This window comes from Meles meles, chromosome 15 (assembly GCF_922984935.1).
Source record: "Meles meles chromosome 15, mMelMel3.1 paternal haplotype, whole genome shotgun sequence".
NCBI classification, from domain to species: domain Eukaryota; kingdom Metazoa; phylum Chordata; class Mammalia; order Carnivora; family Mustelidae; genus Meles; species Meles meles.
The window spans coordinates 3546943-3691121 of NC_060080.1; the positions used below are offsets into that span (position 1 = coordinate 3546943).

The 144179-nt window shown below is 47.3% G+C and overlaps 1 protein-coding gene across 1 annotated transcript; it reads right to left on the bottom strand.

Annotated features, from left to right (window-relative positions):
* Positions 1-11650: 11650 nt before the first annotated feature.
* On the bottom strand, positions 11651-77036 carry LOC123926164 (lysine-specific demethylase 4B-like). The gene is made up of 3 exons (XM_045979957.1): positions 76425-77036; positions 13307-13439; positions 11651-11736 (listed from the first exon to the last, which is right to left on the bottom strand). Exons 1-3 carry the CDS (start codon positions 77034-77036, stop codon positions 11651-11653), a joined length of 831 nt encoding a protein of 276 aa, XP_045835913.1.
* Positions 77037-144179: the final 67143 nt, after the last annotated feature.

The following is a 144179-nucleotide window of genomic DNA, read 5'->3' on the forward strand; positions in this document are numbered from 1 at the left end:
AAACAAGATGAGGGATTTTTCTTCTTCCTCTGACAGGGCAAACCTCCTTTAGCAGTTAGTCTCTCGGTATGTGAACACACCCAAGGAAGCCCATTCTTTATGTGAATTTGCGCCCCTTGCCTGGCTTCTCAAATAAACGAGCTTCTGGCGAAACGTTGCTTTTCATTGTCAACACAACACAAGCTTTGTTTCTCTCCTGTAGCAGCCTTTTCTGTTTCATTTCTCAAATGCAGACAAACATACACTCAAATGTCACGTCACGTTATTAGCAATAAAATAACCGTTAATAATTTTAAATTTGAGCCACAGCGGTACCAACTGCGGAGCCCCAGATGCTTCTCATGCTTTGGATGGCGGCGTGCGACGGCGCTTGGTGTCAGGCTGCACACGGGGGCTGTGCACACGTCCTCTCGCTCGCAACAGACTCGGGAGAGGACGGTATTGAACACACTGGGGAGGAGGGACCTGGGTCCTTGGGACATGCTCCCCGTCCTGGGCTCCTCTGGAACAGCTCTTCCTTACAAAGTCCGCCTGAGAACGACCTTCTCCGGATACCTGTTCAACCTTCCATCCTTCTGATCGGCTGTTTGTGGAATTCTTGCGGGGGTGGGGGAGGCCGTCTGCAGGTTGCAGAAAGTCTAAGTGTCCACTACCCGCACCAGCTCCCTGGACCTGCTTGGTAAGGACCAGCCTCCTGGCCCCAGGGCACTGGCTGGGGACAGGGAGAGAAGCGGGCGCTGTGGTCCAGCCCCACCCTGCAGCCCCCCTCGGTGCAGCCCACAACCAGCCCCTCAGCCACTGCAGCCGCAGCCGTTGCCCCCCAACCCCCACCTCAAGTGTTCCCTGTGCCCACGAGTAAGGCTACTCGGCTCTCAGTGCTGCGCCCCTTCTCCGTGGCCACCTCCCCTGTGCCCTCGGGACACTTCATAAGAAATGCTTATCACTGTGGCAAGGGCCAAGGTGAAACTTGGGGAAAGAATCCCATCAGGGCAGAGGAGGCTTTGGAAGAGGCTGGCTGCCCCTGGGGAAGGTGGGCAGAAGTTTGGGCCAGAGTCGTGAAAAGCCACAGCTGAGGGATGGAAGCCAGAGGGGTTGGGGAAGAGAAGGCAGAGGGCACAGAGAGACGCCGACCATGAGCCAGGCCTGCCCCGGAGCAAGGCCAGCAGGGACCCGAGAAAGAGAAGCCTGGCAGGGAAGCAGCCTAGGGGTTGGGTGAGCCTTCCAGCCTCTGGTCTGGAAGGTCTAGGCTGAGAGCCACTGGGCATTCGGCCAAGTCCTCTGTGCCTCGGTTTCCTCCTCTGTAACGTGGACAGCACGTGTGTTGCTCCATCTCGGGCTCAGAGTGAGCACGACACAAGGTGATGCCTGGATCGGTGTGAGGCTTAGAGCTGGCAGGGCCCGCGGCCTCTGGGGGCTGGTGGGGTGTGAGCTGTGGCCTTTGTCGCCGAGGACGGTTATCTGCAAACAGCTGCCTCCAGGACATGGCGGGCTCAGAATCCAGAGGGTCCTCGGAGGTGGGCTGAAATGGGGGTAAAGGAAACATGGAAACGGGGCCTCGTCTCCTTGTTTCGGGTCTAGCCACGTAGGACCCCCACCCCTCCTCCTGGCTGGGCTTCTTACCAGGGACATTCGCCGCCCACACTGCGATGGTGTTCTCAAGTGATACCTCTAAACTAACCTCTCCTGAAACTCCCGAGGCCCTGATTTTGGAGGCCTCACGACTGAGCAGAGCGCTGGGTCTGGAGTTGGTGCACAGGAAAGTCCGGCTGCATGGGAGACACCTCGCAGGAACCCATGGGAGGCTTCAAAGACGAAAAGGAGCCACGCCCAGAGTGTGCAGCATTCCATTCCCTCTGGAAGCAAAACAAATCACCGAAACACCCCCAAATGTCCAGGGCACAGGAATGCCATCAGAGGAATTTCCAGGGTCCCGGGGAAGCCCCCGCCAGCACTGGTAGGCTTTATTTCACTGGTTTCAAATCTCAGCCCTTTATTAGCAATGCGACCTTGAGAGAGTTACTTAAACTTCCCAACCTTTTATATGATGGGACTAAAGATACTCTGCTTGCTCGTTGAACCCCCACATCAAGCGGAAGATGGAGTATAAAATGCGCAGCTGTCCTGATGTCCAGCAGACTCTATAGAGCTCAGGGATTTTCGTTTGGCTTTTCTCCCATTCTTGAAGGTTGGTGAAGAGAGAGGACTTGGCTTCGCCAGAGAGTTACCATTGAATTAGGAGCTCTCCTCACCTTAGGCTAACCTTAAAGTTATTTAAATGCAGAACATTAACATATTTTTGATTAACTTAACAAACTTCTAACACACCTGAAAAAAAAAAACCCTCAAAAACAAAAATAGAAAGTCCTTTGTAACAAATTACAAAGGACCAGCTTTGAAGGCCTCTTCTGGCCAGTGAACCTGCCTTGTTGGATCTGAGTGGAAAGAGAATTTCAAAGAAGGGAGCATTTCACGGAAAGACGCTGACGCACCCCCCCCCCCCAAGCATGCTGGCCGGTGTGTCCGGAGGAGGGACTACGGCAGCCTCTAGAGCTGGAAGCCATGGAGGTCCGGCCGGGAGGGAGGCTGAGCAGGTGGGGGAGGGGGCCGGGGAGAAGGTAGGACTGGAGGTGGCTGGGCGTCTCCTCTTCTGGGTCTCACAGAGAAGGGAAGTTTCCAGAAGACGTGGGACACTGACAGAAGGGGGGGGTCCTCTTTTGCCAAGTAGGGAGTTCAGAAAGTGACCATCACCTTTTCACCAAAGAAAGGAGTCTTCTGTGCTGAAAGACAGAAGGACTGTCCCGCAAAGGGGCACAGGCGGTTTGCGGACGGACGACGCTGCTCCTTTCCAGATATCCCTGGACGCCCGAGAACTCCACCCTGAGCAGAGAGCCCGGGGCGGCCCGCAGGTGTGGAGGGGACGGTGCAGCTGGGGGTCTCGCAGGAGAGCAGCCGACCTGGCAAGCTAATGGGCCAATAGTCCTGCTGTCTCAGCCTCAGTGACAGCTTTCTGAGCTCCGTGGACACCCACCCTCTCCAGACCTTTCTCTGCCCACCTTCAGAAGTGTGACCGGCCCCGCGGAAGCATTTCCCGGGACAGTCCTGGGCATACGGAGGTGCAGATCACCTTAAACTAGCTCGGTCTCGGATAAACTCAGAGATGCCAGGTAGACTGTCTGAGGCAGCACAGCCGTGGAGGGCCGGATCTGGAAAGAACCCAGTCTCCACACTCTTGGCCTGATGTGTGGTCCACGAGCTCCGTTTTCACGATGGTGACTCCAGACACTTTCTCAACGTCAGCTCTGAGCTAAGTGTCCGGGGGGCGCCCTGGGTGTCCATGAGGCGGCCAGAGTGCAAGCGAGCTCACACCCAAGGGTGCAGGGAGGGCCTGGCCCTAAGTCAGGGTCACTCTTCTTCAAAAAGCTCTACCCTTCTCCAGCCCTTGGAGCCCATTCTTATTTTGACGAAGCTCAGAGACTTCAGGCTTGCTTTCTGTGCTGGCCAGCCGCCGCATTCGGAGTCACAGTGCGCAGTATCGGGACCCAGTCCGCACTGCTGTCCTGGCCTTGACCTCCGGCGGGCATTTGTGGCTTCCTGGCACCCTCCGCTCTCCCTTCTTCCACACAGCGACCGCACGGATTCTGGGGAGAAGCGGAGCAGCAGCGACCACGTTCTCGCGGACGCCCAGCGCCCCGTCCGCCCTCCCCATCGTCAGGGATGAGCGGTCCACACGGGCGTCCAGCAGGATCCGCCTGTCCCCGCACTCTGTTCTTCTCCCTTCTTCAGCACAGGCGGACGGCGGGGCCGTCAGCAACACCAGCGCTCTCCACCACGCCGCTCCTTGAGCTGATCGCACCTCAGAGCAGAGCTCCAGACTCGCTTCCTGCCTCCGCCAGCTCCCTTCTGCCCGGCCACCTACCTGCCCTCAGCCCGCCGCTCCTTGGCTGCGGCTCCCAAAGTCCCCGTGGTCTTCTCATGCTGAGTTCGATGGTGACCAGGAGGGCCGTAACCCTAGAGTTCACACCTGCTCCGAGAAAGGCTTTTGTCACCTGGCTCCCAGGGACTGGGCCTTTATGCGAAGCCATTGGTCACTTTTCATCAGGGTCCTTTGCTGGTGTCTTGTGTTCCCTCAGAGGCTCAGAATGGAGCAACCAGAGCGCAGCTGTGACCTCTCTGGTGTCTCCCGTCCCCCGCGAGCTCAGTTACTTTCATCTGTTTAGACACCATCTACCTGCTGACAACTCCGGGATTTACATCTCCAGCCCAGTCTCTCCCTGGAACCCAGCTTCGTGGGCTGCAGACTTGATACCCCCCTTACAGTTGTAAGAAACACCTCCAAGGGAGTGGTTTCACACCACAGGAATTCCTCCCAGGCCGCCATTCCGGCGTGTGGCTTCTGTGGTCTTCCCAACTCGGGGGACCGCGCTGCAGAGCTGGTCCGGGCACACCTGGCTCTGGATTCCACGTTCTCCCGGTCTGTCGGCAAGCTGAATTGTTGCACTTCTGAAATACATTCTGAAATTTCAGTGAGCATCATCTGGTCCACATGACCGTTCCCTCTGGCCTGCCGGAATTTCGCAGCTTCTCAACCAAGCCTCCCACAGCAGGTGGCTCCCCTGACTGGACAGACTCCAGGCTGGGTCAGTCACTCTTCTGTTTGAAACCCCTCTGCCTCCCCTGAGCCCACATGATGCCCTCCGTCTCCCGTCCTCTGTCCCCTGCTCCAGCTCTGACCTCAGGACTCATTCTCTAGATCTCATATCATGCCCCCTTCTTCAAGTCTGACCAAATGCCACTTCCCAGGGAGGCCTCCGACCACCCACCTTGAAGCCACACCCCTCCCCCCTTGCACTCTGTCCTCTTGGCCTGACTTATTTTCTCCAGCACTTTCTACCCGCTACTCTGCTATCTGACGTACTTACTCGTTCTCTGCCTCTCCCACTGGTTTGTAAACACCAGAGCAACATGGCTTTCTAGATGCTGTCTTCACTCCCTTGACCCCAGAGCCTAGAACAGGGCCTGGTACATGTTAGGTGCTCAGTTAGTATTTGTGAGATGAATTCATGAATGCATTTCTGTGGAATCTACAAGTAAGTGGCCCAGTGGTGACGGGCTCAGATCAGTGTCCGAGAGTCTAGACACTGAACATGCTTAAGGTCTTCTGACAGAATCCAGCATTTGGTCTCAGGGCAGGGAAGTGACAAGAGCCTGTCCCCTGCTGAGTGAAAGTCCTCTCAAAGTCCCTTTCCTTTGCTCCAAGAGTAACCACAGTAACTGTCTTTGGCCAAGGGGCTGAAACCCCTTTTTCTAAGTTTAACTGTAGACTTCTGTGATGAAAACCTATCCAATGGCAGCTCCCATGGTGTGGAGTTCCCTTCATTGAGGGTCGAGTCCGTGCAGGGCAAGCCTGTCCTGTTGAATTGTCCGTCACATAGAGCCTGGGTCCTGCAGGTGCTCAGCAGAGCAGGCCTTATGCAGGTGGCCAGCACTCCGCCAGCTTGCCGGTCAGCTAGCGATGCTCATCGCTGCTTCGGGGGACTTCTGTTACTCTCAATATGCCGGCCCCATGCAAATTCTTCACTTGAAGCGCTGCTGCTCTCAAACAGAGTTTGAAATCGCTCTACAAATATCATGGAATCTCTTATCTTTGACCTCAGCATTGGCTGCCAGGCTTAAAAATGAAACATTTGCTGCATTTTAGAAATTTTTGCCACAAGGAGAGGCTATTTTGAGATTTTCGGCTCCTTGGGATTTTTAATTTTATATTTATACTTAATGTTATAACATTTTACATGAAACATTGCAGGAAACATGTTTAAAAATATCTGCCATTTTCGCAAAATAAGAGCCTAAAATGAATTATTATTCACATTACTTAGTGAAGCGGTCCTCTCCCCTGCCCCATCCCCTGCCCAAGGATATACCGGTAAAGCTTGCGCAAATGTGCCGAGAACCTTGGAGCTGAATACTCTGTCCCGCGCCCCCCATAGTCCCCTGCCCCACCTCTGACCTTGCACACCACGGGGGTGTGGCTGATGCCAACCGCATGGCCAACAGGTAGACGTTGTTTCACTGGTGACGTGCATGGAGCAGGCGAGACACGCGGGGGAGGGTTACTAAGACACACGTGCGCCCCGTGCACCTGACTCCAATCCTAGCTCTGCTGCCAACTTGGGCTCGACCTGTGGATGGGACGTGGGATATCCCGGGGACACGGGGGACACTTCATGAAGCCGGTACGATGCTGTGAGGACGTGAAGCACGGCGAGGGCCATTCTGGAAGCAGTGGGCTGTGAGCCGTAGGTTCTGACTCTCGGGTCTGGCTTCTACGTAGCAATTACCACCGCCTCAGGTCTGGGTCATGTGCAAAGTCTTTTCTGATCTGTACAACTACTGTTGGCACTTTTTAAATCTCAGTGCGTGAAGAAGACACGGGCAGGAACTGGCACTGGTTCGTGCGTTATCCTCCCGTCAGCCTCCGGCACCACGGACGGGTGAGGTTTCTGCTGGAGGCGGCAGGCGAAGGGGAGCCCACTTGGAGTTCACCTGCAAGGAGGCGATGTTTGAAATGAGGGTCACAGGAATGTGGCGGGTCCAGGAATGCGCCACCTGAAAAACTCAAGTTAGGAAGAGATTGCGTTTCTAGGGGATCCGAAAGGGGTGTGAAGCTTGTCACCTGTCCGCTGGGTATTGAGGGATTGAGCCTGGGACCATGGGGGCAGAGAGCTGCGTTTTCCAGCAGCAAAGACACCTGAACACACCCAGGGAACAGAAGAGTTGTTCTGAATCTCCTCAGAAGTTAAACATGTGGGGCCTCTGGGTGGCTCAGTCGTTAAGCGTCTGCCTTCAGCTCAGGTTATGATCCCAAGGTCCTGGGATCCAGCCCCATGTCAGGTGTTCTGTTCATTGGCGGTCCTGCTTCTCCCTCTCCCTCTGCTGCTCCCCCTGTTTGTGTGAATTTTGAATAAATAAATACAATCTTATAAAACGAACAGACAGACACAAACCACAAAGAAAGTTCAATGCATTTTTCCCAGGGCAAGAGGCATATTACACGGAATTCACGAGGTCCACCATTTTCAAGTGTGCAGCTCCGTGAGGGGGCACTGAGCCCGTCCACACTGCGGTGCGGCCACCCTGCCACTTCATCTTGCAAAACGGAGATGGAGACCATGCTCGGTAGACAAAACTCCCCGGCCTGGCCCCTCCCTGGGCACACACCACAGCACCATCCGGCCCTGCATATCTGCCGCTCCAGGAAACGCCTGGGAGCCAACGCACGGTGCCTGTACTTCGGTGTCTGACTTCTTTCTCGGGCACTTCGTCCTCAGGGTTCATCGATGTGGTCGCAGGTGTCAGGACTTCAGGTGAAGTGGTGCCCCGCTGTGTCTGCAGCATGTCTTGTTTGTCCAGTCATCGAGGATGGACACGGGTTGTCTCTCCCTTTGGCTGTTGTGAATAACACAACTTTTTACCAAGATGGTTGTAGTGATTATGTCGCTGAAACCTAAACTCAGGGAGGCGAGGGGACTTTGGCCGCTTATCTCATTGCTGGGCTGCGGCGTTGACCAGCAGGCGTCCCACAGGCTGCGACACAGCCATCCCGGGTCTCGGGCTGCATGAGGCAGCAGAATCAGCAGGCGTCCCCTCACCTGCAAACTAGCTTCTCGTGTCCCTTCGCTCCATGGCTCTCAGCGACTGACTTTCCTTCTCTGAGAGTCAGTGGCCTGCAGAGTCTCAAGTCCACCTTCTAAAATGCTTTTGAGAAATAGACACAATGTAAACAATGTATCTGGTTTGTAGTAGGCACTTACAGTTTAGTAACGATCACCACTGTAACGCATTTTCAGAGCATAATTTCATTTAAACAGGGAAGGTAATTATTTCCATTCCAGCAGGGTGTAATTTAAAAAAAAAAATCAGAACCATCAGACTGCCTGTTCTTGCCAGATCTTCCGTGAGCACGTGTCACCTAAACAAGCTGCCCGCTCCTTGGCACCTCGGGTTTCTCTCCTTGGAAATGGGGACGCTTTCCGCTGCCCGACTCACGGGGTCGTTGTGGGGATTCAGTGGGAAAGTAGAGGTGAGTGTGTGGTGTAAATGGCAACGTGCTGAACAAAAATGCAGGGCGATCGTTCTCAGTCTGTAAGCAGAAACAGAATTCATTGACTAGATTTTTGGGAACAAATATTCGAGGAAAGAAGACGCTTTTGTTTTGCCCTGTTATTGTTTTCCAGAAGTCTGGCTGCTCGGGAGCTGGAATGAGAGCCCCAGGGTAGGAAAAAGCCATCCAGTTATCAAGTACCTTTCAAGTTGGGGCAGCCCCCGTGCAGCCCAAACAAGCCCATTTGGGAGAGGAACACCAGGGCATCCCCGAGGGGCAAAATCCCCCCATCCATCCTTCTGCCCTAGGTCTTCTTTATTAGGGTCATCAAAAGACAAAAGTGTCCTTGCCCTGAACGCCAGCAACAATGGAGCATTTGTGGGGTGAGGGCAGGGGATGGTAACGGAGTAACTGTGCTGTTTGGCCAGTGGGAGGGAAGGGACAGTCATATCCAGATCCAACATGTCCTCTCTGCCTTCCCAGGAGCCCCGCACCAAGCACCCAGCATGGAGGCTAAGGCTGAGGGGTCAGAGAGTCGTTTCAGACCACAGGACCCACCCGTGGCACCAGGAGGGGAGGCCGCAATTCCGACTCCAAATTTCACCACCATAAAAATGAAATGTTTGGAATTGGCTATGGGCAGTAACAAAAAGAAAAGATGCATCGGCAATTTTAGCTGCATCAAGAGGCCGGGAGACGGTTTTCGTCAGCTGAAAACTTATGTGCAAAGGGAACAGAAAGACTCGGCTCTTGCTCCAGGCAGTCCTGGGTACGGAGGTACGGGGAAGCAGGGCTCCCTGCGGACATGGGGGTACTCCTCTCAGGTGCTCATGGGCGTTGCTGTTCTTCAAACTGTGGAACTTTCCTTTTGCTTCGGCAGTCAATAATCTTGGAGGTAAGTCCAGGGGAACTTTCTGTGAGAAGAGATTTCAGAAGCGGGGGCATGTGATAAGGGTTGTGAAGGATGAACAGGAGTTCACTCCTGTGGTTGGAGCCGAGGCAGAGAGGATCGCAGGTGTGATGATGCGGGTCTCTGGTGTTCAGGAAAAGCAGGTAGGTGGCGTGGCGTGTGGTCGCTGGAGGAGGGCAGGGCCCTGAGCTAGATGTTTCTGCAGGACCAGAGTTTACTGAGCTGCGAGTTTGTATTCTGTTGTCATTGCTCTAAAAGAATCTGAAATGAGAGAACTTTTCCTTCCCTCCCCATTTTGTTCTGAAGTTTCTCAAAGGGCAAGTAGGTCTTTGAGTCCAAAAGGCGTTAACCAACAATGAGTCTCAACCCCTGGGCCAGGGATCCTACATGTCCCATGGAGTGATTCTGGTCCCTCATGGCCTGCCAGGATGGTGTGGAAGAGACACTGAGGGAAAGAAGATGCCGGGGGGCCATGGGGGAAGACCCCAGCCAGGCCAAGGGGCAGTGGGGCTGGCAGCCAGGCTGGCAAGTTCTCTGGGCACACGGATGCCTCCCCAAAACCAAGAGCCCAGGAGCCTATCACTCAGCACTCTGTTGGGTGCGTACCTGAGGGTCTTCAGAAAACCCTGGGCTACGGCAGAGAGCAGGAGCAGTAGCGAAGTGTTCATTTCTGTTTGCCCGGCAGAGGGGGATTTCTCAGCAGATCCCAGCACAAAGGCTACCACAGCGCCCGGCCTGTGCTGGCGCTCTCCAAGCAGTTAGGCTGCATGGATCACTTCTTCCTCCCAGTGACCCACGGGTAAGTGTGCTTACTACCCCTTCTCCAGGTGAGGGCAAGTGATCTTCCCAAGGCCACGTGGCTTGTAAGCAGGGGAACCGGGACTCAGGGTCAGGCAGTCTGGCTTCATGGTCTGTACAGTAGTCTAGGATTTATTATCTCTTATAAAAACAAAACAAAACAAAACAAAATGCCAGCCTGGGGGCATTTCTTGCAATTCCTACTCCCTGCGTGTGTCCTAAAGTGTGTGTGCCTCTACAGGCAGTGGGAACCGCAGAAGGATTCTGAGTAGGAGCATGACAGGGTCACACGGTGTCCCAGAAAGACCATTCTGGAAGCCATGTTGAAGGTGCATGAGGCAGAGAGGGGGACACGTTTTCAAAGACTGCTCGCAAGTTGTTGGCTTATTCTCTGCGGAAGAGATGCCGGCTTGACGGAGGCACCAGCAGAGCGACGGAGAGGAGAGGAAGCCTTCAGGAACACGTTCACAGGTAGAAGCTCCCAGGTGCAGAGCAAAGGGAGATGCACGGACCCCCGGTCATCACGCTCATTCATGGAGCAGTGTTCAAGTGCTTGAAATGGGGGTGGGACGGGCTTTAACGGGAGTCATTCCAGAGACAACATCCTGTCCCTCGCCCGGATGCACAGAACACACAGCAAGAGAGCGAGCCCGTGCCTCCCGTAGAGGCACACGCGGTTCTCTCGCTCAGTGACCGCTCCGGTTCTTACTCATGGCTCGAGTTCCTTCACTCCGCACATCGGCATGGGATGGCCTGGGGCTAAGCGCACGTGTACGACATAGATAAAAATCTTTATTATGGCTCCCCGCTGTGAGGGAGGAAAGGAGGATCCTTTGGCTGAAGTGTTATTTTATCTAAGAAATGTTTTTGGTGAATTCTAAGCTACCTTGTGTTCACACCGAGTATCATTTATAGGGAGTCACAATTTATCCATCCATCCCTCCACACATCCCTGTCTTCATTCATTTATTCACTAAGCATTTATTGAGCACCTGCTGTGCGCAGGCTCTAGTGCGTGGTGCAGATAAAAACATCAAAGTAGCTTACCGCGCTGCAGGAGGCTGCCGCGTTCTAGAAGCAGCAGTGTGCATGGGAAAGCCCTGAGCAGGGAGGCAGGTGACTGGGGTTGCTCTAGATTCCCTCAGTGAGGACGACCTCAGACTCTTCAGCCTCAGGAAACGAGAAGGGTATCTTCCAGGTCACTGAGAACTTGTCCATGTTCTCGGACTCTGCACACACACAGCAACGGGAGATCGCAGGACCTGGGGTTGTAATGGCCCCACTCAGATGGCCCCACGGCGTCTTTTCTCCACTCCATCCGTAAGACGCGTCCTGGCCGTCTCTCTGCACGCGCGTCTGTAAAGTGAGCCATTCCTGGACTCAGTCGCATTCATAAGCAGCAGCCTGACGGCCGCGGTGTACATCAGGCTTGGGGAACCCTGAGCTTCAGAGACAAACAAGACAGAGCCCCTGCCTTGGAGCTGGCCATGCTCCTGGGGAGGCGTTCAGGGAGAGTGCGTTGCACCGTTTCAGAAGGAGGGTCTGATCTTCTGTCTCCACTGCCCTGAGTTCCTTCTTTGGGGTTCTCTCCTCATGGAGCACCCCCGGAGACCAGCAGGCAAGAGGAGTGGGCTGCCGGCACCCGGGGCGCTGTCTTCCGTGGGGGCTGCTGGTTCCTCCCCACCATGTAGGGTCGGTCACAATCCACCCCGTGCGGGCAGAGCAGCCTGGAGCAGCTTCATGAAGGCAAGCCCTGCTCTTGGCTCAGGCAGACTCTACCCCACAGCCCGGCCCAGAGCGGGAGAGGCCGAGACAAGGCTTCCTGAGAAAGCCGGTGGGGTTTATGTGCTGTCGATGAAGGAGGCCCGTAAAAGCCCGGGCTCCGGCAGCACGCGGCAGGACGGCGGAGCGTCTTTACTCAGCAAGACTGTAAAACGCGGGGAGGAGAGAAAACAGCGCCGTCAGGCGTAATCTGGCAATCATTTATATTTACAGGGTCTTATCTCTCCCTTTCTTTCATCCTCGACTTAACAGTGTTTTCTCTGGGCTCTCAGAAGTAACTTTTAAGCCTTGAAATTAGAAATGGAAAGACCAGGACAAAGATTGAAGAGGTAACTAAAATCGTTTACAGCAAACTATAAAAAGACCATACAAGCCTATACAACAGGACTTAAAAAAGAAAAAATTATTAACGGGTTTTAGGAGGAGAATCCAATTGAGATGGAACATCTTGTGTCTGAGCCGGTCCCGGGATGAGGGAAGCCCGAGCAGGAAGGGCGCGTCCTTCTGTCTGCATCGCTCACCCCATAAATTAAATGCGAAATCATCTATATTAAGTACTCTTATCTTAGCTAGCTCAAGAGATTTGACCTTCTTTGTCCAAAGGACGGAGGCGGTTGATGTGAAGTCAGCAAAGGGAAAACTGTGTTAAGGTCTTTAAAAAAACAAAAACAAAAACAAACAAACTTGCCACCCACATTGGCTTGGAAGGAGAGCTGGGTGTCAAGGGTATTTGGCAAGAACCGGTTGGGGAAGCCGCCCCAGGTCAGGAGCAGAGTCACTCCGGCAAGCCAAATTCTCGGACTGAGGACTGATTTAGGAGATTTAAAAAAATAAACAGTAGCGCGTCTTAGCGGCCTCTGTGTGGTGCCAGCTTCCTCACTGCCCAATTTCAACATTACTTATTAGTAATAAACGATATTTAAGATGGTGACAGACAGACAACTGGGATGCCATCAAAACAACTCTTTAGTCAAATACTGCTTCTTTTTTTCTCATGTTTCTTGAGTCTTCAGCGAGGGTTTTTCTGGAAAATCTGTTGTATTTCCAATGGTTTTAGGTCGAGGTATTCTGAGTCCTCTTGGGAAGCAGTCTGGGGTACCGGAGCCCGGAAAGCATGAAGGCGGGTCATCAGAGTTCAGCACGGACTCAGCTCTGCGAACCTTGCAGCGTCATTTAGGGCAGGGTTGCTGGAAGCAGGTAAGTCCAACACAGAGCCAGGAGGCCCAAATTCAACTTGCGGGTCTGCCAAGAATCATTCAGAGCTGTGAACCTGGGTAGGTCCGTGACCCTTTCTAACTGTGGTGACCCTGCTGGGGTGGAGATAGCTGGACTACCTAACAGGGTTCTTCCGGAAGACAATGCACTCGAAGGTCCGCTGTGAGCGCTGAATCGCTCTCTGTAAGTTCGGGCAGTTGTGATCAGAGCTCAGACGCATCGCAGCCAGCATGTTTGTTCCACAAACCAGCAAATACTTGTCAAGCATCTGCTCCTGGGGGCACCCTTGTGGGTACTGAACGAAACCTGGAAAGTCCCGCCTGCATAGGGCTTACACCCTAACAGGAGAAGGCATACAGCAAACTAACAAAGCTTTACGTGCCCAGAAAAACGTGAGGAAGGGCTGTGGGACGTGGGGAAACAGAGTCAGTGAGAGCCAGAGAGCCGCCAGGAGTGAGGAGAGGGGTAGCGGGCTCCCGTGTCGCTCAGGGAGCACGGACCTGTGGGGATGTCACTGTCCTCAGCGGACAAAGAATTCCGGGAAGTGACAGAATGGGGCTGGGGCTTGGGGGTGCGGCTGCCGGGCTGTCCGGCCGCTCGAAGCCCAGGGACGCACGAGGGGAAGAGCTCGTTCTAAGTGAGGGGGACGCCAGTGTGTCACCTGACTTAACTCAAAGGTCAGCTCTTCGTCCTCATGACCTGGACTGGGTGAGGTTGGGCATTGCGCGAGAAGCAGGTGGGAGGGCTCCTTGGCCAATTATCAGTGTCCTCTGGGCCTCAACAGAGTGAGCTGTGATGCAGGAGCTCCAGGGGGGATCCCTGGGAGTCCTGGCACTGGGGGGCAGGCCCACACCTAGGCAAGCTCTCTCCTAGGACCATGACAGATGCCCGGGGTGGCTGGGGCTGGCAGAAATTTGTTGCCAGGAGCCAGAGGAGGAGAGGATAGCCACTGCCACGTGGAGCAGGGGCACTTGAGAGCTGTACAAGACGTGGTGTTGGGGACCACAGCGAATACAGTCTTTGGGGTCCTTCGAGTGCAGGCGTGGGGGGGAGCTGGGGCCTTCTGTGCTCCTCCTGATCAGGTGACCCCAACGCCTGGGTCCCAGAAACTGGGCTGTGGGACTGGGTGGATCTTTGAAGGGACTTCTGCAAGTCCTCATCAGGTACGATGCTATTCCAACACCCAGTTTATGCTGACACACACGCTACGACACGTGGGCCTGGAAAGAACTTGGGATTCCAGATCGAGACTTTTCTCATCCAAACTATGACTTTTCTTTCTTTCTTTCTTTTCTTTTTTTTTTTTTTTAAGGTTTTATTTGTTTCTCAGAGAGAGGGAGAGAGATTGTGCACAGGCAGGGGACGGGCAGGCAAGGGGAGTAGCAGCCCCCCCGCTGACCAAGGAACCCAAGAGGGGCTCGATCCCAGGACCTGGGATTATGACCTGAGCCAAAGGCAGACACTTAATTGCCTGAGCCACGCAGGTGTCCCAATTAGGACCTTGTCTTAAGTGACTTCTTAAGCTGGTTAGGGTAGTACCACTCTCCAGTGAGGCTCGGCACTGACAGGAGATGCTGAGGAAAACAGTTTATTTAACTTAATAGTTATTGAAATTGATTATTCGTCTTGCGGCTGTTGGTAATAATATAACCATTCCTTATGGTAAATGGGCAGAACCTTACATGGCGGATCTTTCTGAATGCATCACAGGGAATCACAAATGCTGCCGTAGAGCTTCATTTCACCACTAAAGCTTTATCTTGACTCCAAATCTACTGTTGTCGTCTCAGCTGATGATGCCAACATCCAGCCAGTCACTCTCATGAGAGCGACAGCGGAGCCTCCTAAATCCTGCACGTCCTGTCTAAGCCGCCATGCTCCTCTTCATTAAAGTCTCCTCCTTCCCCTCCCTCTCCCATGCTGCTGCTCTGGCTCGTGGACTGGCCATGTCTTCCTTGAACTTTTCAACGTCCTCTTGTCCCCAGCCTCCTCTTGCTTAGCAGAGTGACGGTGTGGAGGCAGAAACTCTTCTGGGTCACCAAAACCCACTGCAAACTCCTCAGAGTTTGCAGGAGGCTCTCTGGTTGCTCAGGCTCCTCGCTTCTGATTCCGTGTCCCCGAGTTTCTGGAAGGCTGCTGCTCCCTTTGCTTTTCATTCTTCCTCTAGAAGAAACACACATGCCCCAGTTCACGTCTGTGAACTCGGTCTGTGTTCTCGACCCGCGGGGAAGGGCCGCTCTTGACCGCAAGGCGTTTCTGGAACTCTCCCTCAGGTGACCCTGCACACTGCCTCTTCTGGAGAGAAGGCAGGTAGAAAGTCATCTTCTGATCTCTCACTGTCCCATCAGATGGCAGACCCTGACCCTAGGACAGCGGCTGGATTTAGTTGGTCTCTCCTCTGCAGGTGCCCAGGGAAGGTTGTATCAGGTCCCAGCGGAACCATGAGCACAAGGAGCTCCGCACCAGAGGCACGTTCCCTCCACGGAGGCACTGTGAGCACACTGTCACTGATGCCGTGCATTTTCGGTTTCGTGTCCTTCCTCTGGCTGAAGTGTGGGTGTGACAGTCTTATTCACCCTCCCCCATCCTCAACAAACTGAAGGGCCAAGCGTGCTGATCAATTAACCTATGAAGGAATGAAAGGATTCCACAGCTCTCATTACCTCTTCAGTTTGGTTCCCCAGTTTTAAGTTGTTTTTTTTTAATTGTTGTGCTAGCTTAATAGTATGTTAATATCATTATATTATACTGTAGTGGTTTTATAAGGACAATTATGCTCATAATTTAAATGCTTTTTCCGAAACAAATTTAACTCCGTTTTGAATATATTGAATATATATTACATCTGTGAAATAAAATACAAGCAGATTTTAATCTTCTTCGATAAAATAGAATAATACCACGACACAGGATACAGGGCATCTGGGTTCTCCCTGCTCAGGCTCTGTCTGGTTTTGTGGCAAGTCAGTTAACCTCTCCATGCCTCAGTTTGCTCAACTGCAAAATGAGGGGATTACGCTAAATTGTGAATGTTATTTCCTACTTTAAAATGCTATTTTCCTCTCTCTCTCTCTGTGTGTGTGTGTGTCAATTTTAATTCGATTTTCAAGTTTACTTGACAGTTGTGGATGTTCTTTATACCGCGTGGGAACGCTTTCAAGCCCATTGCACTATGAAAAATCATGTGGAACTTTTACTCAATGCCAGAAACATCTTAATTACCTGCTGTCTTTTAGAATATTCTTCCCAGTGGACACATATTGGCAGGGGGCTGCTGGAGGTAAGAAGCCAAAGAGAGGGATGAGCAGACAATTTCCTAAAAACCCGCATCTGAGATGCAATTATTTTCTGTTGGTTCATGCAATTTTATTCCCTAAACCTGTTTCCCTAATTAAGCAAAGAAGCCTTTTGGCAAATACAGAGCCCATAGAAATGAAAGATAATCAGCATAAAACAGTGTAGGAAGCACCATTCCAAATGTAGAGTCCACTCTGGTAATACGGCTGGCCCAGAAGGACTCCTAAAACATGCACGGCCGCGTCTTTCTGGTAACGCTGGGAGGATGCCCACTCTCACTGGAAGGAGAGGCTGTAGGAATGTTAGTTCGAATGAAAACACACCGTGTCACAGATTGGCATTTATTTTTCAGCAAACAAGAGTCTAATTGACTTTATTGCTTTCCTTGGAAGGCCCTGTAAATCACTGAAAGTCAGCCACGAGTAAAAATCCAGCGTCAAATGGAAGATATGTAATAACTTTTTTTTGGTTGCCCAAAGTAATGCATAGTTATTGAAGTCATACCCTTTTTTACTTTATTTTTTAAGTTGAATATACCACATTTTTCTTTTTTTCTGAAAAGTCTTGTAGGAAGATACTTGGCCTCCCCATCCTGGTTTTCCCCTCCATTTCCTACTCAATTCCACTTTTGATGTAATCCTTCTTATTTTAACTTTTTAAAAAATTGTGATAAAATATATCTAACTGAAAATTTGCCATTTTATCTGTATTCAAGTGTATAATTCAGTGAATTTAAGCACATTCACATTTTGTGCAATGACTGACACCTCCCATCGGTCTAATCTTTTCATACCTTGCCCTTATTCAGACGCCTACAGTGAACTCACGCCCACCGCTCTGCTGCCCCATCACCTGCTGGATGAGAAAGTCTAATGAGGCAGACACTCAGCCGGTACAAGGCTTGGTTATGTCCTCTATATTCCACTCTGTGTCCCTCTATGTGCTTCCAGGAGTCCTAGGGGCAAAGCACACAGGCTTTGGAGTTAGATGCCCCAGGCTTCTACCCTGTCTCCCATACACACTCTCAACACCTTGGGCATGTCCTGTTACCTCCTCCAGCATGAGAGCCCAAGCCTATCTAGAGACCTGGCATCTAACAGAAGGCGGAGAATGCCAGGTGTTGTAAATTGCACACAAACATTTTTTCCTCTTTGAGTGTTGTGGCTGTCTGAAAATATGAGACAAAAAATGATAATGATGAGGAGGAGGGTGAGGAAGAAGAATAACAACCACCACAACAACGACCAACGGTAATGATGCAGCTGAGCTGGGAGTGAGGGAGTAGTAGCATGACAGCTGTCAGCCTGGATGGAGCCTGAGGACCTGCCCTTGCTTTTGTCCCCACGCGCATGCACTGAGCATCATGCTTGCATTTCAGTAGGTTCCTAATGGTTTGGAAGCGGGCAGTTTCACTCTAGGCACGCTGCTCTCTCCCACGCTGGGTTGCCATATATTCCTGTTACAACAGTGTTTCAGACTTAGCTTCAGATTTAGCACAGTGGTTAGAAAGGAGAAGTGGAACTTGAAGTCCTTCAAGTTTTGTCCTCCAGTGCGGGTTTCTGAAATTCTTACTAGTGTATGACACCTAAAACAGCCCGATGACACACAGACTGTGAAGTAGAAAATTCAGATTGTAATCCATAACAAAGTTGTTTATTGAATTTTTACATCTTTAAAATTGAAATGCTTTCTTCTACTTAAGTCATTGTTTCATTATTTGTTTTAGTAGGCTCTACACCCAACGTGGGGCTTGAACTCATGACCCCAAGATCAAGAATCACATGCTCTATGGATTGAGCAAGCCAAGAGCCCCTCATTGTTCCGTTTAAAAGAGAACAATGAGTCAGGAAAATACTAATCATTCCTGATTGTTACATGATTAACACTGAACGTAATTTTGCCATGTCAACGAGAAGGGTGTTAAAAACGATCCTTCCTGGATGTCGAATATGCCAGGTCACCCACTGCTGGGCAGATAGGAAGGTCATAGTGACTTCCTGCCAACTCTGGCTTGAGATTGTCATTATTCCAGGAAGTGCCTGCACGTGTAGACTTCCCAGATCTCCTCCTGAAGGTCAGTGTGTTCTTTTCACTTCCCAGCCTTCTTTAGATGAAAGCCTTGGCTTGCTCTGTACCTGCTGGATGGTGCTCCCTTCCCTGTTATGTAAATCTGTCCCATTTTCCAGCAGATGAACGAGTGAAGAAGAAACATGGTGAAGAAAGAACATTTGAATGTACGTGGAGCTGGGCTTAATTCTGGTTGCGTGACATTGTGTTAGATTGACTCCTTAAACCTGTTTCTCCTTCTGCAAAGCAAAGCTAATGAGAGCAAGCAAGCTATTATGGTTTTTGTGTGGATGGGTGTTAGATTACACACCAAGGTCAGAGGATGGACAGCTTAGGAAATAATCATCTCCCTCAATCGCTTTCAGCTCCTGACATGCCTCAGACCAGATCTCAATGCCAGATCTTCATCCCCAGCACTCTGTCTCTGCCTGTCTCACTCTCAACGTACACATGACAGCATTCACACACACACATTTATATCCATATCTGTGTCTGCAGACACACACGCATGGGTGCACACTCAACTTTGCACATACCTCCATCAGTACACACGTGCATTCACATACAAAGATGTGATTATATGCAATTGTATGACCTAATCCTATAATTTTCTAAAACCAGGGCACATTAGTCTTTAAGTAAGCATTGCAATATAGGGGCTTACTTTATAATATAGATCAAGATAAATGATTAGTCCAGCAATTCGGAGTGAAAATGTGTACTCTCACTCTGTTTTTATTTTCCTTCGACACATGCTTTTTATCAGGAGACTCCTTCTTGCCAAGCATTTTTATTTTAAACTTGGCTTTTCATAATGCCAAACAATTTAAACATTTGGGCAAAGGGATCCGTGCATATTTTCCACCATGTAATAAAATAATAGTTCAGTTGAAAACTTTATTAATTCCAAATTGAGTAGAGTCTAGCTAGTGACTGTTTGGCCCACAGTGGCCTTTGCTCTCTAGCTGGCTGGAGGGAAAGGAAGACGGTAGAAACAGCTACTTTTGCTTTCACATGTGAAGCAAGGTAGTGATGTTTTGGAGATGCTTTGTTAGAAAAGGATGAGGCGTAAGACAGAACACCCCACATCTAAAAAGGAAAAGGGACTCCTGTTTGGTTCTTTGGCTGCACCTGAAGAAGACCACTTCTCTCCCAGGTGCGTGGTTAGAAACCCAGACAGGAGATCCTATATTTCTCACACGGAAGCATGGGCAGCATTTATCTCTGGATGCAGGTGTTATGGTGATTGTTCTTACTTTTGTATGTTTTATCAGCTATAATCAAGTTTCATTTGGGTAAACAGAAAGAATAAATCAATAACCCCTTTTTGAAAGAATGGCTTGTTGTGGGCAGCGCTTGAATTGGAAATTCAGAGTTCTGGGTCCTGCTCTCTGGTGCTGGTAACTAGCGTGTCCTCTTGAGCAACTCCAACAAGTCTTTGAGGAAGTCTAACTACAATGTGGAATGAGCAGTGACGAGACAGAGGCATTCTCATGACGCTTCCCGCTCTATGATTTTGGATTTTTTTTTTTAAGATTTTATTTATTTATTTGACAGACAGTGATCACGAGTAGGCAGAGAGAGATGGGGGGGAAAGCAGGCTCCCCACTGAGCAGAGAGCCCAATGTGGGGCTCGATCCCAGGACACTGAGATCATGACCCGAGCCGAAGGCAGAGGCTTAACCCCCTGAGCCACCCAGGCGCCCCTGATTTTGGATTTTGAATGAAAGGAACAACGAACATCATTTCATTAAAAATGGAAAAAGACAAATTAAGAAACATAATTGGACACATTGTTTGTGTCTGGTTCTGAGCTCTGCGTTGTCACTCTTTGGTGCATTTTTTAAAAAAGTAACACCGTGCTACGTCAGTTCCTCTGTACAACCCTCCCTGCAGGACCCAGAGCTCTTTCCACCCCTCTCACAGAGGGCAGGAAACTCATCTTCTTTAGCACAGATGATGGGATAAGAATTCCAACCCGAACCTGTCTGGCCCCATAGCCCATACTTTCTCACTATCTTTGTCAAGAATTCTCTACACTTGATGTGAACCATTTTGCAGAAGAGGCTAGGACTATTCTGCTACAAAACAGCAATCAAGTTAGGGAACTAGGAAGATATTTGTAATGTCATCACTAAGTCATTGGCACATCTGGCTTCTCCCTAACTGGTTAGGGACGTTCCCAGTTGCTGAGCCTTCACCGGGGGCTCCAGAGGGAGTGTTTACTCTGTTGAGTCATCCATTTCATCCTTCTCTATCCAAACCACTAAATAAACTTGCTCCATTTTTGTCCTTTTAGGAAAAGTAATTGAGAAGAATCCAAGACAAATGAACTTACAACTGGCTCTCTTACGGCTTGGTGTTTTGGTTGTCTTCCTGTCCACGAGTAGCGCTCAGCCTCCTCTCCCTGAGGGAAGGCACATGCCGCAGGACGGTTCCACGCCGACCTGCACCCACAGCCCCCCGGGGGAGGAAACTCATTTAATTTGACTGCAGCCACACAAATTTGTGTGTCCGTAGAAACTCAAGTTTTGCGTTATTCTCCCTATGGCATAGGACTGTGGGTTTATTGTTAGCCACTTTCCTCTCTGTCCCTCTCTTCAAGGTGGATTTATTAGGACAAATATGTCATGCAAATGGTGATTTATGGGGGCACCATCATCCCTGAGAAAACATATTGATTTAGGGGAGCTTGCATTCCCCGTTACAAGGGACTGTAAAGGGATCTCTGGAGGAAGAACTTGAATTCACCTACGTGCTGAAAACTGGATTTCCGGAGGTTTTCTGCGGCATCTCTGGAATCTGCACATTTCTACGTCATGGCTGCTGCTCCATTCCGATTTCCCGCATTCTCTAATCAGCTCAAAGAATGATGACATTTACCTTGGAAGCCCTTCCCGTGAGTGCATCGATAGAGAGAGTCATGCTGCTAAGTGAGGAAGAGACGTGGAGAAGCACAGAGCGATCTGCCGTCTTCTGACTCTGTTCCCATGCCCGGGAGAAATGACTTCCCCCCAATCGATCCTAATGGGACTCATCTATATTCCCGGCCATGCACCCGGCGCGAGGTGGGGCGGGGGGCGGGAGCACCCTCTCAGGTGCCCTCGGCTTTGTGAGGTTTCCAGCTCCATACACACGAAGCACTTAGTGTGGGGACCGCTGCAATGGGGGTGCCGCCTGGACTCGGTCAAGGGGAGCCAGAATGGAGCGCGTCGGGCAGGAAGCACACAGAATCATGCAATTATATTTAATTGCAGACGGCATCCAGGCCATGCACTCCAGAACATCAATAAAAGGAGCTTTGTCTTTTCTGGGCTCAGCTGTGGTGATGAGGGACGGGAATATGATGAGCGGCTTTGACCACGTTCTCCTTCTCATAAAGTCTGTCCATGTTTCTCTGATAATTTCACTTTCCAAGTGGGAAAAATGGAGTTATGTGACCCCCTGGGCTGGAGCCCACCACCCTGTTGACAACCTCCATTAATCTTGGAGAGTCTTACCCCATTTACTAAATAGCAGGGCTCACCTGGAGTCACACACCCATCAGTGGCAAAGTTAATTGCAATCAATATCTGCTAACATTTTTCCTTCCCATCCCCCACCCGGACAGTAAATCTTATCTCCTTGGGAAGACTGGCAGCTCGGGGCAGCATCGCTCCTTTGCAGGCAGGAGAACAGGGACTTGGGGCCAGAGGAAGTTTCCATACATCATATTTAAAAGCTATTTTATATTGAAAAGGCTTTGGTTTCGGAGTTTCGGATTTGAATATTCGCATTCTGATTTTTGTCTGATTCAGCAGCTTTCTGCTTATTCATAAAATTTTTAAAATACATTTTCCCAGGTTGTAAAGTACTACGAAGCTCATTAAGGAAAATTGTTAAAAAACACACCATGAATAAAGATAAAAAGGATCTCACTACCAATAGAAAACCCAGGTTAACCTTTTGGTATCCTAGTGTTTCTCTCTCTCTCTCTCTCTTTTTTTTTTTTCCCCTCTAACCAAACACACATGTAAAGCCCATCTTTGCCAGTTGGTATTCTATCTACTGAGATGAAATATGCTTCCACAGTGTCTCCTGGCTTCTTGACGTCTGTTGTAGTTTCTGAGCGGAAACAAAAAAAAGAAAAAAAAAGTATGTACTACTGATGTATATGTGTGTGTTCAGTGTTCAACGTCTGAGCTATTAAAAACCATGTGAGTGTTCAGTTCAGACATAACTATGAGTTTTCCCCTTGGTTCAAATGTCTGACTCAGAAAGCAAAATTTGAAGGAACGATCAAGTGTCTTTCTGACTTTTTTGTCTGGAAAGGTGGGGTTGATCCGTTTCACAAGACATGAGGGAAACCTCAGTATCTGTCTCTCTCTTCCAGCTTCCACTGGTCTTATATTTGGAGAAAGGTCATTAGGATTATGGAGATCTCTGCAGAATGTTAGTGAGTTTCCTTGTTGTTGGAAGTTTTTGCCTCCTTTTGTCCCTTGTGTTCTTACACGAAGATCGGAACGAGAATTTGGCGGGAGTGTTAACAAAAGCTGCTAGCTGTGCTCTCTGCTGTGCAAGCTTGAGACTCCCCTGGCTCCTTTCTGAAATATGTTTCAGACCCCAGTTGCCAAGCAGTGTGCTGGCTCATATGGTCAGTGATGGTGTCTCCTGCCCTCCAGGAGGTCACCTCTCAGACATGACAGGTACCCGAGGGAATTAGCACATGGGGCGCAAATTCGCATGAAGTGTCGTGGAGAGCATTGGGGGTGTGCAGAAGGGAAGCTTTGTTTGGGGAGGAGACACGGGGTGCACCACAGGAAGGAAGTCAGAACTCGTGACGTGGATAAGGAAAGGTGGAAAGAAGTTCCTCCCAGCAGAGAGGGGAGTTAAAAGGACAGCCGGTGGGGTTGAGATTGAGGTGTCTGCGGGCTGGCTGCTGGGGTTGATGAGTGGGCACGCGGGGCTCAGCTGACCGAGGGCAGTGGGAATGGCACAACACAAGCATTTAAATTTGATGTAAAGAATGTGCAAGAAGAGAGGGATATGGACGGAAACCCTCAAATGCTCCTACGCACGTAGTACAGGAAGAGAAGCACCCAACGATGCTACAGGAAAAGCCAAAGGAAGGAGTTCTGGACGAAGGGAAGGATCCACACTGTCAAGGGCAGAAAGACCCAGGAAGGGAAAGACTGAGAAGTCAGCGTCCTTGGCGACATTGGCGAGTTTGCGTGAGCGAAGCCTGGTTGCAGAGGGGGCAGTGAGGGCAAAGGAGAGGAGAGAGGGGACGGCGGCCCCGGCAGCCTCAGCACCGTCGGTCCAAGGATTCCAGGTCGCCCAAGTCTGGGGAGCATGAGGGCAGGCGGGGACGGAGGGGCTTGAGAATCGAGGTAGGAAGGTGAGCACCGAGGACGGAATCTACCAGCTCTCCCGGCATTCCTGCCTGGGCTTCGAGTGGCCCTTCCTTTACCCTGGGAATCGCAATACTGGTCCCACTCAAAAAAGCCTCTACTAGAGTCAGTTTGCTTCAAAAGTCAATAAAAAATCATGTGGGTGGGAAATGGGGGGAAAGGGTAAAATATTTTTAAGAAGGCTTTCTCCTTTGAAAGTAGGTTAGTGTATGTAACTGAGTAAGGGGCTGTAATCATGAAAACAAGAAAGCCGTGTTTCCCTCTCCCTGCCTCATCCCAGCCTCATTTGGACCAACAGAATGTCCTTTGCATCTTCCAAGAGAAAGAAATGTAGGTGCTTATTCTCCACCAGAAATCAGGGCAGGGACGAAGGGTTGAAGGCTCTTTGCACAACTGCACACCTGATCTACTCTCGATTCCACTCCTACGCCAGGGAGCTGGGGCTGCTCCGGCCAGAATTCTTATTGATCTAAAGAACAATTATTACTCAAAAACACCAGCCATAATAAGGACAACAATAGTAAAAACCACATCTGTTCAAATTCTAATTTAATGACAATACATTTGGAGATAACAAACGCATGTGCTGTTATGGAAAATATTTGTAGAAAGTGGATCGTATCCCTGATTTGTAGGAATCTCTTCCGCAGCATCGTTGACCAGAACTCATGCATTGCACAGCGTCGTCTGCACGTAGGGGTTGCCTTCCTTCTTACAGCCGTGCCATCCACTGTCGGACACATTTATCTGACGGTCTTTGCGTCGGGCTAAAATATGCCTCCCTGTGTCCAAATTTTGACCCCGGGTCTACTGCCTGTTCTCAGGAGCAACCCAAAACACATCAAAATTCCGTTTTTCCTGGAGGGTAACACTTCAGCTACTCGTTGATGATAATTACAATGTAAGAATCTTCCCTTCTTGCTCTTGCTGATCTGTTTCACAGACATTTTTCTCAAGCTCATTGCAGATTGGCAGGTATGGGTCCCACCCCTCAAGGTGCTTCCATAGCAGGAATTCCTTCATGGACTTTTACCCTCTTGCACAGTCCTTTCTCTACAAAAGTCAGAGGACATCTTGAGGAGCTTGTCACTTAACTCAACTGGCATTTGTTTAAATTCATTTTATTTTATCGCAGAGTGGTGTGATCTGCGTGAAGACCCCAGACTCTGCATGCTACAGGTTTATGCAAGACTCACTGGTCCCCCAGTGCCTGGACCATGCTGGGCCACATGCTCTTGACTTCCCTTCGACGGAGAGCTAGAACGCAGGAGATGTCTATAAAACAGGGAGAACTCAGCAGGGGAGGGGACAGCTAACACTTTAAGGCGTGCTCACACACACCCAGTGCCACCACTGCATAAATCTGGGTAAAAGCATGGTAAGTGCATGGAAAGCGCCCCCTGAGGCTCTTCTCGTCCTCATTTCATGTTTTGAGAAAGCCAAGACGTGGCGATCTGAGGTCCCATGAGAACTGGGATTCAATCCCAGATTTTCCTGAATCCAGTTCCGGTGACTTTTCCCACCCTGTGTCCTTGCTCATGGAGAAGCTGGCATGCTGGACTCTGGCGACGGTAGATGTGAGAAGAGGGTGACCTGCACAATGGGACCGGGAGTGGGAGACAGAGCTCCCTTCTTCTGGAAGGCTGCTGTCCAGCTTCAGGGAAGATGAGTGCGTGGCCAGACTAGGGGACAAGAACAGACAATATGTGTTTAGCAACGTTTGCCTGTACTGTTGTAGAAAGATGCAAACGTGAAGATTGATCTGTAAGCCCTAACTGAACGGTAGGACAAATAACTTAGTCCCTCTTTGGATCATACAAAATCTTCCTTTTGAAACGAAATGGTAGTGGACAAGTAAATCGAGATGTTAGAATACTGTGCAAAGGTAAGCAGGCCACTTTTAACGCTTTCACTGTCAATTACTTCCGAGGGATGCCCCTAGAAATTCGTCATTTTTATTTCTCCCAGCACACCGTAGATGCTTAATACTGATTTCTTCAATGAATGAATACTGATATTTCCCTCCTACAAAAATTTGAATTCCTCTCTGAAATCTAGCTCCAGAAAAATGTCACTTAGCTGGTAAATGAGCCTGGCCAGCTGCTGAGCACCCGGGGTTGAGCATGTCCAAAAAAACTCTTGTGAAGTCATCAAAAACACTGCTTCCTTATGAAAAATGCTGCAAGGAAGAAAAAGGCTCATCTTGACAAAAGAAAGGCAGGAACAGTAGGGAGTTAGCTTGAGGAATAAAAGTCCTTAATTTCAGAAACAAGGGTTATAGGTAAACCAAGGGTGGAACGTCAAACTTGGAGACTCTACCAGGCCCGTGACATAAGCAGGGTCACCCTATCCCTGGCAGGACATAAGAAAAAACTACTTTCCAATCTTTCCAAACCTGCTCCCATCAGTGTAACCGCTTCTCTCTGGGAGGTAAACCGTGGCGGAAGTTGAGTGATTCAGTCACAGGGAGAGAAAATTTCTCTCATGTGGGTCACTGTGGACAGGAAAGAGATTCAGGAGAGGTCCGGGGCCACACACCCACGTCCACCAGGCAGCACGGGGTGGCCACAGGCAGGGCCCCTCCCCGGGCGTGTGTGCCGCTGAGACAGACTGCTTGGACACTGGTCTGGTTTTGTTTCAGAAAATGTGAAGTTGGGAAGGTGGCACGAGGCGCCGTCACTGCCAGGAGCCAACTTCTTCCCAGGCTGGAGAGAATCATGTTTTCAGCCCTTCGCTGGGGGTTACTCCCCCTAAAAACACATATCAAGGGGAGAGACAAGTGTCAGAGATGTTGGTGGACAAAGTCGTCGGTGCTTCCCCCTCACGTCCGTGTGTGGAGCCCAGGGCGCTGAGCAGCACGGATCAGAAATCTGAATGTTTACAGCCTCCTCAAAGACCTTGGGTCCACATGCAAATGTCTTCTTTGTCCTCTTTTAGCTACGCTGCGGTCAGTTGCTCTAAGGTGACATAGTGCACAGTGTGCACATTGTGACGCACACGCAGACGTGGGACATGACTTACTGTCACGCCTCTGCAAGTTCTCATCATTCTGCAAACAGAACAGTTAAAGGTGTTAGGAAGGAACAACTCTCTTCCCTTATAGTGTCTTGTATTTTATGGAAGAGATTATGCTCTACTGTGGGGTGCATAGTTAGACATTGGTGAGACTCTGTTTCTCATAGAGAGTCTAGGACAATAGGTGATCATTTTTTTTAAGATTTTATTTATTTATTTATTTGACAGACAGAGATCACAAGCAGGCAGAGAGGCAGAGAGAGAGGAGGACACAGGCTCCCTGCTGAGCAGAGAGCCTGATGCGAGGCTCGATCCCAGGACCCTGGGATCATGACCTGAGCCGAAGGCAGAGGCTTTAACCCACCGAGCCACCCAGGCGCCCCAATAGGGATCATTATGATCGTGAAATAACTTATGTTTTCCATTTCCTGTTTAACCACAATAAGTATACGACTGACTTTCCAAACTGCCACAGTTTTGAAGGCAATAAGGATGCTTGAATTACCATACCTCTTCGGACAGTCAGTGCCTTACATGACCAGCAAGGCGGATTCAAGGGAGGGATTGCCCCACGTCCTTGGAGAGGATAGAGGAGATGAGCACCTGCTCGGTCAGGAACCTCCGCTCACCGCTGGGAATGCGTCCATGGTTTCGGCGCGTCCTCTGGAATCGTGGGCAGTGATGGCATATCCCTCTTCACTCCCCGCGACCCCCGGGGAGAGCCTCATCCTGTCCCCGTGCTTCTCAAAGAGTAGATCAATCACCACACACTCCACCAAACCACTCCAGGTCCCCAAGCTGCTTGGTCATCCGCGGCGGGGCCTCACAGGAGCAGCGGCAAGGGGCTCGGAGAGACAGGTTGTGTCGGTGACACTCCCAGGTCACCTCCTGTTCCTCCTCTGAGGTCCGGATGGGCAGCACCCAGGGTGGACCCCCAGGTGAGACCCAGCGGGGGCCAGCGGGCTGCAGGGTTGGCAGCCTCCACCTCACCCCGCTCCTCCCTGGGCTTCTGGAGGAGAAATGCATCCCACTAGCTGCCTCGCTAACCCTCGGGTTAATTAGACTCAAACTAGCCTCGGCCTCTGTTAGCACTGGTTCTCCAGCTAACAGCCCTGTTTTATTTAGCATTTGATTGGCTTGACAACAAGCTTCTCAGTCTTCTCATTGTGATCCCATTTATGTGTTTACTTTTCCTATCAGGCAGGGTCTTCAGGGGTGGGAAGCGCATACCCCTTCCTGTCCCTTCCCTTCGGTTTGTGATTTACGAAACTGTTAATAAGAACGCAGGACCTGGCCCCGGAGAGTGGATTCACAGTTTGCCAAACTCTCCTTAGGTTTCCGTGTTTTTGTTTCGTCTCATTGACTCTCACCTGCATGGTCTTGTGTGGTCGTCTCTGAGAGAAGCAGAGCTGAGGAAGCCTCTTGTGGAAGAGGGAAACTGAGGCTCAGGAAGTAGGGCTGACGGGCAGAACAGCGGACTCCCAGAGCCAGGACTCCAGTCTGGATTTGCCGATTCAGTCTCTCTCTTTCCGAGATAAAATTCTGCCTGTAAAAGAAACACGTTTCCGGGGCGCCTGGGTGGCTCAGTCGTTAGGCGTCTGCCTTCAGCTCGGGTCATGATCCCAGAGTCCTGGGATCGAGCCCTGCATCCCGCTCCCTGCTCGGTGGGAAGCCTACTTTCCCCTCTCCCACTCCCCCTGCTTGTGTTCCCTCTCGCTGTGTCTCTCTCTGTCAAATAAATAAATCTTAAAAAAAAAAAAAGTAGACGTTTCCGTGTCACGCTCTAGAATGTTCACCTACACTAATTTCTGCAATCTCGTGCTGCCAAGGCCACCCCCGCCCCCTCAGATGGGGGGAGAGGCTGTGCCCTCAGCTGCAGGCACAAGAACCTGAACCTGGAGCCTGTCCTGCAACCTGAACGCCTTTCCTGGGCCCTCCGGGACAGGGAGTTTTAGTTCTCTTGTGAGTTTGTTTTGGGGAGGATCAGTCCAGTAGAACGGATCTAGAAGTGGGCATTGGGCAGTCTGGGTCCTCCCCTTGACTGCCGTTGAGACGGCGACCAGGACAGCTCTGTAATTTTCCAGGCGTCTTGCTCTCTCATCTCTGTGCTGGGAACATGTGTGAGAGGAACCCCCTCTGTCACAGAGGAAGGGCTGTTCTTCCCGGAGACAGCGTCGAGGGCGCTGCTCCCAGAGCTCACGACGGCCGCTCGCATCTCCAGGCCCCGCAGCCTGTCCCACCACCACCCAGGAACCCTGCATTTTCACGGGTCAGTGTTTGTCCAGTGCAGGAACCCGCCCCAAGGCCCTTGGCTTGCTGGGCCGCACTCCACACGCCCAGAATCGGCAGATCTATCTGTGGGAGGACCGGCCTCCTGCCTTCTGAAGGAGCTCCCGGCCACCGCCCACGGCTGCCTGCTAAGTCCCTTGTGAACGCCAGTGCCACATGACAGTGGCGTCTTAGTCCCTTCCTACCTCCACATCCCATCACCGCAGCATGGGCCACAGTCATCCAAGTTGTGTGTTTGGCCTGGGGCCTTCTGGATGTCCCTGCCTGGTCCTGGGGACGCAAACAAACTCTTTCTGGGTGTGACTGAGGCTGGCGTGCAGAGCCGCTTGGCCACAGTCCTTGTCCCATCAAAGCAGATTACCTACCCTCATTGTACGACAAAGACCCTAACATTTAAGAGAACCTAATATGCTTCTCATAATGATGATTTTCAATATCTGTCCGGCACCTTTCAATTTCTATTAAACGGAAGCGTGAATAGAACGATTTTGATTCAAGTAGTTCTCTGAAATAGACAGGACGGGTGTCATTATGCTTTTATGACTACACAGCAAACCGAGGTCCACAGTCTCCTTTGTATCCTGGGTTGGCTGCTTACGCTGCTCTAAGAGCATCACAGACCGAGTGCCTTATCAACAACAGACATTTCTGTCTCCTAGGTCTGGAGACTGGAAATTCAAGATCCCAATGCCGGCAAAGTCGGCTATCAGGTTCATACCGGGGAAGGGGCAGGGCAGCTCTCGGGGTGGTTTTTGTAAAGCCCCGGTCCCGCTCACGAGGAGCCCATCCACGTGACCTCCTCACCCCCCAAAGGCCCCACATCCAAACATCATCGCATTGGGGGCTGCGTCCCAATATATGAATTTTGGGGAACAGAACAGTCTGCGCATATCCAGAGTCCACACGCATTTTCTCACTTAATGCAAGCACCAAGCTTCAACTGTTTTATTTTACGCGTTTTTTTTTTTAAGATTTTTTTTATTTGACAGACTGAGAGCGATCACAAGTAGGCAGAGGTAGGCAGAGAGAGAGAGAGGAGGAAGCAGGCTCCCTGCTGAGCAGAGAGCCCGATGCGGGGCTTGATCCCAGGACCCTGAGATCATGACCTGAGCTGAAGGCAGAGGCTTTAACCCACCGAGCCACCCAGGCGCCCCTTATGCATTTTTTTTTCTTTATTCTATTCTGTTTTGGTAAGAACACTGAACAAGAGATCTACCTCCTTAATCAGACATCGGGTCGTGCTGTACCGTAGCACCCTAGAGACGAGTCGTCTGGATTCCCTGAAACTTTGGGCTGGTGACTTACCAGCAACTGCCTGTTTCCTCCTCCAGGCCCCCGGCAACTGTGATTCCACTCTTTGTTCCTGTGCACTTGACCTCGTCAGATATCTCAAATAAGTGGAGCCGAGATAAAATGTATTTATCTTTGTGTGACTGGCTTATTCACTCAGCATAAGGTCCTGGTGCTCACTGTGGATGGAAGAGTTCCCTTCTTTTCTAAGGCTGGATAGTAGTCCCTGGTCTGCATGCGCCTATTTCTTTATCTGTCCATCCGCTGGTGGACATGTGGCTTGTGTCCACGTCTTGACTGCTGTGGATAGTGCTGCAGTGAACACAGGAATGCTAACACTCTTGGAGATCGTGCTTTCAGTTCTTTTGGATAAATATGGAAAGCGGGTTTGCTGGATCACAAGATAGTTCTATTTTTATGTTTTGAGGAACTTCCATCCTGTTTCCCATTGTGGCTGCAGCATTTTACGTAAATCCCCAGCAACCATGCACAAGGGTTCCAATTTCTCCAGGCCCTCCGACACCTGTTGTCTTTCTTTCTTTGGTCACAGACATCTTGACAGGTGGGAGGTGCCAGCTTACTGTGGCTTTGATTTGCATTTCCCTGATTAGTGACACTGCGCGTTTTTCGTATACCTGTTGGTCATGTATATATCTTCTTTAGAGAAATGTCTTTTTAAGTCTTTTGCTGTTTTTAAATTGGGTTATTGTTGTCCACTTGTTTATTTGTTTTTTTTTTTTCTTTAGCACTGAGTTGTAAGAATTCTAGACATCAATTTTTAATGTAAAGTCTGGTCACATTCAATTTCATAATTAGGGCATCATTTACTCACCACTAATGTCATCACTTCTATCCTGATTTCCTTCTACTTTCAGTCCATCTGGGGTTAAAAATAAAGGTGCTCCGGGAAAGAAGAGAATCCTGAGACACGTAATTTTCTGATTAATTGATTTTCCAGAAAGCATTATACGCTTTGACCCTAGAAGAAAGCTATTCTACATAGTCTCTCTTCCTCCCTGGGTATGTTGGATCTAAAAATTACAGCTAAATCGTTGGACAGAGACAGAGGGTCTTAAAAGGTCTCAGAAAATCTTATAAAGAACAGTATAGGGACAGAGGCCTGTGCCCACGGAAGTGGCAGGAAATGGGCTTCTGCTCTACGGAGCCAACCCATAACATATATATCGCCTTCTTTCTTTTTTTTTTTTTTTTTTTTTTAAAGATTTTATTTATTTATTTGACAGAGAGAAATCACAAGAGAGGCAGGCAGAGAGAGAAGAAGTCGCCTTCTTTCTTATGACTCATTTCCTTCTTCTAAAATAGAGAACTGTCCCCTAATAGCTTATCTGGGGTTTCCCATTAGCTACATTTCTGGTTAAGCAAGATTTTCCTGTTTCATAGCTTATCTTCCAGGCAAAATGGAAGGTCCCAGCCTGAGCATCATAGAGCCGTGAGTGGGTCTATTCCAGGGCTGGGATAATTGTTCTTTGTAGGGGCAACCTGAGCTTTCTCTGACTGCTCGTTATCCTCGTACGTGATTTCATTCTCCCTATTTACTCTTTCCAGTCACTAAAAAAAGTCTGAAATCCAAATACTTAAGCATCTTTCCTTTAGTACATTTGCCCCTAAGAGGCTTATTATGTTCTGTAAGGTAACAATTAAGTGTGTTAGGCAGAACGCAAAAGAGAGTCCTGTAAATACTTCAACAGAAAATTAATAACCTTCCCAAATAGTGCCTGGGAGTCAGCAAATGGACTGAATGACCTCAAAAGGACCCTTCACTGGGTGTGTCTAAAAATGATCGGGAAGGTCATCCTTTTAGAGCTTGTCCCTTCCATGTCAGAACCGCCAGGTTGTAAATACAGTCATGTCTACTCCTGGATGGGCGCTGGAGGGTCAGGTTACTCACCAAGCTTGTGCTAACTATACACCTTGACGTGGGGACGGTTATTTCTGTGATATTCTATCAGCATGTTTAGGTCCGATGGTGGTTTCAATTTCATCTGTAGTTTTTATTAATGTTCGTGAAGGGAGCAGAGTAGATAATCGTGAAGTTTGTGCTTGCTGTCTTCCTGGCAGGGTCTTCTCCTTGTCAGATATTAGAAGAAATCTTTGGGGAGAAGAAAGATTTCTAAATTTACCTCCCAAAAAAGGTGGGGGGGGAGGATATGCTCTTTAATATTGCTTGTGATAACTAGAAGGGACGTTAGAGACCATCTAATCCAAGCACCTAAGTTTGCTGTTCACTTAACCTGCAGAATGTGAAAAGTCGCTGGGTTGGCAGAAGATCCACCCTGAAGACCTCAGTTTACTACCCCAGTCATCTCGATGCTCCTGCTTCCCCAACGTCCACCCTGTGGGGTACTGAAATCTTATCCTAAAGTTTTCTGGGATCTAGAGGGGAAAAAAAACCACCCATAATCCTGTTATTTCACTTCCGAACTTTGGGTTATTACGTCTATTTGCATCATGTTAATTGTCCATTCATCCCCCGGCTCTCTGTCGAGCTGCTGTGATCCATCAGGCTGTGCTGGTGCTGGAGACATGAAAATGAACTCGGACTCCAACAGGTGGTAGAACAACATCAAAGACAAGCCCTGTGGGTTTTTGTTGTTGTCCTTGCTGCTTGTTTGTTTAGGAAGTGCTACAAAAGTGCAAAGTGGGGTATTTTGGAAAAGGAGAGATGGAGAGCCCAGTCTTGGGGTGATCGGGAAAGTGAAATGAAAATCCACATTCACACCCAACAGGTTTTCTCCTTCTCCTCTGCAAAGAAATGAAGCATGTTAACCTCTCATGCAAAGGTCAAGGGACCTCCCACAGGGAGAAGAGAAAAAAAACAAAAACAAAAAAACCCAAAACTTTGTAGTCATATATATTATTTCTTTTAAGACAGATTTATTTGTACATTTTAGAGAGAAAGTGTGCTCATGTGCGAATGATGATGTGAGCGATTATGTGAGTGTGAGCAGGGGGAGGGACAAAGGGACAGGGAGAGAAGAAGGCTCCCTACTGAGTGTGGAGCCCTGGGCAGGGCTAGACCCCTGGACCCCGAGATCATGACCTGAGCAGAAATCAAAGGTCAGACACTTGATGGACTGAGAGACCCAGGTGCCCTTGTAGTCACATATCTTAAGCTCAAATTCTGTTCCCCTCTTTGTGACCTTGACCAAATTAATTAACCTCTTCATGCTTCGGTATCCACATCTGTGAAATTGGGATGATACCACATTTTCCTGATTAGAAAAAGCCACTAATGGTAAGAGACATTGTAAATTTAATAATGGTTTGTCAGAATGAGGGAATATGCCATAACATTCACACACTTTCAGCCAATAGCAATATATCTGCACCGTTCCTGACCATTTCCTCCAACAGCATTGGAATTCAAATATGAATCTTATTTGAATTCAGTGATAGAATGTTTCAGAATCATTTTTACTATGAAGTTGTACATTGTATCATGATGAATGTTTGTAATTCATACTCATGACATTCTTTTCTTTAACACTTTTGTGCTGATAATTTATTTTTGAGGTGGGCTGAAGAATGCCAGGATTTTCCCTACATTTCTTTTACATGCACACTGCTAGTTTTCCTTTAATTATGAACAAATAGCATCTGTTAAAAGTCAGCTAGAGAAGACTTCCAGACTCAACATGGTAAGATGAGCAGGAGCTGCAATTTCTCTCTTATGCCCCAAGTCCCCAGAAGCAGGGTGAGGAAAACCAACACAATTAAAGGCAGAGAACCCTCCGCACATGAAAGAACTCAAACAAAAGCGAAATCTAAAAAGTGCTTGAAAGCAAGTAAGTTTCAGATCACGAGAGAAATAAAGAGATACCCATGAAAGAACTGGAAGAAATAAAACAAAAATGAGCACTTTTGAGGAAAAAATCCTATTAGAGCACTACTGGGGTGGGGGATAAACCATTCTAGGTTTTTAGAAGATGGTGCTGCCATGCTGCTAGTAGGAGTGAGGTGCGGGTCAGAGCCACTCAATTGATTTATTAAGTATAAGGTATAGTGTTCATGGCGAATATTTACAAATAACAACTAGAAAAAGAAAAAAAGAAATGGAGGGCATTGCATCCAAATCCATAGAGGAAGAGAAAATGGAAAAAAGAAAACCTAAGCAAATGAAAAAAATGTGGAAAAAACAAAAGACACAACCACGGTTAATAGAGAACACAAAGTTGTCAGAAATGAGTCCTCATAGGTCAGAACCATGATAAATATGATAAAAGTCAAAGAGAAATGTTTATAATAAAATTTCAAAGAGGCTGGACTTTAGAGAATAGAGAAAAATACATAGTACTCATGTGCTAATAAAAATTTACCCAGTTCAGGCAGTGGCCTCAAAAGAGAACTCATCACAAAAATCACTGAATGAAACAAAGAGTATTTATTTGGAGAGTTAAAATAGCTATCAACTTCATATTACCCACAAGGTAGCTTCAAGACACAGAAAGCAAATTACAGGAGATATAGCTCAGAAACCAGCAAGGTAGATATTAACTCATTGCAGCTACAGGTTTGATTAATACAGCTCATGAGCTCGAGTTTTTAATCCATGTTAATATTTGATATACATTCAAATATACATGAAGATGAGTTTATATGGATGGAAATCTGAGTTTACATGGGAAGATGAGTTTATATGGATGGAAGTCTTTGTGGATAAAGATGCAAATTAAAATGTGGAGAAATGAATATTCTATAAAAAGAGTATAATTATTCTTTCTAAACACTGGCTGGGCATGTGCAAAAATCTACCAATAATTAGTCCATTGAAATTCTAAAAAAATATTGATCAAGAACTTCAATGAGAAACATTAGAAATTTTCAACACAGATATGTCCACACCCCTTCCAAGGCACAAAGTAAACAGTTAGGGGACTTTTCCACACAGGGTTATCTGGTACTCAAATGCCTCATTAAGTTCTCCTTGCTTCGAAAATTCTATGACTTATTCTGAGCCGTTGGGCCACTTCTACCACCTTTAACTGCATATGACACGTAATATTCCACGTGTACAATGTCTCTCTATAACCGACACGAGAACAAGGTATGATATTTTAATGACATTTCAAGTGACATTCAAAGTTTCGAATTTAAGTTAAAATTGGTCTGTTTCTATCGGTGGAAATACCAGAACTGAAATAATAATTGGTTGAATAATTTACTTTTAAAGTTGGCAAAATTCATCTGTGAAGGCAACGAGGACTAAGTGTGTCCTAGAATTGGGGAATTCATTAATCTCTACTTTCCTGGGTGGTGGTGAAGGGCAAACTGTGCATAAAGCATCTTGATACGGAATCTCTGCTCAGTACAGGCATAAATAGGGAGCCATTGTTCAGCACCGCAGAGAGCAGTTAATGCCTCTTCTTCCACTGGACGAACCAGCTTCACACAGGCGGTATAACCATTTCAAGTGCCTTCTGAGGACCCAGACCATAGGGGACATCAAGCCTCCCAGCCCGTGGGATCCCTGGTCATTCTTTATGACCCCCGCATCCCACCAATGCACCGAGTGGAAACAGTCCTGATATCTACAATCATTTTCCCGCTCCAAGTCCAGCTTCCCACAACCATCTCCCCATTCTTCACTGCTGCTAACAGAGGAATCACAAAATTATAGAGGTTTGAGGTTAATACCAAAGGAGTCTAACTGATAATTATTTTTAACCCGAATTGTAGTCCATTATGACATTTACCAGGAAGAGAAAATATAGTCAGAGATTGAGGGAAAATGAGGAAAACATAGCACTGATCCAGGATAAGTTGTTTTTTTTTTTTTTAGCCAAGACTTCTTTTAGGTTGATTTGCTGACCGTGTCTGGCAAGGTGAAGGAGGGTCGCAAGGCATGGCCAAACAGCCTTGCGCGGTGACATGAGAGGGCAGTTCTCAGGACACAGCCGAGAGCTATAAGAAGGACTGCCCGCAGCTGGGGATCCAGAAGGGAGAGGGCAGAGAAAGGACCGTGACTTCTGGTTCCCAGATCCCTCGATTTTCTGCCAGAGCCTCACGTTGAGTGGCCCTGAAACCCGAGGACAGGGGGCCCTGGTGGGTCAGGCCACAAACTCCAGGGTCATGAGCAGGCTGGGGTCAGGGACTGAGCACCGCTGGTGTGTCTTCTGTCATCTCTGTCGCTTTTGTTGGTGGACTTCATTGGCCAGGGTTCTAACGACATCTGTCTTAGGCAGTCATCCTCCCCGGTCTTAAGAGGGAAGTGTGGTCATTCACGCACTTGAATGTAGATACAAGAGGACACAGGTGGGGAACAAAATAGACATTTTTAGCAGTTCCCACACGTCCCTTCCTGCAAACACACTCACTTATTTCACTCATGTGATAGCCCTGAGAGGCTGGTGTTGGAAGTCCTGTTTCAGAATGGAAGATGTTTGTCTTTGTTTTCTCGGACTCTTCATATCGAGATAATTATACACTTAGAGGAGCATTGCAGACATTGTACAGAGAGTTCCCCTACGCCCTCCATCCAGCTTCTCCTAGTGACGGGCTCTCCATCACCCCAGCATGGTGATCATGCTCGGACATGACCTTGGTGCGGGAGTGTTAGGTAAATGTCAGCCTCTATCTGCGTGTCCCACTCCAACAACCACGCCAGGATTCCATGTCACACTGAGCTCTGATGCATCCTGAGTCTTTGTTGCCCTGGGACAGGCCCCCATCTGTCCTTGTCTCTCATGACCTTCATGAACACTTTTAAAGAGTTCTGGACAGATATTTTACAGGATGTCTCTCAATGTCGGTCTGCTTGTTGTTTCCTCATATGGAGACTGAGATCACGTTTCTGTCAAGGAGTACACCGCAGAGGGAATGGGCCCTTCACAGAGCACCCTGTTGGGGGTGCACCACGTCGGCATGGCCCACTGCTGGCGTTACTTACTGTGCTCACTTGAGTAAGGTGCTGTCTGCCAGCCTTCTCCACTGTAAAGCTGAAACGTTCCCTTTTAATTAATACATATTTAATCTGAGGGTATTTATACAAATCTTGTGATTTCATTTAAATGTCTACCTACTAAAATGTGAAAATAAGGTGATGTCTCATTGGTGGGTTGCATTAGTTTGCTAGGGCTACCGAAATACACAACCACAGGCTGGGGGCCTTCAGTAGACTTCTCTGAGGGTTCTGGGAGATAGAAGTCTGTTAGGAAGGTGTGTGCAGGGTTGGTTTCTCCTGAGGCCTCTCTCCTCAGCTTGTAGATGGCCATCTCCTCCTGTGTCCTCACACGGTCTTCCCTCCCGTGCACACGTCCCTCTTCTTGTAAAGACACTGGTCATGTTGGATGAGAGCCCATCCTAATACAACATAATCTACATTCATTCTACATAATCATCTCTCTAAAGGGCCCATCTCCAAATGGTCATATTCTGATGTGCTGGGGATTGGGGCTTCAACATTGAATTTTGGGAAGGGCACAATTCAACCCATATAATGTGTGTGTGAATGTGTCAAGAAAAAAATAAATAAGTAGGTAGGTAGGCTGGCAGGGGTCTGTGTGTGTGTGTGTGTGTGTGTGTGTGTTTGCAGGCATATACGGAAATTCAAATGCACTAGAATGAATGACAAAGGTTAGCATCAAATTCAGGGCGCCAGTGGCCAGTGGCAGGAAATTGGGGAGAGAAACAGAATCAGAAGAGTTAGGCAAAAGCCACCAACACCAACTGTTACATTGTATTTCTTAGTTAGAATATAAGATACACAGGTTTTCATGATATTAAATTGTGTACCTTTTTAAAAAGATTTTATTTATTTGAGAGAGACAGAGTGCACGTGCAGGGGGAGGGGCAGAGGGAGAAAGAGACTCCCCACTGAGCAGGGAGTCTGCTGCAGGGCTTGATCCCAGGAACTTGGGATCATGAGCTGAGCCAAAATTCAAGTTGAAAGTCTTCTAAAATCCCTCCTAGGAAAGATAAAGGAGGATCTATAGGTAAGTTCCCCTCAAGTCAGTCTGCTGGAGTTCAAGGCCTTGTTTCAGACCCTCCTCGGGGAGCGGGGTGGGGTTCCTTCCTTAAATATTTGAGGTAACCCTTCTTGTCCCACAGCAGGACAAGATGCCGGGCCAGCAGGGCATCAGGGACCCTTAGGCTCTAACAGTACCGCTCGCTCCTGCGTCTGAGGGCAGCTGGCTTTCTGTCGATGTTCTAGGTGCAGTTTGGGCACTGGATGGAAATGGGGTTCTTCAGGCAGAGCCTAGTTAAACAACATATCTGGCTTCCCAACTGCCATCTCTTCTGCCAATTACCTCTGCGACACCGTTGGGATATACTCTGCCATGTCATCTACGCTTACTCTGTAAAAATTCCATAAGCCACCTTTGTATAATGACTATGGGCTGAGTTTGCAGGCATGTGTGTGAGTTTCTGTGCATTTGTCTCCATCAAGCATGGTGCACCTGCTCTCTGCTCAGATGCCCCCGGCTGATATCGAAAATGACAGAAATGACAGGTCAGAGTGTCTGCAAATTTGCTTCCTACTTTGGGGGATGGGAAGGGGGCAGCCTGTCTCATTGGAGAGTCATGCAAAACAGGTATTGGGGTGTAATGTGCCACTTGGACTTGACCTTTGGATCCCTAGCCCAGATCTACAGGTGTGGCCTCCTGTCTCGTGCCATACTAACCCTCTTAGATGCACGTCCCTGCATCCTCACTGATGCGTGTCCCAGGCCGGGTGTGAGCCCACATGCCACCACAGCATTTATGCCTTCACCCTCCTCTCCTCCAGCCCCGCCATTCACATCGTTTTTTCCCTTCCATGTCCAAGCCGAAGTCCGCTTTCCCTGACAGCCTTCCTGGACCGTCCACTTACCGGTGTTCCATGAACTCCCGTGGATTACTCTTTTATGACGTTTAGAAATTTCCTGTCCTTCTGCTTTGAGATACAGTTAATTACTATGCATCTTCAGTTAATTATAACAACTCTTTTTTGTCAAGAGCCCACTGTTCACTTGCTGGGCCTGGGAATGCAGGGCTGAACAAAATGCCTGCTGCCAAGCCCCTCGTGGTCTAGTAAGGGAGGTGAGACAGCAAATAAAAAGAATAAAAAAATCAGGACACCTGATTTTTTAAATGATTCACCTGATTTTTTAATGATTTAATGATTCAGTCATTAAGTGTCTGCCTTTGGCTCAGAACATGATCTCAGGGTCCTGGGTTCGAGCCCCACAGGGCCTGCTTTACCCTCTCGCCACTCCCCCTGCTTGTGTTCCCTCTCTCACTGTCTCTCTCTCTGTCAAATAAATAAATAACATCTTAAAAAATAATCAAAAATACCAAGTGCTCTGAAGGAATCTAGTCGGTCCTGAGAAAGACAATAAAAGCAGGGAACTATTTATGGGAAGGATTGGGAAAGCTTTATTGAGAAAATGGCAAGGAAGAATTTAAGCCGAGGGATTAAAGGAATTGAGAAGTTATTTGCTGGGTGGGGAGTATTTTGGGAAGGAACAGGATGTACAGTGGCCTCACAGCCTAAAGCACCACGGCATCTCAGAGTAGTTCAAAGGTTTAACAGATGAGCATGTGCAGGGATAGTAAATAATGAGGTTCAGAAGTCAGTCAGATGTCACCCCGTAGACTAAGGATTTATAAACCCAGGCATGGTGTGTCGATGGTTCTGATGGGTGGTGGAATGTGTTCAAAATTAGGGCTTGTACAATTGTGAACTATCCACCAACTGGCCTCCTAAACAAAACCATTTCAATCACATAGAAGTACAAGATGAACAATGGGGTATAAAGTGTAATAAATACTTAGATGAAAAAGGGAAAGGAGTGAGAACTCGAGGCCACAGCAGAGACAGGGGGTCAAGCCCAGGTGTCTCTGTGATCTACGACTCTAGAAGAAAATACCCTAAAGCTGAATTGCTTAAAATAACAATGACTTATTATTTTATGGCAAATCTGTGGGTTGACTGGGCTCAGCTGGGTGGTTCTTGCTCCCCTCCCCTGCACCTGCTATGACTGAAGTCATGCATAAGACTGCATTCATCTGGAGATCAATAGGGACTGGATACCCCAATGATCTCTAATCTTCCAGAACCACTCTCTCTCCCTGCTGCTCGGTGGTGAGGTCATGCAGTCTAGCTACAGTGTATTTAAATACAATATTAAATATTGTATTTAATACAATGGAGTATTATGCCTCCATCAGAAAGGATGAATACACAACTTTTTTATCAACATGGACAGGACTGGAGGAGATTATGCTAAGTGAAATAAGTCAAGCAGAGAGAGTCAATTATCATATGGCTTCACTTATTTGTGGAGCATAAGGAATAACATGGAGGACATGGGGAGATGGAGAGGAGAAGGGAGTTGAGGGAAATGGGAGGGGGAGATGAACCATGAGAGAATATGGACTCTGAGAAACAAACTGAGGGTTTGGGTGAGCCTGGTGGTGGGTATTAAGGAGGGCACTCCATTGCATGGAGTACTGGGTGTGGTGCATAAACAATGAATCTTGGAACACTGAAAATAAATAAATAAATAGATAAATAAATAAATAAATAAATAATAAATAAATAAAGGCAGCTACCTTCCAGAAAGCAAAGTTAGAACTGCCAGGACTCTTAAGGGACGGGGGATCTGTAGCTTGCCCATTATCATTTATGACACATTTCATTGGTCAAATCAAGTCACACAGAAGCCTGGATTGAAGGGAAGGGAGGTAGACTGCATCTCTTAATAGTAGGATTCAAAGTAAATTTGTGGCCACCTTTCATTCACTGCCATAGGGCTCCCAAGAGAGGATAAATAAATATAATAAACTATAGATAAATAGCATGATCTAAATGTTTTTTTAAAGGTACATTAAAAAAGTTAAGAGGTATAAGAGGCAAAATAATTCATAAAAAGGAGAAGAGTATGTTATAAAAATGCATGCTTGAAAAACATCTAAGCAGAAATTTCATAAATGAAAAACAGAATTATTGATATGAATTTAAAATGAAAATATTCAGAGGATGAGGTAAACAGTCGACCAGACACAGCTGAAGAAAGACTTAGTGAATTGAGTGAACGAAAGCATGAAACTTGCCATATACAACAACACAGGTGGAACTAGAGGGTGTTATGTTAAGTGAAATGAGCCAGACAGGGAAAGACAAACACCCATCATCTCACTTCTGTGTGGAATCTAAAAACCAAACCAAACCAACCAACCAACCAACAAAAAAACCAGACACTTCAATACAGAGAATGAACGGATGGTGGCCAGAAGGGAGGTGGATGAGGGGCTGGGCCAAATCGATAAAAGGGAGTTTGGAGGCACAAACCTCCAACTAGAAAATGAGTAAGTCAGGGGAGTGAAATGCGTGGCACCCAAGATAGAGTTGATAGTACTATAGTAACGTTGCAGGGTGACAGATGATAGCTGCAGCTACCTGGGTGAGCACGAGTAGTACGTAGAATTGTTGGGATTGTATTTCATAATGCAACAGTCATCATTAGGAGATTGGAAACATAATACAAGCACATATGCAAGTCTCCCTTAATATTTAGTGCATGCCTGGAATATAGCAATACCATATACATAATCTCATAAAATAGTGTTATTTGACTTCCTTAACTACCCTTAATTATTTTCATTCATATAGGGCTATTTCTGGATACCTGGGTGGCTCAGTCTATTGAGCATCTGACTCTTGGTTTTGGCTCATGTGGTGAGCTCAGGGTCATGAGATCCAGTCCTGTATCAGACTTTGCTCAGCAGACTCGGCTCACGCTCTTCCTCTGCCCCACCTCTGCACAGGTGCTCTCTCTCTAAAACGAATAAATAAATTTCTTTAAGAATATTCCTATTTCTCTGAATTTCATCAAATATTACTCCAGGGGCGCCTGGGTGGCTCAGTGGGCTAAAGCCTCTGCCTTCAGCTCAGGTCATGATCCCAGGGTCCTGGGATCGAGCCCCGCATTGGGCTCTCTGCTCAGCAGCGAGCCTGCTTCCTCCTCTCTCTCTGCCTGCCTCTCTGCCTACTTGTGATCTCTCTGTCAAATAAATAAATAAAATCTTTTTAAAAATATTACTCCAGATGTACATTCTATTTTATAACATAATTTACATTTACTAAGTTTTCATTATTTATGAAGCAAATTAGATGTTTTAGTATATCACCTCTATCACGACAATTCTGAAAGTGCCTAATTATTGTATGACAAAATCTAAGGCTTAGTGGTGTTGTACACCTTCATGAAGTTTATAAGTACAAGACTGGTAGCCTGGCCCCAGACTGCCTGTCTTACTCCAGAGCGCATCCTGTCTCCAGCACAAAATGCTGACCCTAAATTAAGGCAACACCTTGTGAACTACTGACATGATTTGTTCTTCATAGTAAGGGTCTTACATACAATGGAGTCAAGGTGCAAAGGTGGTTTTTATGGACACATTTGCTCTCAGACAACTTGGACTCTATTGCAATGTGACAAAACTTATTTTTCCAAATCTGAGATCCACGAACTAGACCTCCCATCAATATTCACCAACTCACCCTTTCATTTGTTCATCCATTCATTTATCCATCCATCCGACAGTCTGGATATCTCTGCTGTCATCATCAGGAAGAGGTCAAAGAAGGCAAAACCTCATGAAGTTAGGATCTTGTGGTTTCACAGACTCTGAGCTGGAAGTCTTCCTGAGATAATCAAGTACAATTTTCTCATTTAACACAAGAAGAAACCCAGGCCAGAAAGGGGAGGCCGTTTTACAAGGATATATGTCGGTTAAGGTCGGAGAGAATGACGTTCTGTGGGTGTGCACATCTTACTTGGCCAAGCAGCGCCCCCAGGGCCTGAAACCCTGCTCCTGGAGAGACATTCCTTTGTGCTTAAAGCCCAGGGATCCAGGAGGCCTCCTGTCATGTCAGTCCCTCCGAGAGCAACCCAATAAACCATGCCATTGTTACCATTCTGATGTGAATCGGTCTGTTAGGAATTAACACACTGGTAACCTAGTAAATCTCTGGTGTCATTAACTACGAGTCCCTGGATTTCAGACCAATAACATCCAGGCTTTGGAGTCAGATAACCACAAAGTGCTTGTCGCCCCGCTTCTCTGCTGTGTTCTTGGCCACATCACTAACCCTCTCTACATCTCCCCTTTTCCTCCCATGAAATGAGGAAAAAGCATTTCCCGTATATGATAACTGTGATTATATGATTAGACCATATTTTTGAGCTCTCAGCTTAGTACATACACAGAAGTGGCATGCACTTTTCTTTCGTCAATGTTAAATGTCCATAAGTGGACAAAGGTGCTTGGACAAGTAATGAGTTTCTTGTTGCTGGAGGTGTTCAAGCAGAGTATAGGATATACCCAGCATGATACTGACCACATGGGAGGCTCTCCTGTGATGTCAACTTCATGGGCTTTTGCCTCTGACCTGTTCATTAGTACCCTCGACCATGCAGTTTATCCCATGATTACACATTCCTACATGAAGTGTTTGGGACATGCTTCACATATTTTGGAACTGGTCTTTTCCTGTGAAATTTGTACCTCCTCCTGCCTGCTGCCACCTCGGAATCCCCCCATGTGCAGCTCTTCCCAGGTCAGTGGTTCCTACACCAGGAGTGACAGACATGGCCATACCAGTCAGATAAATGGAGATGCAGTCCAACGACCAGGCAACAGAGAGAAGAGACTGAGAATAACCAGAGATCACAGGTTCCTCCTGAAGGGGCAGCTGATTGCTACAAAGGGGACACGTCAGACAGTGCCCCCAGACCTTCTTATGTTTCAAGCGGAGCCTGATTTCCAGTGTTGGCAACTAATTCAAATTCAAAGCAATATTGTCAATAACGACATGAGCTCAATACGATGTATTTGCAGGAGAATTTGTAACCTCACCCTTAAATCTTTGGGTGCTCTGCTGGAAGCGTTGTCTGTTGAGATAATTAAACAGGAGGTTTAAAACAACAGGAGGTTGTTTTTCCACTGCTGAGATAGATATCCACTGCTTTTTAATATGCTAAGGCATGGTTTTTGTCCACAGAGATTAGTAATTCGCCAAATGCTATTTCATTGCCCTAAACTGAAATGTTAATCCCATGGAATATATTATGCGTCCTTATGTCAAGAAGGGAATTGTAGATTTTTTGAGTTGTACGATTTTTTTTTTAGAGTAACGTTAATGATGCTGGCAATTTCTGCAGTAGACCTTTGAAGTGAACTAGCATTAAGGAGAATGTTTTCTCTTTGGCCAAATCGGGATTGGCATTTAGTAGGTGTCTCCTTTTCCGGCATCAGTGCAAATTGCAAAGAAAGTAAAGACGACATGAAAAGAGACACACTAGCCAAACATTCTCACTGGCACAGGGAGGTCACCTAATCTTCTGACTTCAACTGCTCAAATGAGGTAAAACCTGATTCTCCTATTAAAATTCTCTTTTTTTATCCTGTGGTCTGTTTCACTGACTTCAAGTACTCGACTTTCAATGACTTCAAGTAGGTTTCTAGATTTGCATTTATGAATTATTATAGTATTGTCTAGCAGCACAACTGAGAAGAAGTACCTTTTAATCATTATTTTCAGTGTTTTTTTTTCATTCCAAGTTAAAAAATTAATATTATAAGAGAACAAAACCCCAATGACTCCTAAGGGGACGGAAGGCTTTTGAACAATTCTTAGAGCCAGTCACGTTTCCAAGACTGACCTGCTGGTTGTGCAATCTTCGTGGGAAAAATAATCAACTAAAAAAACGTAAGTTTGGGCATCATGCAGTCGTGGATCTGAGTTCTGATTCTGCTTCCACATGTGCGTGTGATATCGGAGTTTCTCCCTCACGACTCTGAGTGTCCATGTCCTCACTGGAAGGGTGGAGTGGGGCATGTTCCAAGAGGGCAGAGGGATGGTGTGATGTGGTGGAGCATGTGTGTTCTGCGGCCCAGAGGGGAGTTGAGGGCCAGGGCCAGAGAACACGTGCAGAGCAGTCCCCGTGCGGCATCTCTTCACGGGCTTGCCTTCTACCAGGGAAGGCTGTTGCCTCAGGCTTTCAGCAAGCTGGGTACTTTGCTTCCAGTCAGGTAGCAGTGGACCCTGCTCCCTTGGGAGGGCGGGACACGATTGCCCCATGCCTGTTTGCCAGCTCCTTCTCTTTCCACCTTTTGAAAGGATCTTGGCTTTTCTTCTAGCATTTGACCCCGACAACCATGATGAGTGCGCAGGGCTGACCCTGCTCTCCGTTCTCATTCTCTGCTCTCTCTCAGCAGGGCCCGGAAGGATGCTCGGCAGCTGTGCTGGTACCAAAGCAGGCTTCTCCGTGCCGCTTTCTCTGGCCAGCTTCCCTGATCCAGATGCCTCTCGGTCGTCGGTCCCCCTGTGTCCTCAGCCTAGTTGACTCGTTTCTCTGCTTCGCAGTGATCACTGGCTGTTGCGGTTTTCCATTGTGCCTTACCCTCTGCAGGGCTGGTGCTCCCGGGGAGCCAGAGCTGCTCTTACCAGAGTCTGTGTCCCTTCTTTCCAGAAGTTTCTTTCTTCATAACTGACATCCCAAGTATTTGCTGGGTTTGGGTCAACAAAAAACCTCGAGGCTTTAGCTTAAATAGATGATCTTCAGGGTTAGAATTGGACTCCCCAACTCCTTGAAAGCCTTTTCATCCTCAGCCTCTTGTCCTTCTGGGCTTTCCAGGTCTTGGAAGGGATTCTTAGCCTCAAACACATTCATTCCTACCACAGCCCCCGAGCCAGACCAAGGCCCTGAGCAGATGAGCCGTCCATACTGAGAAGGACGGGGATTCCCCGGGTCAGGAACTATCTGGCCCTGGGCCAAGGTCATGCTCACCAATTCCTAGCACCCCCTTCCTGTCACCAGTGTGGTACAGAGGGGAGGCTGGTGGGAAACCATCCAGGAAGAGGCCCAGACACCCAAGTCACTGAGCCCCTGAGTTGTCTCTAAAAGTTGGAATTTAACCTAGGCGGGTCTGATGCAGTTTTCTGGTTGATTTCTGAAGATTGTTGAGGGGACAGGCAAGGGCACTTTGTTGCCATTAGATGAGAACTTCTCCCTCCTGGATCTGGGCAAGCCATGCCTTTGAAACAGTCACGAGAATTAAGTAAACGGCAAAAACAGCATATATACAGGGAAGGTCAAGGAAGTAACCTCAGGGATACGATTTAAGTGTTTTCACCAAACGTTTTAATTCACTCTAAGCCCAGAAGGATTTCAGCAGAACAGACAGACACAGTGGCAATCTCGTGTAGCTGACTGTGTGTGCCATGATCCCTGCATTCAGAGAAGGAATTAGGCTTGTAATTAATTGGAAATAAAGTTTTTAGGTTTGTACAGTTTGTTGCCTCATGGATCACCTATTCTGATTGTCTTCTAACAAAGTAATTCCATGTGATTGAAATATTTAAGTCATAATCCTAATAATTCGGTTCAAAATCCCGAGGATTGCAGAGGTTACGTTTTCACACGAAAGAACAAACACACGCGGTCACTCTTCTGCATCCGTCCACTCGTGGAAAAATACTTACTGAGCATCAGACTTTCGTGCCCGGGGCTGAGCAAGGCTCGGAGTTACACGCAGGGCTTAATGAAAACAGACCCACGTCTTGCCCTCATGCAGCTTTCTATCCGGTACGAGCGAGAGACATTAAATCGATAAGCACCCATGGATATATAAATGAAGTTTATGCTAAGCGCCGTGACAGGAGAGTGTCTGCACTTAGAATGGCAGAGCATAAAAATGAATGTGCTAATGTCTAGTTGCAGATTTCAAACAGGAGATGACTGGGAAGATGAAGAGCGCTTCCTTTTCACTCCCTCCTCTCCATGCTGTCAGTCTTCATGAATGCGTGAACACGTTCCCTCGCCCCAGCACAGTGCCCAGTGTCGTGTGCTGAAGTCTCCGGAGGGGCCATCCTTCATTCCACATCCTGAATTTCAGGATGCTTATTGGTCTGTATGGAAAGCTGCCCAGTTCAATGGATGCAAACTTGAAAGTCAAAGGGAGCCTTGAGATGAGTAGGCACCAACATCCGTAGAAGAGGCATGGCTCCAACTACGACTTCACTTTATCAGCTGGGGTCAGAGGCTTGCCTACCCAGCCAGGCATCCTCCAGGAAGAGAGGGGTTGCTTCCAGTGAAAACCAGTACTGTTGTCATAACCCTAACTTGGAGAAAGATCACTGGGGAGTGCCACAGTGGATGGGACAGCATTGAAGGGCTCATTCCATCATGCATGGTTAATCTTGGGAAATCATGGAAGGTGCCAATGGGAATAACTGATAGTAATCTTAGGCGCCGTGTTGTCATCACTCAACAGTGAGACTCAGTTTCCTGTGCCAGTCATGGGACAGGTTATAGCTGTTCTGTTTTCTGTTGAATGAAGGGGGGGGGTGAGTCATTTCCAAAGGCAGCGCAGTGCCATTTAAAGACTCCCAAACTTGGCCTCAAAAAAGATGTATTCAAAGCCGGCAAGATCTGTGAACTTGACAACTACGTAGATCTCCCATCTGTCAAAGGAGAGTATCAAATATATATGTTACAGTCTTTTTTTTTTGTAAGAATCAGATGAAATAGTAAATGTAAAAGCATTTTGTAAATTGAATGTACAAGATGAATTTCAAGATATTTCTCCCATTCTCATAGAGAACCATTTACCTCCCCCCAAACAAACAAACAACCCTTTTCTCTGCAACCAAATCATTTCTCCTTTTGAAATTCCCAACCCGCAGTAAAAGTGCCTGAAAAGTAGCAGGTGCTAAATAACTAGTTATTGCATGAGAGAATTAATAAAGAGCTCATGATACGTTTGCAAGACAGCTGTTTGGGATTAGTGGGAATTTCTGAGGCCCCATGAAGCTGCAGGGCTCAATCCATAGGTGAAAAACATGACCCTGTGTCCTTACCAACCATTCCAAACCCCACAGTGAATGTGCCGGCTCCCAGGCCTGGCCCTCTGCTAACCACTCATTTCCAGCAAGTCTGTGTTACAACAACGTGGCAGGAGAACCCGTCTGTGCCGTGGACAATGAGGAGACTCTAGTACTGATTTCATTGTTCACTTAGCTGTGAGATAATCAGCAAATTAAAAAACAAACTAGGCACTAAGTCAGCATCCACAACCTACATATGATTTCTAGACTGAATGTTGATTCATTTTACTATGCCATGTGTGTCTTTGAACAACAGAACTGGGATCTGTGAGACTTTTTAAAAATGTTTTATGATTAAATAACGTTTTACTGAATATTAATAAAGGTTTATGATAGAATACGTAAGTTCCTTCTACTATTCCTTGTTTTACCTCATCTCCTCCTCAGAGGAAATGGTTTTCAATTTTTCAAAGATTCTTCTGAGTCTACAAATATTTATATGCCTACCTCACTCGTTCTTTCAAGATCTCCCTCTTCATACCATTTTCTGCAAGCTCCCTCACATCAAGTATCTGTTCATATGTTCTTTCTTGAAGATGCTCTGGGAGACCTCATTGTCTTCCTTCAGGACTGGATGCTCTCTAGGATACCTGCGTAGCCCTGATCCTGGGTGTCCCATTGCTAGCATCCTGGGAGTTTGCCTTCTCTTGAGTAGGATTCCTGCATTCTGGATCTTATATCTTCTTTTCTTTGCTGTCTCCTATCTTCTGTTGTTGCTAACGCAAAAGGCACAGTGACAATACCTTCAGTTGGTCTGTCCTGAGTCTCATGACTTCTACCTATCCAGTTGGTATCTGGAGTCCCCGTTTACCAGCATCCTAGAAAACCATTTTTCTTCTTTTATATTGATTTTCCTCTTTTCTGTATCCCATGTCTTCCTTTTTCTTGTTTTATTCCCTTGCTTTGATTTCCTCATCAATTTTCTGAGGAAGAGAGTATGGGAGGTAAATTTGTTGAGACCTAGCATGTCTGAAAATGTCATATGTTGTATAAGATCTAGGCTGGAAATAATTCTTCTGGAAATTTGAAGACCTTCTTCTTCTTCTCCTCCTCCTCCTCCCCCTTCCACTCCCCCATCTCCTCTTCCTCCCTCTTCTTCTACTTTTCTTCCTCTTCCTCTTCTCCCTCTCTTCCTCCTCCTCCTTCTTCTTCTCCTTCTTCCTCTTCTCCTTCTTCTTCTTTTTCTTCTTTATTTTTTAGGTCCCAGCTTCCTTTCATAAAATCCGAACTCATTCTGTTTTTTTTTTTAATTATTTGGAAACAAATTGTTTTTTCTCTGTTAATTCCTTTAGGGTTTTTTCTTTGTTTGCATTGATCCTGATAACACCTCTTAGTGGGTATTTTAGGCTATTTTTGCTGTGATAATGTTGTGTAACAAATGGCTCCTCATATCAGTGGCTTTTCTCACTCATGGGCCTGCAGGTCAATTACCTGTGGTTCTGTGTGTATTTATGGGTCAAATCCAGGACCTGTGTTTCTCATTTGGGACCCAGGTTGAAGGAAGATGTGGTCACCGCAGCATGATCTTCTCAGGGCACAAGGCAGGAGGGTAGGAGTCATGTGAAATCACACACACACACACACACACACACACACACACACACACACACACACGAAGTTGCTTGTCAGATGTGGAATATGTTAAATTCAATTGTATTTCATTGTCTAATGCAACTCACAAGGCCAAATTCAACATCAGAAGAGCAAAGAAGGTTCTTTGGTCACAGCGAAGCCAGGCTGGGTGAGGAAAGGAAGAAGAACAGGTACTACTACTCTCACCATGGGGACAGAGCTTGGGCATGGGTAATGGCAGGCCGTTTCAGTGGAGATACTCATGACTTTCACTTCTGAGAAGTTCTTCGGAATAACTTTACTCATGATTTCCTCTGCTCTGCATTCTTTTTTTTTTAATATTTTATTTATTTGATAGAGAGAAATCACAACTAGGCAGGCAGAGAGAGAGGAGGAAGCAGGCTCCCCGCGGAACAGAGAGCCCGATGCGGGGCTCTATCCCAGGACCCTGAGATCATACCTGAGCCGAAGGCAGAGGCTTTAACCCACTGAGCCACCCAGGCACCCCTGCTCTGCATTCTTTATTTTTGATTTCTAGAGCTCCTGTTTTCCCATCACCATACTTCTTGGTATGTTATTTGCTTTTTATTCCAGTTATAAGAACAATGATAACATCTGCTTGAAACATCTTCAGCTGTGGTGGTTCTGGAGGGAAAGAATGACATATTCTACGGTAGCAATTTCAAGAATCCTAATCCTTGAAAAGTGTAGTAAAAACAGCGATCAGTTATTGAACTACCATAATAGGTCAAATGCTGCCTTGCCTGACCTACATATATTCTATCTAGTCCTCTGTAAACTAGTTTTGTTCCTTTGTTTGTTTTATTGCATGTGGAAGATTGGAAATAGAGAGTTTAAAAGGAATTCATCCAGAATGCTCAGTTGGTAAGGAGTAAGCTGGGTTGAAATCTGGAACCTGATTCAGAGGTTTTTTCCTTGTATCCCATTTGACTTTTCTATTCATCAATTAATGTACCTTGTACATAAGTAAATAATAGTGTGCATTAGCAGAAGTGATGAGAGAGAGAGAGATCAAATTGGCAACTTCTTTTCTTTTTAAGACTTATTGACTTATTTGAGAGAGAGAGAACATGAGAATCAGGGGATTGGGAGAGGAGAGAGAGAGAGAGAGAGACTCCATCCCAGGACCCGGAGATCATGACATGAACTGAAATCAAGAATTAGATACTCAACTGACTGAATAACCCAGGTGCCCCCCAAAATCAGCAATTTCTTTTTTTTTTTTTTTTACATTTAATTCTTTTTTTTTTCATTTATTTGTTTATTTACAGCATAACAGTGTTCATTGTTTTGGCATCACACCCAGTGCTCCATGCAGTATGTGCCCTCCCTATTACCCACCACCTGGTTCCTCAACCTCCCACCCCCCCACCCCCACCCCTTCAAAACCCTCTGGTTGTTTTTCAGAGTCCATAGTCTCTCATGGTTCATCTCCCCTTCCAGTTTCCCTCAACTCCCTCTCCTCTCCATCTCCCCATGTCCTCCATGTTCTTTGTTATGCTCCACAAATAAGTGAGACCATATGATACTTGACTCTCTCTGCTTGACTTATTTCGCTCAGCATAATTTCTTCCAGTCCTGTCCATGTTGCTACAAAAGTTGGGTATTCATCCTTTCTGATGGAGGCATAATACTCCATTGTGTATATGGACCACATCTTCCTTATCCATTCATCCGTTGAAGGGCATCTTGGTTCTTTCCACAGTTTGGCGACCGTGGCCATTGCTGCAATAAACATTGGGGTACAGATGGTCCTTCTTTTCACTACATCTGTATCTTTGGGGTAAATACCCAGCAGTGCAATTGCAGGGTCATAGGGAAGCTCTATTCTTAATTTCTTCAGGAATCTCCACACTGTTCTCCAAAGTGACTGCACCAACTTGCATTCCCACCAACAGTGTAAGAGGGTTCCCCTTTCTCCACATCCTCTCCAACACACGTTGTTTCCTGTCTTGCTAATTTTGGCCATTCTAACTGGTGTCAGGTGATATCTCAGTGTGGTTTTAATTTGAATCTCCCTGATGGCTAGTGATGATGAACATTTTTTCATGTGTCTGATAGCCATTTGTATGTCTTCGTTGGAGAAGTGTCTGTTCATATCTTCTGCCCATTTTTTGATAGGATTATCTGTTTTGTGTGTGTTGAGTTTGAGAAGTTCTTTATAGATCCTGGATATCAACCTTTTGTCTGTACTGTCATTTGCAAATATCTTCTCCCATTCCGTGGGTTGCCTTTTTGTTTTGTTGACTGTTTCCTTTGCTGTGCAGAAGCTTTTGATCTTGATGAAGTCCCAAAAGTTCATTTTTGCTTTTGTTTCCTTGGCCTTTGGAGACATATCTTGAAAGAAGTTGCTGTGGCTGATATCGAAGAGGTTACTGCCTATGTTCTCCTCTAGGATTCTGATAGATTCCTGTCTCACGTTGAGGTCTTTTATCCATTTCGAGTTTATCTTTGTGGATGGTGTAAGAGAATGGTCGAGTTTCATTCTTCTACATATCGCTGTCCAGTTTTCCCAGCACCATTTATTGAAGAGACTGTCTTTTTTCCATTGAATATTTTTTCCTGTTTTGTCGAAGATTATTTCACCATAGAGTTGAGGGTCCATATCTGGGCTCTCCACTCTATTCCACTGGTCTATGTGTCTGTTTTTATGCCAGTACCACGCTGTCTTGGTGATCACAGCTTTGTAGTAAAGCTTGAAATCGGGTAACGTGATGCCGCCAGTTTTGTTTTTGTTTTTCAACATTTCCTTAGCAATTCAGGGTCTCTTCTGATTCCATACAAATTTTAGGATTATTTGCTCCAGCTCTTTGAAAAATATTGGTGGAATTTTGATCGGAATGGCATTAAAAGTATAGATTGCTCTAGGCAGTATAGACATTTTAACAATGTTTATTCTTCCAATCCAAGAGCATGGAACAGTCTTCCATCTTTTTGTGTCTTCTTCAATTTCTTTCATGAGTGTTCTGTAGTTCCTCGAGTACAGGTCCTTTACCTCTTTGGTTAGGTTTATTCCCAGGTATCTTATGGTTCTTGGTGCTATAGTAAATGGAATCGATTCTCTAATTTCCCTTTCTGTATTTTCATTGTTAGTGTATAAGAAAGCCACTGATTTCTGTACATGGACTTTGTATCCTGCCACGTTACTGAATTGCTGTATGAGTTCTAGTAGTTTGGGGGTGGAGTCTTTGGGGTTTTCCATATAAAGAATCATGTCATCTGCGAAGAGAGAGAGTTTGACTTCTTCCTTGCCCATTTGGATACCTTTTATTTCTCTTTGTTGTCTGATTGCTGTTGCTAGAACTTCTAATACTATGTTGAACAAGAGTGGTGAGAGTGGGCATCCTTGTCGTGTTCCTGATCTCAACGGGAAGGCTGCAAGCTTTTTCCCATTGAGGATGATATTTGCTGTGGGTCTTTCAGAGATAGATTTTATGAAGTTCCCTCTATTTATGAATGTTCCCTCTATCCCTATACTTTGAAGAGTTTTCATCAGGAACGGATGCTGGATTTTGTCAAATGCTTTTTCTGCATCAATTGAGAGGACCATGTGGTTCTTCTCCCTTCTCTTATTGATGTGTTCTATCACATTGATTGATTTGTGAATGTTGAACCAACCTTGCAACCCAGGGATGAATCCCACCTGGTCATGGTGGATAATCTTTTTAATGTGCTGCTGGATCCTGTTTGCTAGGATCTTGTTGAGAATCTTTGCATCCATATTCATCAGTGATATTGGTCTGAAATTCTCCTTTTTGGTAGGGTCTTTGCCTGGTTTGGGGATCAGGGTAATGCTGGCTTCATAAAAAGAGTCTGGAAGTTTTCCTTCTGCTTCAATTTTTTGGAACAGCTTCAGGAGAATTGGTGTTATTTCTTCTTTGAAAGTTTGGTAGAATTCCCCAGGGAATCCGTCAGGTCCTGGGCTCTTGTTTTTGGGGGAGGTTTTTGATCACTGCTTCAATCTCATTACTAGATATCAGTCTATTCAGGTTGTCAATTTCTTCCTGGTTCAATTTTGGGAGTTTGTAGCTTTCCAGGAATGCATCCATTTCATCTAGGTTGCTTAGCTTATTGGCATATAACTGTTGGTAATAATTTCTGATGGTTGTTTCTATTTCCTTGGTGTTAGTTGTGATCTCTCCCTTTTCATTCATAATTTTATTAATTTGGGCTTTCTCTCTTTTCTTTTCGATCAGTGTGGCCAATGGTTTATCGATCTTATTGATTCTTTCAAAAAACCAGCTTCTAGTTTCATTGATACGTTCTACTGTATCTCTCGTTTCTACCTCATTGATCTCTGTTCTAATCTTGATTATTTCCCTTCTTGCATGTGGAGTTGGTTTGATTTGTTGTTGATTCTCCAGTTCTTTAAGGTGTAGAGACAGCTGGTGTATTCTGGATTTTTCAATGTTTTTGAGGGAGGCTTGGATGGCTATGTATTTCCCCCTTAGAACCGCCTTTGCTGTATCCCATAGGTTTTGGACCGAGGTGTCTTCATTCTCATTGGTTTCCATGAATTGTTTAAGTTCATCTTTGATCTCCTGGTTGATCCAAGCATTCTTAAGCAAGGTGGTCTTTAGCTTCCAGGTGTTTGTGTTCCTTCTGAACTTTTCCTTATGATTGAGTTCCAGTTTCAAAGCATTGTGATCTGAGAATATGCAGGGAATAATGTCAGTCTTTTGGTATCGGTTGAGTCCTGCTTTGTGACCCAGTATGTGGTCTATTCTGGAGAAGGTTCCATGTGCACTTGAGAAGAATGAGTATTCTGTTGTTTTCGGGTGGAATGTTCTGTATACATCAATGAGGTCCATCTGGTCCAATGTTTCATTCAATGCTCTTATTTCTTTATTAATTTTCTGCTTCGATGATCTGTCTATTTCTGAGAGAGGCGTATTAAGATCTCCTACTATTATTGTATTCATATCAATATGACTCTTTATCTTGATTAATAGTTTTCTTATGTAATTGGGTGCTCCCATATTGGGGGCATAGATATTCACAATTGTTAGATCATCTTGGCGGATAGTCCCTTTAAGAATTATGTAGTGTCCTTCTGTATCTCTGACTACAGTCTTTAGTTTAAAATCTAATTTATCTGATATGAGAATCGCTACTCCGGCCTTCTTTTGAGGCCCATTGGCATGAAAGATGCTTCTCCATCCCTTCACTTTCAGTCTGGGTGTATCCTTAGGTTCAAAATGGGTCTCTTGTAGACAACATATGGATGGGTCCTGTCGTTTTATCCAATCAAAATCAGCAATTTCTTGATGATCCATGTGGAACCATGTCATGATTAGAATAAGGAAAAAGAGCGATGATTCCTTCCATCAGTACTCTCCTTCTCTCTCTATTTCTGCTATACTGAACCAATCCTAAAGCCGATACTGAATTATAGTTCTTCCGTGACAGGTGGACTTTAGAGGAAAAACCCATAAAACCAGTTGTTTTGAAGGATCCACAGAACAGGTTGGTTTTCCCTGAAGCTCTTGAGGATGAAACCAGCACTTGCTGACTACTTCAATGAAAGAAAATGAACTTTATGCTTAATAGACTGTGGACAGCATGACCACTATGTGGCCTGATTCAACCATGAACACAATTAAAGCTCAGTTTCCTTTGTTGAGTGCTAACAGAGGTCAACACTTGGATAATTCAAGGACATCTCAAACTCAACACAACTGATAGTGTTCTTGTAATTTCTTCTAAACATGCCCCCCTCTGTTTCTCCCCTTTTCAAGGTACAAGCAGTATCTCTCAGCTGCATACACCAGAAAACTAGCTATGATCTTTGGAATATACCCATTTGTTACTTTTCCACATCAGATTCATAAACAAGTGTTCCGAATTTGATTATCCATCAAGCATTCTTCTCTACCGCCAGCCTCCTGACAAAAGCTCTCTTCCTTTCTCACCTACATTTGACTGTAACTGGTTTACCAGCATCTTATTGTGGTTCCTTCTAGTTCACATTTTTTTTTCTCCTGTGGCAAGAAAGCTCTGATATTTTTGTGCCATTTTTAACATAAAAATCCTTAGGAGCCAATATTATTCAGGTGTCTTTGTCACCTGTTTGCTTCTCAGGATCCCATGTTTTCTACTTTTGTTGAGTTTGTTTGCCAGGTATGAAATGGGTGATTTCCTTCCCACCACAGGGCCTTTGGACATGCTGTTCCCATATTTTGGGGAGCTCCTGTCCAACCACTTTGTCTAATTAACACTACTTTTCCTTCAGACAACAGCTCAACCCTTTTTTTCTCAGAACTTCCTTGACTTCTTTATTTGCTTGTAATAAGATCTCATAGAAAATTCATTTTTCCTCAGAGCACCTATCTGCATGAGAGATAACCACATAGCTCCTGTTATGATTATTCGATTCACCTCCCTCACCAGCCAATGAAGGCAGGATGCTTATTCGCCATTGTATCTCTGTAGGCGAGGACACTGTCTAACTCATAATGCGTGGTTAATAAATACGAGCTGTGGAATCCATGAGGGGTAGGACCCAGTGCAATGCCTTCATCACACCAGCACTTCAGCCCTCTTAGGTGCTCAATGCACAGGTGCTGAAATGCACCAGTGAGTGAAAGAACAAGTGAAAGAACAAAATGTTTTGGGAAAGATAAGGTGGGGCACATAGGGAAGTGTCAGTCAGTTCAGCGGAGGGAAGGGGGGCAGTGACGGTGCCTCCGCAGAGACCAGGATAGCCACGCTGGAGAGGAGCTTGCGTTGCTATTCCGTTGCATGGGGGTAGTGTGAACAAAGAAGAGGAGGCCTGGTCTGGGGGGGGGCGGGGGACATCCTAAACCTTTCAGCCTGGTTAGGAAGTGAGATATGAGAAAGGAAGGTCTTTGTGAGCTGCTCCAAGGAAGACCCAGAAGAAATGTGAAATAATCCCCCATGAGTCGATCTGACGACAGCGAGGATGAGTCAGAAAGAAAACAGGCCACAGGAGTGCCTCTTTGTGCAAGGCCTGGATCATATACACCGGACTCCACCAGCTCCTGGGTGTTGGGTCAACCCGAGCTTTAGCTCTGCTGAGGAAAGAGCCAAGGCCAGTGCTCAGACGACGGGAGCACCTACAACTGAGCTAAAGCGATTAGTCTCAATGGATAAAATATGAATGGGCTGTAGGAACAACAAAATCAAGACAGGAAAACCTGGTGCCAAAATAGCATAGGGATTTAATACCCATTTCTGTCCAGACAGACAAAACAAGAGCTGGAGAACATATTTCTCTTGCACCCCTGAGAATTGTTGGGACTCTAATTATGATTAAAATTGCCTTCCACACATCTTAAGAGGCCCAGTGTGGACCTCCCATGCACATAGACTGAGGCAGCCCCCCCTTCTTCCCACTCCTGCCTCCTGGGGTGTGGGATCACCATCCATGCAGCCAAAGGCACCAACAAGTCACGACCACAAGAGCTGGTTTTGCTTCATGCTTATGCACAATTCTTTCCAATTCTATATGTTTCTGTTTTTCTCATTGTTTGATTTCTTTTTTTCTTAGATTTATTTATTTATTTATTTGACAGAGAGAGAGAGATCACGAGTAAGCAGAGAGGCAGGCAGAGAGAGAGGAGGAAGCAGGCTCTCTGCTGAGCAGAGAGCCCAATGTGGGGCTCGATCCCAGGACCCTGAGATCAGGACCTGAGCTGAAGGCAGAGGCTTAGCCCACTGAGCCACCCAGGTGCTCCTCATTGTTTGATTTCTACAAGAACCCATCTTTGCCCACCAGAAGCTCATGTTCTTCCCATTTTCTGTCATTGCTAACATGCTACTCTGTATAATCAATGCCTCCTTATTTAATCTCATTGGCCACCACGAAGGCTGTCCACCACTGACCACATATATGCATCCTGGTCCCCGGGGCACCTCTGCTCCAGTTGGTCCCAAAGAACGTTGCTCTGTCTTTCTCATTCTGCCTTGCCTTCGGACAATGAACACTGAGTCCTGAGGCTTTGCCTGCTCATGCTTGCCGTCATGTGCAATGTCAAGAAAGGCCAGATGTCTATACTCTGGCATGACTGGTGTTTTGGGCGGAGTCTTCTGAATGCAGACATTCCACAAATGGCTTGGGAGACTCTGCCAGTGACAGAGATAATCAGAGGATATTGTCAGTTCAAGTTGAGATCCAGAAGGTTTCTCTCAACAGAGACTCGTCCCTCGGAACCACTTAAACACCTTGACTTTTAAAACTAGAGTGCATTGAAAGAAAATTGCCTGCATTTATTGACAAATTTCAGGGTGTGTGTCTGTGTTTGTTAGTCCAGGTTGCTATAACAAACACTGCAGTCTGAGTAGCCTGAATAAACAACATCTTTCTATCACAAGTTTGGAGGCTGGAAGTTCGAGGTCCGAGTGCCAGCCTTGTGGGGTGCTGGTGGAGACAGATGACCATCTTCTTGTGTTATTTTCACATGAGGCATGGAGGAAAGTCAGAATATTATGTCTCTTCTTGTGACAGCACTAATCCCATTCATGGGGCTCCATGACCCTATCACCTCTCTGGGGCTACCACATCAGGGATGATGACGCCGAGGGTGTACACATGAATTTGGGAGGAGGCACAAACATTCAGTCCATAGAATTGTGTGTATGCATGAGTGAGGTTTATTTTGAGTGAAGATGAGGTTGAGTCCTTTCTTTACCAACTCAACCATCAAAGCGTGTGGTAAATGCACACACGCATTTACCTAGACGTGGATCCATTTCTCCACCTCTTACCACCTCCTCAGACTCGGGAACGTTCAAAAACCTCTTTTCATACTGAAGCTCAGTGGGCTTCTCCACACAATGGCAGGGCAGTATCTCCTTGTCCTGGAATGGGTGAAGCACCATGTCCTTCCTCCCTGCACCTGGATGCTGAGACAGCTGACGTCTGGAACCGAGGTGCTCATGGGGACCCGGCCATGAGGGATGACACTGAAGGCTGACGAGTATTTTGATCTTGGCCTATATTATTAGGAGAAACATTATTTTCTTCTCCTATACTGTTTAAAACAATGATAGGATCTTTGCATACTACCCAGACCCTGCAATCAAACTCACAAATGTAGCTGTCTGTGTCTTGCTTTTACTGATTTTCTGATTTTAGAATAACACTGAATAATTTTGATAGAACATAAAAAGCATCCACCTGAAGGCTTTCTTATGTCAGAACAAACACTATTTCTAAGTCTATATTTAATTTTACATTTGCAAAGAATTTGAATAAAACAAACAAAACTGGGTTCAAATCCCATCATTTCACAAAGAAGAGCCAGGGCCACAGCCCGCAGCGTGGTAGGGGTGAAGTTGTACAGAGAAGGAATGAGGGAATCTGGATTGAAAACTTGGTCCTCAGAGCCAGGCCAATTGTCCCTTCTTTACCACTCTGTTTCCTCCCAATTTTTAGCCACATAAGCTACGGATAAAGAAGATTGGTTGAAAACACATAAACATTAGTAATTTAATCTCCCCACTTAAAAGTACAGCAGTAAGCTAATGGTTCAGGAGCAGCACCATGTAACCTACCTTCATGAGAACTTTCCTGACCTCTCTGAATTTCAGCATAGTTTCTCTACACGCTTTCATCACGTTTCAGGCCACCATCCAGAACCCCTTGCACAATGACAGCAGCCTTTCAAAGGGTTTCCTTGGAATTTAGCAGACACACAGGCTACAGTATGAGACTTCTCAACTTCAGAATCACCCGTGCTTTTCTGTCTCCTTGGAACAAAGCCCAGACCTTTGTACCTGCCAGCAGGGTATGGGTCTGATGGGACTTTGGCTTCCTCTCAGTCTCCCTCAACATCATGCTCTGTTTTGCCATCCTGTCTCTACTCAGACTTAACTGTTTGCCATTCCTTCCCATGCCCACTAACCACTGGCTGCTTCCTGGAAGTTCTGTCGACATGCGACTTCCTCCTGCGTGTCCTTAGAGGGGGCTAACCTGGATGGAGCACCGCTCTTGACACTCTTCTAGAATCCTCTAGTGTCTTGACAACTTCATGCCGGTTGGGCATCGACGCTCTACTCTCTGCCGCTCTTTGCTTGGCATTTGATTTTTACTCTATCCTCTAAGTCCTAGAAGGTGGGATCAAAAATACTCTCAGGGTCTGGAAAGGCACTTGACACACACCTGGGATTTGAAGACTACTTCCTGGCTGACCTTCTATCTGACCCCAGGGAAGCCTCTGTTGACTGTGACTGACAGTCTTCTTAGTGTCAGACTCTCCATTATGTTGACTCAGCATCTGGCCCCTCCTTGCCCATCTCTGCCTTCACCTTAGTTTGATCTACTAGGTTTTGTCATTTATCCACACCTTCCATGATGCTTGGTCTTGCCCACTACTGTCTTCATTTTTGCTTTTCTTGCAGGACCTACCGTGTCTCCCTAAGAAAAGGTCCAGGGTACCACTCCTCTCCTGGGTTACCAGCCCTTCCCTTCTTTTCATGAATCTCTGCTCTGCATCCTGACAGCTAGCGGAGACACTGGCAACTACTTAAGATTCCCTTGGTCAAGAAAGGTTAACTTATGGAAAGTTCCGAGCTTGAGGCTGAGCTGCTCAAGCTCTAAATGGGGAATTTTGGTATTTGTGAAAACATTTTAACCTGTATCCTGGATATCCAAGCACTGTGCATCAAAGAAGATTGCTTCTGAGTTAGGAGACTGGGGTACAAGGGGAGAGACATGCAAAATATCACATCTAGAAACAGTAACTATCATGTGCTTTACACATTGTATCTCATTTCCTCCTCACAAAAACCTCACAAGGTAGGGATTATTATTCTCATAATTATTCTCATATTATTCTCGTTTATAGCTTCTTTTGCTTAGAAAGAGGATGGGACTGTACCAAGTTTGCATTTCTAGTGAGAGGCAGCGCTTGCACACTCAAGCCTGCCTCATTCAAATACGTATCTTCTACCTGTAGAAGTCAGTGAGAGAAGGACACAGAAGCCTCAGGCCCATGGCCCCCAGCGTGACTGGGTCCCATTCCTGTTCCAGGGCACAGCAGTGCCCAGCCTCACCTGTTAGTGATGGAGTGAGTGCAAACTAAACCATGGTGGGAAAAAAAAAAAAAACCAAAAAACTGTTCTCGCAAAACCCAATACAACGGAGTCTGTGAAGCTGTGGCATCGCTATCAGCTGGCAGGGTGTAGACTAGTACAATCGTGCTAGAAGGCTTTCTGGAACTGTCTAGAAGGCTGAAGGAGGCAGCTCCTAATCTAGGGACGTGTCTTCGAAACACTTGCTCATGAGCCAAGAGAGCGACAAAGACGTTTACACAAACGCTGATAGGATATTGCATCAGTGCGTGGTGAGGTGGTCATGCAGTGGGGCGCCGCTTCAGAATCAATCCGACCGTCATGCACATCTACACAGATGAAGCTCAGAAACACTGTATCTAGTGAGAAAAGGCAAGTCACAATATAATAGAAACAATAATCAACTTAAGAAAATGTAAATCTAAACAGTACATCAACTAGGCTGGTAGACGACAGATAATAAGTTTATGAAGGAAAGCAGGGGATTTAAAGTACAATCCACTGCGAAGACAGTGTTCATCACTGGGAAGTGGCAGCTGGATGCTTCAAAATCACTGGCCCTGTTTCTTTTCCCAAACTTCATGTTGGCTATTTCTCAAGCGTGGGTGCTTATGTTTCCTGTTGTCCTTAAATAATTTATAGTATATGCACTTTCTGTGCATGTGATAGTCTATATTAGAAAGTACAAAACTGCAAAAATGCTTTGAAATTTCAGAAGTGTATGTTATAGACAATATTTCATAATTTATACTACTGGGGAATAAATTGCCTGGCCTTGCGTTTCCATAATTTATAAAATTCTGACCAACTCAGTAAGCTAATCAAGTCAGGAGTCTTTGGTTCTATTAAAAATGGTGAGGAACCCAATTCCATCACATTAAATATCTGGGAAGGCTAGCCTCCCCCTCTGCTAGAAGTCAGAACCACAGATTCAGAGCAAATCTTAGAGTTTATCTAGGTCAAGATGACATGCAATATTGGGAGAAGCAGCTCTATGTCCTGCTTTTCATGCACCTCTAATGCGCTCGTCTTTGGCTTGTGGATTAAATTTGTTCACAGACAGATGGACGCACACTACCTGATTTCACTTCCTCGACAATAATTTACTCACTGTCTGCTATGTGCCTGGCATGGCAGTCAGGCAGTAGGGAAGCTGGGGGAGAGGATGTGGCCCAGTCCTCGAGGAGACCACCGTGCACGAAGAAGGCAGGCCACACAACAGAAACATAACACCGTGGGTAAACGACCTGATGGGGAGTAGTGCCTCTCCTAGCACGGAGGATGAGCACCTGGTCTGATGGGGAGAATGAAGACAGACTTCCTGGAGGGGCAAGTAGTGACCTGGGTCTGGAGCAGGAAGATGAGAAGCAGCCCTACAGGAGAAGGCAGGTGAAAGGGGCCTTTCGAGAAAAGCACTGATTGTGACAAGGAGATAAGGCAAGAACCACAGCACAACACATCCAGGAAATACCAACATCTCTGATTTTGCCGGACACCTTGTTATTTTGCCAATGATGACAACAAAAAACAGAGAACTCTGGAAGGATTTCCAACCTTGATTTTTGTCTGGATCTCTAAGAGCCACCCCTGGAAACCCCTGGCTAGACCTCAGAAAGTGACATCATCCGGACCTGCCACCCACACTTCTTGTGTCCTTGGATAAGTCCCTTGAGAGTGACTGACTGTCCTTTCCCCTTGCCCCCACCTCCCCCCAGCATGTCCTGGGCCTCTGGCTCCAGGAAGACGCGCTGTACCGTTGCAGCAGGGTAACAGACATAGCCCTCCGGCTGGTTCCACATGCAGCGTGAGGTTTCCCACAGGCAGACGAGATGCAGGGGACAGTCCATGTCTACTGATGGTTCCGCAGCTTGAGAAATGCTGTTGCCTGAATGTGACCTAAATACTTCCTGCCGTTAAGCCCTAGTAACAAGAAAGGCATGTACCTCCGCACAGAACATACACAATGAGATGGCAGAGGGCTTGCCCCCTCTCCTCCTCACATCACAGCCTTGTGGACGTGGTGGTGACAGTGAACTCTGCCAGCGCGCCGAGTCGTCCCAGGCTGGTCTGCCTGCTGGACTTGACTTGTTCAAATCAATTAACTCCAGCTGAGAGTTCTCTTTGCCCGATCACCTTCATGCTGAATAATATCGAGGTCTTTGTCCTGAACAGTTGGTGTTCCTGGCTCCCTTTTATCTCAAATCTGAGTTTTTGCAAGACTCTAACTATTACTATTTTGGTAAGAAAATGCACCCGAAATAACTCCATGGAGACCTAAATTAGTATGCCTACTGTTTGCCAGACACTGTACCGAGAGATCTGCAGACATTATTTTTTTAAGATCTTCATAAAGATCTTATGAGCTGGTTATCATTAAACCACATCACAAAATGAAATGATTGTGGCCCAGAGAGCTTGAGTGCTTTGCTCAAAGCCATAAGATCTCCAACGAGGGGAGCAGAGGTTCAAACCAGGTTAAGTAACTAGTACTCGGGGTGTTCTCCTGCATCCACTGGGCTTCCAAACTGCAGGGAGCGTTGATGATTAACAAGGTAATGGGTGCCATCGCCCTGGGCGTCAGAATACATCACTCATGGCTTTGTAATCTGTTTCCAGCAGAAAAACCCTAATGTTATTTGGATAGACAAGCTTTGTCCCAACTGTGTTGTCCCAGTGGCAAAAATCTCCTTCTGGGGTGAGGGGCACCCACAGGGCCAGTCTCGAGGGTCTTCTGGGGGCAAGGTGGTGCTCTGTGTGTCCAGCCACACTACTGATGGGCCCGGAGAAGCCAAGAAAGGTGGAGGCTTCACACACAGCTCCAATGAGGTCTGCTGTTTTCCCACCGGTTCTGAGCCTTCAGGAACAGGTCTCGTGGAGACCGAGTGCATCTCTGATGCTCTGTCTGCCTCGTTGCAGTTTTTGAGTTCTCCCTCAGCAACATGAACTCATTTGATGGGGACCCAGAGTAAGAAAACTGTGACAGGTTAACCCATTGTACACAAATGCAAACCAAATCCCCGATGTATGCACACAGTCCTCTGACCCATTCTGATATCATCTCTTTCTCCCATTTCTTTCTATTATACTCTATTTTATTTCATTTTGCAAGAATTCTATTGATAACTCAGTAAGCTGATTTCACGGCCCACTGGATCAAGGCCTGAAGTTTGAAGACTGCTCTAGAATAAATCAGAAGCCCCTGAATCCTTGTGGTAGTTTAGAGAAATCTCTGTCCACCCTGAAGGTGAGCAGAACTTTCAGACTTCGTCAGGGGTCGTCCTCTTCCTCCCTTTCCCAGCTCTCCGTCGGAAGCATGGCGTGCCATCCTGTCTGTAAGCATGTCTTTTCCCTCACGAGACTGACTTCCTTCAGAGCAGAGCCTGGACCCTATTCTTTTTACTGTATCCCATTCCTGGTCCAGTCGTACAGCACAACCGGGGCTCGACGTGTTTTTGCTGAGTGAGTGAATACGGAGCCTCCCCTCCAGGCTGCCGTGTTGTGAGTGAGGAGGGACCTTCTACGGAAAACAGCATGAAAGGAGGTTCTGTCTCATACTCCATTTAAACCTCCCCCCTTAATGCAGTAACCCACACCCTTCTTGACATCCTTCTCGGCTTTACTTTATTGTGTAGAAATGATCAGCATCTAATATTATGTCTAATTTTGTTTATTATTTTGTTTATTGGATGTCTTCTTCCGTAGAATATAGCTTTGAAAAGTCAGGGATTTCAATGTCTTTTTTTTTAAATTACTCAGCAGTGCTTGGAATATATTAGGTGCTCAGTTAATATTTGCTGGGTCAATGAAGGAAGGAGATACTTAATGTTTTTTTCTGGAATACTGGCTTTTGACTCTTAGGTATTCATCCATATACTGAGCATTTGAGATTCAACCTGAGACTTTCCAGACACTCCCAGGCAGCTTGGATTTAGGACTCGTCTTGCTGGAGGAATCCACACCTGAGTGTTACAGGGATGAGGCCTCCATGGGTCCCCAGTTCTGCCTCCCAAGTAGCAATGCTATTCAATAGGCATTAGGAATGGCCATTTCAGATTCCAGCAAATTCTTGACCCACATTCTTTTGAGGGACTGGAGCCAGGACTAGAATGAGCTGTGCTAATGATCGAAACCCCTTTAACCAATATTCTCTTAATATCTGTCCAGTATTTTTTTAGGGGAGTGCTATTTGAAAGAAGGGCACAGTAGCATTAAGGAAAGCATTAGAAAAAAAAGAGTAAGAACTCATGTTTCGTTGGCATCGAAGAGCTCTCACATGCTTAGATGTGACGGATCAGTCCAGATGCCGTGTGTTTCTTAGGATAAATTCCTTCCTCTCGCCATACTTCCTCCGTCCACTATCCTTCCTCCCCTTTTTATACAGCACTCACCCCACACCATCCACCGAGCGTCTTAAAGAGCTCGTGGTGTAATGGGATAGAAACACAAGCCCACAGCACAGTGTGGTAAGAGCTGTGTGGGCAGATAAAAGGTTAAAGATGGAGCCTGCTACTTAGAAAATGAAAGGCTCTGTGTAAATAGCAAACTATTTTCATTTGGTTTTCAGGCTGGTTGGGCCTCAGAGCCCTGGAGACAGCCAAGAAAAGAGACAGGAATGCTTTCATAAGGTTTATCGATGTGCATATCCAATGCGGCATTTAAGGTTGTAATCATTTAGAGAATAAAAACAAACATCTGCATTCTTCTCCTTCAAGCAAAAGTGTCCAACTGTGGAATACGCCAGATGAGCTGTTACTTTATTCAATTGATCAAATGGTTTGATCAATAGGTTGAAGATTGGAAAAAAGAAATCAATATACACAGTGAGAATTTAAAACACCGTTTATATAATCAATTGATTAGGGGGATTGATTTGAAAGGTACAAGCACAAGGAAAGGGCTTAGAAGTGAAGCAGGAGAGAAGCATTTCGTGTCTTGCAGTGAAGACTGGGATGCTTGGAAGAAAATAAACGTGGAAAATGCAAAATTCAGAGTAGAGTTCAGGTTTTTAAAAAGACACACTTTCAAAAGACACGTAGGTTGTAATACATCGTAAATGCATGCATATTTTCATTGTTTCTAGTTCTTTCTTTTGCTAGGCAGCACTGGGCACGGCAAATGGCTGAGAGTTTTATTTAGAAGATTACATCAGTCATGGTCCCTAGTTAAAACGGCAGAGAACAGCTCTACCTGATCGAAACAGGAATCCACGGCAAGAAGGCAGGATCGATCGTCTGAATCAGACATTCAGCCAGCACAGTGCCTGCAGATTGGGGCTCCTTTATTCACTGTTACAAGGGGTCCTTCATGGCCCAGCTGAAAACTCATTCCAAATATTGTTATTGTTCCTTGTGGAAACATCCTTCCTTTGGGTATGAAAATCCTGAACTCAGCAAAACCTAGGGTCACAGCATGAGGAATCCAATGTTTTGAGTTTATCAGTGAGTGTGTGAATGAAGGGCCATTCCCAGCTCCCCTCCCCACTCCTGGGGATTTCTAGAATGACATTTACTGGCTCAGGGAGAAGAGGCTATGTTGCTTGTGTAGGGGATGCCCTCTAAGCTCACAGGTTTGCCACTTCAATAATTCATTCCACTTGGTAAACCAACCACTCCTGGGAATGGGGCAAACCCCGTGGGCGTCCTCCCATTGCTTTATCTTTCCCCATGGAGCATTTTTTTTAAGACTTTATTTATTTATTTGACAGAGATCACAAATAGGCAGAGAGAGAGAGGGAGGAGGAAGCAGGCTCCCTCCCGAGCAGAGAGCCCCATGCGGGCCTCGATCCCAGGACCCTGAGATCATGACCTGAGCCAAAGGCAGAGGCTTAACCCACTGAGCCACCCAGTTGCGCCTGCAGTGAGTTTTAAGGATATGTTAAAGATTCGGTTAAAGAAATGCTATGTAGCCTACCAGGATGATGTTTAACCCTCTACATACCAGGAAAAACAGTCGTTATCATTTGACATCTGAGTCCAATGGAACCTTTTTTTTTCTTTTTTTTTTTTTTTTTTTTTTTTAAGTTAGATATGGATCCCAACCTGGGGCCCAAATTCACAACCCTGAGATCCAGACCTGAGCTGATATCAAAAGTCCCACGCCCAACTGACTGAGCCTCCCAGGCACCTCTCAATGGAACTTTTTATTTTTATTTTTATTTTTTTATTTTATTTTTTTAAAAGATTTTATTTATTTATTTCACAGATCGTAAGTAGGCAGAGAGGCAGGCAGAGAGAGAGAGAGAGAGGAGAAAGCAGGCTCCCTGCTGAGCAGAGAGCCTGATGCGGGGCTCGATCCCAGGACCCTGGGATCATGACCTGAGCCAAAGGCAGAGGCTTAACCCACTGAGCCACCCAGGCACCCCTCAATGGAACTTTTTAAAAATATATATTATCTTTAAGTCAGAAGGAAGACTTTACAGAAGTAAGAATAAAGGGATGGGGGAAAAATCAGTCTTACTAGAAATTCTAATAAGAATTTAAAATAGCCTGCCTTTCTTTTTTCAAATAAATTTTGGCACACAAATATCATAGAATAGGAAAGAATACTGTCACTTGTCTGTTTGACAAAGGGAAGTGGCCCAGGCTCTTGGCACACAGTGCAGAGTGAGGAAATCCCTCCTGTTTATGGGTAATTTGGTAAGGATTTCATATTTCCACTTGAAACCTCATAATATGAGACTTCAATTCTATCATCCACTTTATGATCAGCATTACAGTCTGAATCTGTTCTCCTAGTTATAGATGGTTATTGAGATTTAAACTCCATGAAACCAAATACAATATGAAGTCATTTCCTTGGTCACACTAGCCACATTTGAAGTGCCCCTGCTGTGTGTGGCTGATGGCTTCTGCAGGGACAGTGCTGATATGGAACCTGCCCCGCCCCGGCAGGAGCTCTGTCCCACCACAGCTGGGGTGACGGGTGTGCTGTGCTCATTTGCTGCTCCACTTAAAGACCGTGGAATGTCTTCTTCACCGATTGTTTCTCTTTGCCATCGACGGAAGAAAATGTCCATGGATCTGTTGAACTTCAAGGCTTGTGAGCAAAGACACTGCCTGTCTTCCTTTCCGTCTCTTTTTTCTCAAGAAGTGAGTGACCTTGAAAGACAGAAATACCTCTTTGTCTCAAAGAAAAGGGCAGGTTTCTTTACTGTCCTGGAGGTTAAAGGTAATATTTCATTCTGGGGCCAAAAGTGGGTTTACTTGTAGCCTATTATAACAGATTTAACTTCCCAAAGCTTGGGGTTCCTAAACCTTGATACAAATGCCCTTCTTGAGCATTGTAGAGCTGCATGGGGTCCTCCACATCATCCCTGTGAATTGTGTGGGGCTCGAGGAACCAACGCAATCTTGATGCTTCATCTGAGTGCACCTTGGTGTTTCACATTTTCTGACAGCAACCATGAATAGTGGTAAATCAACTTGGTAGCTCAAAAATATAGCAAAGTCTCAGACCATTTCTATTTTTGACATTCATTGGTGGCAAAAATGAACAATTCTGAATTATTGGCTATGTCCAATGAAAGTTATAAGTGGACTATGAAGTTGGTTTCTCCAGTGTATTTTATTTCTTCTTGAAAGATGGTGCAATTCTCTGAAAAATTAAAAACAAAATAAAAGTGAAGGATGACAATTTATTTTACCATTGTATCATTCTTTTAGGTGATTCTACTTTTCTACTCATTTATTATCTTAATTTATTTTCTATTCCTTTTCTTTTCTTTTTCTTTTTCTTTTTCTCTCTCTCTCTCTCTCTCTCTTTTTTTTTTTTTTGGCCTACTTGGGATTAATTGATGAGAAATAATAAAATAATTCCTAGGATGATAAAAGAATAACATGTTTATAATGTAAGAAAAATAAAATAACTAAGTTCTCTTATTGTAGTTTAGATTTATGAAAGGATCCAGGGGACCCATACAGTAATTGCAGGGTAGAATGAGTTTTATTCTATCTTTTTAAAGATTTATTTATTTATTTATTTATTTAGAGAGCATATGTGTGCGTGTGTGTGCACATGAGTGGAGAGGGGAAGAGGAAGAGAATCTTCAAGCAGACTCCCCAGTGAACATGGAGTCTGATGTGGGGTTCAGTCTCAGGACCCTGAGATCGTGACCTAAGCAGAAACAGAGTCAGATGCTTAACCAAGTGAACTACCTAGACACCCCTTCTACCTTCTTAAAATAAGTAAAAAACTTTTCTTTGTTCTTTTAAAGACCTTAATAAAAAGTAATAAAGCCATGAAATAATTATCCTTCCAAATGGTTGGAATGTTTAAGAAAGAATCTTCAGTGGATCCTGATGGTCCACTGAAGGTCCAGACGTCTATGGATATTGATAAACAGGCAAGAACGCGCTTATTCAGATGAAGTATCTATTCAGCCGAAGACAAATCTTTGCCCTTCCCATAAGGAAGAATTCAGTGTGATTACCTTATCACTGACCGATCCTCCAGGACATGCCAGGTCACAGGCTCGTGGCTTATCTTTGCTGCTGGCAGATTACACACTCAAGAGTAGCGAGGTTCACATCAGCTTTAGGGAAGGGTGCTGGGTCCATGTACCCTCTCTCTGTGCCGCACTCGTCACTTTTCCCTTCTGCCTATTACACCAGCACTCACTGGCTGGCAAAGTGAATTGCTTGATATTTACAGAGGAAATCATATTGTTCCCAAGATTACTAAAAGCCTCACCTACAATGAAAGATTTTGGCGACCACCTAGATAAGACATACTCTGGTCTCTTTTCCCAGGGTAGTGCGTACTGCAGAGAACGACCACAAAGGACATTCGTAGGGATGCAGCGCTTTCCCAACAGATGTCTGCTTCAAAGCCTTGGTGCAGAAAACGGTTTCAGGTCATCCCAAGAGGCCGATGGGTCGGTTGCACACGGCATGCCCTTGTCGACAACCCGACCACCCTGAGTCTTTGATTTCATTCACATTTTCCTAAGAAAATTCTGGCTTCTCAGCTTTGTTTTGGATGGGCTGCAATTATGTTCCAGACTTAAAAACCACTGGCACCCAAGCAGAGCTACCTCCAGTTGCTCCAGTTAGCATGCTGAAATTACAACTCTATCACACCCATGTGGTAAACACAGCCTGCTAGACAACTATCCTCTTCTCTTCCTGGTCTAAAATGAGGCTCTTTCTGTAAAGGGCTGGATGCAAAGTAGTTTCTGTAGGCCAGGGGACCTCTGTCACAACCACTCGACTCTGTTATTTTAGCATGACAACAGAAAGACTATGAAAACAAAAAGTCATGCTGTGTTCCAATAAAACTTTATTGACATAACCAGGCAGCAGGTCGATCTTGGCCAATGGGCAGTATTTGCTGGCTTAGAGCGTAAGCCTCTCAGAGGGTAAACTGGCAATTTACTGTTATCAAAATAAATTAACCAGGATTTGCAATTATGTTAGTATTGGGGATTCTCATCTAGAATTCATTTCTAGCCATCCTGCCCTGGAACTTATTGGGATCTGACTCTTGCTCTAGATCTGTAGGCAAACATTACTAACAACGCTGGGACATGAGACACAGTGTCTTTCCCTTGCAAAGAACCTCTCTCTGCTGAGGTGTTTCTGGTGTTTTCAATTTAGGCAGGAATGGTCCCCCTAAATGATTACGAGGATATGATTTGGCTGGCGAGGATACACAGTGGAGGGGAAAGGCTGAAGTTACTCTGAGTCATCCACATCTTCTTGTATGCTCTTGTTCTAATTCTCGGTGTCATAGTTTCCTAGTTCACACCCTTAAGTCCATGTGAGATACCAGACATCAACTTCAGCACAGCACCCAGTCCACCGACACCTGCAGCCGGAGGCCAACATCAATATGGTGCGTGGTCCGCCAACACCTGCAGCTGGACACCAACGTCAACCCAGCGCCGGCAGTCCACTGGGACCTGCTGGGCTGAAGCGTGCTGAGCTGTAGGTGACATGTCCCTGCAGCTGCACTGGGCCAGCGATTCTTTCAGAATAATTATGTAAAGGCCTTGGTGCTCAGCCTATGTCTTGACTGAGACATGCATTCGGACCTTCATTTCTCTTTTAGTGAGAGTAACCAGCACCATGAGGAGTAATCAGGCAGCCTGTGAGGGCATGAACCCCTCATGTTCCCAAATACACCTGTGGTAGTGGCCATGTTTCTCCCAAAGCGTTGACTACAGGTGACTACGATTCGTCATTTCCTCAGGTGCTCTGTAATGTGCTGCCAGTCTTCTTGTAATTCCAGCAGGCCACTTTTTTATTGCTATTTTTTAAAGATTTATTGATTTGAGTGAGAGAGAGAGAGCACAAGCAGGAGGGACAGAGGGAGTGGGAGCGAGAGAATCCTAAGCAGACTCCCCACTGAGTATGGAGCCTGAAGCAAGTCTCGACCTCATGACTCTGAGACCATGACCTGAGCTGAAATCGAGTTGGAAGCTCAACGGTCTTCCCCACCTGGGTGCCCCACCAGCAGATTAATTATTACATAAGTATGACAAGCCCAAATCCCAAGTCCTCATTCCTGCTGTTTCTCTAGTCCATTGTCCATAAACTCCTTTGGTACCAGTTTTTGTATCTGGCAACGTACTTGGTCGGCACCCAAGGGAAACTGGTCATGTAAAATGCTGACAGACAGGAATTGTAGAGAGTGGGTACTCGGTGGCCCCCAGAAAGGGCTAGAAAGCCAGGAGAGTCAGGTTCAGAAGGTGGGCACAGGTGCAGGGCTCCAGGCGGGAGCTTCGGAGGACTTCAGAGCAGGCCTCTGGTCTAACTCAGAAAGGACACGGACTAGCACAGTGACCGCAAGACTCAACAGTTGGAGCATAATTCCAGATCCATTACCGAGGCCATAAAACCCTTTCTTTGGCAAACCAGTCTGGAATGAAGAGGTAAGCAGCTGCCTTGGTTAGGGAAACCCTGAACTCTTGGTCCTATGAGGAGAAAAAAAAAATCTGATAAACTTTCCTGCCAAAAGTTTTGTTCTTACTAAGTTTGAATAGCACTTATTAATGGTATTAAAAACTTATCCTAAACGTAAAAGAAATCACACTGTATCCATTATAAGAAGCATAGAGCCTACCTTACAATAAATATTCCCTAGAATGTCAAGCTGTTTTCGTCTATCATTCATTCAAGACCCAACATTCCCAACAGGTGTATTTGATCCACTCCTCTCACACAGAGGCCGGAAGCTGGGGCTGAGGGAAATCACATGGTCCCAGAGACAGGTGTGGCCATGGAGTTTCCGGAACATGGTCACCAGAGCTAGTGGGTCTTTGTTTCATTAGAATTTAGATGTGTCTACTCTGCTCCCACGCTCCTCTGCCCCACACCCAACCCTTCGTCTACTTTCCATTGACTTATGGGTATCAATATCTACATTTTACTTTTAGCATTCTGGCCCCTCTGTGTAGCAGTTTCTGCTCAAGAACTCTTTAGAGCAGCCAGGCGGGGACTCAGAGAGTCCGGGCTCTCTCTCCACTGGCCTGTGCTGCTGGCTGTGCTGTGTCCTTGTTAAGTGACCCCAGCCTGCCGGGCTAGTTTTCTCACTCATAGGAGGGAGGGAGCCCCTCTGGAGTTACGATTCTATAAATAGTCTTTTACAAGGGCTCTTACCATGCCTGGCAGGCTATTTCCATCCCTTGATTACCTTGCATTTTAGTTCTTTAAGCAAAATTCCAGCCAATGTTCCTGTGAATGATTCTGTTCTCTGGCCTCCAGGAAATCCTGTTCGACTTTGTGCTGAGGAATCGGCTCGTCGTCCTTCCACGGGGTCGTGAGGGGCTCTGACTGAGGGCAGGTTAGGGAGCAGGCAGGCGGGTCCGCAGTCAGGCCCCTTACACCACAGAGCTCGTCTCAGGGCAAGGTCAGACAGGAAGCGTGGATGAATGTTCTCATTCCCCGTCCGCCTACTTCCTCCTTCATGGCGGGTGTGGGATCGGAACTAAACCCAGATACCTCACTGTTCTTTTCCTTCCTCCAAACTTCTCGCTTTACGTGTTTGTAATTAATGAATTAATTAATCTTGGGGGGGGACAGGTGGCCGATTTTCACTTTCTCAAAATCACGCTCATACGCCTAAAAGTTGCTTCAAGATATGACACTCAGTAAATCCCAAACCGTTAACGTCTGAGATGTCTGCACAGAATGCAAAGCCAATTTATGAAACTTCAAGCCACGGGAACCTATTACATCAAACAACACGGGCAGTGTTGAGTGTGGAAGAGTCTTTCAGCGTAAAAGAGCAGAAAGAGATTTTTGGTTGTGCTTTTTTTTTTTTTAAAGATTTTATTTATTTATTCGACAGAGAGAGATCACAAGCAGGCAGAGAGAGTGAGAGGGAAGCAGGCTCCCTGCCGAGCAGAGAGCCCGATGCGGGACTCGATCCCAGGACCCTGAGATCATGACCTGAGCCGAAGGCAGCGGCTTAAACCACTGAGCCACCCAGGCACCCTTGGTTGTGCTTTTTAAAGATCAATAATCAAAGTTCACGCGCAAGGAGTGGTGAGGCGTGCGGGACATCATGACTTTTTTTTTGCTTGGACTTGCATGAGGCACACATGCAGCTGTAGATCATTAACGGTTCAGACAAGACTTGGTGCTTCCTGCTGCAGCGCAGGAGGGTTCACAGAATTTTGTCATGGACAGTTCAGTATGGCCTTTCTTCGTGTGACGACGGCAGGAAGAAGGGGGGAGGAACCGTTGGCGTGGGAGACAGCTGTGGTCACACAGACTGTTGTGCTCTTTGCTCACACACAGGTGCTTTTGTTCCAACTCCAATCCCCGTATGTGGGTGTTTGCAGGTGGGGTCCTTGGGATGGTACTCATGTCCTTCGAAAAAGAAGCACCAGAGGACCTCTCCCCCTCCCCCTCCGTCTCTGCCTCCGTCTTCCCCGGGAGGACACCGCGAGCAGTCTGCTGTCTGCAAGCCAGGAGGAGGGCTCTCACCAGGAGCCAAATCTGACGGTTCCCTGCTCCGCGATTTCCAGCTTCCAGAGCCGTGAGAAACAGGTGTCTGTGGGTTAAGCTCCCAGTCTGTGCTGTTTTGCCGTGGGCCAGGCTGAGTGAAACAGAATCACACGTACGATGCTGGACGCGGGTGTGGAGGCAGCCCCTGATGCCTGCTCCAGATGGCAACGTTCAAGACGGAAAACACTGAGCCCAAATTTGGGGTAAAATAATATATACAGATGGTGACCAAATCAGGCTCAAAAACTGTATTCACAGATATGTGGGACATTTGGCCTAAAATGACCGAGCTGCTAAAAAAATACCTTTTATGATTTCGAATATGTTACTTTTCTCTTTTGTTTATGGAAAAGTCCTCTCTGGGCCTCTGTCCTCCATTTCCTGGTAAAATTCGGGGAGGGTCAGACCGTATTGGAGAACATCATGGGTTTAATTAATCCAGTATGGCTTGGCGGCCGGCCTTGCCGCTCACACGCCTCCTGTCCTCTCAAAGGTTGAAAGGTGGTTTTCGAGGGACTGTAACTCATCGTTGAAGATGTTTAATATTTTACTCTCTAGGAAATTGGCTCACAGCCAAAGAGCAATATTAAAAATGGTTAAAATGCATGTAACATGAGGCATTTACATGAAGTACTTCAAACAGCACGCATGTTTTGTTGAGTCACGTGACAGGCCAGGGTGAGGAAACGCAGCTCACACACAGGTCACAAGGCTATGACCAGGACGCATCATCCTTGGGGACAGAGGGACAAAGTGTGGTGTGGCTGCAGTGAGGTGCCCCTGAGGCCCGATCCCGGGCTGCCCACTGCCGTCTGGGAGTCTGGCCAGAGTCAGAAATACAAGGAGACATTCTCAGGGCCCCAAGTGTAGTACCCGCGGAACGCCAGCCCTGCCCCCTGCCTCAGGGGCTCAGTGCACGGCAACAGGAGTGCGGCTGGCCTTCCGCTGGCCTGGAGCTGATGTTGGCGCTGGCGGCCGTGAGGCCGCGGGTCCCGAGCTGACCTGCGTGGGACGGGGCGGGGGAGCGCAGCAGATGTGTGCAGACATGTCTGGAGGGTCAGGAGCTACAGAAAGCGGCCCACAAGGGCACGCGTGGATGAAGGGCTACCTAGCACCTCTACTCAGGCCAGGCAGTGGTGTGGCCCTCAGCACGAGGCAGGCTTGAGGTTTGCTCCCCAGAGCAGTCTGAGCCAGGGCAGGTCACCACTCTGGGCCTCGCTCTGCCAAGCAGCGCCCAGAGATCCGACATGGGTCCGTCTTGTGGCACCGCTTCCTTCCCCAGTGCCTCGCCTGGGTGCCGGAGCAGGGACAGAGAGGTCACGGCAGGCTGTGCCCTCTCTGGCTGGCCTAGAAAGGGCCCACGCTGTTCTTGCCTGCATTCCGCTGGCCGGAGCCCTCACGTGGCTCCAACCCCATAGCAAAGGAGGCCCGGAAAGGCCAGTGTCATTCCTTGGGAGGCCGAGGGAGTGGAGAGCATCGATCTAGTCTCCATCTGTCTTTCCTCCTGGAAGACACATGTGATCTTCTTGTTTTGGCAAAAGAGACTAAAACTACAAATTGTCTGCCATGTACCACGTACACTAGGACGGGAGAGGCATGGGATAACCCGAGGGGCTGGGGTGAGACACAGCCACCACTGTGTCAGCAAAAGGCTGAAATCCCACTGACGGGACACCCTGGAGATCGCCCACCATGGGGCAGAGGTGTCTACTGGGGCCATTGCACAACTCCCTGGGAGGATGTCCCTCCTCCCTCCTCTGTGCCCTCCAGGCCCTGCTCCATGGGAACCCTTCCTCCTTGAGGCTGAGCCGTACCTGTGATCTTGAGGTCCCTATTGTTTCCAGATCCAGCCTGTGACTGCAGAAAGGTCAGAGATCCAAGGACTTTTTCTTAAGTCATGCATAGTCAAAGACTTTTTTTTAATGGGCTTATGGAATTTTTGGCAATACATGATCCCCAAAATTCAGTTGACTTTTCTGATTTGCTACTAGTCAGTTAACTTGTCTATAATTATGACCACAGTTCCCCAAGGTCTGCACCCAAACCTGCTTCATTTCTTTCCTTTATGTCTTTTTGTCTTTCTCTTCGGGTGCCGCGTCTCTACTCAGAAACTAATGACCATCCCAGATGAAGACACATTTTAACCTGACTTTTCTCCAAGTCGCTGTATTCAATTTAGAAGTTTTCCTGAGATATTGTTACTCAGAGCCTTTTAGGTTGCAGCTCTCATGTTTTAGGATAGAGAACCACTTAGCTTTCCAACCTGCCATCCTTTGAATTTCTGGATTCTCTCTAGACCTCTTCATTTCTTTTGCAACTCGGCTCATTTGTTCATCTTTCTCTTTAATACTTTTCGTTATGAACTGTTCCCAGCATGTGGAAAAGTTGGAAGAACTTTACAATGAAACCCTTTTTTTTTAACATTTTAATTTGGTTTTTATTTTATATATTAATAAATAAGAGGAATCACTCTTGGCCGGGACTGTAAGTGGCATTTCTACAGTGAGAAGCGTGGTCCTGGTACAGGGGTTCAGCCCTGCCTGTGAAGACAGAGCCCGGGTTTCCCATATGACAACACCACCGGCCTCGAGGCTGGGCGAGCCGGGCCTGGGACTCTGGTCCCACTCTCTGACAAGCCTCCCTCCATCCTCGTCCTCGGAGAACCAGTGTGGAGCAGGCGTCTGGTGAACAGATGGGCAGCTCTGGGGGCAGCCAGCACAGGAGCCCCGTTTTCCAGAAAGCTCCACCGTTTCCATCTCCAAAGCCAACACCGGCCGGGGAAGAGCACAGTGGGCACTCCGATGGCCAGCCGCTCCAGGCGCTTGCCGTGCTCCGGCGGGATGGCGTACCAGGACTTGGGCTCCCCGAACTGCAGGTCGTGGATGCTGTACAGGTCCATGTCCTCCGTGTCCCAGGTGAAGGTGGTCTTCCACATGCCGAAGTACAGGTAGGGGGTGTCGACACCCTCGATGATGGTGCCGCACTCACGCTCCACCATGTCCAGGATGGTCCGCAGGCTCCCGATGTTCCACTGGGCCACGTCGTCGTCGTACAGGGAGCCGCTGATGTCCGCCCCGTAGATGGGGGACATGAAGGTCAGGTTCTTCCAGTACTTGCACTCCGGGTCATCGAAGTCCTGGTGCCGCCGGGTACAATACTTCTCGCTGTTGGCCAGGCGGCGGTACTCCCCGACAGTCATGGCCTTTTTCTGGATGTTGTACTGTGTGAAGAGGCCTGACTGGCCTGTCACCACCTGCTGGATGGGCGCTGGGATGACCATGTCATCGATGTCATCGTATGTCTGCCTGGGCTTCCAGTCCTTTGGGGGAATGATCTTGGCCAGGCCCGCCCGGTGGGCTCCCTGGGACTCGATGTAGGCCACGTATTTGTTGAGAGTAGAGTCTGCCATTAACCCTTTACTCTGACATGTCACATATCCACCACTTTGGCTAATTCTTTCCTGAACACAGCCAGTGACAGTGAGCACACATGAATGCTCTGGTCTTTCCAACCATCCCTCCTGGAGCGGCAGCCGAAGTCATGCTCACCAGCCTCCCAGACACCACAGGTGAATGTCCATCATGTAACGTGCCACTGCACATCTCGTCCCCATCTTTCTGGTCTCCAGTAGCCACTTTCTGCTACTGAAACAGTATAACCAAGGGTACACATGTTACTTTTCCGGTTATGGCAGCACTGTATTACCAGACATGAAGTTCTGGCAGCTCAACCATAAACACATGAAAGAAGACATTGTAACCATCACCAAGCCTCAATACAAGTTTTTTGCTAGTTCATGACATGGTTCAGTGCACATCAGATGCCTTTCATGACTGAGTTTTTGAAGCCCCTATATCAAGGATGGTGACTTCCTCCATTTCGCGTTACCACTGCCCCCACAGAGAACATCTGGAAGGCAGACAGTATATCTCATTGCCAGACATGGATGAGGTATATAACTTTCTGGCCAAAATCCCAACTCTACTATAAGAGGAGCTGGGAAAGAGTCTTCTGTGTGCCCAAGAAGAGGAAACCAGTCTGCTGAGTATCTTAGTGTCCTAGGGCTGCTTGGTGACACCCAACAATAGAAGTTTATTCTCTCACAGTCTGGAGACCAGATGTCTCAAATCAAGGTATTATGGGGTGAGCTCCTTCCAGAGGCTCTTGTGGAGAACCTGTCGCATACTTTTCTGTTAGCTTCTTGTGGGGAACAGCAACTCTTGGCATTCCTTGACTCATGGACGTATCATCCCAACCTCTGCCTCCTCGATCGCATGGCCACCTTCGCCCCATCCACGTGTCTCTTCTTGTAAGGTTATCAATCATATAGGATGGGACTAATGACTTCCCTTGATACCGTCTGCCTAGATCTGATTTCCAAATAAGGTCACACTCACAGGATTTCAATGTACCTTTTGGGGGGTCATATTTCAACCCAAAACAGGGAGTGCCTGACTAGTCTCTTCACGGATTCCAAGAAGAATTCCTCCTCCACCTGAAACAGTTTGCCCTGGAAACTAAGCTGGGAATAGGATGTGACCATTACAGGAGACATCCGGTTCCATGTGCCACTGTGTCTCAAGAAAGAAACTAAAAACTTGAAATGTATGGGTCCCTGAGGAGCACTGCTTTCTGTCATTTCTACTAAATTGTCACTCATATGTGGTTTTAGAGCAAAATGAAAGACTCTGTTCAAAACACGTGTCTACCTTATCTGTAAGGAAGAGGAATGATTCTCATAAAGGTGTTTGACTGATCCTAGCAGAACGGTGGGGTTGTCATGTGTCATACACAGCTTTCTGAAATTTCTAGCATCTCTCAGGGTCGGGGAATGGAAATCTGGGCGAGGAAGGAGACCATTGCCCTTTTATCCTTTATTTACAAACAAACAAACAAAAAAGAAGACAAACCCCTAAAAGTGTACAGTTTTCCCTCCAGTCTACCTAGGAAGCCACATTCCTAACTGAGCCTCCCATCTTTGCAAACTGTAGTGAGGCAAGGTCCTGCATTGCGAGGTCACTGCTGTCACATTCTGAGGGTCTGTGTTTGGTAATTACTTCACTCCACAAACATTTAAGGAGGGGCCAGCATGGAGCTCACGAGGATGGCCATCTCCGTGTCAACAGCCCAAGCTGACTGGAGAGGAGGCAACGGAACCCATCCCAGTGTCTCAGCACCCCGACACCACAAATGTTCGCTGAACAAATGAGTAGATGAATCAGTGAATCAATAAATAGATCGTTTTCAAGAAGTGGAATATTTGCTTTAATAGGATCCCCTAGAAATAATTAGGTCAGTTGTTCGGTTATGCTCCAACAGAACCAACAAAACAAAGGAACATATTCTCCTAATAAAAACATTTCTGCCTTAAATGATCTTTCTTTAGAAAAGCCATAGTGTAGATAAGTGCAGTCAATGAAACAGATATAGTGATGATGTTTTCCAAAGCTATTATCAGGATACATATTTGACACAATAGATATATTCCAAATTAGAAACGCAGAAATTCGACCAGTATATACAATCTTGGCGGAAGGCAATTTGGCTATATGTACCAAAATCTATTGAAAATGTTAAACACTCTGACCTAATAATTGCACTGCTGGGAATCCACCCAAAGAAACAATCCAAAGTATTGAACACGCTTTAGGAACCAGTATTTATGGCAACATTGTGTTTGACAGTGAAAAATTTGAAACTGTCTAAATGCCTAATCACAGAGGAATAACTAAGAAAATCACAGGACATGAAAAAGCTATCTTCAAAATAATGTTTTAAATGAGTTTGTAATAATAATGTCAAAGAATTTATATTATAATAAAAGAAAAGGAGGCAAAAGAGAGTATGATGATACCCATATTAAATATCAATAAATCTGTGCATAAAACTCTGGATGGCGGTAACAAAAGTCAACAGTTGTTTCTGGGTTGTGGGGCTTGAGTGGTTTAAACATTTCTTCTTTCTGCTTTTCTTTATTTTTCAAATTTATTGTGCTGAGTATTTTGTAATGGGAAACATAATAAGCGCTTAGAAATAAAAGCACAAATGAGGTGAAAAATTAAATTACATTAAATGTTACATTTACAGAAAAGAATATCATAAAATTATCACTGCCTTGGAAAACTCAAAGAATGAGTTTACTATGCACACAGGGGCTAAACTGAAATAATAAAACAGTTGGAGGCCGTGATTTCTGAATGTTCACAGGCTCTGACTAATGTGCAGAGACCCGTGCATGGCGTGGACAGTGAGCCCTTGGCATTGACAGGCCACCCCGGGGCCACGCTGGTGCCTCCCCCAAAGAGCTCCATCTCCCGGCGCCCTGTCCTCTGCCCCTCCCCGTGTCAATTCTGCCGGCTTCCCCGAGCTCCGACAAGATAAATGTTGGCAGGAGAGGAGGAAGCTGACTGATAGCCACTGCATGCAAGCAGGTCACTTAGAAAAGAAGAGAGTTGACCAACATTCACACCAGAGCAGCCATTCTGAACGTCAGTCACCCTCCCCAAGTGACGGGAGAAACATACTCTCACATGTGCTGTTCGGAGTGAATTCTGTACCCAGCAAAACGTCACTCGGGGGGCCTCATGCCTCACACCAATTGTGTTTAAGAAGAATTATGTTTCCAGGGGTGTGATGAAAGACAGATCTCCTTCTAGTCTCTTTTTCTTTTTGTTAAAATATTAATATCTTGCAGATGTTGAATACCAAATATTAAGAGAAGATCGCTAAATATGAATTAAAAAAAAAAAAAAGGAAGAAGAAGGAAAACCTCCACGGCCATTGGTCATGTTTGCTCCCCCCACTATAAGCTGATAGCATTTACTTTATTTTTTTAATTTTTAATTTTTTTTATGAACATATAATGTATTATTAGCCCCAGGGGTACAGGTCTGTGAAGCGCCAGGTTTACACACTCTTTTTTACTTTGTTAATAAAAGGTCATTTATTTTCCTGAAAAACAAACACACAAACTGTTGGGCGGTGCCTTGTTCTGAGGCTGACCCTGAGCACAGGGGACTTGAGAACACAGTGGTGGGTTTCCCCGAGGTGCAGGGGAGGGGGCAGCGAGACAGCAGTGGTGGAGAAGCGTAGCGCGTCTGCTGGCTTACCAGAGAGATCACGTGTGATGCCACATTTCCGGCGGAACACACAGGTCAGCGATAAGAGAAGGATTTGAAAATACCGGGGTCCAGAATGTTCCCTATGCTTTGGGCTTCAGCCCCCTGGAGAATTATTTAGGGGTTCACCGGGCATGGGGCAACGTGTTCCTGACCCCGGGCTCCATGGCGGGCCGCTCTGCAGGGAGCCTCGCCAAGTCTCCCCGCTTCTGCCACGTGGTACTGTGTAGTTAAAGCAATCAGTCCAGCAGCGATGAGGAATCCTCTTGTTACCTGCTCAACTGACAGAAGCTGTTTTCCCCGCGTCTGTAACTCTTGTCTTTCTCTTCAAGTTTAAGAACCTTGAAAATTCTTTAAATGTCAAGCCCTTGATTGTCCTCCTGCATAATGAAGGCGGTTTTCTGTTTGGTTAAAGTGCACTTGCATTTGACAGGTTGCAACTTTTGGAAAAAAAATCTCTGCATTAAGAGAGGGTCAATAAGAAAGATACAGACAATATTTGGCTGAGATTTCGAGATGACCTTTTAACGACTCAGCCAAGCTTTGCACAAATATGGGATCTACGACCACTTCTGCGCATCTCTTCTGAGTCTCTGGGCTTCTTGGGGTCCTTCTGCGGAAGGCAGTGGGGGTGGAGAGGCAGCAGTCAGAAGTCAGGGCCTCACGTGCATCAGGCCGCAAAGACTTTCTCTCCAAAGCGGGCTTCCTGCTGATTGATACCAAGGTCATTCATTATGCAGAATCATTAGTCACATCACATTACTTCTGCAATCAGGCTTTTGATGATCAGTCTTAAACTTAGAAAAAACTCAATTCTCAAAAGGCACAAAAGAGACAATACATTTGTCGGACCCGTTCTATTTCTGGAGTGCTGCTCACTTGCCTCCTCTTTTCTGTAGCTAAAGACGCTGCTCTGGGTTATGTCCTTGGCATTTTTTATTGGTAGTTACTGCCGCTGTTTGGTTGGCCATCCTGTCCCTAGGCCCGGTGTTTTCTGGACGAATCTGAAGTCCTGACTGCCACGGCCACGCCCATGGAGCACTGGCTGCACCTGCCCGCCCCTCCCGCTGGCGTCCATCCTGGGCTTCCCGCGCTCACGCCCCTTCCTCTTCTCTGCTCCCCAGACGCCAGGTTCCAAGGGGCCTGGGCTCCCCAGTCTCGCTGTCCCCCTTCTCAGAGCAGCTCACAGCCACCCAAATTCAGTCCTTCGCCCCCTGGGCTCAGAGGCCCGGCGGAAGGCTGGAAACGAGGGTTTACACTGTCATTGGCAAATGTAAGAATTTGTCAGTACAGGATTCAACAAGGATGAAAGGAAATGCCTCTTTCTAGCCAAAGGCCAAAGCCGTTTTCCGTGGTTGCTTTAGGAAGTGTCCAGCTCTCTGCGGGGGTGGCGAGGAGGACAGGGTGAGGGGGGAGGCGACTGTCCCGGCTGCGGCTGCGGCTCGGCGTCCCTCCCTGCCCGTGGAGTGCCACTCTCCGTCCTGCTTTGCGCAGGAGGCCCCAGGCCCAGGGAACAGAGAGAGGGGCCTGGCCTCTCTGTTGCCTTGGAGACGGGCTGGTGGGGTGCCTCTTCCCCTTCGTGAACAGGCTGGTCCATTAGCAGCGGAGTTTCTCTTGCATCCCTTCTGTTCTTTGTGCCTCTTAAGCAGGCCCTAAAAACCTTCCCCTATTTGTAAAGAACAAAAATGACATTCTGTGAGGCCTTCGGCTTTTAAAACCCTAACAAACGAGGCGCGGTTTCGATGGCAATGCCCATTCGCGAGAGCCCCGTGGCAGCACAGTGTTCTGGTCTCCGTGGCTGGCGAGGGTTTGCAATGACGTATCTTCTGCCTCTCCCGTCCCCACGTTTCCTCCTTCCCTTCATGCTCCACGGTCAACGCGTTACTGACACTCGACTTGTTTCTCATCTCAGTGCTACGATCCGATATCCAGACCGCTTCAGCGGGTTTAAGACATCACCAGTGCCCAGACTGGGGCGTTCACAGACCTATTCCCCGAACAACGGTAAAGGAAGAGAAAACAGGGCACAGAAGAAGGTGCTTTATTAATGGTGAAGAGTGATTTCTGCTTACAAAAGTGTCTCAAGAAGACCCCCTTCCCAGCATTTCTAATACTGATATTCTTATTTTTCACAACAAAATGTTGAACATTTTACATTATTTTTTAAACTTTATTTATTTATTTATTTATTTGAGAGAGAGAGTGAGAGTGAGGAGGAGCAGAGGGAGAAAAGAGAGAATGTCCAGCAGACCCCCCGCTGAGTGGGGAACCCACGTACGGGGCTCCATCGCAGCACCCTAAAATCACAAGCAGAGGCAAAATCGAGAGTTGGATGCTAAACCAACGGAGTCACCCCTGCACCCCAGAATGCTGGACATTTTAAATGTGACTTCCATTTTACCAAGCATATTCTGGACATTCATTGTATGTAATCTCATTCAGCTCTCTGGAGTCTGGAGTCTGGGGTGCCAGGACCCTTCCTCCCGGCACCCCTGGGGGCTGTGTGTGACGGGAGTGAGTGAGCAGCTCTCCAGACGGATTCTAAGCCGAGCGGATGGTCGCCTCTTGCCGACCAGGACTATGGAGAAGGAGGCTCAGCCCATGAGGTCTTTTGCCTTCTGCCGGCTTCCTGCGGGGACGGTGAGGCCCGGAGTCCCAGTGAGATCACCCGGTAGAGGGCCACGCCATCGTCTCCCTATATGTCTGGGCACAGCAGTTTCTGACAAGGGCGACGGGGCTCTGCCCGCTTCGGAAAGGTGCGCGGCCCCTTGTCCCTTTCTCGGGCTGTGGATGCAGGCGTGACTCAAAGGGAAGAGGCAGCGAGAGAGAGCGCCCTTCCTTCTACAGACGCGCGTTCTTGTCTGTGTCCTGGTTTGCTTTACCTTTAGTCAGCGCTCCGCCAGCTCATCTAATTTTGTCCCCCAGACCAGCCAGTCCCCACGGTTCAGGATCACTCTTCCCAAAACGGCAGACCGCTAGGCAAGAGAGGGCGGATGAACAAGGCGTTAGCGGCTGACTTGCCACCACCACAGCCCAGGATGGTCGTAACGAGTGTGTTTTACTTTTCACAGTCCTCCGGCCCCGCACTGCCCCGCTGGCCAGGTGCGTGTTTGAGGCAACGCTGAGGTCGACCTCACACGGCACACACGCCCGCCAGGAGAGCTGGTTTTCTGAACCCGGGGTAGCACGGGGGAGGGAGCTGGGGAGCAAATCCTCACCGGGGGTGAAGGGGGGTCGGTGTACAAAGGAGGGGAAGGGAGAGAGGCACAGAGACCAGAGACAAAGGGCCTGGGGTGTAAGGGAAGGATGCTGGGGGTCATCGTAGGGACCCGACTGTGGTGCCTTCACCTGAGCTGCCTCACGGCTCCACTGTGGGAGGGAGGGAGATCCCCTGCGTGGCTGATGGGGCTCTGAGCCCCGAGATGTCATGGGCCGGAAAGGGCTGGGATATTCTTTTCGTCACACGTGTCGTTTGGATGTGTTCCTCTAAGAGAAGCACTTTGCCAGGGCTGAACTAAGGCCCAGGAAGGATGACATTACAGGAGGCCAGAGGAAGCTGTCACTCAAGATGCAGGCCTGGGCAGCTGGGCGACGGGCTCCCTTCCCTGGGGTGGAGGGTGCCTAGGCAGAGAGGGCAGGTGCCGCCCCCCACTCCTGCCCCAGCCTCTGCCCCAGCCTGGGTCCTGCTGGCCAAGCACCAGGAGCTACTGGGGGAAAGCACTTTGGTGAGGATGAGGAGGGGGTACAGATGGCCAGGCAGACGTGTTGTCAAGACTTTGGAATGAGATAGAAGAGGCCTTAGAGATCGTCAGATCTGACCCCAAACTTGCTTTCTGTAAGTGTGGAACCACCTGCGACTCGAGGGCATGGAATGGTTTGCCCAAGGTCCATAAGCGCTGGCGTGGCGGGCTCTGGCCCAGACCCCGATTCCTAGCCCAGGCTGTCCCCCCAGCACGCCCCTGCGTCTCAGCACAGTGCACGGCTCAGCTGCAGGGGGCGCTGTGCTGTCAGAGAAGAAAGGTGGGGCCCTCCAGGGGTGCTGGGTCTCCTGCGGCCTGAGAGAGAGGGCAGAGGAGAGGATCCAGGTGGCATGAAAGAAAGGAAACTGAGCTTTCTTGTGTGGCAAGTGTCCTTGCTCATTCTGCACCATCCCTGTGTCCTGGAGGAGCTCCCACATTTAAAAAATGGGAGCTATCCCAGCCCTTCCCCTTGTATACAGAAGCTCAGTTAAGATTAAGTTTCTTTCCTCTCTCGTTCTGCAAGTACAGCTTTGTTCGTGGTCGTGTCCCCGTGTCTCTCCAGCAGAAAGAGCTAGAGCAGCCCTAGGCTTTCACATCAAACCCAGCAAGTCGCAGATCCAACAGCACCCTTCGGCGATGTAGGGAAATTATTTTCTCTTTCACGAGTTTCCGTTTCGTGATCTCCGGAAAGGGACAATATTACAGATCATACAGATGTTTTAATGGTTATCAGGATTAGTGCCCGTGGAAGTGGTCCTCACTGATTCTGGAACGTCTCCAAACTCACCAACGGTCAAGGATCGCTCCGTGGCTGCCTGCCCGGCTTAGGGAGGGCCCTCTGCGGGGCCACAGCAAGACCGTACACAGTTAAAAGAAGGGGCTCTCGACTTCAAGAAGGGGATGGATTATGGGAAGCAGTTACAGTCTGTTTCCCTTCTGAGGCTCACTACCTTGTTTGAAAACAGGAATCCCATTGTTCTGCTCTGTTTCTCCAGAGCCTAGCACAGTACGTGCTCAGAACACCTAGTTGATGAGATCTATATATATTTTAAAGAGAGAGCACGGTCATGTGCCAGTGGGGAGAGAAGCAGAGGGAGAGGGAGAGAGAATCTTTTTTTTTTTAAGACTTTCTTTATTTATTTGACAGACAGAGATCACAAGCAGGCAGAGAGGCAGGCAAGAGAGGGGGAAGCAGGCTCCCCGCGGAGCAGAGAGCCCGATGCAGGGCTCCATCCCAGGACCCTGAGATCATGACCTGAGCCAAAGACAAAGGCTTTAACTCACTGAGCCACCCATGCACCCCTGATGATACAGAACCCATATTTTCTAGAAAAAAAAAAATCAATGAGAAGGAAAAGTGACAATTGTTGGTTTCAGTTAGAAGCAGAGATAAAGTATCAAATTGTTATCAAGGATTGTTATGTGTTATGTGTGATTTATGTGTATTTTAAAAATAGTCATTTCTCCAAAGATGATTAAAAACAAATAAATTAGATTCAACTAACAATCACCAAACACCCACTGTATTTTAGGTGCTAAGTTATATATAAAATACAAGATTTTTTTTTTCTAAGTGCTCCCAGTCTGGAGGAGGACGCACACGAGAACTGTAACTCATCTCCCCAGTTTACAAAACCAGAAGTGGCCTTCATAGGCCCAGTGCCTTCCTGCTGGGCCAGAAATCCAGTGTCGCAGTAGCGGGGAGTGTCGTCGGGACACAAGAGGAGCAGGGTGGCTTGAGGCAAAGTCCAGTTGGGCTTCGAATCCATGGCGAGGGGTTTCAGCCATCAGCAAATGTTCGGGTTCAAGTTCAGTCTTTTGATTCATGCAATCTCTCTCTCTCTCTCTTTCTCTCTCTCTCTATATATATTTTGTGAGAGGAAGAAGCCCTGACACAGTTGGATGACGTAGAAGGAAGGCTGGGAGAGAGCAAGGAATCGATTCGCCTGCGGGGACCAGCGTCCTGGTGACAACAGACTTTCCCGGGAAGCAGGGCTCCGCTTCCAACCTGGGTGCCTCCTGGCCGGCCCCTGCTGTTTCCGACACTCCTTCCACCTGGTTCCCGACCAAGGGATTGTGGTGAGTTGGTGATGGAGCGCCCTGGAAGGGGCTTGGCGCATGCCATGGGGACATCGGTGGTCGTGAACACCTCTCCAGGGTGGCGGGGGTGAGGGGACACGCGAGCAGCAGGGTCACAGGTGCGCAGGGCCCCAGGGGCGGGGCGGGGCGGAGGGGAAGGAATCTGCCCTTTGCCGAAGACACAGACAGTGTGGAGGTTGGGATCGGGATGTCGACTTTCCACAGCCATGTTTAACCAGGAGAGAAGAACCCGCTTTTCAGATGCTGTGCTTGACGCCAAGGGTGGCCAGTTTTTACAGCAGACTGAATGCCCAGGGTTTCCTGAGCTGGCACGTATGCGGTTGCTGCTGTGCTTCCTGCTCGAAAGTCCCTTTCCACACCCTCCTCCTCGCTCTGCACGGAAGCGTTGCAGCCAGCCCCCATCTCTCACAGAGTCGCCAGGAGAGCTTCCCGAGTGGAAGTTTCGAGGATGTCGGTCCCCTGCGGAACACAGCTCACTGCTTTGCTGTTGCTCCAGAGAAAGTGTGCAGACTGCCGACAAGCACCCCAGCTTTGGGTTGAAACCTCTCTCTGTCTCATGTCCTATTTTCTTCCATACAATAGGAATTCACCCTGAGAATGGCCCTCTCTGACTCCTGACTCCGGTGCATGTGACCCTCTTATAGGTGGCTTCGGGGACAGACCATGACTTAAGTCTGGTGGTCAGTGTCCGTGCAGAGGCTTCCTGGATCACCATGCTCCAGCCCCCAGTGGCCCGGCATGTGGCCACTCCGACCCTGTCTGAGCAGCCCCATCCCGGTCAGGAGAGGCAGCCCAGCCTCCAGGAGACACTACACTGCCCTGGCCAGTTTCTAGCCCCGATTCCAGTGTCCGACCTGCAGGGGCTCTTGTTCGTCGCCGGCATATAAAGAAACTGTCGCCCGTGGTCTCCGGATTGTCACACCCGAGCACGGACGCGCTGCTGACTGCACACACCCTGTGGAGATGGAGCTGGTTTGGAGAGCTGTGTGGGCGCTTCCCGGGAAGAAAATGAGAAACAGTCTTCGAAGGCACAGTGGCTGTGAAAGCGTCCCACGATTCCCCACCCACCTGTTCAGAGACCCAGGGACATTCTAGGGAATTGAGGTCTGTGGGTTGGTGGACGGGGCTGTGGGACGGACAGCAAGGTGGCGCTGAGGGGTGACTCAGTCGTCTGCAGAACGGTCGCTGCTAACTCCAGGACCTCCGAAGCCACGGACGCCCTGCCCGGTGCCGGAGATCCTGGGTATCACGGGGCTTCCCATCCCTGGGACACCGTGTTCTTATAGACTCAGACGATGGTGACATCCCCCCCCCCCCGATAATAACCACTGTGAGAGGCAAGGCTGTTCATGTTCAGAAAAGAACTTTGTCCCCAGATCGGTTCTCCACACCCTGTTTGTATGTTCAGGAAAACAAAAGAAACAAAACACAGCAAGACGTCCTTGGAGGATGGATGGCATTTGTCCGAGATCTCGTGTCGCTGTACTACCTACGGATCACATGGGGTGTAAAGTATTTTAGTGATCAATAACATGAAAAACATTAAAACTTACGAAGTCCTGGTGAGGAACGCACCTGTTATCTTGTCCCGAAGCAGCAAGTGTGCCTCAGAGCCTGGATTCTGGAAGCCCCTGTGTAAGTCAACACATGCCAGCCTCATTTCATAGGAAAGAACACCACTGCAGGCAAAGTCTGAGACTAGGTGTCTCAACGGTGCTTCAAGGACCAGTTCTCATACCGAGATGCTCCGTCAATCTGCCATGTGCAGACGGTGAGCACGGTCTGTAAATAAACTGAGAATCCCACGGACGCGGCGCTGACAGAGGAGGGCCGTGAAGACAGGTGCGTGCTGCAGGCTCGCAGGCACTCCTGACAGTCCGTCTTGCAGCCCAAGGTTCCTAAAACACTCATGACTGTCGGGGAGCCCTCCGAGGGGCCGCTTTGTCCCGCCTGCTGAGATAGTTTCACGAGAGGTCAACGATGACACGAAAGCATTTGATAAATCCTCAGGCCACTTCAGAAGGTGCTGGTGCTTCTCTCCTCCAGAGAGAGATTTGCTTCCTGGGAAAGGCTACCCATGGACGTGTCCTCGGAAGAGCCCAGGTAAAGAGACAGCGTTCTCTTAATTCAGTGGGATATTTCTTTCTTTCTTTAAAAATTTCCAAGGAGTTAGCTGTTTCTTTAAGAAGCCAGCTTTTATAAATCTCTTCTATCCAGTCTGGCTTTTATACCCATGAGAACATACTAAGTGCCTTTTTCCCCCTCAGTTCAAAGGGCCAGAACTGATCAGGTGAGCAGTGAAGCAGACAAGTATGTGTGTCTGTGTGTCTGTGTGTCTGTGTGTCTGTGTGTGTCTGTGTGTCTGTGTGTGTCTGTGTGTAGATCTCTGTGTGTGTCTGTGTGTCTGTGTGTCTGTGTGTCTGTGTGTGTCTGTGTGTCTGTGTGTCTGTGTGTGTCTGTGTGTCTGTGTGTGTCTGTGTGTCTGTGTGTGTCTGTGTGCATGTGTGTGTCTGTGTGTCTGTGTGTGTCAGTGTATCTGTGTGTGTCAGTGTGTCTGTGTGTGTCTGTGTGTCTGTGTGTGTGTCTGTGTGTGTCAGTGTGTCTGTGTGTGTCTGTGTGTGTCTGTGTGTCTGTGTGTGTCTGTGTGCATGTGTGTGTCTGTGTGTCTGTGTGTCTGTGTGTGTCAGTGTGTCTGTGTGTGTCTGTGTGTCTGTGTGTGTCTGTGTGCATGTGTGTGTCTGTGTGTCTGTGTGTGTCAGTGTGTCTGTGTGTGTCTGTGTGTCTGTGTGTGTCTGTGTGTCTGTGTGTGTCTGTGTGCATGTGTGTGTCTGTGTGTCTGTGTGTCTGTGTGTGTCTGTGTGTGTCTGTGTGTAGATCTCTGTGTGCATGTGTGTCTGTGTGTGTCTGTGTGTCTGTGTGTGTCTGTGTGCATGTGTGTGTCTGTGTGTCTGTGTGTGTCTGTGTGCATGTGTGTGTCTGTGTGTCTGTGTGTGTCAGTGTGTCTGTGTGTGTCTGTGTGTCTGTGTGTGTCTGTGTGCATGTGTGTGTGCACGCACGCGTGTGTGGGGGGTGGTACTCAGGAGAGGGCGGGCAATACTTTGGTCTTGCCATATGGCTTATCTACAAATGTAGATTAGAGCAACTTCACCACACTAAGTTAGGCATCTGTGCTTGACAATATTGCCTGAAGTTAGGATTTCAAAATAAAAATAATCATATTAATGAATTTACCATAAGGCTTTCTGCTGATTTTTTGTTTGGTGGGAGGAATTTCTGAATTCTATTCCTTGGGCTGTGTCTGTGACCTCCCCTGCATTTGCCTGGCGGTTCATGGGGCCGCCATGGACCGCCATGTCTGTCCTCTCCCCTACAGAGGTCAGACATGGCATGTCTCATTCCTGGGCCCTGCTAGGGTGCCCATGTGGTCCTTCTGTCTCTGAAACGTTGTTCTCATGTTAATACTGAATGTAGAATTCAATTTGTCTCAATAGCTTATGTCCTGCCTCTTCAACCACCTTGCAAGTTCCACAAGGCTACAGATTTGTGTCTGTACGTGTGTAAGTATGTGTCTGTGGGGTGTCTTTCATACACAATACGCAGCCCAATATTCAATGGGATTGGATTCGTAGTCAATACGCAGTAGATGCGAGTTAATTGGTTAATGGCCCCGCCCCCAATCAGATGGTCCAAAACTAATGGCTCTATCAGATTAGCAGATTTTATGAGACAAATAATTTTTCAATCTTAATTAATACTGAATTAATTAAACTTAACTAGTTAATATTGTCATATCTGATCATAAAAACTGAAATGTAAACTTATAGTGTCTAAACGATCCAAACTGAGAGGTCGTAATGTTCTGCATAAGAAAGTTCAGTCAAATAGGTTTGTTTTGAAATGACATCAGGTCGACCTGCTCCCAGGTCATTTTTTCCCCCCAAATTTGTTTGTCCACCCAACCGCGCATCCATGTATCCATCCATCATACACCCATCTATCGACTCAACAAATATCTATTTTTTACACCGGACAGTACCCTACGTAATTAGGATCAGATATCGAGACACACAAAATGTGCTATTGAAACAACAACAAGGAAAAAAAAAATCAGAACGGAGAGACAGAAAGTAGAAGGACTGTAAAGAAACCAGGGAAAGGTCACATAACAGTAACTATTATGCGGAAATACAAACTAGGTCCCAGGCAAAGCGAAAGTCAGTGCAAATGTCCTGGGGAGGGCATGAGTTCAGTCATGTCGTCAAGTCCCCCGGAGGAGTCAGCACACCTGGGGTGGGAGGTGGGGGTGGGCGGCGGAGGCTGAGGGCCAGGCTGCTGAGCTGGGAAAGCGTGTAAGGAACCCATAAGGAGGGTTTTGTACACCAGGCTAAAAAATTTGCATTCGATTTCACATGCGGGCAGGAAACAAGGGAAGGGTGAAGATCCTAAGCAGGGGTCTATGTGGTGGTGGGGGTTGCTACTCTAAGTTCTATGTTCGTAAAAGATCACTCTAACATATGTGCCAACAAATTGATGATCTGGAAAGAAAGGAAATAAGAAAGCCAATTTGGATATTTTGTTCACTTGGGATGGGGATGATGGGGGACATGGTGGTGAGCAGGAGAGTCGCTCCTGATACCGAAATAAGTGAACATGCTTGTAGATCTAAGACACTAGGGTTGCTGGTGAGTGAGATGTGAGGGGTGGGGAGGAGGAGGAATCAATATTTCCACTAGAACAGGGAACGTGAAGAAACCTCACGAGCATCCTGAAAACAAAGACCAACAGTGACTTATTGTTAAATCAAGATAGGACTTTCCAGGACCAGAAAGCCTGTGGCCATGGGGCTGAGAAATGGGTCTGCTGGCCAATTATATACTCCGTGTCTGGAGACAGAAAATCCGTACTTACATTCAAGGAAGTTCTTCACCAAGTTCTACCTCCTTCCTGGGGCAGAGGACTCTGCTCTGTGTCCCCCTGAAAACTCATCAAGTAGAAACGGCTTGGAGCAGAGCATTCTTTCTTCCCATATCCCTCAGGATCCCCGCTGTGTCCGGAGAAGGACTACAACCACGAGGACTCATGGACGGAATGCAGATAGTGCCTGCCTGTGCGGGTATGTGCCTGGTGGGGAGGTGGAGACAAGAAGGATTTGGGGCAGCGTGTCTGTGGATGGAACTTCTCCAAGGAAACCCCTGGGTCCCAGCAGAGTGACCGATTGTCTCTCGCTCCCTTTGCCTGGAGCAGGGCTGCTACTCACCGCTTGCTCTGGCCTTGGCTCACTGCCCCGTTCCTCCTCAGCAAGCTTTCCGACAATAATGACAAACCAGCTGAGTCATCCAGAAAGACCGAGTCTCATTTGCAATCCTGGATGTGGAGCAAGGCAGAGAGAGTTGCCGATTGAGCCCCAGCGGAACAGAAGTGACCAGGTGAAATCTTACCGGACACTCAAAACTGGGCCAGATATTGTCTGTAACTTGCCCTGTGGTGATATATCTGAGAAAGGATCATCAACCATGGAGAGATTGGTCGGAGGCGAAGCAGCAGCTAATCTCTCAGAGTCAGCAAAGGGAAAGAGCAATTTCGTATTTTTGATTAAAAAAAAAATCCAGGGATAAAAGATGTGACTTTAAAACTTAAAGGATGAAAATATGGGTAAAATTCGAGGAACTGTGCTTAGCAACCCCAGTATCCCGGAGGAATATACATACCTCATAAAGAAGAAAAGAACAAACAAAAACCAACCAAACAAAAAACCCCAAAACAAACAAAACACTCCAAGACGGAGAGACGGCTCTGAGCAATTCTCATCCTCATGCATATGGCCTGTCTGTGGCATTTAGCACAGAAGCTCATTTGTTCGGCTCCCCGACATCGCAGACGGCTGGCATTTCTTCCTCCTTGCTTATCCCTTCTCAGTCTTCGGTGGTACCTCCTCATTTCCCTGACATTCGAACTCCGGGACTTCTGAGGATTCAATGTTTGGATGTCTTCTCTCTTCTCTTGGTCACCTCACTTGTTAATGTTACCTACATACTGATTTCACCCAAACCCGTTTCTCCAGTCCTGGCCCCGTCCTAGAACCCCAGACTCATGTCTGCTCACACCTCCATCTATGTACTTAAAACATCCACTTGGTTGTCTCCTGGACAATCCTCGCTGCCACCAACAGAGATCTGCATGAGCCCGTACTCACTACTCCCTCTGCTTCCAATCTCTCGCAATAAGAAACTCCATTCTTCCAGGGGCGCCTGGGTGGCTCAGTGGGTTAAGCCGCTGCCTTCGGCTCAGGTCATGATCTCAGCGTCCTGGGATCGAGCCCCACATTGGGTTCTCTACTCAGCAGGGAGCCTGCATCCCCCTCTCTCTCTGCCTGCCCCTCTACTTGTGATCTCTCTCTCTCTCTGTCAAATAAATAAATAAAACCTTTAAAAAAAAAAAAAAGAAACTCCATTCTTCCAGACACTGAAGCCAGAAATCGTGGGTATTCGTGTTTTACTTCTCTCTTTGCTCACTTCATAAGCAATCCATCAGCAAACCCCATTGATTATACCTTCAAGATATACTCAGAATTGCTCATTGTCTCGACTCTCCCTCCATGGTCTACACCGCCCTCATGTCTCCTGTGGATCACTACTCTGATTGCCCTTCCTTCTCCTCTTCCCTACCCGTATGCTGTTCTCAACACAGAAGCCAGTGTAATCGCAATAGCCTGCCAGACCCCACCTGACCCTCCCCATCCCCCTAAGCCTGTGGTGTCTTCTTTTTTCATTCTTCTATAACCATGTTGGCCCTGTTGCTCCTCAAGCAAGCCAGGTCAGATCTGTGCCAAGACCGTTGCTTTTCAAGATCGCCCTGCCTGCAGTGCACGGCTTGTTCATTACTTCCTTCTCAGTGATGTCTTTCTGCAAGGTAATTATCACCATCTGATGATGAAGTCCTACCTGATGAGGACACACTTGTTTGATGGGTTGGCTGAAGATCTGTCTCTGCATGAGAATGCCAGCTCCAGCAAGATGGCGATCTCTGTCTTACTGCTTGCTGCACTCTCTGTGCTTTAGACCAGTACCTGACACACAGCAGGCACAGGGTAAATGTCTGTTGGATTAATTGATAGATTAATGAATATAAAGATAATATGCAAGAATGAAAAGGAAATTGAATGCATGAGGCAAGAGAAGAGGAAAAGGAAAAAAACCAAGAGCAGAACCAAAGTCTGCGTGTAGGTTCCCAGGCCTCTTTTTCTGTGCAGGTATCTCCTTCCCGACATTTCTGCTCCGTAAACACTAGCTACATTAGCTTCTCCAGCATCCGATCTCTGCCTCCTCAGCTAAGTGGGGATTCTGAGCTCCGTGGGCTGCTGGTTGCATCTGTCCGTATGCACTTAGCACACAGGTTCATCCCCTCACACTGTCCTCATGTGTGCTATCCCTTCTGGGTTACCACACCCCGACAGCCCGATCCGTGGCCTCCGGCGTTTATCCCAGCTTCCATGATGTCTAGACACAGAAATGTTTGTCAGACGAGGAGTTCCCTTTAGGCACGACACAATTGCTTCTTTAAAAGAAGTCGTACTGGCTACATTTAGATAATTGTGTTCTGGAGCTGCCAAATTCAAGCACGGATCCTGTTCCTATTTTGGGTGGAGACTAGAACCCGTTACTGACAAGGAGTCTAGGGAGAAGAATTATCATTGCTGACATCCCTGCTCTCATGATCATAATATATGCTGCAGTTTTTTCTCGCCCAAACCATTGTGTTTCCATAGCAGCAATAGGAAGAAATCAAATTGACTTCAGAAATACAATGCTATTGCACCTAGGAAAATACAGATGTCGCTGAGCTTTGTTTAACGGGAAAAAATGAAGTTTCCTTTCTCTAACGGGCAAGTGAGACAGACACAGCCTGGGTGTGACACAGTGGTGTTGGCCCTTCCGCTAGGTTGTGTGCTGACAGGGACCTGTAGTACACAGGCTTGTGTTCTGCTCTAAGATAAATCATTCTTGAAGGTAAAAAATAAAATAAAATAAAACCAGTGTGAGCCAATAACGAGCACATAGAATAGTCTACAGGAGTAAATGTAGCTAAGTGGGAGGTTTTACTAAGATGGACAAATCTTAGGACAAAGTGGTTGATGACAGGATTTCGGGCTGTGTCTGGAGAATGTGCCATTGGAATCGAATCTTGAAGAACCATGAGGATGTCACAGACTTTCTCCCGTGGGGAAGGGTCAGGACGGATGCACGCAGGGTCAGAAAGATCCGGCCCGGCGCCTTCTTTCCCCCGACGTCTAGGACCTCAGCACACCCACTTGCTGGCCTTCCTGAGGCTTGGCTTCTGCTGGTGTCAGTGGGGACAGGGCTGTAGAACTCACAGGAGTGTGGAAACATGCGTGTAACGTGTGTGACCAGCAGTATTGGGGACTGAGTTCCATCCCTTTGGAAGGACATGCTGAGGTCTTAGCTCCCAGTACCTCAGGAATGTGAGCTTATTTGGAAATAGGTCATCCTTAAAATGAGGTCCCTAGGGTGTCTCTCCCCTGTAGGACTGGCATTCTCATCAAACGGAGACACTGAGACACAGAGATAGACGTAGGCAGAGGGGAGAGCACGTGAAGGCATGCCATGCGAGTGCGGGGACACAGCCCTGGTCACCTCACCCCCGGAGTGCCGACAGTTGTCGGAGGGAGCACCGCCCTGCTGACCACTTGATGTGGGGTTTTTGCTTCCAAAACCGTGAGACAGTAACTCTCTGTTGCTTTAGTGTGTTGCTGTGTCGGGGCCGCCCTAGGGACCTCACGTGAATGGCAGATGTGGGGGGACTGGGACGAGCCCGCAGCCTGCCGCGGCCAGTGACGCAGAGGCATCAAGGTGCGGAGGGGCCCGGCGGCCTGAGACTGTGCGGAGACACTTGTGTAGAAGACCGGGAGGCCGGCGGTGGAGAGAGGGGCAGGAGAACAGGGCCTCGATGATGCCCATTCCTGCTTCCCGTGCTTGGGGACTCGAGCCACCAGACGGGTCAAACGGCTTTGATCCTTTCAAGATGCAGAAACCGAGTAGGGAAGTGTCTGGCTTCCTGCGCTTCCGTCACTGGCTTGTCCTGCATCTCTAGCCTTCCCTGCAGTGGCCCCACGCGGCGGCCCGGCGGGCGGTGAGGATCCGGAGACGAAGCGGCAGCTGGTGTCGGTACCCACCACACCGGGGCAGGCTCCCAGGCACCACGGAAGGCCAGAGCCGGCCCTGGCATGGCCCGACCCACGTGCCCAGGTCCCCCACGAAGCTCAGGCTCGTGGAAGGAGACTCCCGCTGAAGACATGTGAGGCCACTTGGCTGCATCGCGGGGGCCGCTGTCCCTCTCTGGGCTCCGGCCGGAGCAGCTGCTGGAGGCGCTCCACAGCCAAGTGCCCCAGTGGCAGCTGCAGACCCGTCCCTCGGTGCCCGGCCAACGCGGTGTGGGTGTCGGCAGAGCATGGAAATAGCTGGAAGCCGACGGGCGCGTCCCTCCGGCCGCGGCACTCTTCCAGGAGCCCTGAAGTCTGCTGTGGGGGGAGGGGCGCGCATTGGAAAGGCCTGTCCAGCCCCGAAGGAGCCCGCGGAGACAGGCCAGTGGCAGGCGAGCTGGGGTGCCTGCGTGTCCCTGTCACTCAGCCCCCACTCCTCCTCCACACAGAGAAATGGAACCAACACCCTGAAATCAGGCAGAGGCAGAAGCTGATGTCACATGCACACGTCTTTCCAGATGAACTGTCATCTTTTTTTTTTTTAAATATTTTATTTTATTTTTTTTTTTTTAAAGATTTTATTTATTTATTTGACAGAGAGAGATCACAAGTAGGCAGAGAGGCAAGCAGACAGAGTGAGAGGGAAGCAGGCTCCCCGGGGCGCCTGGGTGGCTCAGTGGTTTAGGCCACTGCCTTCGGCTCGGGTCATGATCTCGGGGTCCTGGGATCGAGTCCCGCATCGGGCTCTCTGAACTGTCATCTTTATTAAAGTGGGTCACACATCCTGTGTCCCCAAAACCCAGCCCCTCTTCTTGGGCCTCAGCATCGGGCTTCACGACGATATCCTTTCCCTTCCCCCATTCTTTGACAGTCGTGCGGTGCTGCTGGACCAGCCGACTGGGAAACAGGGGTGTCATTCCACGGGGCAAGGCTTCCCGCCCTCTGTGCCTAAAGGCAGGGGACAAGCTCCCGGGAATCTGCTCAAAGCAGACAATTCCAACAAGGATTCCACGACACAAGCACCCCACACGGACACTGCGAGAGCTTCTCTGGGACCCTCACATAGACAGACCACACCCCCGCCCCCTTCCTGGTCACCCTGGATTCTGGACAAACTCTGTGCCTCTTCAGGAAGTCCTGAAACTGAAGTCACCGTCAGCCCAACACATCAGCTCAGGTTCCAGAAAACAGGCATTGGCTCCCATGTGCTGGGTGTGCGGAGAGCGTGTGAGGGAGCCCCGGAAGGCTGCGCGGGGAGTCCAGGGCTCACCTGCGTCTGACACCCAAGAGTGAGTCGTCGTTTGGTTTTCTGCCATCACGAGTGGAGGTTGGAGCCGGGACCACCCTCTCTTGGCACCAGGGATGCTGACCCCGCCCGAGCCAGTGTTGCGCATTCTGAGAAACTGAGGCAGCCGGCTGTTGTGGATGTGAGTGCATGCTCTGGTTGACCAGCAGGTGCGGACAGCGACGGGGACGCATCCTGAGAGCCACTTCTGAAGGCCTTCCCGCGGGGCAGGGATGTGCGGAGCCCTGGGGAGGGCCAGCCGGTCCCATCTGGGGTGGGAGAGAACTCTGGTCTCCTCCCAGCAAGGGGAGGGGGGATGGAGACTTCTGCACGCCTTGACAGCAGGGCAGCGCAGACACGCGAATCAATCCACTCTGCTCCGCTCAGGCTCGGACAGGAGTGGCAGGTCCCCAAACTGCCGGCTGCTTGTCGGACCCAAGGCGGGAGAAGGGGCGGGCGCGGCAGGGATCAGTGTGGCCAGACACGCATTCCCGAGCCTCCGGCCAGGTCACACTCAGAGGCATCTGTGCCCACACCCAGCAACGCCCAAGGCCGCGAGGCTCTGGGCGGGGGGACACACCGAGGGTGGGCCCAGGAGCCAGCTGCCACGGCAGGCACCGACACTTCCTTCCAGGAGGGGCGCAGCTGCATTCCTGAACGGCGTCACCCCAGCCCTTCCGGGAAGGCCCTCGGAGCTGCCGGCTGCCGGCGCAGAAATATGCAACCTCTAATTGCTCGTGATCCCTGGAAAATCCCCGGGTGTGGCTGCCCGGGGATGTCTTGCCCTGCAACACACTCGCCTTGGGAGGTCTCCCGGCTTCCAGGGAAGGAGGGCGATGTGGGCGCTGGGGCTGCCAGAGGACAAGAGTCGCTCTGCTTGTCTCCCCTTTGCGCAGCCTCCCTTCTCCCGTCCTTTTGTCCTGTATCTCCTTTCCACTCGCCAGAGAGGCACATGTTCTCAGCCACGGAAGGGCTGTCAGAGAAGGTGTTGCGATGACTCCCTTTGCTTTATCCCATTCTAGACAGAGAGACGACCGGGCGGGGCCGTGGGTGTCCAGGTGAGGAGAAGGGAAGCCCAGAGCCTTGGTGCTGCTCCGAGCTCATGGATCATCTCTCCTCCTCCCTGAAGCCCACCCCTCCTTACGCACACATGCTGTCTGTCCCCTTACAGAGGGCAAGTGGGCCGATCCGCTTGCTTCTCCACCTACCCGTTCACAAACCTCAGTAAGGCAGACAGTGTCTGACTTTCAGGTTTTCTTCCATGTCATCAAACAGAACAAAGTGACGCTGGGATTTGCAGTTCTGGGCTATGAAACCATCTTGACTTCAGCGAACTCCTGTCTGGTTTATCACCTCTGCCTCTGGGTCTGTCTGCTCGTCTGGGCCGGAACGTTTCATCATCTCTCAGACGAGAACTGTCTTATCCGACCATGTAGGAGATACCCAGCGGGGAGCAGGATGACTAAGAACCCCCCTGCCCAGCCCACCGAGAGAGAGCTGCTGCTGCTCAGATCGGCTGAAAAGGGAGCCCTGTGACCCTCGTCCCTACTGCCGTTCCCGCACAACACCCACACGTCCGCTCAGCCCCTGCACAGGCATCAGAGTGAGAATTCGAAGATGGTTCCCTCCTCAGCCACCTCTGGGCTGACTTCTGGCTCATCTCCTGGGCACGGCCGTTCCTGGGAGGCCAACCCGCTCGCCCACATCTTATGGGAAAAATTCCCTCTCTACCCGCGACATTTCGCTGACCTCGGTCAGTTTTCTTTTCTGACTTTTTTTTTTATTTTTGTCTAGTCTTGCATTTACAAAATACGATCAGCGTAGCAGCTTCCCTGAGTTTGCTATGCAGCTGCAGCCTGATGGGAAGGTACTTTGTGCCCGCCTTACACGTAGGATATCGGGGACTGTCTCACTCGAACACGCTTGGCACTTTATTACGAGCGATGCCTGGGAAGCTGGACGGTTTCTAGTTTCTGCTCATGACCTCGTCTGTGTCTGGCAGCATTCAGGGGAAGGTCCATAAGCCCGGGACTCAAGGCCAGGCTGTCCCTGGGGATTTCCAGAAGTCTCTTCGTGAAGCAGAGCCAGTCGCCATGGTTTCCAGACCCTCTGCCTGAACCTTCCCTTTGGCCGGGCACGTCTCGACTTCATTCTGCTTCTTTCTCACCGAAGACTGTCCTCTGTAGAACTAGACGCGCCTGAGCTCACATTTTCTCAGCCGCTTGGGACTGTCTGTGGCCGTGGCACCTCGGAGACGCTTGCTGGCTCTCCAGCTCCCAGACCTCAAAGTGCAGCTGCTGCCCATCCCTGGGCACGGTTATCCTGCGGCTCACACCGGACTTCTGACACAGGGAGTCCTGATACTGGGCGGCGTTCAGGGACCACCGGCCCTCAGGGATCAATCGTTCCCTCTCCCGACGTGTTCCTTGTCCTGGCGCCGGGGACTGTGGGAGGAAGGACTCCAGCATGGAACAGTGGCCTCCGCCGCCTTGGGACCCCTTGATTCCAGCAGAGCTGCCTCATTTCCTCACTGGAAAAATGGCTGCACTCAAGTGCGGGGTCACCAGGTCCCTAAGAGTAAATGACCAAAGATTCTGAAGTGAACAATTAAAACAGCTGATATTTAACTTTTTCACTCTTTTATTTACATGTAGCATTTGTGAGTGCATCAGCAAATATGTCTAATAATCATCATCTCTCAAGCACATGTCCAGTCTGCTGCCATGAGCTCTGTGTCTTACATGAGCACCCCAAGGCCCACAGGGGCTGGGAGAGTTTCCGGGGACAGAGAGAGCACGGCTGACTGCCCACGGTCCCCCCGCTTGTGTCGTCACCGAAAGCGCGGCTGTGTTCCGTCACCCTCCTGCGCCCCCGGGGCTGGAATGAACACAGTCGCAGGGTGTCTTCCCAGTCCGCCTGGCATGGACGGTGCCCTCACATTTCTGCCCGGAAGCCCAGCCTCGTGGGGTGCAGACTCCACGGTGCTCTTTGGTTTTCTAGTATTCTAGGTGCCCAGGCGACCCATGATAAGTGATTTACAGGCACAGTTGTCTCCACTCCCGTTCCTTGCTGATGGAGGCACATAACTCACTCAGTTGCAGCAAACAGAGGACTGTTCTGCAGGCTCTGGGCTGGGCCAGGCATTCCTGCAGATGGGGCTGTGGGGGGGCAGGGGGATGGCACCACCTCTGCGAAGCTACCACGGCTCTGAAGTGGTGAGAGCCAGTGTTCTCCGAGCTGGGAAGACTCTAAGACAGTCGTCTCCAGAAAGGACCCAAAGCAATGCAAGGAGACTCAGTTTTCTATAATAAGCATCGGCTCACAGGACACATTCTCTTATCGGTGAAGTGCTTCCCCCTGAGTGGTTTCATGAATTCTTCCAGCCGAGGAGCTGCAAGGTGTGGTCTTTATTGGAATGTACCTGCTTTACGTGCAGTCCTTATAATTTATAAGATGGAACCAGCACTCTATGCCTAAAGTCACACAGAGCTATGTAACTAGGGGCACTACAATGTGCCAAAATACAGGCAGCATTACTCACGACAGCGTCCCCCTCTCCTCTGGTGACCTGGGGCTGCACCCCTCTCTACTTCCACCACGGAAGCTTGCTTTCTCCCTACAAACGCACCTGCTCCTAGCCCAGCCTCCAGCCTGGCCTGGAGTCTACTCTCAGTGCTGAATCTTGGAGCTGGCTCAGAATTCTTGCTGGGCTGCATCTCAGCTGAACCTCAACTTCTACCTTTGGCTAGCACAAGTCTTGCTTCCTTGTGGCCATGGCCTACGATCAGGTAACCAGCAGGAAGTCAGAAGTTGTGGACCCCTAACTCCATCCATACCTGAACCTAACAGACTTCATACAAAAGTCAAAAGATTTGGTCTGTTTTATTACAGTGGGTACTTTAAAAAATTTTTTTCCTCTTTTTCGAGTGCCCTTGGACCTCAAATTCAGGCCTTCACCATTTACGAGAGCAGGGATTCCCACATCCTGTTCTCTCAGCTGGCACTGATTCATAGTCCTACATTCATGTCCATGCATGGGCTCCGTAGTTGGAAGAACTACCATTTACTTTTAAAATGGTTTCTGTGGGGATCGTGGGTGGCTCAGTGGGTTAAGCCTCTGCCTTCAGCTCAGGTCCTGGTCTCAGGGTCCTGGGATCGAGCCCCACGTCGGGCTCTCTGCTCAGCGGGGATCCTGCTTCCTCTCTCTCTCTCTGCCTGACTCTTTGCTTACTTGTGATCTCTCTCTGTCAAATAAATAAATAAAACCTTAAAAAAATGGTTTTCCCTAATTTGCAATGCTTCCATATCCATGTGAGCTAGTGGTATTGAAATGTTTTGTTTGTTTTTGATGTGTGGGTCTATGTGAACCCCAGATCTGGAGACCACTTGCATCAGATTTGCTGATCATCATGGATTCAAAAATACACTCTCCCTGCCCCATCTTGATGTTTCTGAAAGCAACATGTAATTTATACTCCATGACATCCTAGACTCAGCGAAATGCAGCCATGATTATTAGACACATTCCCATTAATTTTTTCATTGCCCATGAATGTACTCTCCACATGGTGTTAAAATATCTTGAGTGGTTGTTCTAGACTCAATTTTGTCCAAATTTGTGTAATGAAGTCGTAACAAGGTGACTGTATTTGGACATAGAGTCTTTAAGAAGGAAAACAAGGTTATGTGAGGTCAGAAGAGTGGGTCCTGATCTAATAGATCTGGTCCTTTTACAAGAAGAGGGAGAGACCCAGGGTGTGCCCACACAGAGGGAGATCCTGATGAGAAGGCCGGTGTCTGAGAGCCAAGGAGAGAGGCTTCCGGAGAAACCAGCTCTTTTGGTAGTTTGATCTTGGATTCCAGCCCCCAGATTTGTGAGAAAAGAGATTTCTGTTGTTTCGGCTGCCCACTCTGTGGTACCATGTGACGCAGCTCTTGTTGATGACTCTGAGGTAAAGGAAGAGACCAGGGTTGTCATCATAGCATCTGGAGTAGTTCTGCCAATGAACAGCCAGCTTAGCGGAGCAGACCATAATGGATAAACCACAGATTATTAGATCTGAGCTCATTCAATTATGAAAGTCTTCCACAGGTATGCATGTATGTTCAACATTAGAATTAGAGTCCGGTAGAAAACAAAGAAAAATCTGCAGTTGGGAAGCAGGCAGAGAATTCTTAGGACAAAAAAAGTAGCAAGCATTAAAATGTATAAATTTATCTTCCTCAAAGTTAAAAACTTCTATTCCTTAAATGACATGGTTAAGAAAGTTAAAAGACATGCCATCGACCAGGAGAAAATGTTCTCAATGTATGTAACTGGAAAGGAGTTTCTATCTAGATTTCATAAATAATTCGTACAACTTAGTAAGGGGGGAAAAGTTCAACATAAACAGGCATAAGACTTAAATAGACACTTCATAAAAAAAAAGATATACCAACCAACAAAAAAGATAGGCCATCCTACATCCTTACTTATAAGGATAAATGAGACCTGCCATGTGATACTAAGACACGCTCTCGAGAACGGATACAATGAAAAGACATACAACAGTGAACGGATACAACGAAAAGACAGACACAGTGAACGGATACAATGAAAAGACAGACACAGTGAACGGATACAATGAAAAGACATACAACAGTGAACGGATACAACAAAAAGACAGACACAGTGAACGGATACAATGAAAAGACAGACACACTGATGTTGTTAAGCAGGCATAGGCATTGGCACTCCTAAAAACAAACAAAACCCATGATTTTTTTTCATAATTCCATAATACAAGGTGAAAATTACATTCAGCCCATAATGTATGTTTGAATGCTTAATTCTTCAAAGTGGTTGGAGTGAATGAGATCCAAGTGTCTGGTTTTCACCGAATTACAGGGTAAGGAGTTCGGTGTTTGGTCAGGCAGAGTTAGAGCTCTCGAGAACTTCGGTAGGAGCATTTGCAAGCTCTTCCACCTTGTGGACTTAAACTTACGTTGTCCTTGTGGAAACAGAAGACCACGTTGTGAATACTAAATAGTTTTGTATTACTTAAAAAAATCTTTGGATACAATTCAAGGTATTGACTTCACAAGCATTAAGAAGGAGACGTTTTTAGTACACATTCTTATTAAGGCTGTTTAATACTAATGAACACGACTATGGGGGTAATCACTTATTTCCACTTCTTTGTTCTTTTTTTTAATTAAAAAGAGGCCACTCTTAACAACCTTTCTATACTAATTTCTCCTTTTAGGTACATGATAATATTTATTCAAAACTTAAAAATTCAATGCAAAAATGCCTCTGTAATGAAGCACTTGACTATTAATTGTTAAGCGTAAGAATAACTTTTATCCATATGTTTTGAGAAATTAAAAGGCAGACATTTTTTTTTTAAGATTTTATTTATTTATTTGACAGAGATCACAAGTAGGCAGAGAGGCAGGTAGAGAGGCAGACAGAGAGAGAGGAGGAAGCAGGCTCTCTGTTGAGCAGAGATCCTGATGCAGTGTTCGATCCCAGGACCCTGGGATCATGACCTGAGCTGAAGGCAGAGGTTTTAACCCACTGAGCCACCCAGGCACCCCTAAAAGGCAGACTTTTTTGTCCACTCTTTGATAGTACTCATAGAAGGGTTTAAATAGTATAGCAAAACACGCAAGACTGAAACTTATTATCTCACGCCTTAGTAAGAACTATTGGTGATAACCCCAATGGAAATTTTTCCACTTTAAAATACAAATCCAGATAGTTCTAATTCCTGCTTTCTTTCAGAACTGATTATGACAGTGGAGATTGTACCTACCAACAGATTTTCAAATTCAGGGCTTCATTTGCTGGGAATCACTCTATTTTTTTGGTACTCTTCATCTGCAATAGCCCAGCAGCCAGATACTCCAAGAGACCTTCCCAACCACTCCTGTTCTCTTTCGAGTACTTGTGGATAATATTTCGGTATATTTGCTTAGCTTTGGAATCTATAGAATTACCTTTCACTGTTAGTTCTAATAAAAAATGTGTATTAGGAATCTCAGAACCAGGACAATCCTTATAGGATGTTTATTTCCAACACCCAAACCATTACCTCTTTGCAACATGACCACTCTCTGATGATTCTTCATGAGAGGGAACATGTCATCTCCAAAAGGTGTTGGTGCATAATCTACTTAAATTTTTCCTTAAAATATGAAAGTATCAACACTGTGGATCAAACAAATCAAAACTGTTAACACCTATTGTCACAGTGTGTTTTAGACTCTTCTGTGTTGACTGAATTTATTCCAATGGGTGTTTATTAGGTCTTTAACTCAACTAACTGGGATAGTGACTATAAATTTTCCTTGTGTTATTTGGAAGATAAATATGATAAGCCAAAGATCAACCCCATGGGGCCACAGAGACCAAGCTTCACGTGTTTGTCATTCCTGCTTGTCCAACTCCCCAAGGTACCAGTCACTGCTGTCTTCACTCTTTGAAGATGTCTCCACATTAACTATTTCATGTCCTTCAATGATCCATAGTCCTACATTCATGTCCATGCATGGAGTGCCAGGGTCCTTGAAGTTAAGGGGTATGCTTACTTATTTTTGTGCCTCAACAACTTAGAGAGTGTTTTATGTGAATTCAGTCGGGGCTCAGCTACCATTAGTGGACTATGGGAATGACAAGATTTTATTTCCCCTCACCAAAATGGTGAACTTTCTCTGAAAAAACCACAGGTTTGACTCTATCTTTCTCCAAATGTCGCCCCAAACTGGCTCTCTATCAGTATCCAGAGTGACATTTTTTTTCTTTTAATGGAACCTAAGTTTTTTGAGTGTCTGGGCAGCAAATGACACCATTGATTCCCATGGACTCATTCGCCAATAACATATTAAATTCCTTCCATGGAACTCTGTCATCCTCTGCAACTCAGACAGTGTTAACATCACTAACTTAGCTCCTTTGTGTCTAGTTCACCATAACGTCAGTAATAAATTCTTCCTATGTGCTAGCCATAGTTCTAAGACAGCTCCTTTTTTTTTTTTTTACATTAACTTCAGTAATTCACATAGAAGATCTGTAAGAACTCACTTTTACTGTAGGAATCTCAGTTGCTTAATTAATAAAAAGAGTTGCTCCTTGAAATACAGAGAATATTCTAGAGGATCAGAAAGTACTGCCATAAAAATAGAGTAAGAGATTCTTACATTTCTGGAACATGTGCTTTAGCCAGAGAAGGTTGCTCCTCAAAGTGTGGCTTGAGACCAGCAGCATTGCCTGAGAGACTGGCGGACACGCAGATTCTTAGGTCTGGCTCCAGATATAGTGAATCAGATATAGTGACTTAGCAAGGTTCTCGGGTCATTCCTGTGCACACACAGGCTTGTGCCCCGAGAGGGGATGGCCTAAAGTCCTAGCGCCACCCATATTCCTTGCCACAGACTCTTCGTGAATAAGTAAATAAATAAATACAGGAAATGGCATCTACCTCAGATTTGCAGGTTAAAACAAACTAGATTAAATATGTACACATGATCAGCCCGGCACCAACAATGTCACTGATGCCTTTTACATATTTACGGCATCAAAATACGATATTTTAAAACGATGCTTTCTCTTCTCTGATTAAAAAAAAAATCGATATGTGTTCACTGTGGAAAATCAGTAAAATGCATTTTTAATGTGTAGTTTTATTTCAGTTTAAAGCTAGATAAAAGGTAGGATGTCTACAGGTGTTGTCTTGAATTAAATGGCTGTTGTAAAAAATACTTGCACTGCACTTTGGGAAATCAGGTTCTATTTTCTCAAAATCTGTGATAGTAAGAACACAGTGAAAAGAATGTGTCCCACAGAACAAAACAAACCACCAAACACAACTTTCCTTAGAGGTGGAGCTCAGAGGGCGGAGGCCAGGCTTTTGAACTGGGTGGGCAAGTCTGGACTCAGAATGCTCCATCTAGTAGACAAGTGACATCAGGCAAGACCTTTATGTCATGTGACCCTCAGCGTCTTCATCGGTACGTTTGTTATGAGGGTTAGGGTTTTTTATTGCCAGGGGACACCTAACTCCAGGGCTGGCATGGGGTAGGTGCTGGGTAAATGGAGTCAGCACGGCGACAGTGTTTCAGGAGGATCTTTCTTGACAGCCCCTAGAATGGAAACTCACTACTGAGTTTAACCTCAGTGTGGAGCACAAAGTAGCTTCCAGATGGGCGAGGGCGTGGCAGGGAGTGCCTCCCTCTGAGGGAGCGTGAAGGCTAATGTCACCAAGGGACAGGTCTCTTATCAAAGCAGGTCTGTGGGGGCAGTGACCACACGAGGTCACCTGACCATCTGCAGAAAGCTGATGCTCTTTAAGATGGGAAGCAACGGAGCTGAAGACCGTAGTCTTCGCAACTGATGTCCCGCTGCTCCGTGGACTTTCCCTGGAGGGGTGGGTGGCTGCTCATGGTTCCAGTTTGTCTTCAAATCTCTTTCCATGTTCTCTGGTCTTTCAGAATCAGTGAACGTGAAGCCATTGGAAGAAAAATCCATTCATTATCGAAGGACGGAGGTGATGGTGGGGAAATGGGATACACAGTTCAGCATACAGAATCTGTTTTAAAATCAGCTGTTGCGATTACTGTGAGGTTGTAGGCAGGGGGATGTTGACAAGCTCATTTTGTCCCAGAGAGGGAGTCTGAACTGAGTTCCCAGGGAATCATTGCAAAGTAGCTACTTCTGCTTCTGCCTCACGATGTTTGGCTGCAAAGTGCAACCGGGGTGTGGCGGGGGAGATGTGGGCTGCGGCCAGGTGAGAAGATTCTGCTTAATCAAGCGAGTTTCCAGAACTCGGCTTCAGTGTCCAGCCGGTCTACCACGTTATTGAGCTTGTGGCGGACTCTGTACACAGTCCAATGAGTGTCCGTGAACTTTCTAGCTCCCGCCAGCGTGAAAGGCTGTGGCCTGTCCACATGGATGTTTTCCTTCACTCATCTGAGGATGTCTGCTTGTCACATGGTTCTTGGACTTTCATTGGAAAACGAAAAACAAAGTAACGGTGAAGAAAAATGATGCTTGGAGCAAAGACGAGGAGGTTTTTCTGTGAGTTTTGAAGAGAGATGTATGGAAGCAGACCCATTCTTCACTGTGCCAGATCACACGGAATACAGTCCTTGACCGTGCTACCTTTGAATCGACCAGCATGGGTATGGCTTCCTCGTTGGCAAAAGTTGGTTGAAATCCTCTTTGTTGTCAGTCACCGTTGGGTTTTCTCATGAAAGGGAACCAGAGCTGTAAAAACCCGTCCCCTCCCCAACTAAAGCGAGCACCCAGGGGGGAACACAAGGCAATCATGGGTGTGTGAAAACAAAGCCAACAGGACAAGTGATGTCACCAGGCAGTGTGTGACTTAGGGAGACATGAAGGACATGGCAGAAGGCTCACTTCTAGCTAAGGGAAACAGTGTGCTGGAGGAGAGTGGAAGTCTGCAGAGCAAGTGGTAACAGACTTCTTCTGAAAGGTGGGAATATTCCAGAGACACAGGGAACAGAGGGCAGGGGCGTGGCGGGAACTAAGCCACAGCTATAGATGGTGTTAGGTTTTGCCCTAGAAGCTTGGACTATATATATTCACACATATATAATAAATATTATATATAATATTTTAATATATTTATTTATAGTTATATAAATTATAAAAATGTGTTAGAACTTGCTTAGAAACTACTTACCAAATAACTCTCTATACTAATTTTGAATTGGAAACACAACCCCAAAACAGCGTAAGAATTCTCTTTTTGTTTTGTTTCTAGCAGCCAAAATAAATATTAGCTGACCTGAGGAGACATTTGAAAGATCCTTGGGCCATCTTAACTCTCTAAAATCAAATATTTACCTCCCTGCAGTTCTCAAAATAAAAGCTTCTGCTTGAAAGTGCTTGCCAGAAAAACAAATGTTTGCTGCAGAATGCTACAGTTGGACTGTTGAGACATGACTAAATAAATTGCTTGATTGCCAAATCACACTTTTTGTTTGGAAAATTACTAAGATTGGTCATATGCCCTAAGAGTTAAAGTTAGCTTTTTATAGATGAGCAATAGTGTGGGACACTCTGAAAAAAGGAATGATGGTAGAGAAGAGTAAAGTGCTCCTTATGGATAATGCACATTCGAAACAGCTGCGAAGCTCATACGTAAAGGCAACAACTTGCCCCTGAAATAAATGCTCCCTAAAAGGCACACACTTCATGTCATTATGCCTAGCAGTGGGTGAGCTCATCTACGGTCCTAGACCTTTGTAAGTGTTTACTAAGAGACCTTGCTGTAGAAAGCAACCTCAAGGAAGTGGACCTCATTAATCTGGAATTTATAATATTGCTTGTAGAAATGGCTTGAAGCTCTTCTTTTAAGATAAAAGAGTAAGTGTAATTTCAGGGCAATTTTTTAAGCAGTTTAGTGGATTGAACTACTTTGAAGCACCGTGGGAAGCATTCATTTGCACATGACTATTGTATAAGCATTTCTGCAAATTGCTGCAACCCATGTCTCTAAGCAAGTTTTGTCCCAATCTTCTTAGGTACGTGGACTTTTGGCCACTTTGACCGTTTTATTGTTAACGATCTATTTGTTTGACATATCCTTAAAAATACTAAAGCTGCATGCATTTCAAACCGTTCCCAACTTTAACTATCTTCTGTACCCAATTTCTATGAATTGGTGAGGTTTGCTTTGAATTTCTTCTTTGACACATAACTAGGACATCAGGTAGTGTTTCTTCTTAAACATGTATTAGCTATAAAACATAGGTAACTCTGGAACACTAAAACATGGAACTCTTAAAATCTAGGAGGCTAATATAAAATTCAGAATTCTCCACCATGCCATTGCATAAGATATTAATACTTTATGTTAATAATGGGTATGCATTGCTCACTTATTGCATTTTGACAGTGCTCTATACAGAAAGAAAGTATCCACTGCCTCAGAAGCTGAGTATAAATTACCCAGCATGATTGATCAAACAAACAAAAACAAGAGATGAGTAGAAGGGTAAACACACACACACACACACACACACACACACACACACACACAAAACAAACAAAAGAACAGTCTTCTATGCATGGCATGGCTTTGTAAGTATATTAGTTAATCTTGAACGTGGTACTTGAATTGAATAGAGCTCCCATCATGGAAAGATCAAAAGCTTTACAATGTACAACCTAGAAGAGATATTCACCTGTTACGTGTTAGAACTTCTGAAAAATGGGCTTGTCCAAGTCTCACTCTTAGAGATTTTGACAGAGTGGAACTGGGGTGGGGTCTGGCTGGGCATTTTTGAAAAGCTTTACAGGTGAGGGGCACCTGGGTGGCCCAGTTGATTGGGTGTCTCACTCTTGATTTTGTCTCAGGTCATGATCTCAGAGTGCAGGATGGAGCCTGGCATCAAGCTCCACACTCAGCACGAAATTAGCTTGCAATTCTCTCCCTCCTGCTCCCTCTGTCCTTCCAACTTGTGCTCTCTCTCTCTCTCTCTCTAGAATAAATAAATAACATCTTAAATAAAAGATGATTCTGATGCTATCAGCTGGAACACAGTAGCAATATTAACTAGGAGTTTGAGAATCTTACTAATTTTGACTCTCATTTACCAGGAATATGACTTGTGAAGTTGCTGTTGGTCAGTGAGATCTGGTGTGTTAATTCAATGTTACACTTTTAAGGACAGCACTAGCAAGTAGTAGGTAAGGAAGGATGTTGAAAACCGGCATCCTTTGCAAAAATGTATGAGCTTATTATTTTCAGAGACCAGTGGTTTGGGTAAATGAAGTTTTTTATGTGGAGACTATTTTGGCACATTTTATCAAGCTGGTTTGGTCACCAATGATATCTCCTGATGTCCTGATCAGAGCTCTACAATAAACCATGCATTCAGCTCATGGACTAACCAAGTAATTCCTTCTGGCTTGATGAAGCAGGACAACACGGGAAATAGCTGTTCTTCCACAGGGTGGTCTGTGTGACTTGCCCGGCTGTGTCACTGAAAGAAGACCACCAGTGTCTCTCAGTATTGAGATGTCTGTAAGCTCAAAATGGTAGAGGAATGATGGTGCATTTTAAGAAGAGACATGGAAGGTATACACATGGCCCGAGGTGAGCTTCTATGGAGGAAAACTCTATCTCCTGACATTAAAAAAATAAATAATTAAATACATTGAGTAGGATTAATGCTGATTAGATACTGCCAAAAGAATGATTAGTAATGTGAAGACACAGCAATGGAAGCTAACCAAAACAGAGGGAGAAGTGGCTGAAAAACGTGACGGCACTCAGGGAGGTTTGGAACAACATAAAACAGCCTGATATACTTATAATTAGCATTCCGAAGGTTGGGGGAAGACCAAGCAGAGACAAGCTTTCAAAGAAATAAATAATGACTGAGACTTTCCCAAACTTCATGAGAACTCTAAACTCAGGGATGTAAGAAGCTCAAAAACAGGAAACGTTACATGAAGCAAAAATGAAGAGAACAATATCATAGTCAAATTGCTTAAAAGCAGTGAAAATAGAAAATGTTCCAAGTTTGCAAAGTGCAAAACAAAAACAAAAACAAAACAAACAAAGTCATGTACAGAGAAAAAAAATATAAAGATGACAGCCCATTCCTCGTCAGAAATAATGGAAAGCAGAATATAGGAGAGCAACATCTAACGTACTGAAGGAAAAAAAAATAAGTCAACTTTTAATTCTAGAATTCTATGCTTAGTTCTTGGTGTCAAGACTGTCTGTATAGCAACAATAATAAAATGTAAATTATAAAGATAGACATACAGATTGATGGAAATGATCTGAGGATCTAAAAGTAGGTGTGCACTCAAGGTTATCTGATTTTTACCACATGCACCCAAGTAATTCAATGGGAAAGAATTGTTTTCAATAAATGGTAGTGGACCTAGGGAACATCCATACGCAAAACAATAAACCTCAACTCTTACTTTGCACTATGCACAAAAATATACATCAATGCAGAATAAATATAAAAGACTATAAAACTCCCAGAAGAAAGCAGAAAATCTTTATGACGCTGGGCTAGGTAAGTACTTCTTTACTATTATATGAAAAACATGAGTGATGAAAAAACGTCGATCAACTGGAATTCATCAACTGCAGTTTTTTCTATTCAAAAGACTTGGATCATTTTCACTAAAAGACAAGCCACACACAGAGAGTAAATATTTGCAAAATACATTCAATAAAGAACTTGTATCCAGATTATATCTTACAATTTAGTAATATGAAGATAATTACATAAATAAAAGGGAGAAAAATGTGAACAGATACTCCACCAAAGAAGCTATGAAGATGGTAAATAAACATATGAAGGATGCTCATTGGGAGGAAAAAGATAAATAAAACCACCTTGAGATACCATGACCATAGCTAGAAGGGACAAACTTCAGGAGATTGATAGTGCCACATGCTTGCAAGGATGAAAAGCCACTGGGACCTCACACATTGGGAGTGGGAACTCAATGGTACAGCCACTTTGGTAACCAATTTGATGGTTTCTTTTAACGTTAAGATAGATGCACCATAAGCAGTTGTTTCCTAGGGGTGCCATAACAAAGTCACTCAACCTGGGTGGCTTCAACAGCAGAAGTGCATGTCTTGCAGATCTGGAAGCTGACATGAAGGTGTCAACTGTGGGCTTCTCTCCCCTGGCTTCTGACGATTTACTGGCGATCTCCAGCACTTGTCCAGTTGTAGGTGCATCGGCCCCGTGTCTGCCTTCATCTTCACATGGCAACCTCTCTGGGAGCACCTGTGTCCACATTTCCCCTTTGGTTAAGGACTCAGTCATGTCACATGAGGGCCCACCCTAATGATCTCAGCTTTACTGGGTCATTTGCAAGAACTTCATTTCCGTATAAGGCCGTGTTAACAGGTTGGGTTTAGAACCTCAACGTTTTTTATGGGACACAAGTCAACCTACAACATCCTGGGGTCTAGTGATCCCACATGTAGATATGATGCCTCAAGAGGTTTTATTGTTTGTTTGTTTAAGATTTTATTTATTTATTTGAGAGAGAGAGCAAGAAAGAGAGGGTGTTGAGGAGAGGGAGGGGGCAGAGGGAGAGGGAGACGGAAAGGGAAAGACTCTCAAACAGACTCTGTGTTGAGCACAGAGCCTGATGTAGGGATTGTTCTCAAGATGAAATCAGGAGTTGAGGGCTTAACTGACAGAGCCACCCACGTGCCCCTCCTCAAAGGTTTTATGAAGATTATATGAAATTTCAATATCAGTGAGTCTGATCACTGTTAATGTAAGTTTTAACATATTGAGTCCAGTCCTTGATTTCATGCATGCAGTTGGGGTGAGAACATTGGTTTGTTCTGCCCCTCAACACATGTACACAGCATGGAATGCATTAATTGCATTGTGCAAAATTCTGCTTTTGAGGAACTTACACTCTAATGGAAAACGTAAAATGTGACTTTCCAAACTTGTAAGGCCAGGTGGTCTTGCCTTGTGCAGGAAAAGTTGTAGAAAAAGTATTCTTGTGAATTCTGGAAGGCCAGCGACTTCTTTTACATGGAGAGGGTCAGAAATGGCATCATGGGGAAAGTCGCAGTTGTCCTCATTCTCAAAGTTCTGGACAAGCGGTTGGAGGGAAAGGCGGTCTGGGCAGGGAGGACCCCAAAGCCAGGTGACAGGGCTGGGAGTGGGCAGAAACACAAGCAAGGAGCAGGAGATCACTGACACGGGGGAGCCATGTAGGTGAAGTGACGGGCATCAGCCCCAAGAGCCCCAAGAGCCCAAACAGAGTGGGAGATGGTCTGTGTTCTGGAGGCAACAGGAAGGAAGGGGCACATTTGGACACAAATATGACAGGATTAGTACTATTTCAGCAAGATGTATCTTGCATTGGGTGCAGAGTGGTCAGAAAGGGAAGAGCCACGTGGGGTCCACTCACTGTGCAGATAGTGGAGGGGAGGCCTTGAAAGCGGGCTGTCTTTCCTGCTTTGGGGAGGTTTCTTGTGCACCCAACTGACCCCGTGTGTATCAGGTGGCTTTCTACAAAAACCAGTCTAGCAGAGATGTGAGTACACAGTGGAGAAGCTGATGATCTTTTGGTCGAAAGATCTGGGACTTATAGGATGCTGAGGTCTGTCCCTCCTTCCATGAGGACGTAATTGTACTGCAAGGATGCAACCCGTGGCTTGATTTGTGTGGACAGAGCAGGATGATTTTCCTCACAATCAGATCTCCAAACCAAGCATGAAAGATATTTCCAGCCTTGCACTTTTTCACAGGTTCTCTTTTATGCAATCAGAGCCACCTCGTGGAGAACGCCCTGAGTGCCCAGGGATAGAGTTCAAACGTGCGGATCTCCAAATGTCCCTGCGTGGCATGATTTTTCAAGGTTAATGGCCAGAGAAACAGTCCTTGTAAGAAAACCTGAGAACGGCTCGACTTCACAGTAAACGCGTATGATCGGGCTATCCAGGGAAGCAAAGGCCAAGTTCTCTGCCTGTCCTTGCGTGTCCTTGGAGAGGTGAGCCTTGGCAGCCTCCTCTCACAGAATGCTCCCCAAATGTCCCATCTCTCCCCCTTGAGTAAATTGCCACGGCTGCTTCCCTGCAGCTTGGGCAGAGCTGTGTCCCTAAGAACGATCTCCGTGATGGCGAGGTGAGACCCAGCCCTGGGGAGGGGGCTTCGGGTCTCCCCAGATGACTTGGAGATAGCGGGTGTGCCCAGCCAGACTTGGCACATATGTGACTCTGCAGGGAAGTGGAGGCTCCCCCAGGAAGACGGCCCCGCACGCCAATCTGTCACTGGTGCACAACAGAACGAGCTTAGGAACAATTGAGTTGAATGCACACATGTACTGTCTCCCTGAGTTCCCCAGAGGGCATTTTAAGCAGGAAGCAAGATGTTTATTACTATGTAAAGCTCTGAGTTTCCTGGATAAGAAATCTGTTCCTGCATTTCTTTATTTATGCCTGTATTTCATATATATCCACAGAGAAGAGGAAAATATTTCAGACAGGATCATCTTTGGGTGGCAGGCTTGTACGTATAAGGAAAAATGTCTGAAATTATTGGATGATCTGAGGCTCAGGGCAAAATGTGGCTGGAAGTCAAAGCAATGAAATAATTTTCCAAGAGCCCACACAGTTATTGGCTGAATGGAAATGTGAGTCCTTATCTCTTGACTCCCCATTCCTGCTATCCACTCCTATATAACACATCACCCGAAAATTCAGTGGCTTAAAAAATGTAACAATGGGTTCTATTTTTTACTCATGACTTTGGGAAAGTGATGGATGCTTGCCTGTTTTACGCAAGGGTAGGAGTGTTGGCTCTCCGGAGCAGGGGAAGGGCAGCCTCTAGGAAGGCTCCCCTTCAGACAGGCAGGTGGGCTATGGCTATCTCTGGGGGCTCAGGTGAGGCTGTATTCAGAAATCCTATTACTTCTTCACAGGGGTGTCGACATCTCTGCCTTCCTTATAGCATGAGGGTACATTTTATTTGTTTATTGTTTATTTGGTTTATTTTTTTTAAAGATTTTATTTATTTGAGAGCGAGAGAGAGCACAAGCAGGAGGAGTGGCAGAGGGAGAGAGAGAAGCAGACTCCCCATTAAGCAAGCGGCTGGACTTGGGGCCCCATCCCAGGACTCTGGGATCATGACCCGAGCCAAAGGCAGATGCTTAACCAACTGCACCACCCAGGGTCCCTGTTTATTTGTTTTAATACCCTTTATTTTTAGAACAGGTTAAGGTCCACAGCAAAATTGAGGAACAGGTACAGAGATTTCCTATATGCTCTCTGCCCCCAACCCAGCCTCTCCCATTATCAGCGTCCCCCGCAGAGCGTCCGATACATTTGTTACAATTGGTGAACCACATACTCATCATACTTATCATTCAAGTGCACACTCATCATGATCAACCATCGCCTATAAGGCACCGTATTGTCCGCTCCTGGTGCTGTGCATCCTGTGGGCTTGGAGAAATGTAGAATGAATGTATCCTCCCTTACGGATCACACAGAGTAGGTTCACATCCCTAAAACCCCTGCACACTCTGTCTAGTCATGCCTCCCTCTACCCTCGGCAACCACCGATCTTTGTACCGTCTACATCCTTCTGCATTTTACAGACTATCACATAGTTGAATCGTACACTAGGCAGCCTTTTCAGATCGGCTTCCTTCACTTCGGAATATACCCTTGAGTTTCCTCCATGTCTTCTCATGGCTTGATGGTTCATTGCTGTTTAGTGCTGAATAATGCTGCATTGTCTGGATGTTGCAGTTTACTTATCCACTGACCTCTCTCTTGGTTGTTTCCAAGTTTTGACAAGTTGTGTGTGTGTGTGTGTGTGTGTGTGTGTGTGCATGCGCGTGCTCCTGCTGTAGACATCTACATGCAGATTTCGTGTGGACATAAGTTTTCATTTCCTTTGGGTAAATACCGAGGACGACAATTGTGGGACTGTGATTGCGGGATCGTGTGATGAGCTTTGTAAGAAACCGCTAACTGTGTGTGGGAACATTTTGCATTCCCTCCAGCGATGAGTGAGGGTGCCTATTGCTTCACACCCTTGTCAGCATTTGGTGCTGTCAGCGTTCCGGATGTGGGCCATTCTGATGGGCACGTAGTGGTACCTCGTTGTTTTAATTTGCATTTCCTTGAGGACATACGATGTGGAGCATCTTTTCATGAGTTCATTTGCCATCTGTGTATCTTCGTGGGTGAGTGTCCGTTGAAGCTTTGCCCCAGTTTTTAATTGGATTGTTTGTTTTCCAACTGAGCTTTAAGAGTATTTTGTATATTTTAGATAACAGTCTTTTATCAGATGTGTCTTTTGCAAACATTTTCTCCCAGTCTGTGGCTTGTCTTCCAGCCATGTTGATATTATCTTTTACAGAACAGAAGCTTTTAATTTCAATGAAGTCCAGTGTATCAGTGATTTCTTTCATGCCTTCTGCCTTTGGTGTTGGATCTAAGAAGGCATCACCATACCTAAGGTCATCTAAGCTTTCTGCTACATTCTCTTCTAAGTGTTTTATAGTTTTGTATTTTACATTTGGGCCTCTGATCCATTTTCAATTAATCTCTGTGAAGAGTGTGAGATCTGTGTCTAGATTCATTTCTCTGCACATGGATGCCCAGTTGGTCCAGCACCATTTGCTGAAAAGCCTCACTTTGCTCCATTGTGTTTCCTTTACCGCTTTGCCAAAGATCAATTAATGATATTTATATGGTTGTATTTCTGGGCTCTCTGTTCTGTCCCATTGATCTATTTCACCGGAACCACGCTGTCTTGATTACTAGAGCTTTGTAGTAAGTCTCGAGGTCAGCTAGCGTCAGTCTCCAACTTTGTTCTCCTTCAATACTGTGCTGGATATTCTGGGTCATACCTTTCTCTATGCATGAAAGAATTTTGCCTCTGGAACCTCACGGAATCTTTCCCATTCCCTTAGTGTATGAGTTTTAAAGCCTTTTTAGATCCTTAAGAGTGAAATTGCCTAAGTCAGGTTTTTGTCCCAGCTGCGCTGTTGTTTTGATCTGCAGCCCTGTAACGAGCTCTGTTTTATAGTTGCTAATATACGCCTATGATTGTGCCATTGTTTATGTTGCTGTGGCCGCTTAATTTACATGTTTGGGCCCATGGTATCACAAGGCCTGCGATATGATATTCTTGCGTCATCCCGAGATGTAGGAATGTTGTTCTCATTAGCGTGGCTTCAGAAACAACCTCAGTATGTAAAACACTCAAAGAAAGCCTATCCCTGATCAACGTTAAGTAAGAATAACACATCTATATTCATGGCGATTTTTGAAATGTGATCCTCTGGGTTAAATGTCCATACATGATCTACTTTTAGGATAAACACAGCATTTAACGTTGATTAAATAGGGAGTAGATGTGAATTTAAACGAGTGGAACTCAATTATTGGACTGATTACACAAGAAATATATGTTGTCTATTTTAATCTGCTTAATTACTGAAACAAGCTTTTCTTCTAAAATCACTCCATTACTCCAAAGAACAAAATCAATGCATATTCAATTAATATTAATTATACAACAAATGCAAAGTTGAGTCAGGTTTAGCACAGTCCAATACTGTGATTTTCTTATGGGTAAATTGAAAATTCATTAACTGAAAGGGAGAAGGAAGGGTGCTTTTGACTACATTTAGAATCAGCGTGAGCGCCAAACTGTAAATGTCAAACCAATCTCAGGCCTGGAGGGGTTTGTGTGAATGAAGGCGGGGCTGGGGTCAGGGGCTCACCATGGTTCTCTTTCCTCCGTTTCCAGAACAGAAACTTGAAAAGACTTGGAAAATGAACTTGTAAAGTTTGTGGACATGAAATTACTTGTGTCAAATGAAGTTTTGGGGATCATAGAGTGACAGGTCAGAAAATGCCAAATGAATTTTCCTGAAGCTGTATGCAAGTTTACAAAGTACATGTAAATAGATATATTTAAAAACTATAAATAAATAAATAAATAAGGTTAAGTATAAACTAGCCATTGTAGTATATAATTAACGTATTAACATATGTAAACTAAGCTCTAATTTTGAAATGTTTGCAGACTCATGCAATTCTTATTATTCTCCCTCCGTAAACTAGCAATCGAGGGTCGGACAGGTCGAATTCTGGCATCGGATACCTTATGAATGACACAGCTGCAATTTGAGGTGCATTTTCAAAGCCCGCTTCTCTTGCCTCTGTGCCACAGCTCCCGTTCCGTAAGCTGACCTGTTTATCATCGGAAATAGACAAAGACAAAATGACACCCTACTAAGCTTCAGTGGTCTCAGAGATGTTCTGCCTGTGCCCGTCAAGTTGACATTAAACCACGGGTCTGCTTCCCAGCATGCTTTTCTTCTGTAGCCTAAATCACTAAGCGTGGGACTTAGATGTCTGATGAAGTCACTCACTCATTTATTCACCGATCGGACAGGTACTCGCGATGGCTGGTGGTGCCCAAGGCCCTGTGCTGGTCCCTGGCTACATACAGTCGTGTAAAAACACCGATAGGGCTCCCACCTTTGAGGAATTGAGAGGGAACTGGGCTTGTGTCCAGGAATTGTGGTACAGGTACCAGTAAAGGTGGTACAGGGCTAGTCAGGGACGTATGGCACCCGCTGAAGGGAGTCCCAGCCCAGAAGAGTCAGAGAAACCCAGGTGGCATTTCTTTTTTTTTTTTTTTTAAGATTTTATTTATTTATTTGACAGAGAGAGATCACAAATAGATAGAGAGGCAGGCAGAGAGAGAGAGGAGGAAGCAGTCTCCCTGCTGAGCAGAGAGCCCGACCCGGGACTCGATCCCAGGACCCCGAGATCATGACCTGAGCCAAAGGCAGCGGCCCAACCCAGGTAGCATTTCTAAGGCTGGTCTTGTGATAATTAAGAATTAACAAGGCAAAGATGAAGCCTGAAGTTTTAGGGAGAAAACATTATGTTCTTGACAGAATGTATAGCAAATTTCAAGGACCAAGTGCCTAATCTAGTTGGATTCTTCCAACACCCCTCTGAGGATTCTCCATTTTGCCAGAAACACACGTGCTTTTTCATAGCTGCCCCAGTCTGATCTGTGTGGATGCCAGGGCACAGGAAGGCAAAAGAATGTATCTTCTTCTGGAAAATAGCAGAGTCAGACTTAATATTTCTTCTCATAATTCTACATTGTAATTATCCACAGTTTACATCAAAATTCCCAAACCACACTTTGCCCTCAAATACGAAGAAGCGAAGAGTTTGTCCGGTGGCCAATGAGGCTAGACCTTGAAATCATAAAATGAGTCAAGGTGATTTATCCAGTGGGTCCTGGCCACAGAGATGGCCACACAGGCATAACGTTTCAGTGGCTTCTGTGTCATGGAGTCTGGCAGGAGACCAGAGCTTGTGCGGGCAGGAGACAACTTCCTATTCTGGGTGCAGTCCTTCCCAACTTACACTCATTTCACCCTTTCTAATTCACGGTGCTCTTCTCTCATACTGAATAGACAGAAAGAAAGGCGATGAGTGTACCATGGCTCAGGGTGCTTTGGGAACTCCACATTTGTATATGGAAACAGGCAGAGGACTCCAACCCACGCACTTCCTATCTCCCTCCCTTTAGCTCTCTGGCACACAGGTGTGCTAGAATGCGTCCCTCCCTTCCAAATCACCAAATCGTGCTTACCTCTCCTTTAAGAGATGGCAGGGATACTCTATAAATCAGCCCTTAGAAATCAGCAGTTGAGAGAGAAGGACAGTAATACAGCTGTTAGCAGGGTGGTGTGGCATCCAAGTCAAGGTCAATGCCTCACCATGCAACCACTTCCTGCTTTGGGAAAACCCCTGTGTGTGCTTCCCTTTCGGTGAGCTGCCTGCGCAGCAAACTGCTGTCCATGTTGAGCCTCCTGTTCTGTCTTCATGTTTCGAGATGCAGTTCCTGCATGATTGGTCTTTTGTGACCCCACACCCATTCACATGTCTTTTCTTTTCTTTTTTTTTTAAGATTTTATTTATTTGACAGAGATCAGAAGTAGACAGAGGCAGACACAGAGAGAGGGGAAAGCGGGCTCCCCGCTGAGCAGAGAGCCAGATGCTGGGCTCAATCCCAGGACCCTGAGATCATGACTTGAGCTGAGGGCAGAGGCTTTAACCCACTGAGCCATCCAGGTGCCCCCAATCCAAACTTCTAGTAAAACAATAGTGTGTGTTTGGGTGGGGGTGGTGGAAGCTTTTTCAAGGTCCCTAAGCCATGTGGGCATGATGGAGTTGGCTTCACCTTCAGGCCCTGCCGTGGGCGGATGCTGACCGGCCGGCCGGCTCAGAAGAAGACATTCTGCTGAACTCGTTCAGACCTGGTAGGTTACACAATGACTTCTCACTTCTGTTGGGTCTCTGCAAAATGTGCAGGCGTTACGCCTGCTGTGTTTGAATTTGGGAGAAAGGCAGTGTGCCACTCATTCGACCTCCATGCCACAGCACGTGGCCTGAACACAAAGCCAACCCTCACAGCTGGACAACACACCCCAGAGGGAAGGGAAAAGTCGAGTCTGGTGCAATCAGCTGGGTCCCTGAACTCAGTCCTGCTCTGACAGGGTCCTAACTTCCCTGTTTCATCTCTATGCCCCGATTCTTTAGCCAACTTTGGGTTGTATTTTTGGCCATCTTCCACTGCAAGAACATTAACTGATCTGCTTTGCCAAGCCTGCCAGGCAGAAGGGACTGCGTCCTCCTCTGCATTCTCAAAACGCTTTGTTTATAGCCCTATTACTTCTATCGAATGCTTTATAGTTGGTTCAATGTGTCTGTTGGCCTCTGGAGGGCCTTCACCATGCCTAATTCCTCTTTACGTCTCCCCAGACTTAAGCACAGTGCCTGGCACATGGGGGTGCTCAATGAGGGTTTGTTCAATTAACGAACAAGTTTACAGCTCTTCTGCTCCCTTCCGATCGCTTTCCCTCTCTGTGTTCACAGGCTTTGGCTCCCACGGAATGCGAATGCAGCAGTGAGATGTTTTAATGATTAAAATAATTAAAAGACAACAGAGCCCCTTTAATTTGACAACCTCCTCAAAGGTGAACCAAGCTAAACACAGTTAACTAATTACCATTGGAGGGAAACCAAATGCAGGGAATTGTCAATTGTTTGCAGAGAAATGTCACCACTGTTCTGAAAGCACATTTTTCCAGGTTTATATTATTCCAGTCCTTCTATGGGCACCAGAGACCTTTGAAAAAGAAAGTATGGGCATTCTATCTGTGAAAAGATAACCTTTAAGGGATTTTAAAGAGAAGAAATAGCTATTCCCAAGAGTGTCTTCCAAAGCCTTATAAAAATGCTACCGGCTGAATTATGACAGTATTTCTACTTTGTTTCCGAAAACCCACCCTGCCAGGATTGAAAATACCAGCTCATTAGCCATCCAGACAGCATGAGCGCTTTCATTAGCCTTCAGATGTTCGCTGACTCTCTTTCTTGTGCCCATCCTGAGCAGAAGGCTCACTCACGGATCGCAGGTGAGTGTAGTCAATAGAGCAGACCCATCACATTTTTCCTCTCGCTGCCCGGCAGATGTGTGCATAGCGAGTTCACCGCCGCCGCCTTCATATTGTTATTTTCATGCGGTTTTCACAATGACCCTTCCCCTCCCTTACATGGAAGGAAAGACCGTGTTAGACCTTTATCGATCATCTCTTGCCTGAAATAGAGTTCCAGGTAGCTAGAGCCTACGCATGCTGTTTCTGGCTTTCCATAAATTACGGCCACATCTGCCATTAGTTGGTTTCAGCAGTGCTTTTTACCATGAGGTAACAATGCTCTTGAATTTCACCTTCAAAGTGTCGCTCTGGGAACAGGCTCAGAGCAGCGAGTGGATGTTAGGACAACAGACTACTTACACCTCCCAGCTCGCGGTTCTCTTGGCTTGTGGAAAAAAAACAAAAACAAAACAAAAAATCACATTTCTTCCATTGACCTCACAAAAGAAAAGACATGGGTACAGACAGTCCGCAAAGATGAGGAGCATCTTAATATTTTCCGGTTCTCTATCCGTGTCTTTGAGAGGGTAGCACGCTAGTTAACATACAAGAGATGTGAACCCCAGGTGGAGAATACACTCAGAATTTCTGGTTTCTCTTCTGAAGTGCTGACCGTTTCTCCCTTCAAGTTTCTTTGCCCAGTTGTTAACAGGCGAGCATATGTTCTTGTAGAGTCTCTTTCTTGCTGTGGAAAGCAAGAAATGCAATCATCTGTAAGAACAAGAAACGAGAGCTCCAGTTATCTTTACATCACACAGACTTGTACAAAGATGGCCTCTTGGAATAGTAACAGATCTGGAAAGAGTTTCTATGTTAGGGGCGATTCTATTTGCTGCTACTTTAACTCAGAAGTTCTAATGCTGAGAATTTCCCGTCGTGTGCAGATCCTGCACCAGCCCTCCCTGCTCCAGGAAGCCTTGGTTAGATGGTGCTCCCCACGCTCCCCCGCACACACACCAGTCCCTCCTTGCCATCTTTATAGTGCTTTAACTTAGGACAAAGTTCTACGCTTTGAGTCCCTTGAAGGCGATGAGTATGCCATACCCCCTTGATGCCCAAGACCCAGCCAACGGGCAGCACATTAGTACAGAAATCATAGTGAATGTATGAAAACAAAGTTTACATGAAGTCCACTAACAAGAGCCTTAAACAATCATGACAAACTAAAGTTGCGGTCTAGAAGAATCTTTAGTAATGTGCACCGCAGACGGAGACGGATTACTCTCTCACGGAAGGACATGGACGAGTTGAAATGTCGGCAGCAGAAAGACAATAGTAGGAATAGATATGAAAATGAAGTAATGTACTTTTTGTGTTTCAGAACTGTAATTAGTCCAATATGGCTAAGGAATGTTAGAGAGTTAGTTTGAGAGGAAATTGCAGAAAGTTTTGAACGTCAGACTAATACTTTATGAAAATACTCTGTGTCAGACCAGGCTGAGATTTTCGTGAACATATTTGGGGCAACCCCACCATGCACACGCGTTATCAGTATAGAAGTTACCCCCCGGGCTTCAACTTCTTCCCATGTGAGTCAAGGGGTTAGATCCATAGGTGATCTCTAGGGTCTGTGCTGATCTCTAATCTATGCCCACCCATCTCTAATCTATGGCTCTAATCTGATCTACATCTCAAATCTATGGCTCTAATCTGATCTACATCTCTAATCTATGGCTCACCCACCCCATGTAGACAGTGCCTTGGAAAGGAGTCTCCTCATCGGGTCTGCCCCACATGAGCCCAGGATAATGAAAAACTGCCATGATCAGTTTGGCCTACACATTTTGACTTGCTTCCCTAAACATCTTGAAGATAATTCTTGAATTCAACATTGTATAAACACACAAGGTACTTCTCGGAGGAGAAGCAAACACATTTTCCTCGAGAGAGCAGCCCATCACCGTGGAGAGTGCTTTTTTGCAGAGAAAGAACAGAGCCAAGTCAGAAAACAGAAGGAGAGCTGAGATGACTTCACCTGAGAAAGGCTGAGGGATTCAGAAAAGGAACAAGACATGGAAGCCAGAAGCCTCAGGCAAGTCGCTTAGGCATGGGCTGGCCAGAGCAGGGACAATCTGAAATTCTGAAATCAAGGTGCCTGGGCTGAGGCATCCAAAGTGCTCAGGAGAACCCAACGGAACCAGCAGGACCATCTCACTGTGGAAACATAGGCTCGTATTTCCATCCACTTTTCTTGGAAATTTCCGCTTATGTCCTCTACCCTCTTGAGAAACTTAAACGTTTTGACATATATGATCTGGAAGCAAAGTGACTCATCGGAAGCTCAGATTGATTCTAATATCTTGGATGGTCATAGATTGTAACTGCACTTACCATGATGATGGCTTCATTATATGTATCCATGTAGAATCACTGTACTGTATATCTGAAACTAATATTCAATAAACTAATATTGTATGCTAACCCCTCTTGAAAGAAGCTCAGGCTTGGCCAATATGAAGGTTCTTTGGCAAGTAATTCAGAAAATGCACTGGCTACCATAAATCATAACCAATTTACAGGGTTTTGTGGCAAAAGAAAAATGCATTTTGGAGGTTTGTTGTAAAAATATGCTGCCGACTGTAATTTGGACTCAAAAGGAAAAGAAAAATACCTTATATGTGGTGAGTTCCTTTGACTGCTTCCTTTCTCACAAGATGGCTTGGCTTAATCTTTTCTTCACACATGTGGAGTAAAGTGCTACCCAAACATAGGAAGTTAAGGTGTTTGAGCTCATGACATTTATAGGAACAGTGAGAATAATAAAACACACGTGTCTATGTACAGAGTCACCTTCATGAGCCCACAACCTGTGCAGACACACAGCCCATACTCTGCTGGCTCCTTCTGGAAATTCCTAATAAATTTTGTAGAAAGACCAATATATATATATCTTGTATTGGGTCCTACAAATTACGTAGTCATCCCTGTATGTATATGTAGACAGTTGATTGATGGATAGATAGACATAGATCATGAGAGAGAGAGAGGAAGGAACATAACCTCGGGACGGGGCACACTCTCCGTCACCTGTTGACTGCCCAAACAATTACTTTTCTGCAGACTCACTCGTCTGCCGTATTCATATCCCATCTAGAAAGACGATTTTCATGTGATTATTAGTAGAGAATTTAAATGCTCTAAGCACATATTTTTATGAGTTTCACTACGATTAGCTTATTCACTTCATTAAGTGGAGAGAATGTCATTTATGCAGCTACCTGAAGAGATTAGAAAGCCATTCTTTCCGGAAAAGGCAGTGTGTTTGTCGATAACTTTCTTTCTACTTCCTTTGGCCATAACTACATGCCTACGAACCAGCCAGTGCTCCTTGAAGGACAGTCCTCGTACGCCGCCACCACAGACATCACCTAGCATCGCGCCGATTCAAAACCTGTCGTCAGGAGACTTCCGGGCTGAATTACATGGTGACTAAGTCTCATGCTGGTGTCATCGCCAACAGGCCCAGTCTGAAAGCCTCGCTTGTGGGCCAGCTGGCGTCCTCTTGAAGACACCACAGATAAGTGGACTGACCAGAGAATTCTGATGCTTTCCCAGACACCGAAATGGAGCAATGTGCTCACAGGGACAAGAAGGAACCTTCTGAAACATACATCGTCGCAGACCCTCTGATGCTCAGTGTAATCCCCACTGTATTATTAACTTGATTACTACATATTAACGGTTTCCTGCCTTTCCATCATTCGGTTATTCTGCATTTGGGCTTACTTTTTAAATTACACACACTTTCTTTCTGGCTAAGCAAAATCACTGATTTCTGTGCTCCTGGGAGCTGGAAGAACTATTTGGGATTAGCTACTTCATTGTTTTACAACTTCCAAGTGTTTGGGTGTTCATTTCACACTTATTTTTCCATGACTTTTTTTGCCATATACAGTGCTATTACTTTAAATATTACTTAAAATAAGCTCGGTTTTTATGTTCAGTTAAAAAAATTAAAAATTAATGAAATAAAAAATTATCCCGTTAAGCAATAACAGACATTAAGCTCTGCATTTATTAAGCTAGTTTCTTGTTTTCAAAACATAAGTGTAACTACTTTTTCCTGAAGTTTGTGTACGGCTCCCTAAAATGGTTTATGTGTCTCTAATAAACGTACCACCATTGGAGGTATGGACATATGACCCCAACTTCTCTTGGTACAGAGGAGCCAATGAAAGTAGAGTGAGCTTATTGAAATAAAGAAAAGATGGTCCCACAGAAAGCCACAGGGTTAAAAATAAGTCAATAAATCTTAGAGCCCTTACCTTGCAACTTCTCACTTCTACCTCTTTTGGGTAAGTTCCTTCCAACTCCTGAACATCAGTTTTCTTCTCTGTAGAATGGGGATTTATCCAGCAACATAACTCCTAGGGTGTTCTTAGAGCACAAAAGGAGTCCAGGGAGCAGGGTTTGCAGTGGGGGAGGTGAGTCACGGGGACAGGGGAGGTGTGACCTGGTCGAGACTGTGGGTGTTATTCTGAGTGACATGGGGAGCCATGACCCAAGGTCCCAGAGGCAGTTACTGACAGAGCCTGAACAAAACCAAGCTTTTGTAATTCAGAGCTACATATAACCCAGGTGTAGAATGAAATCAGCTGATTTGGTGTGGAAAAAACTTTGCAACCATCCTCCCTCTGCCTCCAAAGCATTAGGTTTTTATAAGGCTCTCTCCTGCCTACGATGTCCATAGAGCACAGATAACTTTTCTTCTGATGAAAATATATGAATACAGTATTGCATAATCATCACTGTTCCCTAATTTTTTTTTTCTTCTCCTAACATGGTTGTTTCTTTGCAATGTATCTCTTTAGCAAAAGGTAGCGGGATTGGTTTGTTTCTGATTTTTCCTTTCAATCGAACATATGGTTCTGTTTAAATGTGTCCATGTTTGCAACTTACAGTTGACGTTTTTGGCACTCAGAATAGTATCTTGCAATTATACTTAGTTTAGAAAGAAGGGTTTGCTTTAACAGCAGAATGCATGAAATAAAAAAGTTCAAGTCAAATTTATTGGCTGCTGAGAGCCTTCGAGAATGTAGACGTCTGGTCTGGGGGAACTCAATGGATTTCTGTTCTTGGTACATGCACCCACTTATGTGTTCATGTCCGGCCCCCATCCTCATGGCCATTACAAGAAAGCATCTGAGTGTTGTACAAGGCTAGAGCTTTTTGTGTTAATCTATCCCATATGGACTAGGTATTAAACAGCGAATTCACTCAAGGCCTGGGGGCAAGCATGTATTTGCAGCATGGGGACTCTGTCGAGGGACTTGAGTAGCAAAGAATGGGGAAAGAAAACAGAAAAGGGTACAAGAAAATTAAAAAAAAAAAGAAAAAGTGCCTTCCTGGTTAAGCTCAGCCTAAAAATGATCGTTTGTGAGGACTGTAAACCTCCCTGTCGGAAGGCGACCTTCATCACCCCTCGAAGAGACTGTCGGAGGTAGGGAGCTCTGCCTGCTTCGCTGGCAGAAGACACAGGTTTACCCTATCTGTGGGTCTAGCTGCAGAAACAGCAGTGATTCAGGGAAACTCAGTAGTGTCCCAGCGCCAGATCCAAGACACGTGGAAATTAATGAAACACGGGAGTTCAGCAAAGGTGACAGAAAACACGTGTAGAAGCCCTGGAAATCTGAGCGAGATTTTAGGTTTAGGTACTGAGTTTTAACCAAATGAGAGAGATTATCTAGAATATCTACACCTAAAACAAGAAAAGAATCGGGCCAGTTCCCCGTGTATCCACAGAGAGGAGAAATCCCAAGTGGACGCTGCAAACCTGGGGAGAGACACTGCACACCCCACCCTCCTTAACAGGCAGACAGATTCCCCAGCCGGGGGAATGGAAGTTAATGCAAAAATACCACTGACTGGTTTATTTCTATAATCTTGTACATACATCACCCCTTGCTTATTAGATTTAAAATTGCTTCTTCTAAAATGCAGATCTATTCTTTCCGGGCAATTTTATTCCTTATTTGTCCTACAGACTCTTTGGGGGTGATGTAAGCTCCATCAACTATTAATGTAGATCTCTTGTCCAGAATGAGCCCAAGCGAAGCCTGGAAAACCATTTATCAAGTGGTATGCCTGCCCTAGTGGATTTGCAAAGAGAGGGGTTTTCAGTTCAGTGATGTCTAAAATCTCGTTTAGCTCTGAGACTGCTGTTCTAGGAATGGTCCCTGGCTTCCGAAAGCCTAGCAAACACTCCTAACCTAATGGGGCTTCTACCCCTCTGCCCCTGTGGGAACAGCCCTCTGAGCCATTCAGATCGATATTCTTTTAGTCAGCAGATTTCCGTTCAACACACACCATGTGCCTACTAGGAGCCGGGCCCACCGTGATAAGCACTAAGGATCCAAGAGTGAGAACAACCACCACAGTCTTTGTTCCCAGGGAGTGTAGAGTTTAGGTCACTTACATACCCAGAGTAAGAACTGTCTGTCGAAGAAGCTGGGATGAAAAGAACATGACTGCCTGCACAGCACCAGAGAGGGCTGGGAATGGTATTTGAACCCAAATCTAAAAACAAAAACAAAAACAGGGGAATTGACTAAGAAAGTGGGAGCGGGGTTTAGGGAGAGGACACAGGTATGTCCAGGGAAGGAGTGAGTCACTAACACAAAGCAAAACCAAAGGAAGCCAGTGGTCAGAGGAGAAAGAGGGAGGTGTCCTGGGGCAGGGGCTCTTAGGGATTCAGACGCTGGGCCCAGGATTCTGCTGCTGATCCTAAAAGATCACGGAGCACACAGACAGCTTAAGCTGAAGGTTAACATGATTAGATTTGAATTGGAAAGCATCAATGTGGCCTCTGCTTATTAGCAACAGCCAAGCAAAACAGTTTTTGAATCAATAGACTTATACTCACTTAGCAGACAATTCTCGGAAACCTCTTCCTGGCTCAGGTGCCGAACCCGCCCGTCGATAACTCAGTACCTGTGCACTGTGTTGAGCTCAGCCCCCGGGAGCACCGCCAACCAGGGTTTCCTGGCCACTTTGTGTAAATGAGCCTCTTTAACTTCCGTGAAAAGTTGAGACTTCTTCGGGGGTGGGGGCTGGACCGGGAAGGATGACAGGGGGGTGTGCTCACCGTCGGACTGCATTTGGAGAAGTTTTATGAATGAAAGAGAAGACGGACGGCGGATCTTTGAAGACACTCTGCAGTAGGACGGAGAACAGGTAAGGTTCTCGAAGTCAGGGTCCACCATCAATGAGCCCTGCCCCCCTGCACTTATGTTCACCTGCCCGCAAAGTAGGATTTGCTCATTCGTGTGAAACACACGGTCTTTCCCTTTTAAAAAATGCAACCATGGGGGCGCCTGGGTGGCTCAGTGGGTTAAGCCGCTGCCTTCTGCTCAGGTCATGATCTCAGGGTCCTGGGATTGAGTCCCACATCGGGCTCTCTGCTCAGCAGCGAGCCTGCTTCCCTCTCTCTCACTCTGCCTGCCTCTCTGTCTACTTGTGATCTCTCTCTGTTAAATAAATAAATAAAAGTCTTTAAAAAAAATGCAACCATGCACCACATCTCATGCTAAGCTTTGGACATGTGCAAATAAGGCGTGGGGCCAGGATTCAAGTCCCCACACTCTCCCTGCGGAGGAGAGAGCCTATCCTTAGGGAGCACCACGGAGTCCTAAATGGGCGGGGTGCTTTGTCCCCTGCCCTGCCAGGTGACACTAACAGCCTGGTAGCCCCACTTTTAGGAAAGAGAAAAAGCACCCAGCCAAAGTCAGGCTGTGGGTCGGTGCCAGGGACAGGGTCACACAGTTTATTTGACCGGGAGCCCTCGTTCTTTCCACGGGAAGGCCCTGGAAGCAAGCAGTCACACAACACGGTGATTGGCAGGAGGAATTGCGGGGGCCAAGTGCGGGGACACTAGGCAGAGCTTTTCCTGCTGCCCCACCCAAGGGTCGGGTCCTCGAGTGCAAACAAGAAAGTGCCATATAAATCGAAGGGATCTTTGTAACCCACACAAGCAGGTCTGCTGAGCCAGGGTGCTCTCGGGGTGAGGAGGACAGGCTGGGACAACAGCTATTTAATTCTGTTATTTCCAGGACATTCTTGGCATCTGCTAAGCCGCAGGGGTGGGTCTGCCCGCCAACGACTTCTCCCCTCCCACAGGGAAGCTTGGGGCTGTGAGCATGCGGGGACCTGGCCCTGCTGCCTGCTGGACAGCCACTCAGGGTCTGTTTCCAGGGGAGGGGGAAGCCTGGCTCAGCCTGGAGTGCCCTGGAGCACGTTCCCCCAGGGGCCGAGCCCAGGAGGTCCTCCCAGGCTCCAGCTCCCCCGTGGATGTCTGCACCCCAGGCCTGGGGAGGGTGGGCCGAAGACAGGCTGTGTGAGGTTTCAGGGCTTTTCCGGGCGGCCTGGGCAGGGTTGCTGGCCGGTCCGCGGCTGTGCAGAGCATCTCTGGAGGGACAGCAGGGCTGGGGCACCCGGTGTTGAGTCCCCTGGGGGAATGCAAGGCCGGTGTAGGGCACAAATGCTCCCACTGACTGCCCTGTGGTCACCGTGGGGAGAGCCAGAGGGGCGTGGGGTGCCTGTCAGCCTGGGCAGCGGCAGGCCATGGCAGGTTGGGGTGGGGGGGCTCCCTGCAGACCACTCCACCAACCCCTGATGCCAAGGATTCCTTTTTCTTCTTTGTTTTTGAGCTTTTGTGGCAAGAAACGGAAAAAATGGAGAGAGGCAGGCAGCTGGGAAAGAGGACAGTGAGGCTCGAGGCAGAGAAGAGAGGCCCAGGCGGGGATGGCGGGGAAGGGGGGAGGGGGGAGGGGGGAAGGGGGACGTACAGAAGGAGGAGGAGGTGAGGGAGAAGGGGGATGGGAAAGAGGGTGGAGACAGAGGAGGAGCAGTGGGAGGAAAGGGAGAAGGAGAAAGAAGGGGAGAGGAGGGGGGAGCGAAGGGGGGGAAGAGGAGGAGGAGGAAGGTCAGAGGCTCTGTCTGGGACAGAAGCAGCTTCCGGAGGTGCAAAGAGGCTGGGAAGGGCTCTGTGGTTTAAAGAAACACCGAGGGGAGGACAAGCAGGAAATCTCCGGACGCTCCCTGGGGGCTGCACGTTTGCTCTTTGAGGGGTCCCTGTAGGGCAGGGCCGTCTGCTGGAATCACTGTGGCTGTTTGCTGTCACCCAGGACCATGGGGCAGCCGCGGCCTGCAGGGCAGCCCGTGGGTCCGCAGGTTCATCACAAGCGCGGGCATGACACTCCCCCGTGTGTGCGCAGGACTCCCTGTGTTGGGGAGTAAATGCTGCCGTACAAATAAACAAAAACAATGACAAAAATCCTATTGTCGACAGAAGTGTTTCAGCAGAACTACAATGAGGAGGTTCAACTTTTCAGAGGACTCCCCTGCGGCAGAATGACCCCCAGCCCCCCACGCCGGCCCCTGAATGTCCCCTTCCCACCAAACAAACCAGTGGAGAGAAGTCACTTGAACATGGCCCGCGGGGTGCCTCTAAGAGGAAGCTGTAAGAGTCTCACCTCCAAGTGGACGGCAGTGGCCCTGAAGGACGGACGCAGGGCGTGGTCTGCACTCACCGTCACAGCTCACGTCCACAAAAGCTGCAACCTTGTGCTAATTTAAGAAAGTCACCAGAGATCTTTCCTCTCTATGTCTGCAAGGACCGTGGGGTCGCAGACAAAGGGTTATTTTCATGTCTGTCTTCAGCATTATTATTATAAGAAATTAATATCATCCACCTTATCTAGGAATGTTTAAGGGTCGTAACCTGACCTGAACCGTGAACCCAAAACTGAACTGAACCACATTAATTCGCAAAACCATCCACTGAAACTGAACCCGCGTAGTGATTTTAGCTGAAATGTATCCCAAAACAGTCTTCTAAAAGCCTGGCTTGGTGTGTTTTTGAAAGCAAATTCAGGGATGTAAAAATGTCCCTGAATGACTGGCCATCAGAGCTTTATTGGTAATATGAGTCAAAGCACATGCAGTGTGACCAAAATAATTAAAGAAGAGAAAACGCACGCCAGAACTTAGCATGACTGAGCTGTCCACTTTCCAGACTTTCCTGGCGGGAGAGGAAGTTGGGGAGCCAGAGCTGGTGAGGGCACCGTGGGTCCTGGGGTCAGCCTGCGGGGAGCAAGGCTCAGCCTGGGACAGCTCTGCAGTCAGGCTCTGCAGGAAGGGAGAGAGACAACGGAACTAGGGAGGGGTCCTCTCCTGGGGTGCTCAGCAAAGAGCTCTAACGTTCTTGAAAACTGATGCAAAGAAATCGTCCAGATCCCACGTGAGTTCTTGCACTGACCACATGCTTGAAAATGAATGAGAAGCCTCCTTCGGTTCACTCGGCCTCGGTATTGCTTGTAGGGTAGCATTCACGTCCGTTACTGTCCCCGTTTGAGGGTGAGGGCAGGAGGAAGGAACGGGGACGAACGGAACAAGCCTGTTCTGTTAATCCGCAGGTGAGAACGGACCAGGGCACGGCCTGGGCCTGACTTCTCTGGAGACGCCTCAGCCGGGGAAGGAGCTCTCCGTTGGCCCCTGCCCGTCTTCTGATGCCCAGTTCCGAACCGTGTCAGCTTCTCCCACCTGCGTACACACCGCTGGCGACTGTGGGTAAAACAGACCCAAAGGCAGCTCCTCACCCCGTCCCCTGCCCGCCAGCACGGCGGCTGCCCTTCCTGGACCCCGGCAGGGCTGAGGGCCGTCCATGCCTTGCTTCTCTGCCTTCAGATAACCCTTTCCTTAAAAACAGCCCTCTTCTTCACATTCTCATTTCAGTTTTCCTTTGATTTTCGTGGCTGTATTCATGTCCTAGGGCAGGTGTAACCAGTGGTTACCCCGAGAGGCCTAAAACAACAGAAATGTATTTTCTCGCAGTTTGGGAAGCTGGAGGTCAGAAATCGAGGTGTCAGTGGGGTCACACTCTGCCTCTGAAACCTTCGAGAAAGGGAGTGTGTTGAATTGCATCCCCTAAAGTTTGTGTGTCGAACACTCTCTCCTACTAGGACTTTATTTGGAAATAAGGTCCGGGCAGGTCCAAACACAAAAGGGGAGGTCATCCTGGGTGGGGGGCACGGGTGTTCTGATAAAGGGGGGCACGTGGAGATCGACAGGCACGTGGGGAGAAGCATGTGAAGGTGAAGCAGACACGGTGGGGGTCAGACTCTCCCCTGGAGCCTCCTGAGGGAGTGAGTCCCCAGTAAAACCTCCAGTTCAGACGTCCAGGTGGCAGAACCGTGGGGCCATGGTTTCTGTGTTTGAAACGGCTCCATTCTCGGGACTTCACGATGGCCCTGCTGGAAGGCCGACCCAGGGACCATCATCCTTGCACCTCGGGAGCTCTGGTGGTGGCCGGCAGTCCTCGGCATCCAGTCCCTGCCTCCGGCTCTCATGTCGTGTCCCTGAGACATTTGGATGAGGTCCCACTGGACTGGCTTCCTCGAAAGTGCATTCTGCCTGCAAAGACCCCGTTTCCAAATAGGATCCCACTCACGTGTCCTGGTGACTTCAGACTGCCATGTCTTTCCTGGGGACATGATTAAATGCAAACTCCTTGAATGATGAAGCGTGTTCATTGTTCCTTCCGCAGAGCCTGGCAATTGCCCGTATCCTCGCTACCATTTGTCTCCTGCTTCAGATGCTCCAAGGTTCCACTTTCCCCCGGCCACCCTGATACCTAGGGTTCTCTTCTCTGTTCCAACATTGAGAATTTTGTCCACGGCCTCCCACCTTGCCCCCCTGCACTGTCCATCTTCCTGGGCAGTGACACCAGGAACTCCTGGACCTGCTCTCCTCTCTCACCTTCCAGAAAGCTTCTCAAGTGCCCAACTCCTTCCCAGAGTCCTCTGCTCCTTAGATGCTGGTGCTGCTAGGTCTTTTGGGCCGATGAGCCATTCAGGGGTTCCCCATCCCTGGCATCCTGTGCACTCCCCCCCTCCCGCCGTGCACCTGCGGGACCAGCTGTCCCCTTCTCTGCATTCCCATGAGCACTGTGACCATGGACATTACCCATCACTGGGTGCAGCCCAGAATAAGCACCCACAGCCCTTGAATGACTGAATGAATGCATGAACGAACGGGACCTTGTGAGTTTTCAGAAGTGTAGAATGAAGTGATCATCCAGGCTGATGGCGCACAGGTCTGAATCGTACCTCTTGCTCTCACCAGCTGTGTGACAGCAGACACCTTGCTTAGCCTCTCTGGATCTTGGTTTACTGGTCCGTAACGTGTATGTTGTAACAAGTAGCTCACAGGCTCTTGCTACAGTGTTTCTGGGCAGTCTGCACCGTCACACTGCGATAGTGCTAGCCCGATGATCTGTGTTCAGCATGTTTTATCTGCACGTGACTTCAGACTGTGGAGAGGGTGGGGAAGCCAGAAAAAGAAACTCACTGAAAATTAAAATCAGCGGGTAGGGACCTCACCCCCAAATTCTAGGAATCCCATGCTTTGCCACATTAATTTCATTAAATATTCCTGGCATTGTGGGTCTCTTCTGAATCTGTCTGGGCACCCCTGAGGAAAAAGCACTTCCTGTGTCCTCTGAAAGGTTACCCCGAGTTAGCCACCCTGAGTTAGCCGACATGTGCGGCCGGTGGGCGATTTGCTGAATGACAAGTGAGGAAGCCCAGAGGGAAAGCAGGTCACTGTAAGGGCAGAACCGGCTTCTGCAGCCTGCCTGCGAGGGGCCCGTCGTGGGCTGCCAGCCACCGCCCGCTGGGTTTGCTCTCTTGTAAGTAGAAGGTGCATCCATCCTGGGAGCCCCCGTCTCTGAGATCCGGGGCGGGCTCCAGCTGGAGGCACTCAGGACCTTCCTGCAGCCTGCTCCCAGGTCAGCAGCTCATGAGAGCGAGCCACGCCCAGCACGCGGCATATCCACAGTCTCTTGAAAATCTTGATCCACGAATGCCGTCTTCACAAAGACGGTCTCATCCGTGCAGAAATCATTTGCATCTATACAACATAGAGTTTCCAGAGTGGAATGGTTTTGCTGCCTTTTGAGGTTCCTTCCCAAATGCTTGTGCTAATGGACTCAAGTGGGAGCTGCTGGTGGGAGGGAAATGGAGCGAGAGCCCATGGGGACAGGCTTGCGCGGCCGCACTCGGCTGAAGATCTCCGCTCATTTGCCCTGCACGGAGGTTTATGCTTTGCAAATCTCACTTACCAGAGCTATTCCATTCCATTCAAATGAGAGTATCATTTTGCCTTCTTGAGAGGATTGGCAAAATATGAGTTGAAGTAATATTTGCAAGACATTTCTTTTTTCCAGGGAGGAAATGGATTCAGGGGAGGGAGCGCGGGGCTGAGCACCCCTGTGAGTCCCCGCACTTGTTCTCGTCGAGACCCTGGTGCAGGTGTCCTGTCTGTGATTCCTCATCTAATACTTTCAACAGCCCTGTGTGGGGGTGGGGAGCGGTGGTATTATTTTTCATTCCACAAATGAGGAAACAGACATTTACCTGGTTTACGTGATACGTCAAAGGCTGTACAGTTTTTTTTTACAGAGGAGCTGGGATTTAAACTTGTTTTCTAGGCACATACGTGATTTCATTTAAATGATACTTTATATTTAAATGTGATATTTAAATGAGTCACACACAGTATAGTTTACTTACAAAATAAAAGCCTCCTCCCAGGATGGGCATAATAATAGATGTGACCAGAAAGAGGACATACCTTGTCAGAACTGAGATTGGGGGCATTCCCAAGATCATGATCCCATGCGTCCTGCTGCCATTTACACGAGAAGGGGCTGACTTCAGACTCTGCGGAACCTGGTACCATTCCCTGTTCTGGTCCTTTCCCTCATCAGTCTCATGTGGAGTCACAGGAAGAGAGAAGCAAGTAAAACCCAGACTAGCTGAGGGGGAAGAAGGAACAATGACGCCTCCTTTGTGGGACTTAACTGCGGGGCTTTGAGACGAGGGTCCGGTGCTGGACAGGGAATAGCGCCTATGGCTTTTGGAATGTTCCCCAGTTCTCAGAGCCTAGGTTGGGCCCTCAGTGGCACTGGGGTTCAGCTCAGCACTGAGGGAATTGGAGGCATTTCAGGCTGTTCCCTGGCCCGAAGGCGTTTACATCCTCCATCCCTCCGAAGGCTGGCAGCACACAGAGCTGAGCCGGACGAGTTTGGGAGACCCTGGTTTCTGGCCCTCGCACCTTTGCCTCTTTACCTGCTTTACAGGCAGGGTCTCTGCTCTGCAGTTTGAGGAAACTGGCCCTTGCCTGAGTCAAGCCTGGACAGTTATTGCTGCTGGCGACAACATGTGGGTTATTAGCTCGAGATGCTACCTTCTTCTAAAGCATCTTCTTCTTCTCCCCCACTTTTTTTTTTTAAGACTTTATTTATTTGACAGAGAGAGAGATGGTGAGAGAGGGAACACAAGCAGGGGGAGTGGGAGAGGGAGAAGCAGGCTTCCCACTGAGCAGGGAGCCCGATGCAGGGCTTGATTCCAGGGCCCCAGGATCATGACCTGAGAAGAGGGCAGATGCTTAACCAGCTGAGTCACCCAGGTGACCTCTGCGGCATCTTCGAAAGAACCAAGAAATTACCAAACATATAGCCATTGAGGAGCTTTATGTGATGGAATATGATGCAATGTTTGAAATAGAATGTGAAATCTCACTTATTATCTTGAAGTTAAAATGAACGAGGGCCCCCAGGCTGAGTATGTGTGAATGATGTCCCAAGATGCACAGTATTTCATACACGCATCTCAGACCATGGGTCTGGATGTCCGTGAACTGTTCATTTTTTTATTGTCCAAAACATGACTAATGTCACCTGATTGAAAGTCATGTCCCCAGGGTCGTGGAACATGGCCTCTGGCCTTGGTCCACTTGTTCTTCTTTGCAGGGTCGCCCACAGTTACAGCCTTTTGCCAAGGTTTTGGGGTGATGCAGAGCTGAGGATGGGGGTGATGGTCGTTGCCCCATGAAGCGGTTGCTGAGATGTGAAACACCCCAGCACCTGGGGCTCTCACACCAGCGGGCCCTCTGCTACTAGGGGGCATGTGCGAGCCTGACGTTCCTGCGCAGGTTGGACTCATCATGAGGCCACCTTTCCCCGAGGGTCCCCACCAGGGACCAAGGCACAGAACCCACAGATCTCTCCTTTTCTCATTTCTTTCTTTTTTTATTATTTGGAGAAAATTGTTTTTCTTTTTTTTTTTTAATATTTTATTTATTTGACAGAGAGAAATCACAAGTAGGCAGAGAGGCAGGCAGAGAGAGAGGAGGAAGCAGGCTCCCCACGGAGCAGAGAGCCCAATGTGGGGCTCGATCCCAGGACCCTGGGATCATGACCTGAGCCGAAGGCAGAGGCTTTAACCCACTGAGCCACCCAGGTGCCCCGAGAAAATTGTTTTTCATCGATGCTCCTGGATAAGGCATTTTGTTTGGACACTATATATCCTATTTCTTCTAGTCGACTTGGGCATTTGGAAAGAGAATCCAGGAAGGAACTGTGTGAGGATGACTCAGGACCCTCTAGTGCTGTGAGCACACAACCAAGCTAGTGAATTAGGAAAGTGGAGAAGAGGGAGATGCAGGAATCATGTAGATTCTTATCTACACCTTTAGGGTGAAAGGTCTGTAAAACTACATTTTTATGCATCTCTGGCTTGCTTTCTGTATTTATCTTGAAGCTAGCCACGGTTATGGCGGGGAGTGGCTGATAAGGTTTTCAATACTTTTAATGTGTAAAAACTCCTTTAAAGCATTTTTATTAATAACTAGAATAAATAATGCTATTTTGTAAAATGATGCATGTAGACGTGTTTTAAGTTGCTATAGGGGTCTCAAAAATTAAGATACAGGAAGAGTAATATCTAGGAAATGAGCTGTCTTTTCTGATCTTCAGCACAAGGCAAGAACCAAATTCTGTTTTTCCTGAAGAACAGCAAATTAATTTCTCCCAGCTTATTTCTGCAGAGGTAGTAATGGGTGCTATACACATGCACTATGAGAAATCATCTCTATCACTGTTTCGTATAATTTGTGCACAGAAGGTGTTTCTCCAAGTAGACTGTGTGACATTCAATTTTCAATGTGACATTTTTATTCACCCTAAGCTGTGCAGCTTCAAGTGTTTTCTGATAAGAAAAGTAGAAAATGAGGCTCAGGTCTGACTGATTAGGGGACCCTCCCTCCTACCCTGCAGGTAGGAAACTAAACAGTGGAGCATCCCTTCTCTTGAGGCTTCCAGAATTGCTCCTGATGATTTCCCCCAAAACTACCACATGAAACAGGTCACCATCGTAGTTGTAGAAATACACGAACCAGGGGGCAATGGGAACACGCAGCAGAACTGTGAGCCGTCCGAGGTCCTAGCTGACCCCGTTCTTCACTCCTCCTTGAAACTTGGCTGTGATTACCGCTCAGGCTTCAGAGCCTCTCCCTCCTGTTCTAGCCTTATTTCCACAGGAGCTGCGGCCCCCGCTTGGAGGCTTGTTGATTTCTCTGGACTTTAAATCCGGTCATGACACTCCTCCCGCAGTGAACGGCTCCGTCGCTCCGTCTCCCGTGGTGAACGGCTCCGTCGCTCCGTTGTGGTCGAAGCCCCAGTCACAAGGCATGAGACAGGAGTTTTTCCCATGGGAAGCTTCTCCAAAGAAGATACAAATTCGGGGGCTCTAAATGGGCAACAGAACCATTAAAAGATGCTCCGCATCATTAGTCATTAGGGGAAGACAAATCAAAGCCGCAGTGAGAGACCACTCCCCATCCACTAGGATGGACATAATAATAATAATAGTGACAGCAACAATGGGGGTAACAAGTGCGGATGAGGATGTGGGGAGGGGCCCCCTACATTGCTGGTGTGGCTGTACAATATGCAGCTTCTGTGGAAAACAGGAAGGTAAATACAGAATATCGCACACCCAGCAATTCCACTCTTAGGTGTATACTCAGAAGAACTGAAGACAGGTTTCAACCGAAAACTTGCTTTGGAATACTCATGGTGGCCCTCTCCATGGCCAAAGGCAGAAACACCACCAATGACCAACAACTGGCAAACAGGTAAACAGAATGTGCCGTTCCCTTACAGTGGAATATTATTAAGCTGTAAAAACGGATCAAGTGCTGCAAGGGTCCCAGCATGGGTGAGGCTTGGAGAGAGTTCTGCCAGGTGAAAGAAGACAGGCATGAAGGGCCTCCTGTTGGTGTGGTTTTATGGAAACAGAATACCCAGAAAAGGCAAATCGTAGAGATGGAAAGGAGCCGAGTGGTTGCCAGGGGAGTGGGTGGGGAAGTGAGGCCGTGGGGGGAGTGATTGCCAAAATGCACAAGTAATTTGGGGGTGAAGACCCTTTGGGAAGTAACGTTGGGATCTGCTGAATGCCGCTCATTGCACATCACACAATGATTAAAATGGTAACTTGTGTGTCATATGTACATTTCCAGAATAACAAAAAATGTTTTAGAGGTTTCCATATGGGGATCTAGCTGGATTGCTTCTGATCCTTCTTCCCAGCCCTGTCTCAGTGGGCAAGCCGGGCCATACACTCACACTTCACAGAGTGGACGTGCTGGCTCACAGCCTCATTCTTGTGGTCACACGCCTCCTTGAGCTTAAAAGTGTGGGTCCTGACTTCATCAAGATCAAAAGCTTCTGCACAGCAAAGGAAACGGTCAACAAAACAAAGAGGCAACCCACGGAATGGGAGAAGATATTTGCAAATGACAGTACAGACAAAAGGTTGATGTCCAGGATCTATAAAGAACTCCTTAAACTCAACACACACACAACAGATAATCATGTCAAAAAATGGGCAGAAGATATGAACAGACAGTTCTCCAACGAAGACATACAAATGGCTATCAGACACATGAAAAAATGTTCATCATCACTAGCCATCAGGGAGATTCACATTACCACATTGAGATACCACCTTACACCAGAAAGAATGGCCAAAATTAGCAAGACAGGAAACAACGAGTGTTGGAGAGGATGTGGAGAAAGGGGAACCCTCTTAAACTGTTGGTGGCAATGCAAGTTGGTGCAGCCACTTTGGAGAACAGTGTGGAGATTCCTTAAGAAATTAAAAATAGAGCTTCCCTATGACCCTGCAATTGCAATACTGGGTATTTATCCCAAAGATACAGATATAATGAAAAGAAGGGCCATCTGTACCCCAGTGTTTATAGCAGCAATGGCCATGGTTGCCAAACTGTGGAAAGAACCAAGATGTCCTTCAACGGACGAATGGATAAAGAAGATGTGGTTCATATATACAATGGAATATTAAGCCTTCATCAAAAGTATGAATACCGAACTTTTGTATCAACATGAACGGAGCTGGGGGAGACTATACTGAGTGAAATAAGTCAAGCAGAGAGAGTCAAGTATCATCTGGTTTCATTTACTTGTGGAGCATAAGAAATAACATTGAGGACACGGGGAGATGGAGAGGAGAAGTGAGTTGGGGGAAATCGGCGGGGGAGACAAACCATCATAGACAGTGGACTCTGAGGAACTAACTGAAGGTTTTGGAGGGGATGGAGATGGGGAGTTGGGTGAGCCTGGCCTGGTGGTGGGTATTAAGGAGGGCACATAGTACATGGAGCACTGGGTGTGGTGCATAAACAATGAATTTTGGAACACTGAAAAAAAAAAAAAAAGTGCAGGTCCTGCCATTTTCCTGTCTCCCTGCCTAATACTTACTGGAGAACGCACTCATGTTTCAAGGAAATTCAAATTACCACATCACGAAACCTTGCCTGGACTACTTAAAGTAGATTTGTGCCCCCATGCCCCTGTAGAAATATCTTTCAAATCCAGGTGATTTTGTCAAGGTTACTATGGTTGTGTAACAAACCACCCTAAAGCTTGGTGGCTTAAAACAATGGAAACATTTATTTTATTTGCAAATTCGCAATGTGGGTCAGGATTTGGTAGAAATAATTTGTCTCTCTTCCGTTAAAGCCACAGTCAGGGCACCTTGAAGGCTGGACTCATTGCTCACACACTGGCCACAATACTGACCACTCAGAAGACTGACCACGACCTCAGCTGGAGCTATCAGCCGGGCCATGTGGTATGTCCTGAATGTGTCCATACAACATGGCGGCTAGTTACCCAGGGCATGGCCTCAAGCTGGAGAGAAGCCAGCAGAGTGCCATCGTCTATCTTGAGTCCCATGGTGACATTTCCACCACATTCTCTTAGAAATGTGTCACTAACACCAGCACTGACTCCTATCTAACAGGAGGTGGAGTTGACTTATGTTTCATGAACCAAGTATCCAAGAGCTTACAAGTGTGTGTTAAAATCATCATGAATATTCCTCTAATCTAAGACGGGTGCACCTGCCCTAAACCCCCGTGGTCTCCCTTACTTCCACTATAATCTTCTTCCTTATTTCTGAGTTTGTGTCTTATCTCTTCTAGATCGCTAACTGCAGGAGATGGTATCAGTTTTGCTCCATATCCTATTACCAGTGTGCAGCGCACTCTGCCTGAATATTTATTACAAGAATAAACAATATTTTATTGCCCTCATTTGTGTGCTACATTTTTCTCAAACTACTACTGCCTAAAGGCAGGAATTGGGTCTTATACAGCTTCATAATCCATGCCTAGGCATGGCGGTGTGTATCACAGAGCAGAAACAATAGTTATTTGTGAAAGGAATCAGTCAGCGCATGGACTGACCATAGCCTTTGTTTGCTGGGAATATGTGTGCGCTTGCACACGTAGGTGTTTGCGAAAGACCTTTTCATTTGTCTGCTGACCTCGGTGACAAAAGACAAGTATTTTTCTTTCTTTTTTTTTCCATTTTATTTATTTTTTCAGCGTAACAGTATTCGAGACAAGTATTTTTCTTAAGACTTTATAATCAGGGCTAAGAAAGTGCTCCAAAAAACAGTAAATGTTCATATGCATTAAATTTCCTGATACGTAAAAGAATGAATTCATTCGTGGTTTGCTCTTTAGTAGAGAAATACACCGGTAGATATCGAGTGTTCACTGGCTGCCTGTTATGCTACAATGAATGCATTCTATCATGATTTGATATTTTCTTAACAGTTTTCCTTTTTTAATATTAATTGTAAAATTACAAGTAATTTAATATTACTTGTAATCAGAGTAGCCAGTGGTTTTCAAGTGCAGTGGATTCTGCCCCCAGGAGGCATTTGACAATGTCTGCAGGAGGTTCGCTTGTCACAGCTGGGAGAGTGCTGCACCTGGTGGGAGGATGCTGGGCGCTATGGCAAACCAAAGAGCCCCCCACAAGGGAGAAGGACCCGGCTACACTTCTCAGTCATGCAAGGTCAGGAAATGGGACACACACTCAGGCAGACAAAGCCGCTGTCCCTCGGGGAACCACGGAAAAGGTAGGTGTGTGAAGTAGTTATTACATGGGGGGGGGGCTTCGCCGAGATAATAGAAATGTGTGGAACAAACATTGGTGGGACGTGGCGTGCTGTCCTTAGGTGACCTGGTCACACAGACGGAGAAATAGCCCCAGTAAAGGAGGAAAGCCTCGACCAAAGCGTACACACTTAGCAATACTCACAACCCCAGAATGGGCTGGAAGGAGGTTGTCGTGCCCAGGCCTCTTCCGGCGGCGAGAAGTGATGCTCCGCACGGCCCGGCATGCGGGGACGGCCCTGCTCCGTGTGTGTGGTTGTCATGGAGGACAACGTGGGGGGGGAGAGGGAAGTTTTGCTGATACTTTGTTCTTCCCCCTTCTTCTTTGTCCCACAACCTCTGAGGCCGGCGGGGGATCCCATCTGTCCTGGCGAGGAGGGGACAGTCCTCCTCTCTGCTCACCTACGTTTCCCTTTTCCCTTCGCGGGGAAGGCAGGCGGCGCGGCGTCTGTCCCTTGGCTCCAACCCCACCTTCCGCCCTGCTCTGTGCGGTCGGCCCTGCCCAGTGCTCCGGCTGCTTCTGCGGGCTGCTGGCATGACGCCTCGTCCGCAGGGGTTAGGGTGGGGACCCCGGTGGAAGGCACACACACACTCACCTCCCTCGCTTGCTGCTGCGGCGGCCAGGTACCATCACCCAGCGTGGGACACACAGAGACACCTTGCACAGCAATGCGTATTTTCAGTTCCACACTTAAAAACATTCGGTGAAGTTCATGCCCAGGAAAATGCTGCAATCGGTTACACAGGAGAACGGAATGGCTGTGAGAGAAAGGCTGTCCCCCTCCTCCTCCTCTATAAAGCCTCATCCCAGTTTCTGGGTTGCATTGGGAATCCCCGTTTCCCCCGCTGACTCCTGTGATGGATGACCTCACCCTTCAGGCAGGCTTGGAGCCGGACTTCCAGGGCTCCCATCCCCGACTCACCACTAAGGACATCTATTGCTTCGGGCAAATTGTATCAGCTTAAAAAAAAAAAAAAATTGTATCAGCTTTCTACAATAGTATTAGCCTGTTTTATGATCGGGGCCACTTTAAATGGTTATCGGAAGAAAAACGCTTTACTTGGTGCCCTGAAACACAACAGTGAGCAGAGAAAAAGTACTTTACACAGTGTCCCAGTGTATGGCAAATGCTCAGTAAATGGCTTTGTTTTTGTCTTCTGAAGGCGAGATCCTGTGTCCTGAACATCGAGATGCGGTCTTGTCTTTACACATGTCAGCAGAACCCTCTTTCTGTGAGTGTACACATGACGCTTGAGTGTATACAAGAGATCTGTACACACAGTCCTGGCGAGACGGCGCGGTAGCTCAGAGAGTTGTCATAGGACGTGGACCGCAGAGGAGTAACGGTAACAGCTAACGTTCCCTGAGCGGGAGCCAGGGTTTTGCGAGTAACAACTCATTTGGTCCTTACAGCGGCTGCATCAGCCTGGGGGTGGGCTCTGTTCTCGCATCTGGTAGACTAGGATGCTGAGTCATCATCTTCTCTGACATTTGTCCAAGGGACGGAGCTAGAGGGGGCAGGGCTGTGAGTCCAAGCCTGGGGTCTTCAGCGATTCCCACACCCACCCCCTCTAAGGGCCACCCTGCCTCCCAAACCACAAGGAGATAGATTTTCTTTCCTTGGCTCCAGAAAGGAACACCTAGCTGGTCGGGCTGTAGGGGTGTTGCTGGCCCTCGGCGAGCCTGGGAGGGGCGCGAAGCCCAGGAGCCAGGGGCTTGCACAGACGCGTCCAGCTCAGTGAGCATTGGTTCGGGACTGGAAACTGGGGCTCTCTAGTGCCCGTTCTGTGCCCTTTTCCTCCGTCCTTTGCGTTCAGTCCCCCAACAGTATAATCCATAGTCTAACGTGCATTATTAATTTCCTACGTGATCACTTTTTTTTTTTTTAATATCCATGTCTCCCCAGTCAACCATATCCTTTCCATATGGAGTTGCATGTCTTATAAATTAAATGAGAACAGCATGTTACAGAGGAATGAAGGAGGGGTTGTTGGATTTTTTTTTTTTTCAGGAATACAATGACTTCGACCTATAGGTATTTATGGAAAAACACCAGAATATTTACAAATATCTGAATGCTGAAAATACGTTTTAATTAGCTCTTCAGAAGAAAACAGCTTACACAGAAGCTCTGGGATTAATCATTACTTTGCTGAGAACGACGGCTCCTTGGGTGGCAAGGGGCTGGGTTAGTGAGCCCCTGCAAGCCTGGAGCCCTGGCAGGGAGAAGCCCGGGGTGGCGGAGCCGTGGCAGCGCGGGAGGAGCATTGCACAGAGACACGAGGGCTCTGAGCTTGGGGACGAGACAGTTAAAGCCTCCCGGTGCGAGCCGGTGATATCACACAGCGCAGTGCCAGGTCAGCAGTCTGGCTGCAGCTCGGACGTGGCGGGTTGTGCCATGTGGTGCCAGGCACCCCGGGGAGCCCTGAAGAGGGACCCCCAAACCGGGTTTCATTCTGCAGCACGGAGGATGCTTTGACGACAGCCTCATGCAAGGAAACAGGGCTGTATGGCTGCTTCCCAGACAAGCCACGTTGGAGCACGGACCTCCCCGGCTGGGAGCCCACTGTGGCTGTGACAAAGGGAGCTCAGCTGGGAACCTGCTCAGGTGAGATGAGCCGGGGCCGCTGCGGTCTGGGCTCCTGTCTGGACCGTGCGCGAGGGGGAAGCCTGTCTGCCGCTTGGAAGCTGCTCTCAGACTGATTGATGGCTGCATGCTTTTTGCCGTTTCCCTAATTTCTTTCTGAGAAGCG

Excerpts from the sequence above, each read along its gene's own strand:
- LOC123926164 (XM_045979957.1), bottom strand. The coding sequence starts at position 77,036 with ATGGCAGACTCTACTCTCAACAAATACGTGGCCTACATCGAGTCCCAG. Across the intron at positions 13,440-76,424 it reads TGGAGCGGCTGGCCATCGGA|AACGAGCTCTTCCCCTCGTG; the intron begins GTGCCCACTGTG and ends CCCCTCACTTAG. Across the intron at positions 11,737-13,306 it reads GGACAGTGACATCCCCACAG|TCTTGCTGAGTAAAGACGCT; the intron begins GTCCGTGCTCCC and ends CGCGTTTTACAG.